Source organism: Arachis ipaensis, chromosome B9 (assembly GCF_059453495.1).
Source record: "Arachis ipaensis isolate K30076 ecotype BB chromosome B9, ASM5945349v1, whole genome shotgun sequence".
In the NCBI taxonomy this organism is placed as follows: Eukaryota; Viridiplantae; Streptophyta; class Magnoliopsida; order Fabales; family Fabaceae; genus Arachis; species Arachis ipaensis.
Window position 1 is genome coordinate 22,462,238 of NC_142444.1, and position 144,179 is coordinate 22,606,416.

The window sequence follows — 144,179 nt, forward strand, 5'->3', positions numbered from 1 at the left end:
ATTTTTTAAACGTTGTATTTATTTTCATTATTTTTAAACTAATTCTTAAAATTTCATAATTACTCTTTCAATAAATTAAAAGATTAAAATTTACTAAAAATATACGGGCAAGATTAAAATAAAATAAAATAAAAGACGAAGAAATTAGAATAGTGATTGAGATCATTTTTTTTATTTTTGTTTTTGTTAAACCGATTCAAAGTTCAAACTTCAAACCACATTTTTGTTTATGCTTAAATTTCAAACCAGAGAAGCCACCGCCACATCCCTAATCCTTATTATTCACCTAATACTAAACCATTCAATATTGTCGAACCACTAAGAAGCCTTCTTCGTCCTGGTTCTTCTCCTCCACGCCTGTCTCTGTGGCGATCCAGTGTCCTGGAGCCCCTTCTCACTCTACCCGAAGTTCGGTGGTTCCACTCTCACCCTCAATCCAGTCATCCACCTGCGGGTAAGCACCACTAGACACCCTGTGCTCAATTTCTTGTTTAGTGTTTGAAAAAGAGGCTAATAATGAGTTTAAAGTTTACATGCAAGTTTCTCTTAATGTGGTTAACTGAGTTAATTTGTTAATGGGGAGTGGCTTTTGTTGATGAGGAGCATGAGTCCGTTAATGGTGAAGGCTGTAGTGCTCCTTGGGTTTTTTACTTTTCTAGATACTTCTATTGACTCAAATTTCAGGTTTCAACTTTGAATTGACTGGTCTATAAGTGAGCAGTGTTAACAGTGACACTATTTAGGCGATAGGAAGAAATTAATAATCAACTTAAAGTGTGAACTACGGAAGATGTTGCTACCCAGGACATAGAAATTTCTTGCAAACAATGTTCATTGTCCAAATTTTGCAATGACTTGTGACGTTGTTAACATAGAAATAAGTAATGACCTCTCCAGTACGTTTAGTTTGCATTTAGTAGTCAAGTCTCAACTCTCCAATATTACCCTAATTATTATAACTAAACATGATATTTTCTAATTAATAAACATGCTACTGCTAAGTCTCAAGCCCAAAATTAACCTCTAATAGTGCAGAATATTATCATGATTCGAGGCATTATAGAGTAATTATGAATACATTAATGGTTAACTTTTTTAGACCCAACTTTGAGTTCTTTGTTAATAGAGTCTCTCAACTCATGTACTCATGTACTCTCCTAATCTATATATGAGCTTGGAATGAATTTATGAATTGTGAATTGCACATGCTATATATTATTCTTATTATAGTTTATATGTATGTGTTTTGTTTGGTGATGACACGCTATGTCCACCATTAATATAATGAGCTATATGATGATATATACAATTGCAATAGGTACGACTTGGTAGTGTATTCCAAACCACAAATTTGGGCATAATTCCTGTATACCAAGTAAGCTTAGTATCACATGATATTGATTTACCATAACTATCATTACTTATTAATACCTTTAATTGTTAGTGTATTTCATAATTCTGATTAAATTATCTATTATCACCTTTAACTGCGGTCTTTGGTCTCATTTTATAAATTATTTAGTATCAATATGTCATAAATACCCGAGTTCAAATAATAGTAACTGGGGTATGCCAGTATCATTTTTGCATGTTAATACATATTATTATCTATATATTAATTATTATCACTTTGTTTTGATCTGAATGCAGTTAGAAAAGATGCCCAGGGTAGGTCGTTTTACGAAGAAAGCCCGTGTAGACACAGCATGTCAGCAGCCTCAAGTAGGATTTGATGCGGCCTCAACTTCACAGAGAGCAGACTGCCCAATTTTGCCGCCCAGTGGCAGTGGTGCCCTCGCATCCTCGTCTTTACGCCCCTTTCGTCCGCCCCGCAGCGAACCACTACCTGCTCCACAGGCTTGCACGAATGATGTTCAAAACTCGGAGCTGGAAGCCGAAGACTTAGACCCAGAGGCAGATGAGGTAGATTCTTTTGACCAACATGTTGATAACCTTTTTGCTGTATCGGATGCTCAGAAGCGCAAGGGATGCAAGACCATAGAATTTTGGGATGTTAAAACAATTGGTATAAGAGAATTTATTTAATTCTATTTTTCATTTAGCTATTTTCCTATGATGTCATCGTAGCTTGGCTCCAATGGTAACTAACTAAGAATAAATATGTTTTACAGAATCTGATGGCACAATCAAACAGGTCAAACTGAGTGTGAAGGAAGCTATGAAGCCACCTAACGGAAAAAAGATCGTACTCGGGTTTAACAGTGCACTGCAACCAGTTGGGGATGAAGCAGGTCTACTGAGCGGCATTATGGGACTGCTAGGATCTGACTACACCAAATTCCCAATCTGCGAGAAGGACTGGAGAAAGGTTCGCACCAGGGACAAGGTCTATAATGAATGTGTAAAGGTAAAATGTTATTTTTATTTTTTTGTACCATTCCAAACTCATAATTTGAACACTACTGACAACTTAAATTTAGTGTTGCAGGAAATGTTCCATTTTGAAGAAGATAGTAGAGGAATTATCAAGCGTATAATATTCAAAATGCTAGGAAGGGCTTGGAAGGAAACGAGGAACAGATTATACCATCACTGCTATGACCCAGAACTTTCACTTGAAGAAAATATTGAAAACCGCCCAGATGGAATTACTGTGGACCATTGGAGATGGTTTCTCGATTATCGCAATAGTGAAGAGACATAGATAATATAGTTTTGTTTCATAACAGAAAAAGTCCATTTATGTCACATTGAGTTAGTCAGAACTAGTGTCTAGTAACTCTTAATTTGATGGCATGACAGGAGAAGTGTAAGAAAAATGCTGAGAATCGATCAAAGTAGCTTTACACCCACACCGGCGGATCGAAAAGCTTGGCAAGGCTCGAAGAAGAAGAGGTAATCTAATTTTGGGAATATTTTTGAACTATCTCTTCCTCTACTTATTCACTTTATCATCATTATTGGTACAGTCAGAACGACAAGGGAGGAGAGTTAATAGAGGAGAGTTGTATCTCTTAACGCACAAAAGAGCTAATGGCTCCTATGTCCATGATGCAGCTTGGGCTATTGGAGTAAGTAATGTGTTGAGAATCGGGAAGTAGTTTCTCCTATGTTTTAGTTTTTAAAATTTTATTGGAAGTCTGTGCGGTTAGCGACTAGCTAATAAATGCTTATAATTGCTTATCTATGTGTGTAGGAAAGAATTGAGGCTTTGAGCAACGTGATGAATCCTCTATATTGTTATCTCAGAATGATTCGCTTACTCAAGCTATCGGAAAGGAGCACCCGAGTAGGGTGCGTGGCATGGGGTTGGGGCCGACTTCTAGTCAAGTCTTCAATATGAATTCCCATCATCCGAGCAATGATTTTGAAAGGGAGGAGACCCAAAGGGTGCTGCTTGAACTACAAGCAGAGTTGGCAGCAGAGAAATTGAAAAGGAAGGTAGTGACGGATGAAGTAGTAGCCGAGAAGACCAAAAGACAGGCAGTGGAGGATGAAGTAGCAGCCGAGAAGACAAAAAGACAGGCAGTGGAGGATGAAGTAGCAGCTGAAAAGGTCAGGATGCAGGCAATGAGAGTGCTTTGATATGTCTACTTCAAGGGCAAGGTGGGAAGCTGCCATCAGACGTTGCCGCATGGATGAGTGCGTTGGAGGGACAGAATAGAAAGTAGATCTTAGGATTGTGGAACCTTTTTTTTCTTTCAGATATACACTTTTTTGGTGTTGATTATGCAACTCTTAGTAAGGAGTACACTTTATTGATATTTGGATAATTATATATATTAAATTAATGGTTTTGCTATTGTCGTTTACCTTGCAATTTATTTTTCGGGATATAAAATAATTTAACTTACTAATATTAAGAAGGATTCAATAAAAAAATAAAAATAAAAATAAATTGTACATTAAAATAAAAAAGAGCATTGATTGCCAGTGTACAATACAGTATTTTTGCAGCCATTTATCCAGAAAATAGCGGCGGTTGCGAAATAGCCGTTAGAAATTTGAAAAATCATGTTAGGAGATAGCGACATTTTAAAACCGCCGCCAATTACATTCGGAAAAACGGTGGCCAGTAAACAGCAGCCTTTTGCAAACCGCCGGCCATTACATGTGGACAAATCCATGGCCATTAAACAGCTGCAGTTTCAAACCGCCGATTATCTCGTGTGGATCACGGTTGGACAGATCGCGGTGGTTTAAAACCGACTCCAAACATTTCGACGCTACTTCTGGGTTTTGCGGCGGTTGTGCCAGCGGTTTCTGAAAACCGCCGCAAAATCATATAACCACCCCCTAATAGGCGACGCTTAAGGAACTGCTAGAATCACGTTACGCGGCGGCTAAAAACCGCCGCAAATCACTCCAGAAACCGCCGCAATGTCCCGTATCCCTTGTAGTGATCTATCATCTCATCTGTCAGATTCTTGAATGTTTTGCCCTGGAACCTTCTAAAAACTTCTTTTTCCTCCTCAGATAACTCTTTAAAATTAACTTTTTCTGGAAACAGGACCCCCTACAGAAGCGGCAAAACAAGATCACCAATTATACTCCAATTCACTTAAAATACACCGAAATGCCAGTCATATACACCTTAATTTATTTTTTAATTACATGAGATAATATGAGTTCAGAATAATAGATTACAAAGAATGCAAGTATAAAGGTTTTGTGCAATCAGTTACCATATGCATTCAAGCCAATTGTAGCTCCTTTATTTTTAGGGTTGATGGTCAATTTATCGTACCGGGTGTCCAATTTGTTTGTTCCCACATTGAAGCTATATGCCAACTGCTTCAAGAGTTTATGTGATAGATTCATCGGTGGGATGTGCATCAAACCATCAAATTCCAATTCCCGGATGACAACTTTCTTTTCTTCGCTCATGTGTTGGAACTTTTCATTAAATAGTCTTGTTAAGCATCTCAAATCTTTGGTTTACTGTAAAGAAATGAAACAAAAATCATTTAAATAAGCTATATTTATACAAAGAAAAATTGAGTTGGTCTATGATATATGTGTGCTTACATTGTATTTTTTTCCATCAGGATTCTTGCTTGCCATTTTTACTGCAAGGAAAAAATATTGTTAATAGATAAAAAGCATCAATAGTTACACTCGAATTCGATTGATATACACCCAAATACCAGTCACATACATCGAAATACCAATCACATATACCTTTATTTCTTTTTGGATTACATGACATTATATGAGTTCAAAATTATATTCAAGTCAACTAAACCTGCATAAAATGACACCAGAAGCACAAGACAATACTCTGTTTCTAGTTACACTAGGTATAGAACAATAGCACCAGTTACACTCCGATTCGATTGATATACACCCAAATACCAGTCACATGCACCCAAATACCAGCCATATACACTCGATACCAATCACATACACCTCTATTATTTTTTGGATTACATGATATTATATGAGTTCAAAATGATATTCAAGTCAACCAAACCTGTATAAAATTACACCAGAACCACAAGTACAAATTCAAGAACAACAGCACCAGTTATAGTCGAATTTACTTGAAATACCGCGAAAGTTTCTATTTATACAAACTCAGTTTCAAACATTCGAACATGCACAAAAATACATTAAAATATACATTAAACAGAACGTAAAATAGTTATCACCTATAGAATAGTTTGACAAGAATAGTAATATATATTTTCAACCAAGAACACATGATGAATCTACTTAATAAACAGAAATACGGCGATATAGTGTTTCGCGTTCGAAATGAGATATAAAAAGGTAAAAAACCTCGAAGATTAGTGAAACAGTACCTTAAATAATCTTTCGGTGTTTTTTGATGAAGATTTTGAAATTTTCTTGTTGATTTTCTCGAGTGTTGGCGACGATTTTGACAGTTTCTTCAGAGTTTTTGAATGTGGTTTGAATCTTGACGGTTGTGGTTTTGATCGAGAAAGAAGAAGAAGCGTTTTTCATAATGGTGACTTCGTGAGTGAGCGCACTATGGAAACCATTGAGTAGCACATGTGTTTACACGCTCGTACGGGTGAGGCTCGTTTTGTTGGACTTGACTATAAGAATATGGCCGATTAGCTACCACAAAAAGAGTCGCAAAATCATCGCTAATCTGACGCAAAATATAATTTGTGACAGATTAATTACCGCCTAGCAACTAATGCTTTCCTCGCTAATTACAGTTTGCAGATCAGTGAGGTAAACACAGCAATCTGTAATTCATCGGAAAGTTTTTTAGCTACCGAATAGATAGTTGCAAATCCATCACTAAAGTAAAAGCTAATTCCATAGAAGAAATAGACTAAACGGTAGTCGCTAATTAGCGACAAATTCTACTGCAGCAGACTTATCGCTAAATGCAAACTAGTTTCGTAGACGAAATAGAATGCTTAGTTGACGCTAATTAGCGAGAAAATTTTTCGAACTTAACTCGTCGCAAGTTGTCCGCTAATATGATCGCAAATTTGTCACATTTTGTAGCAAATCTATAGCTAATCTTTGAAAATCCTTAATCAAATTTGTAGGAATGTTGTCGCTAAACCAAAGCTATTTGAAATGAGAAAGTAGAGTTATGAAATAGTCGCTAATTTGCTAGGAAATAATATGTAGTCAATTAGTTGCAATACTATCGCAAATTCCTTTAAACTAGTAACAAATCTATAGGTATCTCACAAATATTTCAATCGCAATATAGTCTTTTATTTGTCACCATCATTAACAGTGAGTATGTCGCTAATTTTTCTAGAATATCGGTTAGGATTCCAGTTTTGTCGCTATACTAAAATAAACATCATATTTTTTTTAGTGATTGAACTAAGATTATAATGCATACAAATAAAATTAGTTCATCAAAATTATATATATTTAAAAAAATTCAAACCCAACATATTTATTAAAATAAAAGTCTAATGCAACATTTTCAACATAAGCACTTCACAAATAAAATACCAAAACAAGCTAAATCTAACAATATCAGTAACTCTAAAAATCAATCCAAATAATTATTTTTCAACTAGGTAAACTACCAATAAAAGTAACAATAACTTCCATAAAACCTGAAAATGAAACAAATTGCCCTATCAATTATCTATCAAACAAATAAACTACCTAAATAAGCTAAGCCTAACAAAATGCATTAACATAAGCTACCTAATTAATATTATTGCCAGCAAAATCACTCTAATGGTCCTTTTCTTGAGGGAATCTTGGAATCTTAGAAAGGAGAGACAATAGATTACTCTGTATAGCTTCATTTACAACACTAGGCAACACTGCATTTATAGCACCAGGCAATGCTTCTTTAATAGCTTCAGTGATGTCCGCTTGTGAAATTGGTTTGACTGTAGAAACACCTGTATCTTCTGGTAATGGCACATCTCTATGATCACAAATACCAATATCTAGACTGCGGCCTAACCTGTAACACCCTCACTATCAGAAGTCACGCTTCCGGCTGCGCCACTCTGATAGAAAGAAGTATTACGACTGCTTTACATACTAAATACTAAAATAGGAGCCTGACTCGACACTGTATTCGCTGATTTTTTTTTTTTTATTAAATGAAAATAAACACTTTATCTTAAGAAAAATGCAAGCAGGCATAGATTCATGTACAAGACTCCTTACATAATACCTCATAAAATAATATACATATAGAACATACAATTCCTATCCCTCTTACAAGTTTGTAATGACAAAGATGAGGGAAGAAAATAATCTAATTAACACAGTAGCATATAAGTCAAACCCAGTATAACTCTACTTAATGCCTCTTCATTTGGTTCCTGAAAAGGTAAAGCTGTAGGGGGGTGAGAACCTAACCACACGGTCTCACCGCGAAGTTTCAAAGTTGTCATAAAAAGATATATAATAAGAAAACTGTTTTCAAGCTCAGTGATTATCATTGCCTTATGAATCTTTTAAAACTAATAGGAAATCGTTCAAAACTCTTTCAAAGAAACAATATTTAATCTTTCAGAAGTCCAAAATCTTTCCTTTCTTATAAGAAAATCTCAATCAGAAACCAACCATGCAATCAAACAACACAGTCATTAATTCAGCACCAAAGTTCATCCTCAAATGTAGCACGCCAGGACAAACACAGGCAAGACAGACAAGGAAAACACAAGTAGGTAGTAGTTACAGCAAATAGTTCAAGTAGCAGTTAAGAACAGTTTAGCAATTAGGCAAACCAAAACAAGTTCAAACCCAAGCAAAGCATACAAATGCATATGATGCATGCCTGTCCTATGGCTGATGAGGCTCATCTGTCGGTTATCCAGCCAACCCGACAAGTCTGAATTGTCCTTAGACCGTCCCCCGACGTGCATCCCCAAGAGTCTATGCATAGCTTTTTCTCAAATAATCAATATTGCTCAATGGGGGTAACATTCCCGGGAATTTATATAGTGCCCGGTCACACTTACGTCGTAGGGTCAATAGAGTATCGAGTTTTCAACCTGGTACACGTGGTGGCAAGCCACGACACTTAATCCAGGGAACCTCGTATCTCAGATATTTCAAATTCATAAGCCATATAAACAATTCATTCATCATTCATCAATATCTAAGCCATTTTCAATATCATCATCATTCATCAATCCATATCCCATTTCCAAATTCATTTTAAAATCATATTTCAAATCAATCCTCATCATTCTTCTTTCCGTTAATCAACAATCTCAATCCAAAACATAATTCTTTCATTTCTAAATAAATCAATCTTAAATAAATAACGTTTAAGAACTAAATCTTTTTAAACAATTACTTCAAACAAAACTTCCAATTTTATAAAATTTCGGCAGCATCTCCTCTAAAACTCGGATTCTGCCACCCTTTTCGGGTCCCAACCAAAACCAAACCAAACACCTGATAATAAGTCAAATCACTCCCAATAACAATTTTCACAACAACCACACTCAACACAAGGAAATAGCAAAATCCAGAATCCAATCAACCAGTCCTATAAATCGCAATCTAAATCAATCTCATTCAACAGCATTAATCAATAATTAAGAACTCTCGGTTTTCTCAAACAGTTTCAAACCAAACCGTTCCTCAAACCCTATTCGACCCATTTCCAAAATAGTAAATTATTCTCAATGAACAAATCGTTTTCAAATATCAAGCCCTTTCCAAATTTGTTTTAAAATCAAATTCCGATATCAAATCAGGTTCAATATCAAATCAAATTTCAATACTAAAACTTTCCTAAAATCGAATCATTTCCAAAGTTAAACCAAATGCCGTTATTAAATATCTTCCAATAACTCTAGAAAAACTACTTTAACAACATCCGTCAACTAATCAGAATATTCAACTTTCTGAATCAATCAATCAATCAATACAACTAATAACCTCATTCATCCAAAACAACTCAATTCAATTCATAAGACTTACGAAATCACCAAAAATGTATTTTACGCATTAATATTGATTTATAACAACTCTGGAAAGTAAACAAGTTTAAGAAAAGCGCCCCTACCTCGACTAGCTGAATTCAAGAATCAAAGGCGACAAACCCACTTATTCCAAATTAACAGCAACAGCAGCAATGGCATTAGAATCAGCAGTATTAACAGCAGCAACATCAAATTTGATGGAATCAAACGCGGAAACAACTCTAAAAATTCAAGGCAATACCGAAAATAAAATGGAATTAAATCGTAATAAATAGATAAACGAGACCAAGGCAGTTCAGAGTATAAAAGTGAAACAGAGTCAGAAGACAGGCTAGACCTAGGGCAGTGACACTGAACTTGAATTGGGGAAAGTCAACAGCATTTGTAGCAACGGTAGAACTGGCAGTAGTAATTCCAGTCACCCCAGCAGCGACGACTCTTTCAGAGCATCAACCATCACAGTCCACAGTTGTAGCAGCTTAATCCTAAAACATCAACATCTTAAACTTCTCAATCAACGGATAACATGACAATAGCAGTGGGGGTTCAGAAACAAAAATGACTTACGGTAATTAAGGAAAACAAGGAAAATGAAGCGTAGCAGTAGTAGCGCAGTGACTGCAACAGCAACAGGGAAAATGGTCTCCTTCCCCACCTCATCTCGTGACTCCGGCAGCGGCGATGGCGGAGAGAGCAGCGGCGGCAGAAACTCCCGCAATGCCTTCTCTCTCTCCTCGCGTTGTTATGTCTCTCTCTCTTCGCATCGGATTCTGCTTGAGGCTCGATAGCAGCTCGCAGCGCCGGTTCGACGGCAACGACTCCATGGTGGTCCGACGGCGATGGTGATGACGAGGTGCAGCGAAGCTGGCGGCGCACGGCGCGACGACGGTGGCGATGCTCCTCACTCGCGCAAGCTTCCCCTGCTCCGTGACACACTCTCCTCGCTCCTCCTTCATCGGCAAAGACAGCGGCGCGACGAGCGGCAGTGACTTGCCGGCACGCTTTCCCCCTTTCTTCTCCCTCCTGATTCGCACCCTCTCCTCTCTTTCTTTCTTTCTGTGGATTTTTGGCTGCTGCTAAGTGTGGTGTTGTGAGTTTGTTTTTGGAAGAAAAGGAAAGGGGTATGGCGGCTGAAGGGAGTGGGGTAATTAGGGTTAAAGTTTTAGGAAGTGTTTAGCAAATTAGGGTTTAATTTGGGACAAAAATGAAATCAATAATTTATTAATTTTAGGTAAATTGAAATTTGGTAAATTTTAATAAAATTAAAGTATGTTGTACAAATTTGAAATCTAATTTAATCTCTTAAAATTACTTTAAAAATACTAATTAATTATCAATTTACTAATCAATTTTTAATCTAGTATTCTAATTTATAATTAGAAATAATATAATATAATTTTCTTTTTTTTTTTTGAAATTTATGGGTCTTACATCCTACTCACCTTATAAAAATTTTCGTCCTCGAAAATTGATACAAAATAAAAGAGATTTTCATAGTACTCCTCTTGAACTTATTTAAAGAAAAGGCGAAAAGTTCTCATTATATATACATATAGTTTCAAATACCAGGATTTTCATATAAAAATATGAAGGGTATAAGTATGATGTGAAACAAGGTTACAAGATAGGCTTGATGCACAAAATGATTTGTTTCAAACATGTGATAGTAAAATAAGGCGATAAAAGGTTATAAAACGGGTTAGGATTAAAACAACGTGCTTAACGTTCGCATTTGATCTCACACCAACTTCAGAGATTCAATTATTCAAACTTTAACTTAACTTATTCTCTCCATCCTCAATCGTACTTCATCGAAAAACTCATCTGAAGGTTTTCAACCACATCAAACACTTTGCAAATCTTAATGGTCACAAACCCGACATCAACAAAATCCTTTCACATGAAATAAGGTTCCACAACTCCCTGCAACATCGTACATTTACAAATTTCACCTTTTGCATCCACCAAACGTACCCCAAAGAATTAATGTGTTGTTTACTAAGTCCAATAGGTACACAAGATATCAAAACTAATCTTGAGTATACTCAGAAGGATAACAGACCTTAGAAAAGAAGGAAAAGTAGTAAGGATCGTGTTCGCAAGAATTTGAAAGAATTGTTGAAATCACAAGTGGACAAGGATAAATAAGTAATGAAGAATGTTGGAAAAAGGATCAACTGATAACTTTAAGGGTAACTCTTGAGTCGAAGGGATTCGATAGGATCAATAAGATGAAAAACAACACAGTATTTTGAAACGAATTCAAGCTCAATTAAAAAATATAAGGTTTACAGAAGAAGAATATCCAAACCAAAAACAAAGTTTATAGAACTTGAGTATGGTTTAAAAATATTTTCGAATGCATTGTTTGTAAAGAATGGAAAACTTAAGGGGAAATCATTTCATGTTCTGAAAGAGAAAATGGGTAACAAACATTCTTCAAAAGATTAATAAAAGTATAAATGTGGCATTATTTCAATATAAATTCAAATGGAAATAGATTACACAAACTTTGTAAATGGAAAGATTAATTTGGCTAAGAGCTAAATTGTATTTTCTCTTTTTCAAGCATGTATGAAAACTACAATCTTGTTGAAAGAAAACTTGACAAAAAGTTTTACTCATAAAAGAAAAGATGATGCATTACAATCGAACAGGTTTAAATCATATACAGGAATTTTTAGAATATAAAAGTAAAGGAGTGTAGGCTGAATTGAAAGCGATTTTATTAAAATTTTAATAAACGGTTATATCGCCCCGAAACAAGTTCAAATCACATCAAAGAGAGGCACTGCTCAAGTAAGACAATTCAAAGTCAGGGACAACTTTGCATAAGAATAAATCAAAACTTGTTTAAAAATGTTTAAAACAAAACTCCAATAATATACTTGAAGTCACAACTTTATAAGGATGTTCAATAATATTAAGATGCACTAAAAAGGAACTCAATAACTTAAAAAGTTGATTCAAAACTTAAATTTCTTCAAAAGAATTCAAAACTTCTTCAAAATGGTTCAAACCACCAACAAATAAGAATGATCAAAAGTCATGAAGTATGCCGAAAGGGAGAATCAAAATGGAATTAGGAAAATTTTAATTTCAAAGGACGCCAATAGAAACCATAGAGGAAAACAGGGCAATTGTTACAAAATTCAAGAGAATCATCAAAAACGTAAATATTACGTCATGCTACAACAAATTCAAGTTGAACTAGATTATGCAAGATTTGTGAAATGAAAATTAGTTAGACTAAGGATAAAATTTTTCATCGAAAATTTTGAAAGACTTTTTAGGTAATCAAATAAGAATTTGCATAAAAACATAAGTTAGGAAATAAAGTTGTAATCCTAAGAAAGAATTTTGAATTTAAGAACTTCGATAGGAAGAATCAAGAAAAAGAATGGTACTTTTATTTAAACCGGATTTTGAGCTGAGGGGAAAAGAAGACTAAAAATCAATGGTAGTGTTTACAAAAAATGGATAATCTAAGGAAGGAATGAATTCATTTTCTCAAAAGAAATACAAAAAGTTTAAATAAGGTATTACATCAAAACAATCGTAGTTAAAATAAAATATGCAAAGTTTGTAAAATAAAATTTAATTGGGCTATGAATAAAATTTTATTTTATTTTGCTTTAGTATTTTATTATTTATTTATTTATTTATTTTTATTTATTTTTATTTTTATTTTATTTTTATTTTATTTTTTTGAGAATCTTGAAAGATACTAGGATGTAAAATCACATAAAAGTACGTTTAAAAACTGTGATAAGGTTGAAAATAAATCAAGTTGTAGTAAATGAAGGAAATGCAAAGTAGAAATTGTTTTCTATAGAAGAATAGGTGAAGCTTTACAGATAAACAGATTTAAACCATATAAAGAAATTTTAGAATCCATGTAGAAAAGTATATGCTAAACTTAAAAGTAATCTTATCCAAAATTTTGAAAGATGATTGGGAAACACAATTAAGTAAGAAAAAGATCAATTCAAAACTTTTCCAATCCAAAATGAGCTCAGATTACGTCAAGGAGATACACAGATTACGTAGAGAAATTCAAGGTCAGGATTTTATGATGCCGAGAATTTGGAAGGTAATCAAGAATATGGTAAGTTTAAGGTATACATTAGACATGAAGCAAAAGTATCAATTTACAAAGTTAGCTTAGTTCGAATCATAATCTTCAAGGTTCAAATCGCTCAAGATTTAAAGATCATACATTATGCCAAAACAAGTTCAAGTTCAAATCAATGAGCACAGGATTCTTGAAGAAGAATATAATCAATGGTAAAGACAGATGTTTTTAAAAGACTCAAACAAATTCTTAAGAATACAATCAAATAAGATTATGGACGAATAATGAAATACGGTTGGAGAATGATCAATGATGATTCAAGAAAGGAATCCGAGTCAAAAAACTTTAATGAGGATAGTAAACAAAAAAGAAACGATATGCCAACCTAAGCGACGTAAACAAGAATCATAAATCGAAACCAAGCACGAAAAGCGAACCCTAGCATCCGCGAACCACGTGACTCGCATTAACCATTACTTCTCAATTCTTTTTCGCCTATAATAACCTATTAACTTTCCCGTTCACATAAGCCATCAACATTAAGTTGGCCAGACTTAACATCAACAGATATGCAACGGTAAGCTAACAGTGTTGATTAATAGGCAGTCATGTGCATAAAATTCTAATTCTTGTTACTTGGACAAGACCTACAACATGACAGACACTCAGAGAATGCAATGAAGCATGGTCAGTCCATCCCCAAGGCTCTAATTAGGATGAACTGCTCTGATACCACAATGTAACACCCTCACTATCAGAAGTCACGCTTCTGGCTGCGCCACTCTGATAGAAAGAAGTATTACGACTGCTTTACATACTAAATACTAAAATAGGAGCCTGACTCGACACTGTATTCGCTGATTTCTTTTTTTTTTATTATTAAATGAAAATAAACACTTTATCTTAAGAAAAATACAAGCAGGCATAGATTCATGTACAAGACTCCTTACATAATACCTCATAAAATAATATACATATAGAACATACAATTCCTATCCCTCTTACAAGTTTGTAATGACAAAGATGAGGGAAGAAAATAATCTAATTAACACAGCATCATATAAGTCAAACCCAGTATAACTCCTCTTAATGCCTCTTCATCTGGTTCCTGAAAAGGTAAAGCTGTAGGGGGGGTGAGAACCTAACCACACGGTCTCACCGCGAAGTTTCAAAGTTGTCATAAGAAGATATTTAATAAGAAAACTGTTTTCAAGCTCAGTGATTATCATTGCCTTATGAATCTTTTAAAACCAATAGGAAATCGTTCAAAACTCTTTCAAAGAAACAATATTTAATCTTTCAGAAGTCCAAAATCTTTCCTTTCTTATAAGAAAATCTCAATCAGAAACCAACCATGCAATCAAACAACACAGTCATTAATTCAGCACCAAAGTTCATCCTCAAATGTAGCACGCCAGGACAAACACAGGCAAGACAGACAAGGAAAACACAAGTAGGTAGCAGTTACAGCAAATAGTTCAAGTAGCAGTTAAGAACAGTTTAGCAATTAGGCAAACCAAAACAAGTTCAAACCCAAGCAAAGCATACAAATGCATATGATGCATGCCTGTCCTATGGCTGATGAGACTCATCTGTCGGTTATCTAGCCAACCCGACAAGTCTGAATTGTCCTTAGACCGTCCCCCGACGTGCATCCCCAAGAGTCTATGCATAGCTTTTTCTCAAATAATCAATATTGCTCAATGGGGGTAACATTCCCGGGAATTTATATAGTGCCCGGTCACACTTACGTCGTAGGGTCAACAGAGTATCGAGTTTTCAACCTGGTACACGTGGTGGCAAGCCACGGCACTTAATCCAGGGAACCTCGTATCTCAGATATTTCAAATTCATAAGCCATATAAACAATTCATTCATCATTCATCAATATCTAAGCCATTTTCAATATCATCATCATTCATCAATCCATATCCCATTTCCAAATTCATTTTAAAATCATATTTCAAATCAATCCTCATTATCCTTCTTTCCGTTAATCAACAATCTCAATCCAAAACATAATTCTTTCATTTCTAAATAAATCAATCTTAAATAAATAACGTTTAAGAACTAAATCTTTTTAAACAATTACTTCAAACAAAACTTCCAATTTTATAAAATTTCGGCAGCATCTCCTCTAAAACTCGGATTCTGCCACCCTTTTCGGGTCCCAACCAAAACCAAACCAAACACCTGTTAATCAGTCAAATCACTCCCAATAACAATTTTCACAACAACCACACTCAACACAAGGAAATAGCAAAATCCAGAATCCAATCAACCAGTCCTATAAATCACAATCTAAATCAATCTCATTCAACAGCATTAATCAATAATTAAGAACTCTCGGTTTTCTCAAACAGTTTCAAACCAAACCGTTCCTCAAACCCTGTTCGACCCATTTCCAAAATAGTAAATTATTCTCAATAAACAAATCGTTTTCAAATATCAAGCCCTTTCCAAATTTGTTTTAAAATCAAATTCCGATATCAAATCAGGTTCAATATCAAATCAAATTTCAATACTAAAACTTTCCTAAAATCGAATCATTTCCAAAGTTAAACCAAATGCCGTTATTAAATATCTTCCAATAACTCTAGAAAAACTACTTTAACAACATCCGTCAACTAATCAGAATATTCAACTTTCTGAATCGATCAATCAATCAATACAACTAATAACCTCATTCATCCAAAACAACTCAATTCAATTCATAAGACTTACGAAATCACCAAAAATGTATTTTACGCATTAATATCGATTTATAACAACTCTGAAAAGTAAACAAGTTTAAGAAAAGCGCCCCTACCTCGACTAGCTGAATTCAAGAATCAAAGGCGACAAACCCACTTATTCCAAATTAACAGCAACAGCAGCAATGGCATTAGAATCAGCAGTATTAACAGCAGCAACATCAAATTTGATGGAATCAAACGCGGAAACAACTCTAAAAATTCAAGGCAATACCGAAAATAAAATGGAATTAAATCGTAATAAATAGATAAACGAGACCAAGGCAGTTCAGAGTATAAAAGTGAAACAGAGTCAGGAGACAGGCTAGACCTAGGGCAGTGACACTGAACTTGAATTGGGGCAAGTCAACAGCATTGGTAGCAACGGTAGAACTGGCAGTAGTAATTCCAGTCGCCCCAGCAGCGACGACTCTTTCAGAGCATCAACCATCACAGTCCACAGTTGTAGCAGCTTAATCCTAAAACATCAACGTCTTAAACTTCTCAATCAACGGATAACATGACAATGGCAGTGGGGGTTCAGAAACAAAAATGACTTACGGTAATTAAGGAAAACAAGGAAAATGAAGCATAGCAGTAGTAGCGCAGTGACTGCAACAGCAACAGGGAAAATGGTCTCCTTCCCCACCTCATCTCGTGACTCCGGCAGCGGCGATGGCGGAGAGAGCAGCGGCGGCAGAAACTCCCACAACGCCTTCTCTCTCTCCTCGCGTTGTTATGTCTCTCTCTTCGCATCGGATTCTGCTTGAGGCTCGATAGCAGCTCGCAGCGCCGGTTCGACGGCAACGACTCCATGGTGGTCCGACGGCGATGGTGATGACGAGGTGCAGCGAAGCTGGCGACGCACGGCGCGACGACGGTGGCGACGCTCCTCACTCGCGCGAGCTTCCCCTGCTCCGTGACACACTCTCCTCGCTCCTCCTTCATCGGCAAAGACAGCGGCGCGACGAGCGGCAGTGACTTGCCGGCACGCTCTCCCCCTTTCTTCTCCCTCCTGATTCGCACCCTCTCCTCTCTTTCTTTCTTTCTGTGGATTTTTGGCTGCTGCTAAGTGTGGTGTTGTGAGTTTGTTTTTGGAAGAAAAGGAAAGGGGTATGGCGGCTGAAGGGAGTGGGGTAATTAGGGTTAAAGTTTTAGGAAGTGTTTAGCAAATTAGGGTTTAATTTGGGACAAAAATGAAATCAATAATTTATTAATTTTAGGTAAATTGAAATTTGGTAAATTTTAATAAAATTAAAGTATGTTGTACAAATTTGAAATTTAATTTAATCTCTTAAAATTACTTTAAAAATACTACTTAATTATCAATTTACTAATCAATTTTTAATCTAGTATTCTAATTTATAATTAGAAATAATATAATTTAATTTTCTTTTTTTTTTTTGAAATTTATGGGGCTTACATAACCCATGAACTTGTCCTTTCTTGTTGGTTCCTGCAACTTCTGTCTACATGTCAGGATCAACTTCAGGTTGATCTAATAAATCTTCTCCATATTTTTGTGATATTGCATCTCCATATAAGTCCTACAGCAGAAAAATAAGGACATATTATTAAGAAAACTGAAAGTAAATTATACTACAAAATTAAAGACACCTAAAATAATTTTCTTGGATACTTCAGAAACATATTCTCCACTTTTTTTCTTATGAACATCATCATATACTTTAAGGAAAGATACACTACGCTTCAACTTAGCTTCCTGTAACAACATTTATTAGAATATACTATCATAAATCATTTGAGATAGGGAATATTTTTCTTTATACCTTTCTTTTCTTGTGTTCGCCAAAACTGATAGACCCTGCATTGTGTAGTTTATGAGCAGGTATAGCAGCCCTATTTTTTTGACCAGCCACAGACTTGTTTTTCCACTTTGAATCTAACCAGTGATCAACTAAGCCATTCCAAACATCAACTTTCATTGCTTTAGGTCCATGACCCTTAATGTCAATACTAGTTGAGTTTGCCTCCTTAAAAGTTCTTTCCTTTGCTTTTTTCAAAATATCAGGATAGCGATCAAGCATTGTCCTATTCCAAACAGTTCTTGCCATAGCCTTATCATAATTTGATGCAAATTCATGTTTTTTTCTAAATTGAAAGATTGAAAGACTTAGTAACTACTCAATCCAATTATCTCTTAAAATCGCATTGAAGCAACATTATAATTACTTACCAGGAAACCTTTAAACAACTCGTCCTTCATATTTGGACAATAATCCTGCCATCTTGGTGCTGGAGAAGGCATCTCACTTAACAAATCTTTCATAATGTCTCGAGTTACCGTATGATCTGTAAATCTCTTCCTACATTAAAAAATACACAATTATCAAAAATAATTTAACACAACAACATATATCATTAAAGCAACAACAAATTCTAGACTTAGCTATACTACCCAAAACTTTAAAATAATTCATGAAAATAACATAGATCATAAGAATGTAAAGCTCCCAAGAGTGCATCAACTAAATTGAGAAAAAATAACTGCATCAATTAAATTAAGAACACATCAGAAAAAAAACAAGTAATAATCAGAGAAAATATTTAGTTTATTCATAAGGCATGTATTAACTGCTGGTCACATACCATTTTTATTGAGCTGCTGTTATCCGTATTTATGTTTGCTATTTTGACAAAAATAAGATGAAAGGAATACAAGAAATATGCACATCCATTCATCCAATATAACACTAAATGCAGGGATTGAGTTACTAATTGGGCAGAAGTGATAATACTGGATCAAAGGATATATAAGAAAAGTAATGCTTTATTTCTTTGAAACTATATACTGATAAATTTCTCCATAGTGATCTGAAATGGCCATATGTTTTGGACTTTAGTGAAATGCATTTTGTGTCGTGAACTTAAGCTTAGATTAATACCAATGTTTTGCAAAGAAGAAGAATATCCACATATTTATATTTATTTTTTTGTTTATTTTATAAAAATAAATATAATAAATTAATAAATATTATAACATAAATGACACATATATAAGACTCTAACAGCAAACATACCTTTGTGATCATTTGTGATTGCATGAAAAAAATAAGTAGGTACAGATTGGGTCAATTTTAATAAATCTAGTAATAAACTAATAAATTAAAGATACTGCACTTAGTGATACCCTTCTTTTTTATTTTAAGTAAAAAGTATGCGGATATAGTAAAGTCAAAATAATAGTATAACTACTTACGGTTTATCGCTTTTCTCTATAGCTATTACCATCTTCCCGTTACTCCTAATTTTAGTATGCACACTTGATTGTCCAACATTAGGTAACTCATTATCTTCTGCGTCTAAAGCAGATGCGTCAGACGAATTCGCACCTACAATGAATAAGAGACAATCTTCAATTAGATGTGTAGTTATTTGTGAATATGTAAACATTTAGCAGCTGAAGTAAATCACACCATCTAATTGTGGTGATCGTTGTGATAAAATTGTGGGGATGGTTGTGATGCTGATCCCACATTCAATTGTGTAAGATGAGGTTCATCATTATTATTGCTCTGTTGACCTAAACAAAAAAAGACAAAAAAAAATTAGATATGATAAAACTACTTCCTCGCCTAGGAGTAATTAAATCACAATGAAGATATATAGCTAAAATGTATAGTACAACTAGATACCTACACACATGTATCGATGGTTGAGAAGAATTAATGTCAACAGTTTGCTCACCTAAACTCAATAAAAAAAAAGCATACATCATATTTCCTAAATCAAGAGGTGTTAATGTAAAATAAATTTAACGGCAAATGTATACTTGGCCTACGCAAGGAAAGCTGAGATTGATTGATATGAGTGTTTCGTATTATTCGTCCACTTCTATCTTTTGGTGCCATGATTATCTATCAAATAAAAAATAAATTAAAAAAAGTATTATTAAAATATTTAAAATATAACTAGTTAAAATATTTAAAAGCGATAGTTATCGATAAAAAAACAATAATAAACATTATTGCACAATTTAGATCTACTTTTAAGGTTTCGCTAACAAACCAACTAGAGATATAGCCAAGTGAAACTAACTAATTAAAAAAGAAGATCCATTACGAAACAAATAGTTTGTTCAAGTTAATCCTTAATATAGATCCTAAAATTTGATGTTACATTTAAATTAATTCATCAAATTTCAATTTTCAAACTTGACTTCCAAATTCATAATTATAATTTACATTAGTTAATATTAACATCTAATTAGTATTAGTTTAGTTCTAAAGTAGAAGCCAATTTCTTTTATATATGTTTACAAAATGAATGTATACAGGGCTTAACTAGTATTATAAATTTACGGCTCACTACAACACAAACGGAGAATAACAGCGGTTTTTTTGCTATTAGCGACGGTTTTAAATCACCGCAAAACACAATACCAGCAGTTTGAAAAACCGCCCTGGTTATTGGGGTGGACATTTGATTTCGCGGCGGTTTCTAGCAACCGCTGGTATAACCGCCGCTGATTCAATATTTTGCGGCAATATACAAGTGTCAGGATTGACCCCATCTTTACCGGCGGTCAAAAACCGCCGCAATCCTGAATGCAATTTTAAAAAAAATTGTATATTACAGAAGTTTATAACCCCCATAATTTTCACAATTATATTTAAAAAATTGGCTTTGTAAAGTTGCTCAATTATATTGCTTCTACATCTAGATAAATGCATAAATAAGAACAACCTAAAGATGGATAAAATATCACGAATAAAGTAAATAACAAATCAAGATAATGATATCTTAGAAACAAAATGTCAGTAGTAAAATACACATTCAAAAATAATATAAGAATGAAACATAAAGATTTACTTGATATGACGAATAAGATCATAGGTCATGACTAAACTCATCACATAATTTATGAAACTACTGCTAAACCTAAAAAAAATTGTTGAAAGAATTATATGATTATATGACATAATATGAAATGATCTGATGTGATGTACTGGAAAGAACTATATGATTTTGTGATGTACTAAAATTGTGTATCATGACACACTTACTTTTCTATTGACACGAACAAGCACATCGTCTAGTTCCAAATGTTTATTAGCTGGACCGCCTGGCACCTAAACAAGCCAAGGATTAAGCCCGAAAATTTTGAAATGGATTTCACCCTATAAAAGATTAAAATTCTGAGTAACAACATGCTTATCGCAGAGTCCACAACTAGCATTCCAGTTTCACTAGATGGAGAAGAATGATGTACCATCTACATTATTTATAAACAGGGTACTTATTCAAGGCATATTTAAATGAAACTGCTGCCAAGAGAGGTTGCCTTTATCATATTTTACACAAATTAGAAATAAAAAGGAGATTGCTCAATTCCAAAAGAAACACCAATTTGAGAAACAAGAGAAAGAATTTTTAAATTATTTCTCCCAATGTTAAAAGAGAAAAATAAGAGCAAACAAGTAGTAAGTAAATAGAAGAGAAAATAAATTACAATATGTCAAAAAAATGACGAGTGAGAAACTCTCCAGTTATATTCATTTGTAGTGAGCAGCATATAAAATATACAATGAAAAGAATGATGTGACATTCCTAAATTATAATGGATAAAGTGTCTACAATCATCACACACTCCTATATGTAAAAGATTTGATGAGCAGACAAACTAATTCAAAAGTCAAGGAACAAAACTTGTAAATAAGATTGGTAAAATTTGTGAAGGTCTCAACTAAATTCTATTATCATAAGGTAAAAAAGTGATACAAATGACAAACCTGAAGTGTAGCACCAGTATAGAAACTGCCTTCCATTTATCAACATATGTTTCACTGCCCTTTTGAATAAATCTCAATACCCTCACTACCTGAAAAGTATATAATTGTGTTTAGTTGCCCAAAAATCCAAAAAACCCACATCATATTTTCAATTAAGTAGAAAAGGATCATATATACTATTAGATCAAGTCTAGACTAAGATCAACAAACATTAATAGAACCAGATTAATACACAAAATTAAGATTAGCTATACCTTAAAGAAAATGATCCACAATAATAAATAAGATAGAGAATCTTGTAGTACATTACCATCTTGAGAATCAATATACATGAAGACATGGCATTAATCTTAGCACAAAAAATTTCCAAAGACAACAACAGATGGAACATTTCCATCTCAAAAAAAGACATAGTTCTCAACATCTCATAACACTTGTTTCTTCTTCTTTTTTTTATTGTACAAAACAAATTAAAGTACCAAAATATAATTGAGTATGGTTAATGGGCACGTTGAAAATGGACATAAACAGCTAACAAAGTGAGAATTATTGGCTTGGGAAAGCATAAAAATTATTAAACCGTTAAATAATCACTTAAAGCAATTATATATTTTAATGTAATCATACTCCTTTATTGTACTAGCTGGCTAGTTTTATAACACATTAGAATTTGGATTATTTTAAAAAAAAGTCTTCAACAAAATAAGAATAAGTTGATTAGCTCAGTGGGTCATGATGACACAATCAATACTTGAACAATTGTGTGCACAATGAAATATGAATATGTCATTACATATTTCACTTAGTTACTTAGTATTTTTTACCACAAAAAAGCATATTTAGTATTCAAACTACACAATCAATGAAAACCTCCAAAGATATAATAATTTATAAAAAAAAGAAAAGAAAAAAAATTCAAATAAATTATAGAACTCTACAGTTTTGCTCCTCTTTCAAGGAGTATGTGAATATACTAATAGGAATATACTTAAGAGAATTGTTATATTTATTTCTTTTATTCCTCAACTAAAATCTTCTTGAGAATTCTGTATTATCATATATGCAACTTGGATACTGGCATCAAATGGATAAAAATTCTTCTCAGCAGAAACCAAGGTATTGTCACAAGAGAGGGCACAAGAAAGGCCACCAGCCAATGCAAATCTTAAAACACTCCCAACAAGAATCTCAAACAGAGATAGAAAACTTGATACAATAAATCTCAAACACTAAATGAAACAGTTAAATTAATTAAAGATATGTGCTGCTTACAAGTATTGTTAGTACTTAGTACAGTGTACACCAACAAACAAGAAATTATTGACACGCATAAAGCTTAAACCAAACTCCAAAGTCCAAACTAATGGCTTTCATGGATTTGTGAGGTGTGTGAGAATAAACTAAAATTCCAATTAGAATTATATCTTGCCCTGAAATAACAACTAGAATCTACTAAAAGTTAAGTAATCCTCTTCAGATAGTTCAAAACAAAAGTAAGGAGACATGTAGCAAGTTATTATAAGACTAACTATAACAAGCATTCATAGAGCATTTAGAATAATCCAAAAGTAATCACATGATGAATTTGATCCTAACAAAGCACAAGTATCACTTTCTCCTTGTTAAAGAGAGATGTTATGCAGATATTAAAGTTGAGCATGCATCTCCCGGAATTTTTCACAGCTATATCACATTCAAGAGAACAGGGAGATATGAATTTGAAAGAGTTTTAATACGTAATTGCGAAAATTGAACTCAAATGCACACCTTCTTTTGTAGATTCACAAATGACTAAAAAATTGAAATTCGGAAAGTAGAATGTCTATGTGTATTATACACTACAGATTATATAGAATTCGCTTTTGTAGCTAATCAATTTCAATATATAAAAACATAATAAAAATAGAATACGAGACAACAACAATGATGAAAATTAACAATTTCAAATATATCAACGCAAAATCAGAATAAAAACAGCAACTAGAAGAACATCCCAAATTTCAATCCAATAGCCATAAAATTAATTCAAAATCAAATATCCACTAGAATTACCTTAGAATCCATGAAATTATGTTAGAAGTCAGAATCAAACCCAACAACAATTATGAAAATTAACAAGGAAAAAAAACGCAACTGAATAATTAGGGATGAGTGCTTACCGGAGACGGGAAGACGAGCCAGCAGCAGATCCAAACCGATGATGACGACGAGGACAGGTACGGGCTTCACGAAGAGAGCAGAGACGGCATCGCGACCAGCAACTCCGAAACGGCCTTCTGGCGACGCGAGGAGATGAGCAGACCTTCAACGGCGAGAGCTGCTACAGACGAGGGCTGCGTGAGGTGAGAGCTTCTAGAGGCAAGTGCTTCGACGGATGGAGGGCATAGGGAGTCAGGGCTGAGGGTTAGGGCTGGTGGGGGAGTGTATAACAAAAGAAAAGAGCGCGGTGAGTGTTTTTCAAAGGGGGAGTAGTATATATGATGGTGTTAGTGTTTTGATAATAATAATAATAATAATAATAATAGGATTAAGGTCCTGATTAGTGGCGATTGTTCAAGAAATAGCTGCTAATCAATCAGATTCTACGGCACATGGTGTCAATTGCCGCGATCTCTAATATTTGCGATGGTTAGATAAACGGCCGGAATTTTTTAGCCGCTATCCTCCGCCTATCCTATAGTGTCTTAACTAATATTATATAACTTTTATTCTAATAGTAAACTCTCTTAGTATGAGACTGAGTTTGATTTAGGCAACACTATATCTTGATCATTACGCCAACAATTTCTTTGATTTGGGGCACACATTTCTCAGGACTAAGAAAATAAAAATCACCAGAAATTCCCTTCTCAAGATTTTTCTTTCGTCAAAAGATATTATATTATTCATTGATAGAAAAATTATATCAGAAACTAATAGAAGAAAAAAAATAGGTTGTTGTGTCCTTACTAATAGAAGCTTAATTGAAGTCAAACTCACATCAATATTCAACAAATTAAATAAATAATTTGTCTTGTGTCTGTTATGCTTTTGTGATTGTTCATGTTCCATCATCAACATACAGTAAAAATAAATTAACATTTAATAAAATTAACTCATCAAAAAATATTACACTGAATCATTCAATTCAACTATTATTCTCTTATTCTTTTTTAGAGAAACGACATTGTTTGAACATATACCCAAGAGAGAAATTAAAAAAAAAAAATCGGTTATGACGGTTCACCGATTAATCGTTAGTTTAATCGGTTTTTAGACCAATTTTTTAGGATAGTTTTTATGTCTTAACCGAACTAACTAGGTGATCGGTTTTCAATTAATCCAGTTGAACTGGCTAATTTGATTCGGTTTTCAGAACATTGTATATAACATTTAGGGTAAAGTATACTAAATTGGTCTCACTACGTTTGGGTCTGATTCTATTTTGATCCATAAGGTTTAAAGTATTCTATTTGAATCCAAAAAAATTTCATTTAGCTTTAACGTAGTCCTACCGTGAAGTCAATGTTAAAAACATGGACAGAGACATTATGTCCAGAGATACAAAAGTTGTGTATTTTGTATCTTTTCTAATAAGAAGGACACAAAAATACTAACAAGAGATACAACTTATTTTTTAATTTTTTGTTTAATTATTTCTATTAATTTTTTATAATTATACTTTTATCACATTACAACATTTTTGAGCTATTACAACATGTGCAATAAATAACCCTTAAAAAGTGTTGTCTAAAGTGGTTAAAAGCATAACTTAAAATTTATTGCAAAAAAAATAAAGCTAATACAACACCTTGTTAATAAGTGTTATTTTTGATCAATTTAAAAAACATATAAAAAACATTGCTTTAATAAATTAAACAAACAACATTTATAATATTTATATATTACACTTATCAAATGTTGCTATATTAAATATACAAAAACAACTATTATAAAAATAATATATTAATTTTTTTAAAGTTACCTTTAGATTTATTTTAAATTTCACCTTTCAAGTGTTGCTTAAAATTTTTTAATATTTTTTAAAAAATAAAAATAAACTATATTGTGCAGAGAAAGAGAAAAAAAAGGAAGAAGAAAACCCAATCCATTCCAAAATGTTTCGTTCTAAAACCACAACCCTAACAAAATTCCTAAAATATTTCAATTAATAAAATCACAAAATTCTCAATCCATTTCAAATGTTTCGTTCCTCTGTTGTTCTTCAATTCATTCGATGATGACGCGCATTTCTTTATTGAGCTTCGATCTCAATCTCTGCTCGCTAATGAACTTCGATTTTTTCTTCTCGTGAATGTGCTTCGATCTTCTTTGCTCGTGAATGTGCTTCGATCCTCTGCTCCTCTCCTCGTTGAGCTTCGATTCTCTACTCGTTGAGATTTGATCATCTGCTTGTTGAGCTTCGATCCTCTACTTCTCTTTTTGTCGAGCTTCGATCCTCTCTACTCACGTTCATCACTGCCAGTCACTGTTCGATTATCACTGCTCGTGTTTTTGGTGAGATTCTCGTTTTTGGCATTCTTCTACAGGTATTGATGATTCTACCGTTCTTTTTTCTGCTCTATTTTAGCACCTGTTTATATATCCTTCCTATTGACAAGTTTAGGTCACGCAAATAGCATTCATGTAGGGTTTGGGTGGTGATGGTGTTTTTGGAGGGTTTGGGTGATGGTTGTTGTGGGTAGCAGGCGAAGGAGCTTGAGAAATTGGTGATGGAACATATGGAGGATTAGGTGATGGTTGTTATGAGCAGGGGAAGTAGCCTGTGGTGGAGTTGGAGTATGATAAGGTGATTGAGAAATTTGTGTTGGTACATATGGAGAAGGTGATGATCTTGGTGTTCCTAGTGGAACAATTGGAGTGTATGGAGGGTTAGGATGATGGTTGTTATGGCCGGGGGAAGGAGCGGTTTTTGGTGGAACTATTGGAGTTTATGGAGGGTTATGGCCAGGGGAAGGAGCAGCTTGCGGTGGAGTTGGAGTAACATATGGTGGAATAATTGGAGTATGGCCAGGGGAAGGAGCTTGTGGTGGTGTGGGAGTAACATACGGTGGTGATGGAGTTTTTGGTGGGACTATTGGAGTATATGGAGGGTTATGGCCAGGGGAGGGAGCTTGTGAAGGGGGGATGATGATTAACTTAAATAACATTTACTACTTTTCTACCAGTATTGAATTGCCTATGTGCTTCACAAAATAATTTCTTTAGAATCTCTATTTAACTGTGTAACGTGTCTTATTCAAATTTGCAGGCTGCTTTTCTGTTAGCTTTGGTTGGATCAGAGGTTGCATATTCTACTGCATAAGCTACAGTGGCAACTCTCTCGGAGGCTTACAAAACAACTAAAAATCATCGATCATTTCCAAGAAACACATCACTACAAGGTGAGAATGGTGAATATCTTTGGCTTAAGATTACGAGCTTCTAAATTAATTAAGGTAATGGTCATAATGGAGGTTATCTTGAAATGGATGGATCAATCTTCATCATGTACTTATTGGACTAGTTTTTGAAACGTGTTTTTCTAAGTTATGTGAATCTATACACTGTGCTGCAATTTTTTCCGTTTGTTTTTCTTCCTTCCCTCTTTTTCTGGAGCTGATATAGTATGTTCATGTGATTCTCAACAGAAAGTGAAGAATTTAACTTATTAACTCATTTTTCTCAGTATAATGCTGGCTTTGTTTCTGATGCAGAAGCTGGTATTAAACCTTAGCTTGTTAATAAACATTTCTACAACTGACCTTTTCTTGGAAATAGCAAGATCCGCCGCTTTGATGCTTGTGAAGATCCAGAATATGGAATTTTAAATTTTAATGATGTCACTTAATTTGAATTTGTGAGTTTTAATCAACTATATATACATCTAATAAACAATGTAATCGGTAAAGGGAAAGTAATCAATGATTATATAAAACAACTAAGATCTCGTATAGTATAGTAAAAGATTTAGATTCGTTCAATGCTGAGAGCTTAAGATAATAGGATCAAGTATATTTTATGATCTTGCTTCCAAATGAACAAGCAGCTATATTGATTAAAATTTTTAGTGCAGTTTGGTTCTCTTTGTTTCCAATTTCGGTAAAACAATTAACAGTGATGCATGTATATATATCTGATTTGATTTAGCGAAGAGGAGGAGTAATAAAATGAATTATAGGAATAGGTAGGTTGAAATTGAGTAAGTGAGGGGATAATTAGGTAGGTACCTTTTTCAAGCCAAGAATAGTGGTCGCTGTCTTCTTTTTCTCTCAGCCATGATACAGACATGAGATATAATTTTGAAATTACTCTAATGTTTATTAACAAGCTAAGGTTTAATATAATTTTGAAAAGATATGAATGAATGAATGCTATCTTCAAATCCCATCCATGTGACATGAAATTAAACTCTCTGGCGAGCATAAAGTGTTTGACACATATATGCTTCTAATAATTTCCTCAACCATCAAAGAGAGAATATATATAAAAGTCATTGTGGTCATTTTATTGTGTGTTTTTTTATTTATTTCTGTTACACTAATCTCTGGTTTTTTTTTTTCTTGAAGGAGATTGATAAAAAAATATTTACAGATCTTTGGTGAGCACTGAGTGTAAATTGTGCATATATAGCAAATTATTTGTCATTTGCTTTCTCTGTCTTCTGCCATCTTACTTCATGGTGGCTTCTGCAATACATTCTTGCTATTTTTAATCAATCATCTTTTTTCTTTTTCCTTTTTAATTACTTATTTTTGTAGCGTTGTGCTACTGTGAGGAAGAAATTTTTTTCCTCATTGCTGAAATAATGTGGCTATGTTGGGGAGTGATGCGTGTTGTCACTGCAACAGACTCTAGTAACTACTGTTTCATTCGCAGGAATGGCAGAAATTGTCAAGGGAGTTGTTTCATATCTTTATCTTTTCATTTTTTCCCCCTTCAAATTTATGTTTCAGTCATTTATTTCTCTGTTGCTTTCTCTCAAACATAAATTAATTAGATTTATATGATAGTGATAATAAAAGAATAATTATTAAAAAATAAAAGAGAAAAATCTAATATAGCAGCAACGTTATTTCCTTCTACACCAAACAGTTATGTGAGTGAAGTCTCTTCCTGTGAGCTTGTTCCTTCTGATTCTATGATTCTAAATAAGAACTACTAAGCTAATACCTTTTTGGAGCAATCATCATTCTCTGAATTGCATTTCTCTTTCTCAGTTTACTCAGGTACTTCATCAAACACATACCATGCATCATTTTCCGTTATTGCACCTTTTATGTTTCAATTTTTTTTAAATGCAACTTTAACTAAACCCCAATTCATTTATGTGTTTGTTTTTCATTTGGGAACTTCCACTTTTATATGATGTAACTTTATAAGTTGTTTCAATGGATTCTACACTAAAAAATTGAAGTATATGGATCCTGAATTATTTTGTTCCTTTGATTTTATTCTATTAGTGTTGTTTTGCTATTTTATGGATAATCATATGGTTAGAACTTAGAATAATTTGGGAGTTTTCTGACAACTGTATTTTTAGCTGACACAGGTTAAGAATTATTGCCTTAATAGAGAAATTTGATGTTACTCGCACATAGTTATTAGGGGAGTATAACAATGGCTACTGCAGCAGTTATTGGACTCAGTGGAGGCAAGAGGATTTTGAGTTCATCATACCATTACTCTGATGTTACCGAAAAGCTTTTATTTGGCACTGATTTTGGATCCACACACTATCAGATTGTTCCAACAAAGTCAAGCATAGATATAAAATATGCAAGTAGATTGACATCTTTTTTATAGATATTAATTACTATTTTGTTATGACAATTATTGTTAGACAAGAATTTTATTATTTTGTTGAGAATTATTGATGAACATGTATTTAAAATACTAATTGAACTTTTTAATATCTATTTTAATTAGAATTTTATTATTAGTTATTTTGTCTCTTTTATAATTATTTTCTATTGTGCACAAATTTATTTATTAATTAAAATAATTACACATGTATGAACAAAAAATTTTATTGTAAATTTTATTTTTTTATATTTTTATTACAAAAATAATTTTTATTTTTATCAAAAAGGCAACCCTTTTATTAGTTGCATATTTTGAATATTAGAGAACACTTGTATGGTTGCATATCCAAAAGAAAAAGCAACACTTGTATAGGTTGCATATCCAAAAGAAAAGGCAATACTTTAAAGGGTTGCATATTCAAAACTAATAGGCAACACTTCAAAGGATTGCAAATTCCAACTTATAAGCAACACGTAAAAGAGTTGCATTTTATTGCAAATAGACAACACTTCAAAGGATTGCAAATTCCAACCTATAAGCAACACGTAAAAGAGTTGCATTTTATTGCAAATAGGCAACACTTTTTAGTAGTAACCAAAATACGAGAGAAGAGACAACACTGCAAAAGTGTTGTCTCAAACACACCTTTGAAGTGTTGTTGTTTTTCAACCAAAGGCAACACTTACCAAGTGTTGCTCTCAAAAGCGTTGCTTTTGAAACAAAAAAGTATTGCCTTGATCTAAGGCAACGGCTGCATATGCAACGCCGACCAAAAACGTTGCCTTAGGTCCAAAAATGTTACCATAGATCAAAAGTAACTTTTTGCTAGCCTTTAGGCAACACTTTTTAAATGTTACCTCAATTTGAAAATGTTGTAGTGTCATTATAATTTTTTTAACTTTTTTGAATGAAAAATATAAGAATAAATATTGCTTTTTTCAATTTATTCTAATTGGTCCCGGATACATTGTCTTTTGTGTCATCTTTTTAATTAATGTCATTTTTTATAAGCATAATATATTTAGTTTAACGAAAATACTTTATGAATATAGTAAATAAGTTCTTTTTTAAACTATAGTAAATAAGCTTTTTTACGGTAAAATATGTGTAAATTAAAATAACCCAACGAGTTAAATAGATTGATTCGTATAACATTTTTTTAAATTGGACAAAAAACTAATTTGAGGAGGAGTTTTCAAAATGTTTATAGAATAAAAAAGTCACCTTTAAGTTAATTGTATATTACTTCTTTTAAGTGGGTTAGTCGGGTCATCGAATTAAGTCCGAACAAAAATAAAAGTTTATAATTTAATACAATATAATATATAACAGTATATTATTAAATTATAATATAATATCATCATTGATGAATGATAGTAAATTATATAAAATTATGATTTAATGATTATTTGTATAAATTAAATTAGAGTTTTATTTTTGTTTTAATTTCTGTCTTCTATTTTGTACCAAATAGAATATTAAGATTTATTTTAATTTCTATCTCTAAATTTCTGTCTTTCATTATCAGTCTTTCAGTTTTTGTCTCTCTACCAAACGCTATCTAAGTATTACATATATAAGAAATTATAGAAAGAAGAAATTCAATGATATTATCTCCAATGATATTAAACGTTCAGATCAGAATGGGATTGCAACGAATAAAAATTAATTTTTATGTTTTTTAAATCATAAATTTGAGATAAAGAATAAAAATTTTGTAAATAATAAATTATTAATAAATAAAAATAAAAATAAAAGTTTTATGAGTTATTTAATTTTTTTAATATATAAGATAATAAAATTTGAAATAATTTAAGTATAATACTAAAATTATTACATTATTATTATAGGTAACAATCAAGATAAAAAATGTATAAATATTTGTAAATTTGTTTATTTTTCAATCTTATTTAATTTAAAGCAGATATACAAAATTAAATTTAAAGAATTTTTTTTCTCGCATAATTTTAATTGTTACAAATTTTTTTTAATTTTATATTTAATATCTTAAATCATCTTTAGTTTTATTGTTCTTCTAAATTTTTTTATTTTTATTTTCATTATTTTTTTCTTATCACTCCCTTACATATATTTATCATTATTTTTTTTCATTAAGTATAAAAAAGATAGAAAATAGTACTACATATACTCAGTAGAATAAAGAAGACAACAAGAAGAGAAATTATGTGTAAAATAAAAAAGCTAACTGTAAGAAGAAGGAAAAAAAATTAATTGATAATTATATTTTTGACCAATTTTTAAGATGATAATTATTTTAATCAGAGACAATAATAGTTATACATATATAAAGAATGATAAGAGAAAAGTATAGTGTATAATATGATGAGATTATATAATAAAAATAAAAACTAATAATTTTTAAAATTAATAAAATTAAAAAATTAAAGATGTTCAAGATAAAATTGAAGAAATACATTTTTTATTTATTAGAATTATTGATGGAGATAAAGAACGATTTGGATATAAATTTTTAATTTTGCTTCTAATAAAATAAGATTGAGAAAATAAATAAATTTAATAATATTTATAAATAACTAATCTTTATATAATATTAGTAAGTGTTTATATTGTTTGTTACACATAATAACAACAAAATATTTTTTTAATCTTGTTTTTTAATTTAAATTTATTTATTTTATACATTTTACATGTTAAATAACTTAAGGTGTTTTATTTTTTATAATTTATTTTTAATTATTAATATTAAAATTTATAATTTTAAAAATAAAAATATAAAATTAATTTCTTAAACTCAATAGAAAAGCGGCTGAATAGGTACGTGAGCCGCTAGTTAAAGTAGTGACGGAATAAGGACTAACGTGTTTCTTCACAAATTAATAGCAACATGAAATAAGTGAGGAAAGTCTATCAATTGTCAAGTGGTCGCTAATTCCTCACTGAATAAGCTTTTGATTAGTGATTCAATTGCAATCCGTTACTTTCTAACATTTTTTCGGTTAGCTTTGGATTTATTATAACTCTGTGATAGATTTTCAACGAGATTGGCGAGTAATTTGCTACAAAATAGGTAGGATATAGCTTTCACTTTGCGACAATATTGTTGTTGCCAAGTCGCTCGCTAATTAAACTTGCGACAACTTAGCGACAAATATATTTCGCCCCCTAATCAGCAACTTGAAATCAGCGAACGAAGTGTGTCAGTTGTTAAATGGTTGTAAATTTCTCGCTACTTGGGTCCTAGGCACTCAATATCCATATTTCTACTTTAGCGACGAATTAGCAAGGAACACTTCCCTAGCTGAATGATTTATCCATTGCGACGAGTTAGCGATGACTGTTTTCTGTCGCTATCCTAATTTTAAATTTTTACAATATTATGCAACAAATTAGCGAGAAACTAGTTGCTCGCTAAAAAAAAAAAAAAACTTTGGTGACAAATTAACTAGGAATTTATCCATAGCAGAATGCATGTCAAGTCTTTGTGACGGAATATCTAGTAACATTGTTCCTCAGTAATTAGTCTTTTCGCACAAAGTTTATTTAGCGACGAACTAGTGTGTGAACTGTTTCTCGCTAATTGTATATCAAACACTTGCGATGCAATAATGACAATAATATCCCTCGCTATTTTACTTTTATTCGATTGAACCCGTAAATGACTGATTTGCTAGAACATTGTCACTTGCTAATTAATTTGTGACAAATTAGCGAGGAAATTTTCTCCGCTCTTTTTTTAGCTACAAAAGTCAATCTGCGAGAAACAAACTTACTCGTAAATCTCTCGCTAATCAGTCACTTTTCTCAAATTCGAGTATTTTGTGACCGCTCATTAATTTTGTCGTTAGTGCGTCACTAATTGCTTGCAAATTAGTGACGGATTAATAACAAAAAATATTTTTTGCAAAAATTTGTCACTAATTTATCAAATTCTTATAATATTGGCCCAACTTATATGATTTGAAAGTCAAAAATTAAAGACTTTATATGTATAGCAGGTCTAAAACTAAAATAACCCGCGAATAAAATTTGCAACAAAATTCATACGTAATCTACTCGTTTTTAGTAGTCATGACTCATGATATACTTAAGTTGTACACAAAATGAGATAACAACGAATGAAAAATGAGCAAGTTAACTGAATCTATTATTATATTACTGTTTGACTTCTATTCATAAATTGCTACAGAAATAAGTAACTAGATAATTAGTCACGAACTAGTCTAGATGAAAATAATACTTCCGATCAATTATTTAAAAAGATTAAAAGATGATTAAGGTCTAATCATGAAACCATTTTTTTTTAATTTAAACTAATAGGAAGAAGCAAATGAATAATTATATCTTTAACATGTTCTTTTAAGTTATAATTTTTTTTTGCTTGAACATTTTGTATAAATTTTTTCTTTTTATTTTATGCTAAAGTTCTTTTTATTTTAGGGTTCAATAATGATCTAATTCTAAATTTTTCGTGAGTTATACAAATTCTGATATTATGTAGTCACCCAAAAAAAATTTTCTTATATCATATTATAAAATTATTATTTTTAAAAATTTAAATCGATAGAACGAGACATATGAAAGATTATATATATAACAATGCAAAAGAATTTTTGTTCTTTCTCTTTTCTTTGTTTGACATTATAGAATTTTATAATGCTAAGCATATCATTGAAGAATTTTTGTAACATATGCATATATTGCACTTTTATGTATTGACGAGTACGGAAAATACTTATTTATTAGATTAGAATAAACTATACAAAAGACATTCGAAATAATTTTTTCGTTGATAAAAATGTATTTAAAATTTTCTATTGATAAAATTTTTTTCAAATAATTTAAAAACACGATACAAATATCTAACATTGAATATGTATTTTCAAAAAATATTTTAGAGATTAAATTTTAATACAATTTTTTACAAACAAAATTAAAAAAATAAGATATTTTTATTTTTAGAATTTAGTAATTTTTCGTTGATTATATATATATATATATATATATATAAAGCCAATTCTTACTATCAATCTTGCAATAATGATGAAAAAAACTATAAGTGATGATTACAATCAGCGTACAACTAATAAGAACACAAATCAGACCACTTGAAGTGGTCAACATATATGGCAAATGAATTTGGGAGTAGAGAACAATACATTTGCTTGATCCCTTCTCCAAAAATTGCAATAAACCCTAATACTTTATTCCACAATGCTTAATGAATCAATCTAAAGTAGTATCCAATTCCAATCCCTTAGCTAGCTTCTTCTTATCCATAACATATGAGCAAATTGATGGTTATAATACACTTACATGAAGATTATGGAAAAAATTCTTGCTTCTTAGGACTTGATAATCCCAAGTGTTTCTGCTTGTACGGACAACGAATGTTTAACATCACCAATGTGAAGATTATGCACCCCCATTGGAATTCTTCTTGTCCCAGACCTATCAACCACACTCAAAAGCTTGCAAACATGAATATTAATCTTGACTCGCTGCTGCGACTTAGCAGGAACACGGACCTTCTCAAACGCTACCAACTGCTTGTGCGGCGCCCAATGGCCGTTACCGGCCGGGGGCGCGGAGAACACTAAGAGCGTGTGAGAGCCATCTTTGGAGCCAACATTCTTGACATCAATGTGGAGGCTAACTGAGAGCTTGCCGCATCGTGCATGTGTCACTCTAATTGCTTTATTAGAGATGTTTGTGGTGTTTCCATGGCGGTGGCCATGAACAGGAACTGAGACCGTCTTTGGCGCGCTAGCGAGAGTGTGAAGAAAGTGAGAGTAGGATAATCCGTAACCAAAAGGGTACACAACTGGACCGTTGTAAAATCGATAGGTTCTTCCAGGGTACCCTTTGCTTCGTCTTGGACGCATTGCCATATCTGTCATTGCTAAGCTCTTAAGGTACTCTTCTGGATACCATGTCATTGGAAGCTTGCCTCCTGAACAAATATAAGGACACACCCTTAATTATGAGGAGTGTTATGAGCCATCAGAATTTGTGATGTTAGCCATCAATTAACCATCATCAATATTTTTAATGGTGGGAGATGATATCTAATGATGTAGAATTAATTTTTTTTTAATGGTTAAGTGCTGACTAAATTTTAATAAAAGTGCTAGTCTATAGATTTTTTTCTTAATTATTATTAATTAAGGATACTTTACGTATTTACAAATTCAACCATTCATATGTTATTTAATTCTATATAGATACATATATTATTTAATTTATTTTTAATATATTTTTTATATTAATGACTAATTTTTAGTATATACTTAATAGTAGTAGTTAACAAATAAATAAAATTATGTGTATATATATATGTGTAGTTTAACTTATTTTTAGTATGTATTTTACATTAATAGTTAATTTTGATATATGTAGTTGATAAATAAATAAAAATAATGATAGGGCATTTGATTCACATTGAAAAAAAATCTATTTTGGAGAAGATGCTCTGATATATTTTGATCATGACAATTTACTTCTTAAATATTCAAATATTATATATAAAGAAGAAAAATTATATATTTACATTTATATATCAAATTTAGTATGGTTGATTAAAATATAATCTCCACTAACTTTTTTTTTAACTCTTGAATAAATAAATTTAATAAGTGTTTTAGTTGCATTTGAATGTACAATTATTGTTACCTTCTTTATGCATAGGTAATAGGAAGACTTTAGCATCAATAATCATATCATCATATTCAACATAAGTATAAGAAACTCAATATCCATGGGCAATTAGAGTATTGCATAAAGGAATGAAAACAAAAGAAATTTTTGTTTTGTTTTTGTTTTTTAACATACCTGGATTGGCAGCACCAAACAAGATATCTGCAATGGCTGCACCACCAGCTTGGCCCGGATACCCAGCCCACAATATACCCGCAATTTTCGGATCATTCTTAGCAAAAGTTACATCAACAGGCCCACCAGACATCAAGACCAAAATTGTTGGGCCTCTTGAAGCTGCTGCAACCTTTGAGACAAGCTCTTGTTGATGCCCAGGAAGAAGTAGGCCAACTCTGTCAACAGTTTCAGCCTCAATAGACTGGTCAAGGCCAATTACTAGAACCGTTGCATCTGCTTGACGGGCAGCGTTTAGTGCTGACCCAAACTGCTTGTCATTGGAACAAGCAACATTTGTACAACCAAGCTCATGAATAGTCTTGGCGTATCTTCCTATTCCTTGCAAGGGACTTGTGTACTCACAACCAATACCTAATAACATGGTAAGCAAACGGTTGGATAGTATTTGGAAGAAAGACAGAGACTAAAGGGATTATGATTGAGAGACAACGATTGAAAGATAGAAATTAAAATAAGTTTTAGTATTGTGTTTGGTGAAAAGTGGAAGATAAAAAATTGAAATAAAAATAAAATTTTAATTTAATTTGTACAAAAAGTAAAATTAAAATTAATTAATTAAAATTAAGATATTTTAAGTGTAAAATGTTATTAAAATTTTAATTTTTATTTCTAAAAATTTTAGTTTTCATGTTCCTATTTTTTGGAAATATTGAACTAAAAATTTGAAGACAAAAATTAAAATTTTAATATTTAAATCAATAAATATAATATTAAACTTTAGTCTTTCAATTTTTATCATAGTACCTCAAAACAAATGTTATTTTATGTTAATGATCAATTCATGTGCTGGTAAAATGAGAGCATGTTTAGTTTGCATTTCGATATGTGTGCCGAAATAGAAACTGACATACAAACTGATTTTGTTTTAGAGATACTAGCAGGACCAATTTTTTTTTTTTAATGCGCATGAAATTTCAACATTTTGTATTTTTTCTTTTTTCTTTTGAGATTATAAAAATTGGATTAGTCATTGAACATGTGAAACTAGATATTCAAAGATTTAGATATTTAATCGGAATTATACTGCATATTCATATATAAAATATGCTTTTTAGGGAAATGTTTTTCTTTTTAATTTTTTTAACATATTTTCACAGGAAAAATATATTGATTCAACTAGTTTATTGATTTTTTATCGTTCATTAACACCAATGTTTTTTACACGAACAAAACTAATCAGTGATCAATTCCAAATTAATTCGGTTGAACTAATTGATCTAATCCAATTTTTAGAACATTTGTTCTTATTTTATCTTTTATATATTATCTAAAGTTAATCTTAGGGTAACAAATAAATGATGGATGGACTTTTGTTTTGGTCATATATAATACACACAGCCATTCACATTCACCATATTAGAAGTAGTCACCAAAAAAAAATATTAGAAGTTCTTTTTTCACTACTTGGAATTCGAGCTTAGCGTGACTCTCTAAAAGCTGAACATATTTGCCATTGGTACACATACCTCAACTTAAAATATCAAGAAAGAAAAGAAGACGATATACTGAAATAAGTTGTTAAAAAATTGTGTTAGACGTTTTCATTTCTTAAAGGAATAGGAGATGGGATTACCAGCATAGTTACCAATCATGGTAACAGTGACATTAGAGTTGGGTCCAATGACAGCAACAGTTTGATGACGCCTTGGAGAGAGGGGCAACGAGGGACCACGGTTCTTAAGTAGCACAATCCCTTGTCTCGCTGCTTCAACTGCAAGCTCTTTGTGAGCTGCTGTGCACACATCTCTCGCACCCAACTTCCCATATGGCTGCGCTGATGCCTCCCCATCGAACATTCCTAGCCTCATCTGTACTGTTATTGTGTTCGCCAATGCGCCGTTAACGTCACCTTCCGTTACTAACCCTTTTTCTAATGCCTTCTCTGTATGTACTGCTAGAAATGGCCCACAATCTAGATCCAACCCTGTAACATTATCAAAACAAAACAACCCTATCTCTCACTTTTTGCATACGCATACATTATTATTTGTTACATGATAACCACGAAATGCCGTGAATCTGCCACTAGACGAATTTTTTACTCAAAAATTACTACGGCCGATCAAAATTATTATTTTTAGTCATCGTTTAACTATTAACTTAATTTTTTAGTATAATTATTTTAATTTAATAATTTAATAATATATTTTATTTCATATTTTTAAACATTAATAACTAATTGATAGATAAAAATAATAAATTTTAATAATTATCTAACATTCTTATTTTGTATGAAAATGATATTATAAATTATTAGATAATTTAGTTAAAATTTATTTAATCAAATATATTATTTTTATATAAAAATACCTTTATAAAAGTAAAATATATAAAGTTAATTTTTACTTTGAGGAGTTTAATCCATGAAAATTTAATTGAATTTGACTAACCTGCCTTGATGGCATCTGCAGCAGCTTCTTCTGGTGTTGACGTATAATGCTGATTGGTATAAAACACCCCAACAGAGTCACAATCTGATACAATGTACCTAACCATAACGAGGCAAAACACAATTCACCTCTAATAACTTTGCAATAATTCAAATTAGAGCCTCTATCTAGCATTGATTTTGATGCTAGCTTACCCATTTAGACGCCATTGGCCCCTAACTCTTCCTTTTAAGAGGTTGGGATCAGCACAAGTAGGAACACCATTCACCTGATTGTATGAACACATAACACTTGCCACTTTGCCTTCCTTCACACACATCCTGAATGGAACATCGAATGTGTCCTCTATATCCTGCTTGCTAACCTGCGCATTATCACCCACATTTTAATTCTAACAACATATAACCAATGAAGGTTGAAATGATATTTTATGACTTAATTTAGTCCTTGAAAATTTAAAATTTACCCCCAAAATAATCTCACAATACTAATATCTATGTGGTCCTATAGTTATCCTTGTTCTGATAATTAAGGGCACTGCAAATTTGTGTACGACAACATGATTTTCTGGTTTTCATAAAAAAAAAAAAAAAACGAAATACTGGCAATTCAAGCTTACTACACAAATTGATGTGACTAGAGTTGATTTTGACAAAGGCAAGTTGAATAATAACTGATTTCGTCACATTGCATAATTGCCTACCAAGTAATCATCATGAAACTCATAATGAATAAAGGATTAGATCGTAAGTTAGCTGAAAAAAAAAGAGACAATATTGTTAGATGTCCAATCATTTGAGTCATTTCCTATCTGTAAAGCAGAACTACAAATGAGAAAAAAAGGTGGAAAATGGAAAATTGATGTAAATATTCTAATGACAAGAAAAGTGATCGAAAATAAGTTTTAATTTGTTATATTAGTGAAGTAAATATTTTTTTTTCTTTTTTGCAGATTCAATATTGTGCATTTATGTTACTAAAATTAAAATATTAAGCCTGATATCGTACACATATGTTCTTTTAGGTTAGTTTTTGTACACTCTTTATAAGTATGCGTAGTTTGTAAATAATAAATAATATTTTATTTGCATGGCAGATTGAGAATAGTTTAATGATTATGAAAAATGATAAGTAAATACAAAAAATTAATTCCACAGCAATCATCATATATTTGTAAATATATACCTGTGTTATTTCACATATTCTCTACAAAAATTTGTATTTAATATATATTTTATATAAAATTTATTATTTTATTTTGGCAGTGGTCCAGACGAGAAGGAAGAATGATATGAAGATCCCGAAAATTCCTAAATGGCAATAATGATTTGCACTTATAGCATTAAATAAGATAAGATATGTACCTGCGCGTTAAAGTGAAAGCGATCAATGCCGTTCCAATTATCCAAGTCATAAGCCGTGAAGTGTTTGCAAGAAGCAGCAACCTTCAACCGGTTACCGTTTGTTCCCTGTAGCCCCCGGACGTAGCTGGCGGCATATGTACCGGCTAGAATAGGGTCCTCACCGGGAGTCTCCTGTCCGCGGCCCCACCTAGGGTCCCTGAATATGTTGACGTTTGGGCTCCAATATGTGAGGCCCGCCATGCCCCCGTTGTACATTGCTCTTGCTTCGTCTGAGACCACCTGTGCACATCATTGCCACTGCCACACGTTACTATAAGTGTAGAAACTTAAGTGGCGTTGAGTGAAGATAATAGTTAAGCATATTTGTTGAATTAATTATTTAATAATTTTTTATTATTAATTTTATTTAATATTATTAAATTTGAACTTTTACTGAAAGAAATACTTCTTGTTTTTAATTAATTGTTCACTTCATGTTTAGGTTTTGTTATGTACTTTTAAAAAAAATATTATTTAAATACTAAAATTAATTATTATATATTTAATTTATTTTTAATGTATATTTTATATTTTAAAATATATTTTATACTAATAAATAATATTAGTGATTGAAGCGAAACTTGAAGAGAAAATTTGGAGAGGAGGAAATTTTTTTACAAAAACATTATATAGTATTTATGTTAAAATAAAATTTAAAAATATAAATATTTTTAGAATATGTTACAAATATGGCAATAAATAAATAATTTTATCGATAAAATATTATAAATATAACTATTGTTGAAGTTATATTTTATTATTTTTGAGTATTAGTTTTTTTTCTAAAAATGACATTTTTTTATTTTTCATTATTATAGTTATAAAAAAATTAAAATATATAAACTGAAAAATATTTAAAAAAATTATTGTTAGAATAATAAATATTAAAAATTACAATCATTATTGAATGTTTAAATATTTTTATCTAAAATGAATTTCAATAAAAATATTTATAAAGAATAAAATAATATTAAATTAAATATATAAGAAAAAAATTACCACGAGAAACAAGTTTTAAAGTTTTAGTGTTCTGGTTGCACAAAAAATAATCACTGGATTAGAAAAGAGGTTGATTTCATTTATTGACAAAGCAGACAAAAAAATTAAGAAAAATTTTGTGTTTTTGTTTATTTAGTTCATATTTGAAAATAATTTGGTGTCAAAATTATTTTTTTAAAATGTCTTTTATTGTATATATATTCTATTTTCTATTATATAACAGAAATATGTGAGTATTTTAACATCTAAATTATTTTTTAAAATTCTTTTATTATGTATAATTTATAAAATAAAATATTTTTTTATTTATTAAGTTGATTAAATTTAAATTTATTATTACCATATTTTTATACAAAAAATATGAATTATTAGCTATTTTGTAAATGTCTAAATAATATTTTATTGTTTTAAGAGTAGTGTTTTTTTAAAAATAAAGTATAGCAAGATGTGGATAAACCCTTAAACTCTAGTCACAAAAAAAAAAAAAAAAATTTCCTTAAACTCCATAATTTTAAATCAGTCTCTTCAATCCTCCATTTGATAAAGAATGAAAGCACTTGGAACTTTGAAGAGATGCATAAGCGCCTAGTATATATAATTATATATAATGAGAAAAGAACAAAGATTATTCGAACTCAGATACTCATGTAGTTGAGTTAAAAAACAAAAATGACTAATCAATTGGATAAACAATACCATATGTAACATCACTATTAATTTTATTATAAAATATATGGCGGGCCATGCTCCCATTGTCGAAATAAAGCTCGACCCCTGCATCTAATATGACTTCTCGAAAATGAATAAAATACCTTTTAATTTTTGGATTAAATCTTAGACATTTTAAACTTTAAAATGTCTTATTTTTATTATAAAAATATTTTAAATGAATTTAATATTATTCGATTATTAAATATGGGTGAAATAGTTTTTTTTTTTTTTTTTTTGGTGACATATGGGTGAAATAGTTGACCTCTTTAATAGTATATAGTTAAACAAATATTCTAATATATTTATCGTCATTCCGCCTATTGTCACTAACTCACTATATATATATATATATATATATATATATATATATTAGCCTAATTCTCAATTTACTCATTCAACAAGTAAATTCTAATATATACCTTTAATAGTTTAATTTGATATAAACATTATTAGTTTTTCTTATCTATAAAATAACAACATTAAAATAATCACATATTAATAGAAGAGAACCATTAATTAATATTATTGTTAGTACACATATACTAAAAATAAAATATTTTAAATATTTAAAAAATTAAAATTTGACCAAAATATTACGAATTAAGACAATATTTTTTATTTTTTTCAACAACCAGCTAATAAACTAAGAAAACATTGCAAGATTGAATGTAAAATTGTTATGATAAAAAGGAAAATATTTAAAAAAAAAATATTAATTGATTAGAAGCTTGATGATGTGTCATGGCAGGGACAATAGCATGCAAGTTGAGAAGTGAACCAATCACGCACAGGGAGGCTTTTAAAATATAGCCAAAAAATGAAAAAAAAAAAAATTAAATACCATTCTATTAATTGTTGATAGAAATGCATTAATAATCTACCGTAGCTTACAAGAATCATGCCCTATAAACTAGTCATTATTTTCTTTTCTTAAATCTTGTACATTCATTTTAAGAATTTTGGCAATGAATATTCTAAAGGTGCACATGAAAGGCGAAAATTTATGTAGAAAAGTTAAAAAAAAAATTTTCAATGCTTTAAAAGATTTGGAAGTTTACAATTTTTTCTTCTAGTAATTTTAACGAATGCCAATGTTACCAAAACCCTAATTTCAATTTGAAAATTATAAGATTCTCTGTTTTAACAGTAATGTAAGTCATTTCCAATTCTGAAATTTCACCTAAACACAATCAATAATGTTATGTAAACGACTTTTACTTTGTTTTTTTTTTTTAAATTAATTACACAAGACAACTACGTAAAAACAAGAGATATATAATAAATATTATATATATACACTTTTTTCATAATTATTCTGTATAGTTGTTTATTCCAGTTGTTTAATATCGTATTATATATTGAAACACAATATTTAATTTCCTGGACATACAGTGTAAGGAAGCACCCTTATAAAGGCAGTGCCTTAAAAGTTAAAATAAAGAAAGAGAGTACCATTTCATTGGATTATATATTCTGAAAAGCTTTAATTTCTTCCATAGGGTTATGCGTGCACTCTATATTTTAGTAGCATTAATTTGCCCCACAATCTTGTTGAGCATAAAAGTCAAGGAAATAACAACAAATTATTAAAACCAAATGACACAATTATAAAACCTTTTTAAGAGTTGTAAGAGTTATATTTAGTAAATCAAAAATAAAATATTTTTTAATAAGTATAAGTTACAAAAAAATTCATTCTTAAATTATAACAGTTTTATTGTTTGTAAATCAAAATAAAAGTAATTTTAATAAGTAAAAACTATTGAAATTATGTTTGATAAAATTTCTTTTAACATTTAACATGACTTTAATATACATAAAAATAAGAGTAAGAATAAATATAGATATTGATTAATTTATAATTATATTAGATTTTTGAAAAAACAAATTAACTTTGAAAAGCATTTTTATAAGTTACTTTTAAAAGTTTTCTTAACTCTTCAAACCTAAAAGTACAAACAAACACATGGGTCTTTCTTACGTATTAAACATAATTTTATTCGCATTGTGACTTTATATTGCATAGTAATTGAATAGCTATGGCCTATGAGTGATCTAGTGATAAAAGGATAGTAGGCAATTTAAATGATTGTCTATAAGTTTAAACTTAAACATTGATATCATATCTTTATAAAATTTACGCCTTAATTTAGCATTTAAAATTACTTTACACTCTGAATCAAACTTCTATAATTTTCTATTTACTTAGAGGACCTAGTTACAGTGCAATTTATAACGATAATGAAGAATGGCAAGATGATGATTTGTGTGAATTCATCATTGGCAAAGTAATCTCACTGAATACATAATCACTTGTAATTTCAAAGTTATTTTAGAACTCTGATTGAATGAATCAAAGTCAATATTTGTAAGTGGGTGATGAAATAATATTAAATCGGATAAATTTTAATACTATATACATTAGAATTAAGATCAAACAAGTCTAATTTAATTTCAAAAGTTATTTAGGTAAAAAATGTCTCATATTTATAAACTTGTAATGACTCCAATATAATTTCTTTTTTTTTTTTTCTAAATTAAATGTTAAGCATGAAAAGTAAACTCACCCGGCCAATTTCTTCCCATAATGATGCATTGAAAGATGCAGCAGTGGTAATGACTTGAGGGAAGCTAGTGGCAGCAGGGAATGGGCCACCGAACTTTGTTCCGGGGCCCACATTGGAGACGCCGTGAAGCGCCTCCGACCACCACTCATACCCTTTGATCCCCAGCCTTGGAACTGCAGCAGCATTGTTCACTAGCAGAGTCACCTTCTCTTGTAGTGTTAGCCTCCCGATTAGGTCCTTCACCCTCACCCTTATTGGCAGGGAAACTTTGCAAAATGGCAAGTTCTTTGTGGCCCTGTCATTTGGGTCGCAGGCGAACGGGTCGCGCGCTTCGCCAAGACGACCCAATAGGACGAGGACGAGGAGAAGGAAGACGGGGACGGTGGAGGGTGAGAAAATGGAGGCCATTTGAGAAGATAAAGAGAGGGAAAAAAAATGGATGATAATGTGTGAGAATGTAATAGGCTTTGGTGGTTTTTAGCAGTTATGGAATGGAGGGAAGGAAATATATAGGGAAAGTTGACAGAGTGTTTTTTCTTTTTTTCCAATTATTATACATAGATAAGTATAAGTCTATAATATCTATCTCATTACTCAATAAAAGTGAATATTTAAACGATTATATTATATTATGTATACACTAAAATTAACTATTAAAGTCAGTTATTAGTATAAAATATATGTTAAAATATAAATACACATTAAAAATAAATTAAATTATATATATATTTATATAAAAACTAAATGTAAAATGGTTATATTTTACAACAATAATTAACATTAAAATAGAAAATCACATTTTTCTTTTTAAATGCCTATGTGAGGCTATTTAAAATTTCAGTCATTCTAACTTTATAAAATTTAACAATTATAATGTAAGTATTTCTTTAAATAATGTGTGAATTTACATGTAATGTAATCCAATAAATGCTACTATTGGTTTTTGTTGACATGTAATAGACAGAGCTATCCAATTAATTAGTTGGCCGTTTGATGATTGGATTTTTGTTAAGAAATGATGTTTACATGCATTAACTATTGTGCATATTTTTTTGTTTTTTTTATTAATTATTTTTAATATCAAAAGTAGAAAATGTACAAAAAAGATATATACAAAAGTGGTACAAATATCGTTAATCAATCTCATTATGTCAAGGAAAAGAAAATAAAAAATAAAAAATGTTTCAAGGTAACAATGAAGCAAGTTTGCTGGTGAAATTTTCAATAGGAAGTTACCAAGTTGGTGACTAACAGAAAGATGGTAACCAATTTTAATTAACAACCGATGGTACAATATTAGAATCTACCTGCTGCATGCACTTTTTGAAATATGTTATTACTTGATCAATGAATGTTTTCACCAAGCGAATCATTTAGCAAATTCACAACGGTGGGGTCTTACCAACAAATATAATAATATATCTTGTTTTACTGTGTTTTTCAACGCAGAAATATTTAATAACAAAAAAAATTTACCAAAACTAATCACAATTTATTTTATTTAATATTTAATAATAAAATTAATAAATATTAAATAAAATAAATTTAATTTTTTTATTTTTTAAATATTACTATTTTTAACAATAAAATATTAAACTCCTCATATTAAATATTTAACTTAAATATAAGACAAGTTATTAAAATAAATTATTTGTACATCAATATTATCGGATTACAATTTTTAAAAATTGTATACATAAATACAATTTTCATATTATTATAAAAATCGCAATAGAAATTCAGTGGATTAGAAACATACATAAATAGTCAGAAGAATATAGCGATTTACATCTAAACACAAAAAAAAAATTGCGATATTTCTCTAATAATTTCTTCATAAACATCAAAAATACATAAATCACGAGAGAAATATACATAAATATAAAAATATAATTTGGATATGTAATTTTTAAAAGTTGTATTTTAATAATATTAAATTACAGACCATTTATTTTGGTATCTTGCTCTTAAATATATGGGGAGTGCTCTTAAATATATATGTCCAAAAACAATTTTATCTCTTGTTATAACAATTTTTTTTAATAAAACAGAGGAGTTGCAGAGCACTAGTGCTGAAAGCATTAGTGTAACACTTTTGATTGGATGGATGGGCATTAGTGATACTGTTACCAGGGGGGTGGTTGGTCCTACTTTTCAGACATTAATAATTCATGCATATGGAGTTACATGTTAGATAGATGCGATTGACTTTTAATTTCCTTGTGGTAACAATCTCTAGAGTATAACTAGGGCAATAAAATGATAGAAAATTATATGGTACAGATCTAAATCTGTACAGATTTAAAGATTTGCTTAAACCACATTTTTTAAAGTCACATTTTTCACTTAAAACCGTAGCTCTTCACAAAGAAAAGCGTTACCTAATGGAAAAAAGTAAATTAAAAGATTTAAGAGAAGAAATAATTAAGTTATCAAAATTAATAGATCAAAAATTAATGATTTTAACTAATGTTAATTGTAATGACACCGAATTCTTAAAATCAATACAAAATGATTTTTCTCAAAATCTTTATTTTACTATAAGCTTTATTGAAGGACTTCAAAAACCTGAAAAAATTTATTTTTCACACGGAATTTCTAAGAAATGTTATCATGGAAATGATTCCCCACATCTTTATCATACTTTTAACCCACAATTAAATTCTATAGTAGATATGCTTGAAGAAATACTAGTATCCATAAAATTTCAAAGAAATAAGGAAAAAGAAAATCCAAAAGAAGAAAAATTTCAAAATATAATCAACATAACAAATTTAAAAGTAAAACCACCACTAAAATTATGAATATTGAAGAAAAATTAGAAGAAGTTACAATGCTTTTTAAACAATTAAAAATGGCTCAAGAAAATAATATTATGGAACAGGGATTTCAGATAGAAGAAGAAATAGTAAATTCTGAAAATATAGAAAATGAAGAACACATCCTAGATTATTCAAGTGACGAAGAACCAGCAATTCCAATACAAGTAAAAAATGAAGCTGGAACATCTAGGGATAATCAATCTCAATTTAAATGGGAAACAGGTTTTGATAATTATGCTTTTAAAAAAGGGTTTATAAATAAAGATTCAAAATATACAAAAATACCATCAAAATACGTTCCTAAAATCCAGGAAATAGAAGGAGAAAGAATGCTCGATTTAGACTGTAAAACGAATGAAAAAGAAATTTTCGAAAACTGGTTGAATTCCTTCTTATTAGAAGCCTTTACTAATCCAAAACTTAATGAATTATCTGGAAGAGACATTTGGAATTACATAGGGTTTCATACTAAAGGAGCTATAAGAGATTATATGACATCAATAGAAAACCAAATAATAGAAGAATTAGCAACAAAAATAACAGCTTATGATAAGATATTATATATAATGATGATTCTATATAAAGAATTTTTTGGAAAAAATATTATAGATCATAAACAAGAAGTCTATAATAAAGAATATCAAGAAGCAAAAAACCATTTAGCTAACATTCACATATATGATCTATGTAATGTGGAGTCTTATATATGTGAATATAGAATACATTATTACAAATTAAAAGAAGAAGATAAAAATCATTATCTTAGTATGTATATAACAAAACTTTCATATCCTGCTAACGAATTTATTATGGGAAGATTTATAAGAGAAATAAATAGAGGAACAATTGAAAATAATTTTGGTGGAGCAACCTCTGCAATAAGAGAGGAAATAAAAGAACGTTGTATGCAAGAAGCAACTCAAAAAAGATTTACAAATATAATTAGAATTTGCTGTCAGGATAATGAAGAGATACCTCAAAAATATGGTCTTAATAAAAATTTTCAAAGAAAAAGAAAATATCAATTTAGAAAAAGAAAATACTATCCAAATTGGAGAAAAAAGAGGTATTTTAGAAAAAGAAATAACAATAAAAATAAGAAACAAAAAAGTGATTATTGCCCAAATAAAAAAGAAAATTGTAAGTGTTGGTATTGCCAAGAAGAAGGACACTATGCAAATGAATGTCCGAAAAAGAAGGATAAAAAGGATCTTACTAAACAAATAGAAATTGCTAAGTCTTGTTTTATGGAACCTTTAGAAGAATCTGATGATAACTTAGATTATATTTTTGAATATGTCTCGGAAACAGACTCAGAGACTGAGTAATAATGCTACATTTATTACTATAAAAATAACAGAAAAATTTATAAATGCTTTCATAGATTCTGGAGCAACACAATGCTTTGCTAGTTCAAATATAAAACTTGATTGGAAAAAATTAAAGAAACCATTAAGAGTTAGAATAGCTGACAAATCAATACATAAAATTGACCAAAAAGCAGAGATGGTTGAAATTTTTATTCAAAATTATAGGTTCATTGTTCCATCTATATACATGTTAGATTCTGGAATGGACTTTATCATAGGAAATAACTTTTTAAAGCTATATCATCCATTCATTCAAGAACTAACATATATAGTTTTAAAAACTCCACACGATTCTTCAATAAATCAAAAATCAAAACGTATAAAAATACCGACTACTACTATAGATAAGATCTTAAAATTTAAAATATTTTCTATATTAGAGACATGTTATTTAAATTTATACTTTCAAATAAATATCCCAAAAAATAATCTTGAAATAAAGATAGAAGAACTTTTGGATGAAATTTGTGCTGAAAATCCTTTAGATATTAAAAATACAAATAACGAATTAGTAAGCATTAAATTAAAAGATCCGACAAAAGAGATAAATGTTCCAAATAAAATCCCTTATTCCGCAAGAGATAGAGAAGAATTTTCATTAGAATGTAGAGATCTTTTGGAAAAAGGAATTATAAGATTAAGTAAAAGTCCTCATGCGGCTCCAGCCTTTTATGTCGAAAACAATAATGAAATTAAAAGGGGAAAACGAAGAATGGTTATTAACTATAAGAAGATGAATGAAGCAACTATTGGTGATGCTCATAAACTTCCAAGAAAAGATTCTATTTTAGAAAAAATCAAAGGAGCAACTTGGTTTTCATCTCTTGATGCAAAATCAGGATATTGGCAACTTCGTTTAGACGAAGAAACAAAGAAATTAACTGCTTTTACTTGTCCAACAAAAGAATCAACAAGTGTGTTGCTCTATGAATGGAATGTATTGCCATTCGGATTAAAACAAGCTCCAGGTATTTATCAAAGATTTATGGAAGAAAATCTAAAAGAGTTAAATGAATTTGTTTTAGTGTACATTGATGATATACTAATTTTTACAAAACGGGATAGAGAAGATCATCTTCAAAAATTATTAATAGTTTTAGAAAGATGTAAAGAAAAAGGATTAGTTCTTAGCAAAAAGAAAGCAAGAATAGCAAAACAAGAAATAGAGTTTCTTGGATTAATTCTATCCACTCAAGGAAAGCTAAAACTTCAGCCAAATGTCCTAGAAAAGGTAAATTTATTTCCTAATAAAATAGAAGATAGAAAACAATTACAAAGATTTTTAGGGTGTATAAATTATATTTCTGATCAAGGATTCTTAAAGAATATAACAGAATACACTAAAAGCTTATTTCCAAAAATAAGTACTAAAAAAGAATGGAAATGGGATGAAAAAGATAGTATGCAAATTCAAAAGATTAAAGAATTATGTGAAAAACTTCCAGAACTTTATATTCCAGAAGAAAATGACTACTTAATAGTAGAAACAGATGCTTCAGACATAATCTGGTCAGGATGTCTAAAAGCTAAGAAAGCTATAAAAAGTTTGGAGCAAGGAAAAGAATCACTAGATTCTAAAAATTCCCCAAAGGAATTACTTTGCAGGTATATTTCAGGGACTTTTACTCCAACAGAACAGAGATATACCACTCATGAAAAGGAAACTCTAGCAGCAATTAAATCCCTTAAGAAATGGAAAATTGATTTACTACCCAGAGAATTTACATTAAGGACAGATTCAAGCTACCTAACAGGTTTCATACGATATAATTTAAAAGTTGATTATAATCATGGACGATTGGTAAGATGGCAATTATTTTTGTTACAATATCCAATAAAAATTGAATATATTAAGGGTGACAAAAATGTTATTGCAGATACATTAACAAGAGAATGGAGTTCGTCTACAACGCATTAGATCAAGAAATTCAGAAATACAAACAAGAACTCGAAAAATGCAAGCATTGTCAGCAAATAAGGACACAGATCCAATCCCTCAAGAAGGCCATCGAAGCAATGAAATCAACACAACAACCAAAACCATCAGAGCTCAGCCAGCTAAGCGTGGTGGACAAATCAGGTGAAGAAAAAATTTCAGAAAATAAAACAATTGCTGAAATTATCAAAAAATCCACCCAAGATAAAAAATATTATGTAATTTATAATGGCCCCATGAAAGGAGTATATGATGCCTGGGAAAAAGCAGCACCATTTACACATCAATCAAGGATAATTCATAAAGGAGGGTTTTTAACACTGGAAGAAGCAAAGGAATCTTTCAGGGAATATGAAGCTCTTCATCCAGAGCAAACCCTAAAAAGAGCAGATAAAGCTCCAATTCAAACCCAGAGAACAGGGATAATAAGAAACATTCCTACAAGGGCTGAAATCAAAGAAAAGAAAAGAAAAGGGTCTGTAGATCAAATCTCAGAGAAACCCTTAATATAGTCCTGAACTGGACTGAAGAAAAAAGAGCAATTTTGGGATATTATCCTATTGCCAAAGAACAGCTAACAAAGCTGGTTATATTTCCAGATGCATCCCCATCGGACACCTATCAGTTTTTCCAGTATGGATTAATTGATACAATTTTAATTTTTAATGATCTAAAAATTATTAGTGAGTTTCCTGCAGGATTCGTTGATGCAGTGAAGAGATTTAAAAATATGATTGACAACGTAAATCCAAGGGATATATCCCTAAAATTTATGAACAGTCAACCTATTTTTAATGAAGAAGAAGAATGCTTGGTTCCAGCACACCAAGTAATATTCATGTCCGTCTTCCCAGGAAATTTTCAACCAATTGATCAAGTTCAAGATTTAACAATCTACAGTCATGAAGGAAGGCTAGCCAGCACACTAGCAAGGGTCTTCGAAAGAACTCAAAAGATAACAAGGGAATCTCACACAAGAATTAATTATAAAAGCAGAAATACTTTGCTTGTGTCTAGTAAAAGGAATGAAATTGAAGAAAGAGAGATGAGACTCTTGGTGGAATTTGAATCAGCATTCTACAACTTATCTGGACTCTTAGAAAAGCTCCCTGAAGGGATAAAGAGGAATCTCTGCTATTTGATAAAAGACAGAGAAGACCACAAGTGCCAGCTATGCATCTCAGAGTTATCTAAAGAAAGCAATAATAAAACGGAATCAACCCACATGATAAAGGAAGAAGACAACGCATCTGAAGGTCACATAATGAAAGAGGAAGATAGCACATCTGAAGCATCTCTCAACATTATTGCATAGTGACGTAAGCGCTTAGGTCATAGAGCACCAACAATGTAGCTGGTGCAAGATAATAAACAATGACGTAAGCAATGACGTCATAAGAAGGGTAAGGATGGGAATTGTCCATCAGACCCAACCATTATAAATAGGTTGCTTAGGCAATTGTAGAAGGCATCAGAAAATAGAAAGCAGGAGGCTAAGAGTACTCATATGCTAGAAGAGCAAGGACGAAGCAGCCGAGGCGATTCTATAGTCTGAAGAAGAATTCCCTTAAGGGAAAAATAGTTCTAAACTCCCCTCTGGAGTTAGTATCTACAATCTCCTCTCTGGAGATAAAAACCCCTTATGTAAAATATACTAAATAAAGGAAGTTTTTCTCCAGAAAGGTACATCTTCATTCTAGTCTTTCAATTATGAATTATTTAGAAAGTTTAGAATTAACAGAAGAATCTGATTATTATAGATTAACTGCTTTATTAGATAATGAAAAGCAGGCTGTTCTAAAAACAGAATTAAACCTCAAATCAAATAAAAATTTCAATAAACAAAATCTTTTAAAAGAAGTTTTTAATAGAAAAAATATAATATACTATGGAAAAATTCAACTTGAAGCTCCTATAAAAATAAAATCTGCCAATGGAGAACTTGAAATAGCTTTGATAAATAATGAAGAATTGAGTAAACAGATTGAGAAAATTAAGGATCAACAAAAAAGATCTAAAATTGGATGGATTCATATTAGTACTATACAAGTCTTAATCAAATCTACATATATGAAAGGAATTAATTCACCAATAAGTTTAGCAATCTGTGACAAAAGAATTACTGATGACCCAATAGATCAAATAATCGGAATTGTTCACGGAAATTTGGCAAACGTAAATGTTAAATTTAATGCCCATCTTGGATATGCTATACCTTTATCAACTGAAAATCTTGGGAGATCTATAAGTTTGGCTTATAAATTTCATAGAAAGAATCTAATGGAACAAGATGATGAACCATTTTCAATTACATATGCAATAAATTATGCTTTAACAAATAGCCATCATAGTATAATATTTAAAAACAGAGAAAGAATTTATGTCGATGAATTATTTCAGAAAATTGTAAAAACAGAAATACTAAAATATAAAGCTATTGAAAACTCAGTTCTATTATTAAAAGAACCATCAGAAAAATTGGTTTCATCAAATTTTCAAATAAGAGAATCTAAAATTAATAGTCCTTTAAGTTTATCTAAGTTAAAGATTAAAGAAGAAAATTCTGAAATAAAAGAATTAACAAAAAAGGTCGAAAAATTAAATGAAACCCTAAATACTAAATTATGACAATAAATAAAGAAGAAATATATGTAACTTATCAAGATAAGAAACAAGAGCTCTTTGAAAGAGAAAATCGTTTGAATTATTTGCAATTTTCTGAAATAAATCAAAGAGCATTTGAAGCTCTAAAAACAATCTATGAGAAGTTAAAAAGAGAAGTTGAAGAGTTAGAAAAATTAATAGAATCTCTAGAAAATAGTGATGAAGCGATGATAGAATTTGCAGAAATTCTAAAATAAATAATGAAGCATGCAAAGATTGAAAGACCAGAAAATAAAATAAAAAGAAAAAGAGCGAAAAATTTAAAAAGCAAAATAAATGAGTATAAAAGGAAATTAAATAATCTTCAGATCGAAATTGATGACCTCATAATAAAAAGGATAGAAATAAGAATAAATATAAACAAGTTGGAGTTAAACTTAAAAAATTTATAAATGCCTAGAAAACCATATTATGACTTAAAAGAATTAAAGCTGTTGAAAGAAAAAATGGAGAATGAGGTTGAAAAATTAAAAAGATATTTAGAAACAACAGAAAGTGTAGAAATTAAAGAAGTTGTTGAAGATTTGAGAAAATATATTCAAGAAAAAGACAAACAGATAAAAAATTTTATAAACAATAATCCATGCAAAAAAGACTATTATAAACTAAAACAAGATTGAAAAACTATAAAAATCAGAATTATAAAAGTAACATTTTCAATTCTATACAAATTATAAACTTATTCGAAGTAAAATATGAAGAGTAAAAATTGGTATCAGAGCCAAGTTAACGATTAAGGGTAACACTTTTTCTTTAAGCAACACTTTTAGTGACACGCTTTTCAGCCACAAAAAGACAAAAATCTGTACACCCACATCTGTACACTATAAGGCCCCTAAAATGATTAGGTGGTTCCACAAGAATCGAAAACTTATAGCGTTTAAGTCTAAAGAAGAAATTATCAAGCAACCGCATTTATCATCAAATGTCTAGAGCTTATGGCAACTTGCAAGTGTGGTTAAATTATTTTTATATAAAATGATAAATTTGGAGTAACACATATTATTGAAAAGATGATGAAATTTTATCTCAAATCATTTAAAAATATGACAAAAATATAGAGTACTCAATCACGAAAATTGAATAAATAAAAAATACACATTAAAAACGAATAGAAGTTTTAAAAAAAATTTAATGAAATTATCAAGAATTATTTAAATATAAATTACTATATTATAAATATGATGTTAGCTCACCAAATATTAGCATAATTGAAGAGAGCCCAATCAATAAAAATGAAGATGGAGAATCAGATCAGGAGAGTGAAGCTAGGCTTTTGGCAGTTGGACCCAAAAAGTCAAGAATCAGAAAGAAGTCCCAATGGATGAAGGACTACATTGTGGGATGAGGAACACACCATAGTAGATCATGATCCCTGCCAGCAGAGCAAAGTAGTTACGCGAGATTGTTGTATTGAGAGGAGAATGACCATTATGCAGTAGAGAAAATTGTAAAAGATATTTTTCTTGGAGTCAAACCTTGACCCAAATACGGTATTGTTCTTCCCCTTTGTTCATCAATTACATCGCTATTTATCTAAATGTTCTATTAAATCGTGGAGTCTAAAATTCTAGTGAAACATTTAGTGATCTCGTTGAGAGAGAAATGGTCATTTCTACAGAACTCAATCATCAAGTGGAGGTTGCTGCTCTTTAGCGTAGCTACGTTGAAGTAGTGAGCCAACTCTTCGACACCAATGGATGCATGAACGACTTGGAGAATTTGCCGCAGGAGCAGGAGATTCGAGGACTTCTTAAAGAAGCCTTGAAGATGAAGAAAGCTGCCGACGAATGGTACACGAAATCGTGATTGTTCATTCTCTGGCAACGGTACTAAAAACTTGGTACGCACATTCATAATCTCAATTCTTTTTCACAACTCCGCACAACTAACCAGCAAGTGCACTGGGTCGTCCAAGTAATAAATCTTACGTGAGTAAGGGTCGATCCCACGGAGATTGTCGGCTTAAAGCAAGCTATGGTCATCTTGTAAATCTCAGTCAAGCAGATTCAAATGATTATGAGGTTTTGATAATTAAAATATAAACAAAATATAAAATAAGATAGAAATACTTATGTAATTCATTGGTGAGAATTTCAGATAAGCGTATGGAGATGCTTTGCTCCTTCTGAATCTCTGTTTTTCTACTGTCTTCATTCAACCATTCATACTCCATTCCATGGCAAGCTGTATGTTGGGGGATCACCGTTGTCAATGGCTACCATCCGCCCTCTCAGTGAAAATGGTCCAAGTGCGCTGTCACCGCACGGCTAATCATCTGTCAGTTCTCGATCATGTTGGAATAGGATCCATTGATCCTTTTGCGTCTGTCACTACGCCCAACACTCACGAGTTTGAAGCTCGTCACAGTCATCCCATCCCAGATCCTACTCAGAATACCACAGACAAGGTTTAGACTTTTCAGATCTCAAGAATGCTGCCAATTGATTCTAGCTTATACCATGAAGACTCCGATATTTCGAAATGGAGGCTAAGAGATACACGCTCAAGCTATTGCAGATAGAACGAAAGTGGTTGTCAGGCACGCGTTCATAGGTGAGAATGATGATGAGTGTCACGGATCATCACATTCATCAGGTTGAAGTGCAAGTGAATATCTTGGAATAAGACTTGAATTGAATAGATAAACAATAGTACTTCGCATTAATTTATGAGGAACAGCAGAGCTCCACACCTTAATCTATGGGGTGTAGAAACTCCACCGTTGAAAATACACAAGTGATAATGGTCCAGGCATGGCCAAATGGCCAGCCCCCTAAACGTGATCAATGGTCAAAAGTGATACAAAGATAGTCTCAAAAATGATCAAAATATTTGAAATAAATCACTAAAAGTAGTTTTTATACTAAACTAGTAGCTAGGGTTACAGAAAATAAGTAAATGATGCAGAAATCCACTTCCGGGGCCCACTTGGTGTGTGCTTGGGCTGAGCATTGATCTTTACACGTGTAGAGACTTCTCTTGGAGTTAAACGCCAGGTTGCAGCCTGTTTGTGGCGTTTAACTCTGGTTTGTAACCTGTTTCTGGCGTTTAACTTCAGAATAGGGCAGGAAGTTGGCGTTTGAACGCCAGTTTGCGTCGTCAAAACTCGGGCAAAGTATGGACTATTATATATTGATGGAAAGCCCTGGATATATACTTTCCAAAGCAATTGAGAACGTGCCAATTGGGTTTCTGTAGCTCCAGAAAATCCATTTCGAGTGCAGGGAGGTCAGAATCCAATAGCATCTGCAGTCCTTTTTCAGCCTCTGAATCAGATTTTTGCTCAAGTCCCTCAATTTCAGCCAGAAAATACCTGAAATCACAGAAAAACACACAAACTCATAGTAAAGTCCAGAAATGTGAATTTTGAATAAAAACTAATAAAAATATACTAAAAAGTAATTAAAACATACTGAAAACTACCTAAAAACAATGCCAAAAAGCGTATAAATTATCCGTTCATCACAACACCAAACTTAAATTGTTGCTTGTCCCCAAGCAACTAAAAATCAAATAGGATAAAAAGAAGAGAATATACTATAAATTCCAAAATATCAATGAAACTTAGCTCCAATTAGATGAGCGGGACTAGTAGCTTTTTGCCTCTGAACAGTTTTGGCATCTCACTTTATCCTTTGAAGTTCAGAATGATTGGCATCTATAGGAACTCAGAATTTAGATAGTGTTATTGATTCTCCTAGTTCAGTATGTTGATTCTTGAACATAGCTACTTTATGAGTTTTGGCCGTGGCCCTAAGCACTTTGTTTTCCAGTATTACAACCGGATACATAAATATCACAGACACATAACTGGGTGAACCTTTTCAGATTGTGACTCAGCTTTGCTAGAGTCCCCAATTAGAGGTGTCCAGGGTTCTTAAGCACACTTTTTTTGCTTTGGATCACGACTTTAACCGCTCAGTCTCAAGCTTTTTACTTGACACCTTCACGCCACAAGCACATGGTTAGGGACAGCTTGGTTTAGCGGCTTAAGCCAGGATTTTATTCCTTTGGGCCCTCCTATCCATTAATGCTCAAAGCCTTGGATCCTATTTAACCTTGCTTTTTGGTTTAAAGGGTTACTGGCTTTTTGCTCCTGCCTTTTGGTTTAAAGAGCTCTTGGCTTTTTCTGCTTGCTTTTTCTTTTTCTTTCTTTTTTTTTCTTTTATTTTCGCCATTTTTTTCGCAAGCCTTGCTTTTCACTGCTTTTTCTTACTTCAAGAATCAATTTTATAATTTTTAAGATTATCAATAACATTTCCCCTTTTTCATTATTCTTTCAAGAGCCAACAATTTTAATATTCATAAACAACAAATTCAAAAGACATATACACTGTTCAAGCATTCATTCAGAAAACAAAAAGTATTGTCACCACATCAAAATAATTAAACTAATTTTAAGGATGAATTCAAAATCATGTACTTCTTGTTCTTTTGTGATTAAAAACATTTTTCATTTAAGAAAGGTGATGGATTCATAGGACATTCATAGCTTTAAGACATAAACACTTAGACACTAGTGATCATGTAGTAAAGACATAAACATAAATAAACATAAAGCATAGTAAACGAAAAACAGAAAAATAAAGAACAAGGAAATTAAAGAACGGGTCCACCTTAGTGATGGCAGCTAGTTCTTCCTCTTGAAGATCTTATGGAGTGCTTTTGCTCTTCAATGTCTCTTCCTTGCCTTTGTTGCTCCTCCCTCATAGCTCTTTGATCTTCTCTAATTTCATGGAGGAGGATGGAATGCTCTTGGTGCTCCACCCTTAGTTGTCCCATGTTGGAACTTAATTCTCCTAGGGAGGTGTTAATTTGCTCCCAATAGTTTTGTGGAGGAAAGTGCATCCCTTGAGGCATCTCAGGGATTTCATGATGAGGAACTTCCTCATGCTCTTGTTAAGGTCCATGAGTGGGCTCTCTAGTTTGCTCCATCCTCTTTTTAGTGATAGGCTTGTCCTCTTCAATGAGGATGTCTCCCTCTATGACAATCCCAACTGAACTGCAGAGGTGACAAATGAGATGAGAAAAGGCTAACCTTGCCAAAGTGGAGGACTTGTCAGCCACCTTGTAGAGTTCTTGAGGCATAATCTCATGAACTTCCATTTCCTCCCCAATCATGATACTATGGATCATGATGGCCCGATCCACAGTTACTTCGGATCAGTTGCTAGTAGGAATGATAGAGCGTTGGATGAACTCCAACCATCCTCTAGCCACAGGTTTAAGGTCATGCCTTCTCAATTGAACCGGCTTGCCTCTTGAGTCAATTTTCCATTGAGCTCCTTCCACACATATGTCCATGAGGACTTGGTCCAACCTTTGATCAAAGTTGACCCTTCTAGTGTAGGGGCGTGCGTTTTCTAGCATCATTGGTAAGTTGAACGCCAACCTTACATTCTCCGAACTGAAATCTAAGTATTTCCCCCGAACCATTGTAAGCCAATTCTTTGGATTCGGGTTCATACTTTGATCATGGTTCTTAGTGATCCATGCGTTTGCATAGAACTCTTGAACCATTAAGATTCCAACTTGTTGAATAGGATTGGAGAGAACGTCCCATCCTCTTCTTCTAATTTCATGTCGGATCTCCGGATACTCACTCCTTTTGAGCTTGAAAGGGATCTCAGGGATGACCTTTTTCTTGGCCACAACTTCATAGAAGTGGTCTTGATGGACCTTTGAGATGAATCTTTCCATCTTCCATGACTCAGAGGTGGAAGCAATTGCCTTCCCTTTCCTCTTTCTAGAGGTTTCTCCGGCCTTAGGTGCCATAAATGGTTATCGAAAAACAAAAAGCAATGCTTTTACCACACCAAACTTAAAAGGTTTGCTCATCCTCGAGCAAAAGAAGAAAGAAAGTAGTAGAAGAAGAAGAAAATGAAGGAGATGGAGGGAGATATGTGGTTCAGCCAAGGGGTAGAAGTGGTGGTTGTAATATGTGAAAATGAAAGAGTGGTGAGGGGTTTATATAGGGGTGGGGGGGAGGGTTAGGTTTCGTGTATTAGGGTTGGGTTTGGAAGGGAAAGGATTTTGAATTTGGAGGTAGGTGGAGTTTTTGGGGAAGAGATGTGGAGGTGATTGGTGAAGGGTATTTAGGGAAGAGTGTTATGAAAATGAGAGAGAGAGAGAGAGAGAGAGAGAGAGAGAGAGAGAGAGAGAGAGAGAGAGAAAGAGAGAGAGGTGGGGTAGGTGGGGATCCTGTGGGATCCACAGATCCTGAGGGATCAAGGACTTATCATCCCTGCTCCATTTAGGCGTGTAAACGCCCTTAGAGTGCAATCCTAGCGTTTAACGCCAGACTGCTGCTTGTTTCTGGCGTTAAACGCCAGCTTTTCTCCCTTTCTTGGCGTTTAACGCCAAGTTGATGCTTGTTTCTGGTGTTAAACACCAGACTGTAGCCTGTTTCTGGCGTTTAACGCCAGAACGCCAGCTTGATGCTTCTTTCTGGCGTTAAACGCCAGTCTGATGCTTCTTACTAGCGTTTAAACGCCAGTAAGCTCTTCCTCCAGGGTGAGCTATTTTTAATGCTATTTTTCATTCTGTTTTTGGTTTTTCAGTTGTTTTTGTGACTTCACATGATCATCAACCTAAAGAAAACATAAAATAACAATGAAAAATAAATAGATATAATTAAATAACATTGTGTTGCCTCTCAATAAGCGCTTCTTTAATGTCAATAGCTTGACAGTGAGCTCTCATGGAGCCTCACAGATAATCAGAGCAGGGTTGGGGCCTCTCAACACCAAACTTAGAGTTTGGTTGTGGCCTCCCAACACCAAACTTAGAGTTTGAATGTTGGGGTTTTGTTTGACTCTGTATTGAGAGAAGCTTTTCATACTTCCTCTCCATGGTTACAGAAGGAGAACCTTGAGTCTTGAATACAAGGTAGTCCTCATTTAACTTAAGGACCAACTCTCCTCTGTCAACATCAATCACAGATTTTGCTGTGGCTAGGAAGGGTCTGCCAAGGATGATAGATTCATCATCATCCTTCCCAGTGTCTAGGATTATGAAATCAGCAGGTATGTAAAGGCCTTCAACCTTCACTAGCACGTCCTCTACTAGTCCATAAGCCTGTTTCATTGATTTTTCTGCCATCTCTAGTGAGATTCTTGCAGCTTGTACTTCAAAGATTTCCAGTTTCTCCATTACAGAGAGTGGCATGAGGTTTATCCCTGACCCCAGGTCACATTGAGCCTTCTCAAAGGTTATAGTGCCTATGGTACAAGGTATGAAGGATTTTCCGGGATCCGGTTTCTTCTGAGGTAATGTCTGCCTCATTAATGCATTCAATTCATTGGTAAACAAGGGGGGTTCATCCTCCCAAGTCTCATTACCAAATAACTTGGCATTCAGCTTCATGATTGCTCCTAGATATTTAGCAACTTGCTCTTCAATGATGTCTTCATCCTCTTCAGAGGAAGAATATTCATCAGAGCTCATGAATGGCAGAAGAAAGTTCAATGGAATCTCTATGGTCTCTATATGAGCCTTATATTCCTTTGGTTCCTCAAATGGAAACTCCTTTCTGTCCAGAGGACGTCCTATGAGGTTTTTCTCACTGGGACTCACGTCCTCCTCACTCTCTCCAGGTTCGGCCATGTTGGTCATGGTTATGTCCTTGAACTCTCTCTTGGGATTTTCTTCTGTATTGCTTGGGAGAGTACTGGGAGGAGTTTCAGTAATCTTCTTACTTAGTTGACCCACCTGTGCCTCCAAATTTCTAATGGAGGACCTTGTTTCATTCATGAAACTTAGTGTGGTCTTGGATAGATCAGAGACTATGGTTGCCAGGCCAGAATGGCTCTGTTCAGAATTCTCTGTCTGTTGCTGAGAAGATGATGGAAAAGGCTTGCTATTGTTAAACCTATTTCTTCCACCATTATTATTGAAACCTTGTTGAGGCTTCTGTTGGTCCTTCCATGAGAAATTTGGATGATTTCTCCATGAAGGATTATAGGTGTTTCCATAGGGTTCTCCCATGTAATTCACCTCTGCCATTGCAGGATTCTCAGGATCATAAGCTTCTTCTTTAGAAGATGCTTCTTTAGTACTGTTGGATGCAGCTTGCAATCCATTCAAACTCTGAGAAATCATATTGACTTGCTGAGTCAATATTTTGTTCTGAGCCAATATGGCATTCAGAGTATCAATTTCAAGAACTCCCTTCTTCTGAGGCGTCCCATTGTTCACAGGATTCCTCTCAGAGGTGTACATGAACTGGTTATTTGCAACCATTTCAATGAGTTTCTGACAAAGTTCAGAAAACCGGACTGGTCATCAAACTGCTCTAGTCACTGGTTCACTGGTTCACTGGTCTAACCGGTTCAACTGATGGTTCAACCGGAAAAATCGTTTTAGAGTAGAATAATAAATAAATTATAAATACACATCCTAAAATATAATTATAGTCTGATACAAATCTTAAAATATATTCGAAATTAAAAACACTACATAAAATATCATCAACCAAATACATATGATCTTATCAAAATCCAAACTCAAAAGTTAAATAGTAATAAAAGCATATGTAAATATTAAATCCCAACATCATGGTTTATCAATTATCAAAATCCGCAAGAACTTGTTGCAAATCTGCTTCGGTGGGATGATCTTCACCTTCATTCCCACCCTGATCAGCAGAAGAAAGAGATGCAGCATAAAGACCACTACTACCACCGCCACTTTGATATAAATCAGCATCAATTTCACCTAATAAAATAGAAATGTTATCATTATATTATAAACTAGCAACATTCTAATAAATCATTAGAAACTAAATATACTATACTCATGCAATAAGTCATCCACATTACTAGAAAGATCAGACTCTTTCTCTACAACCTCTTCAGTCACCCAGAAGTCAACTTGACTGATACTTTCATAATCAATTGGATCATGTCGTGTCTTTTGCTTTCTTTTTTCTTTTTCCTTCCTAACAAGTTAAATACAATATATGGAGATTTAATAATTTACAAATTTATTATGATAAAGATTACAAATGAAACAATATAGTATTTCATGAAACATATATTACCTGGATTTAAGACGCAAATTATAGGTAACATAAACAATGTCATTCAGTCTATCATGCTCCAATCTATTTCTTCTTTTTGTATGAATCTGGTCCAAAAGGCTCCAATTTCTCTCACACCCAGAAGAAGCAGATGCTTGGCTAAGAATGCGAACAGCTATCTTTTGTAGACATGGAGCAGAGCCTCCGAATAACCTCCACCATTCATCTACCAATTATAAAACCATAACATATTATAAGATATTAATTAAGAACAAAGGAGCATAAAACAAGTTAAAACAAATATTCAACCATATTCTTACCAGGCTTAAGTTCAGATGCAGCTGGAATAACTTCTTGTCTATCAAAACTTTCCTTCCGATCTCTATATAAATGTATTTCTTTCATTGCCTGAACTGAATCCAAATTGTTACACTTGCAATACAAGGTAACAAGATCAAGCAAACCTCGCATAACATCAGGTGCTTCTTTATAATTTTCATTAAAAAAGAATTTAGGATTCAGGAAGTAAGCTGCCGCATGAAGATCTTTCTTCAAATGCTTGTCCCATCTTGAGTTGATAATATCTGTGTACGGCTGATATGCAGTCTTGGATTGCCTAAACATCTCCTTAATTGCATCTTCTGCCCTTAGCATTCCTTCATAAACATACCCCAAAGATGGGGGGTCATCAACATCAACAACCCTCAGCAAGTAAATCAGAGGGCTCACAAGTTTACATACAGTAAAGCAATCGTCCCAAAATTTAGCATCCAGAATAATAGCACTCACAGCTCTACCAGTAGCACTCCTTCCTAATTTGTGATCAGTGAAAATTGAATCTACAACCAATTGTTGCAACTCCTTTTTACGGTCAAAGATGCTCTTGAATGTAATAAACACAGTTGCAAACCGGGTTGCACCAGGACGTACAATTTCTCTCCACTTAGGTCTTTCTCTTAGCCAAGATAAGAAAATCGTATGATTGTACACAAATACTGTGATCTTTGAAGCACGAGTTGCAAGGTTAGAAATATGCGCCATGCTGCTTATATCTTTTAAAATAAGATTAAGGCAATGAGCAGCACATGGTGACCAATAGATATTATCATATTTTCTATTGATAAGCCTACCAGCAGCAACATAATTGGCCGTATTATCAGTCACAACATGCACAATATTATTTGGGCCAATCCATTCAATCACCTCAGAAAACAAAGTACACAAGTGTGAAGCATTTTTTACCATACTGGAAGCATCTACTGATTTCAGAAAGCACAAACCTTTAGAACAATACACCAAGAAATTGATTAACGTTCTTTGTCTTTGATCTGTCCAACCATCAGCCATGAGGGTACATCCAGTTTCCTTCCATGCACTCCTATAACTATCAACTAGCATTTGACTTTCTCTTTTAAGATCAGCCAACAAATGAACCCTTAACTTATCATAAGAAGGCCCCTTGTAACCAGGTCCAATACCAACAACCCCATCCAACATATCTTGGAAATATGGCGACATCACAGCATTAAATGGAATTTTACAATCCAAAAGCCACCGAGCAAATCGTTTATCAACCTCGTGTATCGCCTCTTTGTTTTGCATAACACTTTTAATACTTGGTTGAGCTCCTGGAGTTGTTCTTGGTGCAAACATAGGAGGAATGACTTTGGCTTTTTTCTTTGGATCGCCTCCAACTCCTTGCTGACTCAAGGTACGCTGCTGTTCCTGTTCTTCTTGAGCTATTGCCTCATCAATTGCATCCTCTACCTCATCACCACCCTCTTCACCAAAACTTACTTTTCTTTTCTTTTTGCTGGCCTTAATATCTTTCAACAAACTTTCCATCTATTTTTTCACATCATATGGAACTTTAGGACATTTTTTCACGTCTCCAGTAATCTTTGCTAGATGTTTCTTCATCCTGTGAATTCCACCTCCATTGAAAACTTGTAGACAAAATAAACATTGATATTGTGGTTTTCCATTCACGTGTTGTAGAGCAACATATTTCCAAGCTAAATCTGTTTTTTCCCTAAGGTTAGAAGAACCTTGTGAATGACTATCGTTAGCAGCATCATTCGGAATAGGAGTATCGGCAGACATGTTATTATTCACAGAAGCATTGTTATCAGCAGTTGCTTCTTGGTTAATACTATTTTCCATAACTGAAATTAATAAAACATGTATGAAATAGAAATTGACCAAACACAAATTGACCAAACACAGCCACTTACTTTTCAGATTATTAATTTCTTATGCTAATTGCTAACCAACAAACAGTCAAATAGAAATTGAGCAGAGGAACGAAGTTCACAGAAAATGCACAGTTCACAAAGAGCAAGTTCACAGGAATTGAAATCAGAAATTGAAATCAGAAAATGCACAGAGCAAGTTCACAGAAATTGAACAGTTCACAAATGAAGTTGAGCTGAAAATAGAAGACCAGCCAGCTTAACATTCAGATTTTTTATTTTTTATGCTCAGCAGCAAACAGAAATTGAGCCAAGGACCAAACACAAATTGACCAACAAATAGAAATTGTGCAACAAAGAGGAATTAAGCTGCAAAATAGAGCAGAAATTGAGCAGAGGACCAAACACAAATTGACCAAACACAGCCACTTACTTTTCAGATTATTAATTTCTTATGCTAATTGCTAACCAACAAACAGTCAAATAGATATTGAGCAGAGGAACGAAGTTCACAGAAAATGCACAGTTCACAAAGAGCAAGTTCACAGGAATTGAAATAAGAAATTGAAATCAGAAAATTAAGCCGAGGTCTAACTGTCTAAGTTCAGTTCACATTGAGGACAAAGAGAAAGAGAACATGAGCAGAGGTCTAAGTTCAGTTCAGTTCACAGAAAATTAAACCGAGGTCTAAGTGCACAGAAATTGAACAGTTCACATCGATGGAAGAACATGAGCAGAGGCGAAGGACAAAGAGAAATGAGCAGAGGACGAGTCACTCACCTGGGGTCGATGGAGGGCTACCGGTGTTGACTGTTGAGGACCGCCGATGAGAGGCTACTGCTGCTGGTGCTGAGACTTGAGAAGATGAAGACGATCGAGTTTGAGGGCTACTGGCAGGAACCAGGCGACAATGGAGATTGGAGGGTTGCTGGAGCTGAGGATGGCGACACCACGGGGGCGAAGGATGGCGACAGGGGGCTATGGTTCAGGCAGCGCCGCTAGGGTTCTTCTTCTCCATTGGAGATGATTCAGATGATGATTGATGAATGAATGGGGTCGGGGCTCGGGGGAAGAAAGGGGGTGGGGTGCTCCATGGGCGGGTCGGGTCGGGTTTGTTTTTTTTTATATTTTTTTTAAAACGTAAAACGGCGTCGTTTAGCTAAGCTGCGTAACCGGCCGGTCACCGGTTCGGTCCAACCGGCCGGTTCGCCGGTTCTTGAACGGTTCTTCTCTCTACAATTTTCAGATAAGGACCGGACCGCTTGCAGCGCCGGTTCGCGGTTAAACCGGTCAAACCGGCCAGTCCGGTCCGGTTTTTAGAACATTGGTTTCTGAGCTTCTGCAGGGGTTTTCGGATGAAGAGATCCTCCTACAGAATGGTCCAATGACATTTTTGACAACTCAGACAGACCATCATAGAATATACATATGATGCTCCATTCTGGAAGCATGTCAGTAGGACACCTTTTGATCAATTGCTTATATTTTTCCCAAGCTTCATAGAGGGACTCGCCTTCCTCCTGTCTGAAGGTTTGGATTTCCACTCTAAGCTTGCTCATCTTTTGAGGTGGAAAGAATTTGACCAGGAAAACACTGATCAGCTTTTCCCAAGAGTTCATGCTTTCCTTAGGTTGTGAATCCAACCATGTTCTAGCTTTATCTCTTACAGCAAAAGGGAAAAGCATAAGCCTGTAGACCTCGGGATCAACTCCATTGGTCTTGACAGTGTTACAGATTTGCAAGAATTCATCTAAAAACTGATGAGGATCTTCCAATGGAAGTCCATAAAACTTGCAATTCTGTTGCATTAGAGAAACTAATTGAGACTTAAGCTCAAAGTTGTTTGCTCCAATGGCAGGAATTGAGATGCTTCTTCCATAGAAGTCAGAAGAGGGTGCAATAAAGTCACCAAGCAACTTCCTTACATCTCCACCATTGTTATTGGGTTCGGCCATGTCTCCTTCTTTTTCAAAAATTTCTGTCAGGTCCTCTCCAGAGGGTTGTGCTTTAGCTTCTCTTAGTTTCCTCTTAAGAGTCCTTTCGGGTTCAGGATCAGCTTCAATAAGAATGTCTTTATTCCTGTTCCTGCTCATATGAAAAAGAAGAGAATAGAAAAGAAGAGGAATCCTCTATGTCACATTATAGAGATTCCTTTATGTGAGTAGAAGAAGAGAAGAATAGAAGAAGGAGAAGAGAAAAATTCGAACACAGAGAAGAAGAAGGGGTTCGAATTTTGAGTGGAAGAGGAGTGTTAGTAGATAAATAAATAAATAGAAAGAGATTTGAGGGAAAGAGAATTCGAAAATTAAAAAAATAAAATAAAAATATTTTTGTTTTTATTTTTAATATTAGTTAGAATTCAAAAAATAAAAAGAGAAATTAAATTAAAATTTAAAACAATTAGTTATTAAAAGGAATTTTGAAAAAGTAGGAGGGGAGTTTTCGAAAATTAGAGAGAGAAAATTAGTTAGGTGGTTTTGAAAAAGATATGATTGAAATAGAAAACTTTTTAAAATCAAACAAAAAGTCAAGTAGTTAATTGAAAAAGATTTGAAAATCAATTTTTTAAAAGATAAGAAGTTAGAAAGGATTTTGAAATTGATTTTGAAAAAGATATGATTGAAAATCATTTTGAAAAAGATTTGAAAAGGAAATTAGAAAGATTTGATTTTTGAAAGTAAAGTTGATTACTTGACTAATAAGAAACTAAAAGATATGATTTTAAAATTTAAAGATTGAACCTTTCTTAATAGGCAAGTAACAACTTGAAAATTTTTTGAATTAAAACATTAAATGTTAGTGAGATTTTCGAAAAGATGAAGTAAGAATAAGAAAAAGATTTTGAAAATCAATTAAAAAAAATTCGAAAATATGTAAAAATAAATGAAAAAGATTTGATTTTTGAAAAAGATTTGAAAAGATAGAATTTTGAAATTGAAATTTATGAGTAAAACAAGGAAAGATATATTTTTTATTTTTTATTTTTTTAGGAGAGAGGAAACATAAAAATGATGCAAAACATGAAAATTCAAGATCAAAATACATGATGCATGCAAGAACACTTTGAATGTCAAGATGAACACCAAGAACACTTTGAATATCAAGATGAACACCAAGAACTTATTTTTGAAAATTTTTAAGAAAAGACTCACATGCAAGACACCAAACTTAGAAATTTTCAAACTTTAGACACTAACAAATTGAAAATGCATATGAAAAACAAGAAAAGACATAAAACATGAAAATGCAGAGATCAAACAAAGAAGATCATCAAGAACAACTTGAAGATCATGAAGAACATCATGCATGAGTTTTCAAAAACTTTAAGAAAAGTTAAAAAGATGCAATTGACACCAAACTTAAAAATTGACACTAGACTCAAATAAGAAACATCAAATTTTTGGTTTTTATGATTTTATTAAATTTTTTTTTTCAAAAATTAATTGGAAAAAGAGAAAATAAGGATTTCAAAATTTTTAATAAGAATTCCAGGAATCATGCAATTTTAGTCTAAAGCTTCGGTCCATGAATTAGACATGGCTTACTAGCCAGCCAAGCTTTCAGTGAAAGCTCCGGTCCAAAATACTAGACATGGCCAATGGCCAGCCAAGCTTCAGCGGAACATTACATACAACAGCAAGATTGATAGAAATCAACAAGCTCTTGTGATGATAAGTTGAAACCTCGGTCCAAAAGATTAGACATGGCTTTACAGCTAGCTAGACTTCAACAGATCATCATGAAACTCTAGAATTCATTCTTAAAAATTCTGAAGTCACAGAATAATTAATTTTCATTTTTTTTTTGAAAATTTTTTCGAAAATAAAAACAATAAAAACAAAAAGCTTAAAATTAAAAATAAAATTACCTAATCTGAGCAACAAGATGAATCGTTAGTTGTCCAAACTCGAACAATCCCCGGCAATGGTGCCAAAAACTTGGTGCACAAAATCGTGATTGTTCAATCCCTGGCAACGGCACCAAAAATTTGATACGCACGTTCATAATCTCAATTCTTTTTCACAACTCCGCACAACTAACCAGCAAGTGTAATGGGTCGTCCAAGTAATAAACCTTACGTGAGTAAGGGTCGATCCCACGGAGATTGTCGGCTTGAAGCAAGCTATGGTCATCTTGTAAATCTCAGTCAGGCAGATTCAAATGGTTATGAGATTTTGATAATTAAAATATAAATAAAATATAAAATAAGATAGAAATACTTATGTAATTCATTGGTGAGAATTTCAGATAAGCGTATGGAGATGCTTTGCTCCTTCTGAATCTCTGCTTTCCTACTGTCTTCATTCAATCATTCATACTCCCTTCCATGGCAAGCTGTATGTTGGGGGATCACCGTTGTCAATGGCTACCGTCCGTCCTATCAGTGAAAATGGTCCAAGTGCGCTGTCATCGCACGGCTAATCATCTGTCGGTTCTCGATCATGTTGGAATAGGATCCATTGATCCTTTTGCATCTGTCACTACGCCCAACACTCGCGAGTTTGAAGCTCGTCATAGTCATCCCATCCCAGATCCTACTCGGAATACCACAGACAAGGTTTAGACTTTTTGGATCTCAAGAATGCTGCCAATTGATTCTAGCTTATACCACGAAGACTCCGATCTTTCGGAATGGAGGCTAAGAGATACACACTCAAGCTATTGCAGATAGAACGGAAGTGGTTGTCAGGCACGCGTTCATAGGTGAGAATGATGATGAGTGTCACGGATCATCACATTCATCAGGTTGAAGTGCGAGTGAATATCTTGGAATAAGACTTGAATTGAATAGATAAACAATAGTACTTCGCATTAATTTATGAGAAACAGCAGAGCTCCATACCTTAATATATGGGGTGTAGAAACTCCACCGTTGAAAATACATAAGTGATATTGGTCCAGGCATGGCCGAATGGCCAGCCCCCTAAACGTGATCAATGATAAAAAAATGATATAAAGATAGTCTCAAAAATGATCAAAAGATGTGAAATAAATCACTAAAAGTAGTTTTTATACTAAACTAGTAGCTAGGGTTACAGAAAATAAGTAAATGATGCAGAAATCTACTTCCGGGGCCCACTTGGTGTGTGCTTGGGCTGAGCATTGATCTTTACACGTGTAGAGACTTGTCTTGGAGTTAAACGCCAGGTTGCAGCCTGTTTGTGGCGTTTAACTCTGGTTTGTAACCTGTTTCTGGCGTTTAACTTCTGAACAGGGCAGGAAGTTGGCGTTTGAACGCCAGTTTGCGTCGTCAAAACTCGGGTAAAGTATGGACTATTATATATTGTTGGAAAGCTAGGGGTGGCAAAACGGGCCGGCCCGCCCCAACCCGTCCCTTCCCGCCTAGGCCCGCGCCCATAAACGGGGCGGACCAGCCTGCCCCGCCAACTAAAATGGGTTTAAAATACTAGCCCGCCCCGCTTTATGGCGGATTGGCGGGTTGGCGGGCTAGCCCGCTTCTTTTTTTTTTTGAAAAATAAAATTCATTAAAATTAACTAAAAAATAATAATTAAAAAATCAAATACAAATAAAAAATAGTCAAATTATAATATAATTTTTTATTATTTTTTTAATTTTTAACTTCAATAAAATTGTTCAAAATAATATTTGTCAATAGAATCATCTTTATTTTAAAAAATAAGTCACATAATTTGAGCATATATACGAAATTATAAAATAAAATAAATAAAGTTAATAACTAAAAGAAGAATAAAAACAAAAAATGAAAAAAAAGTGTTTAAAAATTCTATAATTATTAAGTTTATAATAGTAATCACTCTTTTATTTAATAAAAAAAAGAAAAATAAAAATCTTCGACTTGGCGGACCGGCCCACCCCGCCCCACCAAAACCTGCCAATTTGGTGGTGCGGGTTTGGCGGGTTTTTTAAATTTGGCGGACTCCAAATCCTAGCCCGACCCGCCTTTTTTAGCGGGTTTAGCGGATCGGCCTGACGGGCTCGATCCGTTTTGCCACCCCTATGGAAAGCCCTGGATGTCTACTTTCCAACGCAATTGAGAGCGCGCGAATTGGGTTTCTGTAGCTCCAGAAAATCCATTTCGAGTGCAGGGAGGTCAGAATCCAACAGCATCTGCAGTCCTTTTTCAGCCTCTAAATAAGATTTTTGCTCAAGTCCCTCAATTTCAGCCAGAAAAATACATGAAATCACAGAAAAACACACAAACTCATAGTAAAGTCAAGAAATGTGAATTTTGAATAAAATCTAATAAAAATATACTAAAAAGTAATTAAAACATACTGAAAACTACCTAAAAACAATGCCAAAAAGCGTATAAATTATCCGCTCATCAATGAACCTGATGAAGGCGACTCCCTATAGGACTTTTGCATTAAGGGTTCAAACTTGTTCCACACGAAGCTCTAGAGCTTCAAGGTTGAGCTACCCATCTTCGATGGTGATCGAGCAGAGGAATGGATTTTCAAGGCAAATGAATACTTCGAATGGTACTCTGTACTAACCGACATGCGAGTACGTATGCTTTTATTTCATTTAGCAGGACCTTCTTACTCATGGTATCACTGGATGATTAACAATAATTTAGCCATACATGGGAAACATTTTTAGATGCCTTGTTAGTGAGATTTGACTAAAACCAATTTTATGACCCCAAGGCAGCAATCAAAGAGCTTAAACAAACCTCCATCGTGCCAAATATCAAAGCGAGTTTAAGGAATTATCAAACCAAGTCACCGGGTTGAATGAAGAGTGGCTGGTTTCTTTATTTGTGGCTGGACTTTAGGACCACCTGAAGTGTGAATTATTGCTAGCGAAGCCAACAACCTATGTTGCCGCTGCTTCTCTGGCTCAGTTACATGAGCAGAAGCACTCAACTACTAATCCAACCCATAGAAAGACCACAATCATAACACAAATTCCAGCCTAGAACACCACAAACACATAACCAATCCTTCAATCACACTGCTCCACCCAAGGCTAGCTTCACTACAGTTCCCCTAAACTTACTAAGCCGAAACCCCAACACCAATCATCATACCAATCAGCAACCACCCTTTAAGAAACTTTCAGCTTCAGAAATCAACTTAAAAAGAGAGAAAGGATTATGTTACTATTGCGAGGATAAATGGCCCCCTGGCCACAGATGTAAAATATATTGCTATTTTTTTATTGGAAATGAAGAAATGCAAGAGGCCTTTAAAGACCCCGAGCCCGAGGTGATTCAAACCACAGGAGCCGATAACCTAGTGGTTGTAGATACATTATAGCTTGAAATCAGTTTCAATGCGATGGTGGGGCAGTATCAACCCACGACAGTCAGGTTGAAGGGAAGTTATATGGGAAAGCCGATGATGGTCTTAATTGATGGGGGAAGTTCATACAACTTTGTCAAGACAAGTATCACAGAGAGGCTAGAAGTTCTAGTGAAACAGGCCACACCATTACAGGTGTTGGTGAAAAATGGAGATGTGATAGGATGCAACGCATATTGTGATGAGGTTTTGTTATTAATTCAAGGTTATCAATTCACGGTTAGCACATTTGTCTTGGACCTACAAGGAACTGACGTTGTATTGGGCATGCAGTGGCTGGTGTGCCTCGGTTATGTCACCACCCAGTAATAGTAGCAGTAGTAGCAGTAGTAGTAGTCTTTATCCTCGCTCTGTATAGAATTTTAGAGGGCTGGATACTTTTGTCAATACCTATATAAATAAGTTAGAACAGGTCCCAAACTAGGGTGGCTCTTGTGAGTCAGAGCTTGTTAGTATAAATAATGGAGTCTGTAAATATTTCCATGAATAAGCAATGACATAACCCGGTGTGAACTATGATGTACTAAATGAGCCTTCGAGAATATATGTATGATATTACTATGTTTTCTATGTTTTTTATGCTTCATGTAGATATTATCTGTTTAACTATTACCTATTTGGTTTATCTATCTAACACGCAATCTCGACTAGTGCTACAAGCTCATATGTATATATTTAATATAAGGTCTAAAGTCTTTAAGGAAAGCCATGAAGTAGCGCCTAGCGGCTAGCATTGGTCATGACGTCTTAGAAGTTGGGTCGTTATAAGCGCTGAACACCATCACAACTAAGGACAAATTCTTTATACCCACTATTGAGGAGATACTAGATGAACTCTTTGGTGCAGAATTTTTCTCAAAGATAGACCTGCGATCAGACTATCATAAGATCAGAATGAATGAACACTCGATTCATATGACTACCTTTCGCACTCATCAAGGCCACTATAAATTTGTAGTGATGACGTTTGGGCTCACTAATGTGCCTTCTACCTTCTAAGCCACAATGAACAAGATTTTTAGCCATACCTTCGGAATTTCATTGCTATATTTTTCGATGACATCCTCATCTATAGTAAGACATGGGAAGATCACATACAGCACCAAGAGTTAACTCTTACTACTCTAGCCCAACCCCAACTTTATGCTAAGCTATCTAAGTGTTTATTCGGACAGCGCCAAGTGGATTATTTGGACCATATTGTGTGTGCCGCCAAGGTTAAAGTGGACCGGGCTAAAATTGAGGCCATTCAAGCATGGCAAAAGCTGATTCATTGAAATAACTCCGAGGATTCCTGGGGTTAACAGGGTACTATAGAAAATTTGTTGCTAAGTATGCCCAAATGGTTCACCCCCTCACGGAGTTACTAAACAAGAATAATTTTAATTGGGGGGGTGAAAGCAGACAAAGCCTTTGCTAAACTTAAGGCTGCCATGATGAACACCCTAGTTTTGACTCTATCTAATTTCACTCAACCAGTTATAGTAGAAAATGATGCCTCTCATGTTGGAATTGGTGCTATTCTATCACAATAGGGTCACTCATTGGCCTATTTCAGTAAGAAGTTTAACCGAAAATTGATGTTATCTTCGACTTATATTTGGGAGTTGTATGCCATCACCCAGACAGTCATAAAATGGCATCATTACCTGTTGGGATGACGGTTTATCATCAAGATTGATCATCAGGGACTTAAAGAGCTCATGTCCTAAGTCGTGTTGACACCTGACCAGTAATACTACTTAGCCAAACTACTTGGTTATGACTTCGAAATCGAGTATTGACCTAGAAGACTAACCAAGTCACTAATGCATTGTCGTGCCACCCCGATTCTCAGCCCCAACCTGAATTCTGTGGGTCGTCCACTATGTAGCCCACCCTCCTACAATCTATAAAGGATGCTAATAGCCAATGTGATAAGCATTGGGAACTTCATGAACAGTTGCTGAACAGGAAGCTAGGTCCTGACTACATGACTAAGGATGGGGTTCTTTTGTACCAAGACCACGTTTGGCTGCTTATATTTTCAAGGGTTGCAGAAATTTCTGTTATAGGAGTTTCATTCTTCGGTACGGGGTGGGTGGAATCCTAAAGACCTACAAGTCTTTGAGCAATTTATTTTTCTGGCCCAGAATGTAAGCAGATGTATAGTGGTTCATTGAGAAATATACTACCTGCCAAATCACTAAATATGTTCCCGCCAAAGCGCAAGGGTTATTGCAACCAATTCCAGTTCCTATAAGACCATGGACATAGATTTCATTGGACTTTATTATGCAGTTGCCTAAATCCGCAGGGTATAGCGCTATCTTAGTGGGGCGTGGATAGGTTCAGTAAAGTTGGGCATTTCACACCCCTTAAACTGGGGTTTGTAGCTAAAGAAGCAGCTTTGGCTTTTCTCAGCTCTATAGTGAAATTTCATGGGTTTTCCAAGGCAACTGTTTTGGACCGAGACCCCATTTTTCTCAGAAAAAAAGCTCTGGTGCCATCTGTTTGAATTCAGTGGGACAAAATTGGACTACACTACTGCCTATCACCCACTGAGTGATGGACAAACCAAGGTGGTGAATCGATGTCTCAAGCAGTACCTATGCATCTTTACACATTCCTATCCGAAGAGATAGTCTGCATTTTTTATGTGGGCTGAATTTTGCTATAATTGTTCTTACCATTCCTCCATACATATATCACTGCATGAGGCACTTTATGGCTTCCTTATACAAACCTTACCTGGCTATGATCCTGGCTCGTCTACTGTGTTAGCAATGGATGAATTATTTCGAACTCGAGATGCTTTGGATCGAAAACTACGGTATACTCTACAGCGAGCTCAAGAGAAGATGAAAAAAATAGGCTGATCAACATCGTAGGGAGAAGCAGTTTGCAGTGGGGATTGGGTTTTATTGAAGGTGAAGCCTTATAGGTAGCTTTATCTAATAGGCCAGGGATACAATAAACTCCAACAACATTATTATAGACCTTTTCATGTTGCCAAGAAGGTGGAAAAAGTGGCTTACTATTTGGACTTACCTTTATCAAGTGCAATGCACCTAGTTTTTCATGTATGGTGTTGAAAAGATTCCAAGGAGCACCACTGGATGACATTGGAGTGTTGCTGGAATTGCCTCCATCCCTCCAGTCGCAACATGCGGCGATACTTGGTCGTTGCATCGTTTCAACATCAGTAGGGTCTCGTGTGCAATTGCTGGTCGATTGGGAAGGTGCCACATGCAGAGAGACAACTTGGGAGGATGCTGTTGAGTTGCAAATGTTGTTTCCTAAAATTGACCTTGAAGACAAAGTCGTCGTAGAGGTAGGAATAAATATTAGCTCACTAAATATTAGCACAAGTGAAGAGAGCCCAATTGATGAGAATGAAGATGGAAAATCAGAGCAGGAGAGTGGAGTTGGGCCTTTGACACCTGAGCCCAAGAAGCCAAAAATCAGGAAGAAGCCCCAATGGATGAAGGACTACAATGTGGGATGAGGAAACACCACAGCAGATCATAACCCCTGCCAGCAGAGCAAAGTTAGTTACATGAAATTGTTATATTGAGAGGAGAGTGACCATAATGCAGTAGAAAAAATTATAAAAGATATTTTTCTTGGAGTTAAACTCTGACCCAAATAGGGTATTATTCTTCCCCTTTGTTCATCAATTACATCGCTATTTATTTCACTGTTCTATTGAATCGTAGAGTCTGAAATTCTAGTGCAACACACGATATATGATATTATATATAATAATATCATTTAATTTATATAACCAATTTTTAATCTAGTGAAATAAAATTTTATTGTTCTTGTTTATTATTATTATTTTTTTCATTATCACACTCATACACACGGGGAGAGGGGAAAAGATCGATTCTAAGAATCGAACCAAGGTGTGATTACTCACGAGGCATTGGAAACTGTAAATGCTCTCTAGCACGGAGCGAGGCGATGGCCAAACAAATAAATTCACTCACAAGACAAATCGAGTAGAATCAAGTAGCAGCCATCAGAAGTCAAGTTTCATGTGATATGTGTGGAGGAGAATATCCAAGTGAACAGTATGATTTATACACTGGGGACTATTCAGTCTATGAACAAGTAAAATTCATAGGACATTCCTTAAGGACAGAGCACTATCCCTTTTAAAAAAATTATAATCCTAGTTGGAGGAATCATCCCAACTTTGGCTGGAGTAACCAAGGACAAAGAAACTTCAGCAATTCATATCAACCAACCAATCATAAAAAATCACCTCTTGAGCTTACGGTTGAAAAACTATCTCAAGCCACTGAGGCCTTCATGCAAGAATCAAGGGCAATTTCTAAAAACCAAGAAGCTTCCATAAGAAACCTAGAGGTGCAAGTGGGATAGATGGCCAATAGGCATGGCAAAAATTTTCGGGGGGTGGACGGGGATTTCCCCCCGGGGGGCAAGTATGGGGGGTAATTTCTACCCGCGGGGACGGGGAACGAGGCCCCGTATAATAAATGGGGCGGGGGCGGGGATAGAGATCCCCGCCCCGTGGAGACCTGTTAAATCCCTGTGTATATGAAAAGATAAAAATGTCCTTGGTATACATATAATATGTGATTCATTGTTGGAGAAACCCTAGCCGTCACTTTACTGCTTCAGAGACAGACTCATCTCCTCCTCTTCACTCCTCACCGTGAAACCATCAGTCTCGTCTCGTCTCTTCTCCTTCTTGAACACCGCCGACCGCTGAACTCCGCGTCTCCCCTCCTCTCCTTCTAGAACATCGCTGACCGTCTCCTCTCCTCTCCTTCTCGTCTCCTCTCCTCAGCGCCGCCTCCCAACTCCTGAGTGGCTCAGTCGCTCACTGCAGGTCTCGATCTCACTATCGCGGCCACGTCGTCCTCTCCTAATCGCTGGTCTTAGGCTCTTTGCTAGTCTGCCTCTTTTCTCCGTCGGATAAGTCAGTCTTGTGGTTTTAGAATTTATGTTTCTAAGTTCTGAATTTTCTGATTCTGATTTCTACTTAGGGTTGATTTGATTCTGGATTTCTGATTTAGGGTAATTAGGTTTGGAGTTCTGAATTTTCTGATTATGATTTCTATTTAGGGTTGATTTGATTCTGAATTTTTTATTTAGGGTAATTAGGTTTAGAGTTCTGAATTTCTAATTCTGATTTTTATTTTGGTATTTTGATTTTTTTATAATTTTCTAGTGATCATTACCGGGTCAATGTGATTTTTGAATCTAAAAAGTTTGCAACATTCATCCTGGGTTTGATATCGACATGCAATATTTCCTGTTTAAAAAATATTTAGAAAATCTATGAATTCCAAAAATGTTGTTTACCATTGAAACGATCACAGACAAGATTTTATTAAGATAAAAACAAAAATTTGTTGTACATTATCTGACAGCTTCAATTTTCAATGAGCCACAAAATTGGTCCCTGATTATTACTTAATAATATCATAGATATTTATTAATTTTCTAATTCTGTTGATTCCCTTTGAAGCATGCTTAAAGAATATTCATCCATCTCTTCAGTTACATGAATAGCAAATATTAATTTCATGTATCAATTTTGAATTTTAGCATTAGGCTTTTAATCTATGTGTCTTCTGAAACATTTATAATATAGGTAAAGTAATTGACAATTGTAACTCACGATTTTATTTTATTTGATTTTGGATTAAAGTGATTTTGATTTATGATTTATATTTCATGATTTATAGAATGTCTTCTTCGGATGCATTGAGTAATACTTTTGAGAAGAGTACTCCATCGAAAGAACCTATAGGCACTAATATTCAAACTACACAAAAGACTCCTCAATCTCAACCTCAAGAACCACAAACGGATACCGCAATTAATAATGAAGGAACGACAAACTCTACAAGTGGTGTTTGAAAGAGGAAGTTAACCTCCGAAGTGTGGAATCACTTCAAGATTGTGGAAATCAAGGGAAAATTAAAGGTTGAATGCAATTATTGCAAATTAGCTACTTGGTGACCCAAAACAAAGCACTTCGCACTTACGTGATCACTTCAAAAGTTGCAAGCTCTGCACCACTAGAGATATAAGACAATGTATGATGAAGATAACTCCAACAACTAGTGGAGAAACAGTTGTGGTTGGTACATATACTTTCGACCAAGAAAATGCAAGGAAAGAGTTATCAGTTATGGTTTGTCTTCACGAGTATCCGCTATCTATTGTGGACTACATTGGGTTTCGACGATTTTGCAATGCTTTGCAACCTCTCTTCAAAGTGATTACTCGCAACACTTTAAAGAGTGACATCTTGAAGCTCTACAATGATGAGACATCAAAGACAATGAATGTCGTTGAGCGTAATAAAAGTCGAGTTGTAATTATAACTGATATGTGGACAGCAAGCAACCAAAACAAAGGTTATATGGCTATCACAGCTCATTACATTGATGATTTTTGGAAATTGCAAAGCTGTCTTGTGAGGTAATAATATTATCATTATAGGTTCTTCCTAATGTTTATATGATTGCAAAGCTGTCTTGTTTATACAATTGCGATATGTTCTTGTGTACAATTGCAAAGCTGTCTTGTATATAATTGTGAAGCTGTCTTGTTTATATAATTGCAAAGCTGTCTTGTTTATAATTGTACTAAATTATCATTACAGGTTTATATATGTGCCGGCTCCCCACACGGCTAAGGTACTTTCGGAGGTTCTTGTGGATTGTTTGATGGATTGGAATCTTGATAGGAAGGTATCCACTTTGACTATTGATAATTGCAGTACTAATGACGTTATGATTGAGAATATTTTGACTAAAATGTCACATAAAAACTTTATCTTGGGTGGTAAATTATTTCACATGCGATGTTGTGCGCATATATTAAATTTGATTGTCAAGGATGGGTTACAACTTATTTCACATGCTATTGAAAAGGTGAGGGATAGTGTTCATTATTGGACTGTAACACCTAAAAGAGAAGAAAATTTTAAGGAAACATGTGCGCAACTTAAAATACCCTACACAAAAAATCTTTGTCTTGATTGTAAAACTATGTGGAATTCAACATTTTTGATGCTTGAAGTTGCAATTATGTATAGAGATGTGTTTGAAAGATTGTCATTGCGTGAGAGTCAATATAAATCTTTGCCTAGTGAGAAGGATTGGGATATGACAGATGAAATTTTTCAAAGATTGAGGGTAGTTTTTGATGTGACTGAATTATTTTTTGGAACAACTTATCCTACATCAAATCTTTATTTTCCTAAGATTTGTGTGATTAAGTTGGCTTTGATGGATTGCAAAATTATGGAAATGAGATAATTGAAATGATGGCTACTAGTATGATAACTAAGTTTGAAAAGTATTGGAGTGTGATTAATACAGTTATGGCTATTGAGACTCTTTTGGATCCTAGGTACAAGATGTATTTATTGAATTTTTTTCGTAAAATATATGGTGAGATGGAGGCATGTGTTGTAATTGGTCAAGTGAAAAGGGTAGTGCAAGATTTAGTTTTAAAATATGCAACAAAAGGAAGAGAGAGAGACCAAGCTGCTCAATTAGATATGCCGCCACCACCATCAATTCCTTCAAGTTCAAAGGGGAGGAAGTTCAGTCATGAAGATTGGCAAGCTGATTTTGCTGCACATGTAAGTGATGAATCCGCATTTATTAATACAAAGAGTGAGTTGGATTATTATCTTGAAGAGAGACCGGTACCACAAACTGAACATGATTTTGATATCTTAAATTGGTGGAAGTCAAATGGAGCGAAGTTTCCTACTTTGCAAGCTATTGCTAGGGATTGTTTGGCGATTTCTATCTCTACCATTGCCTCTGAATCTTCATTTAGTACTGGTAGTCGATTTGTTACGCTACATCGTAGTAGGTTGCGTCCGGACACATTAGAGGCTCTAATGTGTAATTAAGATTGGCTTTGAAATGAACTTGGCACCATAACTAACATAGGATTTGAGTGCTACACAATTCATAACATTGAAGGAGATGTTGACGTAAGTAAACTATTAAATTACATATAACACACTATGTTTTTATATTATTGACTTATTGAGTTATTATATGATTTTAACTTTAAATTATTTTCTTGTCGATGTAGGATTCAAGTAAGTCGGAATCTACCATCACTACCATTACGGGATGAAAGGAAGATTGAGATGGTGGAATTATGTTTTTATGATGTCATGAACTTTATTTGGTTGTTTATGAATATGGTTGGTTGTTTATGTAATATTTGATTGTTTATGGATATGTTTGTTGTTATTGCTATTTAAGTCTTTAAAGACTATGGATATTATGTTTATAATGGCAATTGAGGATGATCTTTGATTTTCTCTAATTTTTTTCATTTTTTTTAATTTTTATTAATTTTTACAAAAATCTACGGATATTCGCAAAGACCTAGGTCCTCGGCGGATACGAAGTCCCCGTTACCCATCATGGGGACGTGGCGGGGACGGGGACAGATATTGGGGGCGGGAGGCGGGGGGCATGTCCCCGTCCCCATGGGGACCCGTTGCCATCCCTAATGGCCAAGAAACTAGCAGAAAGGGACACCACTTTCCTTCCTAGTGACACCATAGCAAATCCTAAAGAAGAATGTAAGGCCATCTCCCTAAAAAGTGGAATAGTGATCAATAAAGTACCCCCAAGGAGAACAAAAAGACAATCGAAGACCCTCTAAAGGAACAAAGAAAGGAAAACTTAGAAGAAACTCCCACATCAACAGAATTCAAAAAAAGACAAAGTAAAAATCTATGATTTGAGAATCTCATACAGTCATACCCTTAGAGGCTCAAGAAGCAAGATCAAGAGAAAAACTTTTCAAAATTCTTAGATGTCTTCAAGAAGTTACAAATCAACATTCTGTTTATTGAGCCCCTTGAACAAATGTCTCTCTATTCCAAATTTATAAAAGAACTATTGACCAAGAAAAGATCCTTTTCAATAAGATAAGAAGGTAATTCTCACCAAGGAATGCAGTACTATCATTCAAAGAAAACTACCACAAAAACTAAAGGATCCAGGAAGTTTTCAGATTCCTTACACGTAGCTGATAGATCAATAAAATTTTCAAATGAGATAGTGGAAAATGGATTGGTCAAAGTTGAAAAATTCATCTTTTTTGCCGATTTTATAGCTCTTGACATGGAAGAAGATGAGGATGCCTCAATTATCCTAAGAAGACCATTCTTGACCATCGGACAAGCACTTGTTGATGTTGAAAGAGGAGAGGTCACACTGAGAATTCATGAAGAACAAATAGTCTTTAATGTCTTTAAAGCCATACAATATCCAAGCGAATTAAAACAAGCAAAGGATTGCATGTCCATTGATTTGGTTGATACCCTAGTCCAAGAAGTTGTGGACGAAGGAATCCTTGAAGACCCTTCATATTCCAAAGCTAAAGAAGAATTGGACAATACATGGCTTATAAAAGATGACACTAGGGAAGGTGTGAGATACCCCAACCACCAAACTAGGATATTCAACATCAAGCTAGTGACGATAAAGAAGTGCTTGTTAGGAGGCAACCCAACCATGGTTAGCATTTTCTTTCTTGTTTTTGTTTAAGAGGTTTTAGTCATCATCATCATCTTCTTATTTTCCTTCACCTTCCTCTGTTGCATACATATTTTCACCCTTTTTAATTGCGTTTATTCTAAAAAAAACTCACGTTATTTAGGTTCTATCTTGTTCTTTATGCACGTATACTTCTATCCAAAGTTTACACCTATTAGAAAAATTCTCTAAAACTCTAAGTTTGGTGTCAACCCCTAAGTATGGTGTTGGTAACACTATGGATCATAAAAGACTGACACAAGAAGCAGTAATGATAACTGAACAAACTCGGGTAAGATCGGAATAAGATAAATTATCACTACTGGTGGTTAGTTATTTTCTTCTCCTTTACTTTCATCTTTTCTGTTTTAATTCTCCTTGTTTTTCTCTCCCTGAATACATAGCATACTCTATCTTTCTTATTCTATCATTCTTTTCTCATCTTATACTTAAAATTTGAAAGCTGTTCTCCCAGTAACTATTTTTATGGAGAATATCTTGATGAAGGGATTGAACTAAATTATTCAAAAACAAACAGCGGAGGTGCTTAAGAATATGTGGTTGTATTTGAAGAGATTTGAAATGCTTGAATCTTAAGAAAACAGAAGAAGAATCTTCAAGAGCAGAAATTTAAAGAAGTGTTATGGGATTTCAATCATCAATTCCTTGGAGTAGTGACAAAAAATGGAAAGATAAAAAAAAATCAAAAGTTCCAAGGCTTTGAGCACCAATGATTAGGATCTAGTTATGTGCCTGTGGTGTTTTTTTTCTAAGGATAGACTTGGGTCAGTAAATCTAAGGGGTGATTTATCACCTGGTAACTTGGGCCAACTGGACCAGAATTATCGATTGAAAGCCCGTTTAACGAGTTGCCTTACGACAAAATATTTAGAAGTCCAAAGAGGCTCTAGGGATCGATGTCTAGATCAAAACCCTAGTTATGTGCTTGTGAGGTGAATGTGCCATGGAAAAACCACTAAAAGTGGTCTTGCGATAGAACTCTTAGAGTAAAAAACTGCGAAGATCTTTCTCTAAATTCAAATAAAAAGTGACTGCCTCCAAGTCATACAAATTCAAAAGAAATCTCATAATATAATTCGAGTTTCAGTTTTTGAAAACTCCTAATCCTAAGTACGCAAGATTCATGAAGGATAAGAGTAGCCAAATGCAACCACAAATAATTATCATAAACCCCAATTTTTGTTTTCAAATCTTAAAAGCTTTTCAAATCTCTTTTATTAAGCTAAACTCCGTTTATCTTTCTTTTTGCTTGAGGACAAGCAAAGTTTTAAGTTTGGTGTTGTGATGACAAGTTATTTTAAGCAATTTTTAATTTTTTTTCTTATTTATTTTCTTAGGTTTTAATTAAATTTCTTATGTTTTCGAATATAATTTAATAAATAATCAAATATTTAGAGTTGGAATAGTGTTTTTATGTTTTCAGAAATTTTGGGCTCAAAAAATAGCAAAAATCAAGGCTTTTTCACAAAGAAAGGACAAAAAAATAAAGGCGTAGCCCAAGGAGCGTGACCCAAGAAAAACGAAGCCACGGCACAAGAGGCATGCCTGCGTGACACATTCTCACGCAAGCGATGCCCGTCGGAGGTGCTCCATGCCCGACGGAAGGTTCCCACGCCCAGCGGCCCTCCTACCACGCCTGGCGGACTCCCCAACTTGCTCTCCCACGCTCGGTGGCCTAGGCTCCACGCCTGGCGGACCTGCTCCTCTACAAGTGTACATACATCCCTGGAAGTAGATTTCTTGGGACTTTTGCTCAATCCTTCATTAATTCAAGTCCGGATTAACTATAATTACAACTCTCAACGTCGAAGATTCAACAAATTAAGACCCAAACTTAATTATCCACATCATTAGAAGCCTTAATCACATTCAAAAGAGTTGAAGATCTAAAAGATTAGTTATTAATTCTCTCTAGAAGCATAAGAGATTTGGTTGTTAGAGTTTGAAATTAAATTTTTATTTTGAATTTGAATTTCAAGTCAATACCTTATCTTTCTCTTTGAAAGATAAGATTACGATAGTTATCTTATCTTCTTCTTCGACGGATAAGATTAGTTTAGTTTTGAATTTGAATTCTAGAATTTAGGCTATAAATAAGTGAGCATAGCTCATAGAGGACTTTTTCATGAGTAACTAATTCTCTATGAAAGGGTTAGGAGCTCTAATATTTTTTATGGATGATTAATTTACGTTTATTTTATTTTGAAGTCTTACATTGATCTAGCTATTTCATGATTGAGTTATTCGTTCTTCATTCGGATTAGTGAATCGAATGGTAAGCTAATTCTTCTTGGATTCTTTTATTATAATTGAATATTTTGATATTTGAATCAAAGCTTGAAAACTCTTTCACATGACTATTTGAATTCGGTTAGGAATAGTGATTCAATTAGTGTGTGACACATACATGATTTTCAATCACTCTAATTTTGAATAAGTGACATATAATTCAAATTAGAACAACTTTTAGAATTTATGTTTTCTTTTTAATATTTAACTTGACATGACTAGTTTGAATACGTGACGTATAATTCGACCTAAAGACTATTTTTAAATCTTAATTGAATTTAAAATTAGTTTGTGTGCTTAATCTCTTGTTTAATTAAAGTGACACCTAATTAATGCTTGAGAAACTGAGGAGTTAAGGAATTAGAAATTAGTTACTAAAGATTTTATCGTGAAAGATTTTTGCAAACTTCAAGATAAATAAACAAGGTTGCTTTTCCTAAGAGCATAAACATCTCGAAAGCCCTTGACTCTCATCGTCAGTGTCTTCCCTTATCATTCAAAATTCACTGTCCGTGACATCCTAGCATTCAACATTCAAGATTCTGAAGGCTCTCACCAAGATACTCTCTTGCCTTCTCTGATCATCAATCATAATCAGATTTTATTAATCTAATTAGACTTTTTATAAAAAATTTGTTTGTTCAACCTCTTAATCATCGTGGGAACGATATCCACTCACCATAGTATTACTTGTACGATTTGGTGCATTTGTCGATATTCATGAGCTTCAATTTTTGCTCATCAAACTTGTTTAATAAGAATATTGAGGATTGAAATGTTTTTTCTTATAAATATTTAGTAATTATATTTTGCCTTAAATTTTGCTAATTAGAGGCTTCAAGCTAAGTAATATAATAAAAAAAATAGGAAAAGATGCACTTTTCATCGACAAAAATAGTTTCAACGGGTCCAATATTGTTCCACCATTAAATTTGACACAAACAATTCACATATTAAAGAGCCAATAGCTTTTTGTTTCAGTATGTAAGTAAAATCAATCCACCAACGATTACCAATATAAAAGTTATTCCTTTAATTTTGAAGCGTTGATGATTGATAGTTAGGATTTAAAATTTTATACCAAAAGAAAATTAAGAGAAAAAATGTTACAAAAAAATTTTAGTTATATTTTTCTAACATATAAAAAAAGATATAACTTAACTAGTAACGTTATTAATGTCTACATTATTAATTAGTGTCAAATTTAATGGTAAAACAATATTAAACCTATTTAAAACTTTTAAAATAGAAATAGAACGTTTAAAACGTCAGGAATCAAATTATGATTTGACCCAAATATTAAAGACTAAAATAGTATTTTATCTCAAAATATTTTATTACCAGTTTTCTAACCCAGTAAAGGATAAATTCAGACACATTAAAAATTAGTCGCTGACTCTTACCGACAAATACTCTAAAATGTAGGTCTAGTCTACTAAAAAGAATAAAGTTACTTCTTCCTTAAACCATAGTCTACAAGAGCTATGGCTTCGATTTCAATTTTGATATAGATTCTTTGTTAGTACTATAAAAGGTAGCGGGCTTCAATATTAGTAAGTGAAGAACCACTGGTATGGCATTTACTTATTCATGAGTTGCTTGATTAAGTAGGTTTCACTATTATATTATAGTTGAGCTGTTAACACTTTCTGAAATGGACTAAAACTGAAATAGGTTGAGTATATCACACATTTTTAAGAGTGTTCGATTATTAAAAACATCAAGAAAAGTGGATTCAGGTCCAACAGCTAGAAATTAGAGATCAAGAAATGGGGTTCTCAATTATTGTCCTTCAGTTTTAATTTGAATATTTTTAAAAGTGCTTGTTGGTAAAGAGTAGCTTCGCTTACAAGTGAGTTGAGGATCAGATCATAGGGGTGCTAAAAATACAAATAAATCATTGGTAATATATATATTTGGTAATAAACCAATTTAGCCAAATTAACCTGAAATTATACTAAACAATTTTAAATAAATGAATATTTTCAATTAAAAAGCCAACTAAAATCACATTTTTTTAGTATAGAAACTTGTTTATTTAAAACACTAATTTTTATTATTTGGTTTAGTTTAAAACTAAAGAAAATTGTTGTGACTTTTCAACGACAATTAGTCGAACTTTTATCCTTCCTATACATGTCTAAATTCACGTGTTTAAATTCTCTTTAAAATTTAACTTTATCCTATTCGTGAGTTAAAAATTCTCAATTCTAACCCTATATATGCATCCTAAAATTTCACATTTAATCCTACTCTCAGCAAATCAATATTTTTCAATCAAATACAATATTTAAACATTTTGTATTTCATAAACACATAAACAAAAAGAAAAAGAAAAATAGAAGATTCAGCCTATATTAAAATTAAAAACAACAAATTCATAATAAAATTCGTATTAAAATTATAAAAGGAAGATGATGTATAGGAATTTGATCTCCATCAACTTTATTATATTTGTATAATAATTTTTAATTACATACTATAATATATCAGGGATGCGAATTAGTCGAGTAGAATTAGCCTTAAACTTGCACCGACCTTACCCCTAACTCAATTCACTCTACTCTCAATTGAACCCATTGTGAATTGAAAAGTCAACACTACCCAAATCGATGGACACTCTACTATACAGATTAAAGTTGTATAAAGAGAATATAAAATTTTTTATAGTTACTTTTGATTATTCTATTGCTATTCAAAATGTGAGTCCTAACTTTCTTAATCTTTCTTTCATTCCATAAAAAAAAAAAATATGTAAACTTATATTTTTATCATATAATTCACCTCAAACAAATTAAATTGGATTAAATACCCAGGATTAATATTGTCAGTCCTACTACAAAACTTCTGTTTGTGCCAAATCTCAAATGTTGAATTATAAGGCGTTTTTTATATTTTGTTGAATAGATTATACAACTCTTAATCTCAGACATTACAACATCACAATTTACCCATACTACACACTCACACATACAATGCTCAAAGGCTCCGTCCGTTTATCACTACTTGACACTAGCCGAGATTCGAACCCGATTCCAGAATTATAAGGCTCAAACAAGGAATATTCATCATAAAGGCCACACAAAATAAGATACAGGTACCTTGTGTTTTTGGTCAGGCCTGGGACCAAAGCACCCTCTTTTTTCGTTTTTGGACAACAAAGCACCCTCTTAAACACTCTAAATACTTTCAAAACAAAAGAACCACCAACCTGATAAAAATAACATTTGGTCCAATCTCTGAGCCCAGTAGAAAATGCAAGGGTCTGCCCTGAAACCTAAAAAATGATTAATCCCATAGTTAAAACTTGGTTAAGTGAGGTCAATAAGCCTTAGCTCACATGACATATCTTTTCCTCAGCACCTTAAATGTCTAGAGTTTAAACTCTAAAAATTGCAATTAAAGAAAAATGTGGTAAATATGTGAGGAGTGTGTGAGTGTGTTGTGTACCTAAGATTGGAGATTGTCCAATCCATTGAGATAAAAAATTTAAATAACTGATAAAAATAATTATAAAAGATAGGAGCGAACAATAAATTTAAAAAATTTAGTTAAAAATAATTAGATATTAAAAAAAACCATAAAGTATTGTATTAATTTGTTTGTTAAATACTAGCTACAGATGAATTTTTATTTTAAGATTAAGAAAATATTTTTAAAAATTACATTTTCAAAAATATTATATCCAAAAATAATATACTCAAATAATATTACAAAATCTTGTTTGTTTCGTAAAATTTAGTTAAATAATAAATAATTAAGTGATAAATTAATTATGAATAAAAGGGTTAAGAATTTAAAAATTTTCAGTTAGAAAAAATAAAAATATTTAGAATACGAATTAAAACACTAATCTTAAATGTTTTGGCCCAAAGTTAGGCCAATGGGCTAAAACAATTGAACCGGATCTATGTTGGACCCAAGCTCACATACATAGGCCCAGTTTGGGTAAATGACTTAAATAAGTTCTTTTGGAAAAAGAGCTTAAAGCATAAGGACTTTTATTAATAGTAGCTTATAAATAAGTTATTTTGTGTTTGAATTTTTAGTTATAAAAGTACTTATTTTAAAATTGTAGCGTTTGAATAAATAACTCAAAAAATACATTTTTTTTACACAAGAGAATGAATATTAAAATAAGGGATAACGATGATAAAAAATACTTTCCAATATTAAATGTTGATTTTACATAACCTAATCACTAATATTGTGTATGATATGGTAGGTGAAAATAAAAAATAAATATAAAATGTGTGTCAATGTATATTTTGTTGCTTTTTTTTTTATTTTTTTATACTCCTATTAGAACTCCCTTCTCCTTTATTGAGGTCAAGAACTTGCTATAATTAACTATGAAAATAATAGCAAGCTATAAAATCACATGTAAAAAAAATAAAATTAAAACTGAAATTTCATACCACAATTAAATACAAATTTAATAATAAAAATAGAGTGATAAAATGATAAAAAAAATACCAAAAAAAATTATATGTAATAGATTATTCAGATGGAATATTGTCTGAAAATGGTGGTGGAAGATCAATACTTTCAGCAGATGAATCATTACGTGAAAATGGTGATGGATGACCCTTACTTGCAACTGATGGAACATTGCGTAAGAATGATGGTGGAAGGCCAATGCTTCTAGCAGACCTTACGTGAAAATGGTGGTGGAGGGAAAGTAGATTTTTTTGTTTTGAAGTTAAATTTTTTTTAAGGAAGTGGTAGAATGACTTATCCAGAAGTAGAGAAGTCATATATTTCTACTTCTTCAAAAAGTTATGAATTAACTTTTCGAGAAGTTAAAAGTTTTTTTTAAAGTAGTGCCAAACATACATACTGTGACTTTTCATAATCCAAAAGTCAAAAAAAAGTAGCTTCTACTACTTCCCAAACGGACTCATAATCCTTCATAACTTAACAAATTTTAGAATTTTACCTTGGGAGAGAGCTCCACGAATAGAAGAAGAGAAAGGGAAGAACATATCCTAAAACACTATTCATCACTTCACAAAAATCTACATAACTTTCAAACCTTTGTTCTGAGCGAAGACTCGTTTGTGGCCACAGGTCACATTCGTCGTGCTCTTCGATTCTATCTAACTATTGTGGTAAATAACTCAAAATTCTTGCCCTATTCTCCATTTCTCTTTAATTTTGTATTTTTGGTTTGGGTATTGATAAAATTTCGATTTTTCAATGTTTAGGGAGGCTCGATTTTAAGTTCTAGCAGAGTTTTGACCCAAGACTACAAGAAATAAGGTCAGAGAATATTTTCTCTTTGTTTTTCCCAAATTTGAGTTATGAAGTTAGTGTGATTGTTGTGGAAATTGAATGTGGTTAGATTGAATAGGATTGAGTTGGCTTATGTTGACACGGAATGGACTAGCTCAGTAAAATTTAGTGCGGAATTGAATTCAAGGATCGCTTGCTGAGAAAATTGGTGGAGCTTGGACCGGTGGATATTAGAATTGCTGGAGAAGAGTTTTTTCGAGGTTGAGACCGCCGCCAACGAAGGTATGTGTCTTAACTTCGGATAGACATTCTGTAACACTATGTGAAAACTGTAAAACTCGAAAAATTAGTAAATAATAAGTTAATAAATAAATTATTAATCAGAAAAATTAGAAAATATAATTTTATAATTTAATGAGATAGAGCTAATTAAAATATGAATTTAGACACTAATTTTAAAAAATTTGGCCCAAAATTGAACTAAATAGACCGGACCGATCGAACCGAGCACATATTGGGCTCAAGGCCCAACCTATATCAGCCTCATTCATGAGCCTTCAGCTCATTAATGACACAAAAAAGGGGGAAAGCATCGTTGGAAGAGAAGAGGGGAAAAAGGTTTCGGAAGAACACTACTATTCACTTCCGTTTTCAATTGCTTGTAACTTTTAATTCGGAGCTCCGATTGACAAGCTGTTTATGGTCATGCATTCGTCTTGGAGTCCTCTTCAATTCTATCTAAATTAAATGGTAAGTCCCTCTATATATCACACCCATTTTTCTATTTTCCTCTTTTTCACGAAATTAGTTTGAGTTTTGAGTGATTTTGATGATTTTGGTGGTTTAGATACAATCTACCATTGAAAAATTGTTGGATTATACTCCAATCATCAATGGGTAAGGTAAGAAAACTTTAAACCCTTGTGGGTTACCCAATTTTGTGTACCCTAGTGATAATTTAGTGAATTATATGAATTAGATTGAATTTATGTTAAATTTGAGTTTGAATTGGTGAATTGGAACTCTTGGAACAACTCTTGGTGTCTGAAATCATTGGAGTTGACTAGGAATCTTGAAGCTTGAATTTTGGTGATTTTGAGTTTAGGGGAGAAATCAGCCAAGGTAGGTTTCTCGTATTTAATATATAATGTCTTGTGAAAACTTAGGCTAGATGACCATAGGATAGGTGTGAATGCGTGAGTATGATAATTGCCTAGCATCTTTGATGATGATTGTTGATATGGATTAAGTATTTGTTGATGATTATTGTTCATGATTAGAGTAGGGTGATGAATGATGGATTAATGATGCTTGATATGTTGATAATGATGAATATGAATATATGATAGAATGTTGATGATTTGTTGGTAAAATTGTGAAGTCCATGTATGAAAATTATGTAAAATTGAGGTATGATTGATTATGGTAGGATGTGGAGGTCGTGTGGCTGTGATATGGTGTGTTGGTGGGTAGTTTGTAATTATAAAATGTGGATTGAGTTTGACTTTTGATGAAAATTGAGGTTTGAGATTTTTGTGCAAAACTGATTTTTGGTCGAACTTCGGTAACCCATAACTCGGCTTCCGGACCTCCAAATTATTTCAAATTTGTTTCTTATGAAAATTGGATCTGTGAAGTTTACACTGTTTGAAGAACGAATGAAAAATATTTTAAAACGAGATAGTTATGCACGTCGGAAGTTCGGAGGGCAAAACTGAAATTCTGCAGACTTAACCATTTCTGGTCAATCTGCAGTGTATGCGTACCCATACCCTTCATTCACGAAGGGTCATCTCTGTCTAGCGTACATGCATACACAGATAAGGATATGCGTACACGAAATGGGCCAAAATGCAATCCCACGCGTACGTGTACGCGTGACCCCTGTTTCAACAAACAAGAGTTTTGTAATTTAAAGCTTAATTTTAAACTTCTAAACCTCTATTTTTACTCTCCAGTGTCCTAAACTTAAATTTAATTATAGAAACGGGAATTGAACATTGAGAGGATAATAACATTGATATATATGTATGTAAATATTCTCCGGCCAGCTTTAGCTTCGCAGGCTGATCCAGGAGTTTGTTATTTTGTATTCTTGATCCTCTGTTCTTACTTTTTATATATATATTTGTGAACTCTAGTTTTCTTTGTACGCAAGTAATCTCTTTCCTGAGTGTTGCGCTTTTAATTTTTGCGATTTTGTTTTTACCATTCTTCAAGGCTCCTAGTATACTACATTCTTTCGACTATTATATATATTTATATTTTATTTTAGAGGTCATAGCACTTCGCCACCTCTGTTTTACATCCTAGATATAAAACTCTGTGTGGTAGGGTGTTACAAAAACCTAGGTTAATTGTCTTAGGATAGCGTTGAATGATGTATGTTGATGATGGAGTGTGGTTTAGCATGATTTTGTGAATTGGATGTGAATGTTGTGATATAAATGAAATACATGATGGTATGAATGAATTGGTAATGAATATTGTAGTGTGAAAATTTGGGTCTGAGACCGTGATAGGTAAGATATCCGCTTTGAGTTAAACTTTGGTAAGTTGGAAAATTGCTATAATGTGGATTGGTTGAATGATTAGATTATTGGAGTTGGTTTGTTGATGGTAACCTTGGAAATTTGCTTGATTGTAATGAAGCTTGTTTAATTGGGTATTGAATGGATAGAGATTGATGAATGGATGTTGAGATGTTTAGAAATGGTTTTGGAGTAGTTTGAAATTGAATTGGATTGAGTTTTGGTAAAAATTGGCAATTTGATAAAATTTGTTAAAACAGAATTTTGACCAACATCGACGGGTCATAACTTGGTGCTTGAAGCGTAAATTTAATGAAACTTAAATTAAAGCTAGTGAAAAGATCTTTAAAACAGTCTAAGAACGGATGGAAATCGATAAATGTAGCAAAAGTTATTGATGTTTGAATTTAGGAGTAAAAAACTGAATTATGCAAAGATGCAGAAAGTGAACTTGTGCATACGCATGAATTGTAAAATAGAAATGATGAAAATGACCTTGTGCATACGCATAGGGCATGCGTATGCATGAAGTGAGAATATAATTGAAATCGTGCATAAGCATGGTCATGCGTACGCATGATGCCCCAACCCGAATTGAAATCGTACGTACGCATGCGTCAAGCGAAAAACAGCCCGAATCACCAGCTAAGGCCCTAAATGACTGCTCAATGATAAAGGAGGTTGGGGTGCAGAGACAGCCAGGAGGTTTGTCTAGAAGCAACCACCCTTGAAAGAGTGTGTAATAGCTCACTGATCGAGCACTCTTGCGCCGAAGATGAACGGGGCTAAGCGATCTGCCGAAACTGTGGGATGTAAAAATGAATTGGTAAGGGAGCGTTCTGCCTTAGAGGAAAGGACCCGTGCGAGCCGTGGTGGATGAAGCGGAAGCGAGAATGTTGGCTTAAGTAACGCAAACGTTTGTGAGAATTCAACGCACGACTGTGCTGATTTTTTTAAAATTCTGTTTTTGTTTGTTTAACATTCCCAGTCTTTTTATAAACCCCTCTTACCTTCATATGAAGTTGAATAACCGATAATTAAGCTTTGAATACATTAGGGAGTGATATAATAAGATGAATTAATTAATTTATAGATAATTATTTGGTAAATCGGATACAATTATTGCGGGATGGTGGTTTTATCCCGCCCACGGTGAGGATGGAAGTTCCATCCGCTCACATGTTAAAGAAATTGGAAAACCAATACATGATTGTGATTTATGAATTCAATCAATGAAATGGGTGACTAATTGCGGTTAATGAGTTAAATTACTTACGAAATCACTAAAAGACATTGATAATGATTAATAGTGGCCGAATGGCTGGATTGGCAAGGTCCGTGTGATATCCCACTTGTGCATTGATTGAAGATCTGTATTGACAAGGTCTGGGTGTTATCCCACTTGCGTATTGAATTGATTTTGCTTTGCCACCTGCACCGAATAAGGACTGGGTCTCATCCCTCTTGTTCCATGGTTGCGGTGTGACATGGGAACGGCGATACATAATGCCCACATTCTCTCAGATGAAAGGTGAGACATCACTCTCTGTTGATGTGAGACGACACTCTCCATTGTTTGACACGTTTATACCTCTGGGAGAAGGTGAGACGGTACTCTCCGTTGAGATAATGGTACCATGATTGATAATTTCTCCTGGGGATACGCACCGAGAGATCGATCTGGGGTGTCAACCGGATTTCGTGTCAGGTTTGGCATAACAACCGACACGTGAGCTCATGGCTAGTAGGACAGACACGCATCATCTGTATTTATGTAACATTATTTGAGTATGCTCATTATATTTGGATTGCCTATTTGTTATTTTTTATTAACTACTATTTGCCCTACTTGATATAATTATCTTTGTTTGTGCTTGAATCTCTCTATTTGTGTTTGCTACTACTACTAAATAAATTACTGAACACTGAATTACTGAATTTGAACCATTGTGATACTGAGAAAATGGTTGACCTGTATTGAGAAGATTTGGAGACTTATAACCATTGTATAGATGAGATTTAGCTCTGTTTACCCTATTTGGTTTAGAAAGGACCTTAGGCTTGAACCTTGTGCATTTGAAAATTTTTTGTTTTTTTAGATACATGACGTGATGCACCTCGTTGAGCGTGCTAGATTCTATTGAAAGAGAATGCTCTTTTTTTGGATTTGCATTTTGTACCTGGTGTAGTTGTATTCTCCACTTTTTCATACGTTTTTTATATATCCTTCTTAGAGGTAGATTTTGGAGAAACAGGTTGTATTTTGTGTGCTTCTGTCTTCTAGAATGTTTTATACTTTCTAGTCGACCTTGTCTTCTTAGATCGAGACTAGTACTTGTTATATGTCTCCTTTTGAATCTTATATATATTTTTTCGTTTCTGTATACCTTCGACGTTTTTTATATATTTTCTCCTAGCTATATTTCTATCTTTCAATTATATATGTATGTATTTTGCTTTTAGGCGTCGTAATACATCACCACCTCTAATTTACGACTATAACGTAAGATTTTGTGTGGTAAGGTGTTACATATTTAATAATATAAATGGCTTGAAATTTCTTTTAACATTTTTAGGAATAAATTACGAATATGTTTGTTTTATAAAAAAATATTGGATGATTAATAATTTTTTTTTGTACTTGAATTAATATTAGTTACGAATACAAAAATTTAGGACAAAGTATTTTTTTTGTCCTTAACATTTGTGATTTTTTTTAAAATATCTTTAACATTAATTTTATTTAATTTTATCTCTAATATTTTTTATTTGTAACAAAATTATCTCTAGACATTAACTTTATTTAAAATGTTAGGGATAAAATTTGAAAAAATCTTGATATGCAATAAACTGAGATGGATGGTGATGCAAACTGAACAAAGAATAAAGACGAAAGAATTTGATAAATGTTATATTTATGGATAGTTTTGACAAAAATCGAAAACGTTATGAACATAATTGGAAGCATTGAAAATGCTAGGGACACAATTGAATAAAATTAAATGTTAATAGTATTTTTTAAAAAAAGTTACAAATATTAGAGATAAAAAATATATTTTATCCAAAAATTTTACTATTTATATTCAGTTTTTGTTAATTATTTATGTGTATGGTTGTATGTATTGCAGTTGTATTGAACTTCCTCTCTACCTTTATATATGGTGATAACCTTTTAATACCTTTCAAAACAACAACACGGCTATATGAATCAAACGATACCATTGAGCTCTATCATGTATCATGTCTATAGAGAGACCGTTTACATGTAGATCTCGTTTGACTACTTCATGGATGTTCTTCTTAGGTCTTCCTCTGCTTTTCACCTCTTGTCTATCTTCTATCTCATCCACCATCCTGACTGGGTATTCTGTCAGTCTTCTTCTCACATGTACGAACCACCTGAGACGCGATTCTACCATCTTTTCCACAATAGATACTACTCCAACTTTCTCTCTTATATCTTCATTCCTTATTCTATCTAATTGTGTATGACCACTCATCCATCTCAACATTTTCATCTCTGCCACACTTAGCTTATGTTCGTGCTCCTCTTTGACTGCCTAATACTCTGTACCATAAAGCATAGTCGGTCTGATAGTAGTGCGATAGGATTTACCTTTAAGTTTTAAAGGCACTTTTTTGTTATATATAAAACCAGACGCACTCCGTCATTTTGACCCACCTGCTTGGATCCTATGATTTACATCCTGTTCAATCTCTCCATTATTCTGTATGATGCACCCAAGATACTTAGAAATCTTAACTTTTCTAGGATGTTATCTCCAATCTTCACCTCTATATTAGGATTTTTCCATCACAGGCCGAACTTACATTCTATATATTTCATCTTGTTACAGCTTATGCGCAGACCATACACTTCTGGAGCTTCTCTCCTTAACTCCAACTTCTTATTTAGGTCTTCCCTTGACTCTCTCATAAGGACGATATCATCGGCAAAAAGCATGCACTATGGTACAAGCTCTTGGATATACTTTGTGAGTACTTCCAAGACTAATGTGAAAAGGTATGGATTTAAGGATGATCCCTGGTGTAATCCTAAACTAATAGAAAATTTTTCTGTCACACCACCTTGAGTCTTCACACTAGTTGTAGTCCCATCATATATGTCTTTAATTGCATGAATATATGCAATCCTTACTCTCTTCTTTTCTAAAACCTTCCATAAGACCTCCCTTGGCACCCTATCGTATGCTTTTTCCAAATCAATAAACACCACATGTAGATCCTTTTTATTATTACGATACCTCTCCATCATCCATCTTAACAGGTATATCACTTCAGTGGTGGATCTGCCTGGCATAAAACTAAATTAGTTCTATGTTATTTGTGTCTCTTGTCTCAGCCTCCGTTCTATCACCATTTCCCATAACTTCATGGTATGACTCATGAGCTTAATTCCTCTATAGTTTCTGCAACTTTGTATATCCCCTTCATTCTTATAGATAGGTATCAAAGTGCTCTTTCTCCACTCATCTGGCATCTGCTTAGACCTTAAAATCTCATTAAAAAACTTGGTTAACCAACTAATGTCTTTCTCTCCAAGACCCTTCCAAACTTCAATCGGGATATTATCAGGTCCTACTGCCCTGCCATTTTTCATCCGCTTCAGAGCCTCTTTTACTTCGAAGTCTCAAATCTTTCAATAGTAGTCGAAGTTTTGATCTTCCCTCGTGCATAACCGACCAAGGCTTGGAAGAGTCTTCTGTCCTTCATTAAATAATTCGTAGAAGTAGCTCTTCCACCTTTCATTGATCTTCTCCTCTTGAGCCAACACCTCTCCGTCTTTATCCTTTATGCACTTAATCTGATGCAAGTCTCTCGTTCTTTTTTCACAGCTTTTTGTGATTCTATATATACCTTTTTCTCTTTCTTTCGTGCCTAAAGACTGGTAGAGACCCTCATATGCTCTTGTTCTTGCTTCGCTTACAACCACTTTTGTTTCTTTCTTAGCCGCCTTATATTTTTCCTAATTATCTGCATTGCGGCACAAAGACCATTCTTTAAAGCACACCCTTTTTGCCTTTATCTTTTCTTGTCGCATTCCACCACCAGGACTCCTTGTCTCTTGGTCCTATCCCTCTATATTCACTAAAACTTTCTTTTGCTTATCTTCGAATAACTTCTACCATCTCTCTTCACATCTCCTCCGTACTTCCGTTCTCATCCCACTTTGCCTCTTTTTCTATCCGTTTTAGAAAACTTTTTTATTCTTCACCTTTTATCTACCACCACCTCGTCTTTGGATTCTTCATATAATATCTTTTCTTCAATTTTTGCTTAACTCAAAAATCTATGACAAGCATCTTATGTTGATATTTAAAAAAGGGAAAAAAAAACCTAGTCTATATATTCTCCTTTGCTTGTTATTGAAAAGATGTAAATTAAACTTATCTAAACTACTTATTGTATATTTATTCCATGATAGAGAAATGTTTGTCGAATTAGTAAAAAGTAGAATTCTTAACAAAACATTTTATGAATTATGTTTTAAAGTTTTTATTGTAATTTGAACTTTTCCAATTCTTCAGGTGTTTTTAATGATGAGAATTAGGGACCCCAAGTGTTATATTGTACGTTCTTTCTTATATTTTCAATGATGAGAATTAGGGACCCAAATATTGTATTGTACGTTCTTTCTTATATTTTCAATGATGATAAATCTTCAGGTGTTTTTTAATTTTCTTTTTGAACTTTTTTTTATCACTTACATTTATTTATAATAAATTAGATCTTTAAATATAACATTCTAACATTACTCGTTTTAAATTATAAGGTGAGTAGTTGATATACTCTCATTCATTAGTGAAAAATGTAAGACTTATCTAGTATATGTTCTCTCGTAATAATAAAAAAGTGTCTGGCTTATTTCTAGAGATAATAATTTAAAATTATTTTAATTAATTTAATATTCATAATTTTATATATAATATCTATAATTATATATTTATTATATTTAATATTATATATTTATTCTAATAATAATTAATAAATATAAAATAAAATAAATTTAGATTAATTTCTGTTATCTTCTAATAATTTTTTTTTTGTATTTTTAGGCAATAGACTTCATATGCAAAACATTTATGACAGCATTTGTTTCACTATATTACAGAAATCTAGAAACTGTCGTATGTTTTTTTCATCTGAAATTAATAGTTAATAACTATTAAATAATAATTTAATTAAATTTATTAAATCATCAAATAATTCTCTACTATCACATAAAAATAACTATACGATAATTTTACCATTAATTAAACACCATTGATGAACAACCAGTGATTAAGTTTCTTTTCAATCTTCTTCTCCTTAATGGTGTCCAAGCTTGGCCTCCACCCATTACTCCCAGCTGAAAGTTGCCTACTCAAATACTCCGGCCTCATCATCTCCGGCATCAAAAACTCTGAAAACTCGCACCTCACCGTCTCTTCCTCCCTTCTTCGGACCCCTCCACCGGCGTCTCTAGTCCCACCCTCCCCGCCGGCAAGACGCAAGAGCCACGGAACAAGCCTGGAGGAACAGACGATTTCCTTGGAACGCAAGGCAGAGTTAACGGCCAAGAGAATGCGGCGGCCGTCGTGGCTGGTCAAAGAGACAGGCTTCCCTTTCTTGACGGGAAGCATGAGGTAGACCTTGTTCATCTGAAGAATCTTGTCGGCCGGCAATGGAGTTGGCCGCTTCTGTTTCGTCGTCAAAGCCGAATCGAATTCCACAACTACCTGCTGCGGGTGCTCTAGCATGAGCTCTGCCACCGTTAGAGGTTGCTCATAGTCATGAATGGAACCGTCCCACAAGACGATTTTCGCTGTGGCTGCATTTGAAGGACGAAGGGAGAGTTGGTTTCCCATAATAACAAGATCGTAGTAATAAGGTTTGTTTTAAAGAAAGGGATTATTAATAACTTTTGATTCGGGTTGCGTTATATTGGAGGGAAATTATTAATGTACGTAACGGGGAATATATGTTTGTTAAACCGCTCCATCTTGTGACAAGAATAATTGTGGATTCTAGTGCCTCTGTTACTTGGCTCTTTCTTTCTGCTAGTTACAACGTTACTTCACGTTTTGACTTTGGAAATCGGATGTCTCCCTCAATTTTTTGTTCTTTTATTGATACAGTATTTTGTTCATACTTGAATAATAAGAACTAAACTTACTTAAAAATTGAATAACAAATTATTTATAAATTTTAAAAATTAATCACCAAATTAATCACTACTATATAATTTATATATTTTTTACATAAAATAATTATTTACTAAAATATTAAGTTTTTCTTAGTATAGTGTTACGGATCCGAGCCACGGATCCAGGACCCGAGACTGTACCCAACCCCGACTTCTCGGGTCCGACCCGCACCTCGCTCAGAAGGCCCAAAAACCGGCCCTCCAGAACTCCTAACCGACTTTTGAATTCACACGTCCATCTTATCTTAACCAGATAAGATAAGATAAGAATACCCATCATCTATAAATAGAGGACCAAAGTCCCTCCAGGTATTCATTCATTCCTCACACCTTCTACCTCTTAGATCCATTCTGACTTGAGCGTTGGAGTGTCTTTGCAGGTACCTCCCCCATTGCTCCAGTTAGGCAACCCGGCTTCAGCTCAGGTTCGCGGGTTCCCGATCCACCCTTCAAACCGTACCAGAGACATCTCGTACATTGGCGCCGTCTGTGGGGAACTTGCGCCAGCCAAGCCGGATGGGGGACGTCCTGGAGGAAACCCCCTTAAGCCAGGATGACTCTCGACCGCTTAACCCAACCCCAGAACACCGGGAGATCACAAACCAAGCAAGAATAGCAAGTACTGTCCATCACACGAACGACCACGTCGTCACGGACCAACGACATCCTGAGAAAGCTAGGGACAAAGCGGCACAGATCATCCAGGATCTCTGCCTCCGGGTCCAGGAGCTCGAAGGCAAACTGACTAATAGAGAAAAACACAACAACGAACGCGGAAGCCAGGCAACTTCCAGATCAAGATCTCGCCACGGCAGGTCACCAACCCGACGACACGATAGGAGAGACGGTCGCAGCACCTGACGCGACCACGGTCACGAGAAATCGCCGGAACGGCGATACAACAAGAAGCACAACCGCAGCGCTTCCCAAGATCTAAGTCGTCAACACAACTCAGACGAAGATCGGAGGTACCGAAATACCAAGCGCACAAGAAACGACTACACAATAATGGGAGCTACACCCTTCATAGAAAGAATCTTAAGAGCGAAACTCCCTAAAGGTTTCGACAAACCTACCGACATGAAGTACGATGGGATCAAAGACCCCCAAGAACATCTAACGGCCTTCGAGGCCAGGATGAACCTAGAAGGAGCGGCTGACGCGGTCCGATGCAGAGCCTTCCCGGTAACCCTTGCAGGGCCGGCAATCAAATGGTTCAACGCCCTCCCAAACGGATTCATAGCCATTTTCCACGATATAACATGAAAGTTCATGGCCCAGTTCACAACTAGAATCACCAAAGCCAAACACCCCATCAGCTTGCTAGGGGTCACGCAAAAACAAGAAGAATCCACAAGGAAATACCTCGACCACTTCACCGATGAATGCCTGACGGTCGACGGACTCACGGATTCTGTCGTGAGCCTTTGCTTAACCAACGGACTCATGAACGAAGATTTTCGTAAACACCTCACCACCAAACCAGTATGGACCATGCACGAGATCCAGAATGTCGCCAAAGATTACATCAATGACGAAAAAGTCAGCCAGGTTGTCGCTGCCAACAAACGGCAGCACGGCAACACCCAACACGGCAACTCGGCTTCTCGCCAAAATCCACCACCCAGAGAGAATCAAAGGGACCACCCCAGACCGACAAATACAAACCGACCACCAAGAATTGGCAAATTCTCTAATTACACGCCCCTGACAGCACCAATTACTGAAATATACCACCAAATAGCAGATCGAGGCATCATTCCGAAAGCCCGACAACTCAAAGAAAGGACGGGAGGCAACAAAACCCTCTACTGCGACTATCACCGAGGTTACGGTCACAAAACACAAGATTGTTTCGACCTTAAAGACGCCCTCGAACAGGCCATACGAGACGGCAAACTCCCAGAATTTGCCAAAATCATCAGAGAACCAAGACGCGCAGAAAGAGACAGGTCGCCGGAAAAAGACGGGCGTAACCCGAGAACCCAAAAGCAACCGCCCAGGGAAAGCCCAGAAGACGACCCAACCATCATCGTAAACGTCATTACGGGTAAGGACATATCAAGCAAGTCGAAACTATCAATAAAAAAAGATCTCAAAGTAATGGCAGTCAGAAACCAGACTCCAACCATTGCGGTCGACAACACGATAACCTTCTTACCAGAGGATTGCCAGCACGACACCTCGGCCGAAGACGCCCCCTTCGTCATCTCGGCTAGAATCGGAACAGGACTAGTACGAAGGATACTGGTAGACACCGGGGCAGACTCGAACATCCTCTTCCGAGGAGCCTTCGATAAGCTCGGGCTCCACAACGACAACCTCCAAACACACCGCAACGGTGTCACGGGACTCGGAGACAACTTTCTCAAACCAGATGGCTCAATCACCCTTCCCATCACCATAGGAACAAGCAACCAAAAGAAGACAATCTTGTCCGAATTCGTAGTCCTAAAAGACTCCACAGCCTATAACGTGATTCTCGGAAGAAAAACAATCAACGACTTCTCCGCAGTCATCTTTACCAAATACCTCCTCATGAAGTTTAGAACCGACGACGGCTCCGTCGGTACCATCCACGGGGACCGAGAAGTCGCAGCCGAATGTGACAACACCAGCCTAGCCCTAAGGAAGAAATCCCGAGACGCGGCCGGGATATTCCTAGCCGACCTAGATGCTCGGCAAGACGGCCAACCCAGGCCAGAGCCAGAAGGAGACATGGAAAAGCTACAAATAGGGCCAAGCAAAGAGGAATACACCTTCATTAATAGGAACCTCCCATATGATCTCAAAGAAGAACTCTCCCAACTCTTGAAGCAAAACAGAGATTTGTTCGCATTTACACCAACCGACATGCCGGGAATAAACCCCGACCTAATGTCCCACCGGCTAGCCGTGGACCCCAAAGCTAAACTAGTGGCGCAAAGGAGGCGAAAAATGTCACCAGACCGAGCCGCCGAGGTCAAGAAGCAAGTCAAAGCCCTACTCAAAGCCAACTTCATCAGGAAACTCCCCTACACGACCTGGTTAGCAAACGTTGTGCTAGTGAAAAAATCTAACGGGAAATGGCGAATGTGCGTCGACTACACGGACCTCAACAAAGCCTGCCCGAAGGACGCCTTTCCCCTACCAAACATCGACGGATTAGTAGATGCCGCATTCGGCCACCGATACCTCAGCTTCATGGACGCATATTCTGGCTACAATCAGATTCCGATGCACCGACCAGACGAAGAAAAAACAGCGTTCATCACCCCAGACGGGACATACTGCTACACAGTGATGCCCTTCGGCCTGAAAAACGCTGGAGCCACCTATCAAAGACTCGTCAACAAGATATTTCAAAACCTGTCCGGAAGCAAACTAGAAGTCTACATAGACGACATGCTCGCTAAGACTGAATCCAACGAACAACTCACCGACGACCTCAAGGTCATAATGAACACCCTACGAAAGCACCAAATGCGACTCAACCCAGCAAAATGTGCCTTCGGGATGGAGGCAGGGAAGTTCCTCGGCTTTATGATCACGCAACGCGGAGTTGAAGCAAACCCGGAGAAATGTCGCGCCGTCCTCGAAATGACGAGCCCAAAAAACCTTAAAGACATCCAAAAGCTCACCGGCCGATTGACGGCGTTATCACGCTTTCTCGGGGCATCGGCTCAAAAAGCGATCCCTTTCTTCAAACTAATGAAAAAAGGAGCCCCTTTTAAATGGGAGACGGAGTGTGAGGAAGCGTTCCAGCATTTCAAGAAAGTCCTAGCGGAACCACCAATCCTTGCCAAACCCCAAACAGGGGAAACACTCTACCTATACCTCTCCATTACGGAAGAGGCACTCGCAGCAGCACTCATCCGTGAAAACATGAAAAAGGAACAAGAACCTATCTACTTCATAAGCAAAGTCTTGCAAGAAGCGGAAACTCGCTACTCACGACTAGAAAAATTAGCTTTTACACTCCTCACGGCCTCCCAGCGCATGCGACAATACTTCCAGGCCCACCCCTTGACGGTCCGAACCGACCAGGCGGTCAAACAAGTACTACAAAAACCCGACCTTGCGGGAAGAATGTTAGCGTGGTCCATCGAACTATCACAATTCCAAATCAGGTTCGAACCCCGGTACGCGATCAAAGCACAGGCCATGGCCAACTTTATCACCGAGATGACCCCAGGAAACTCTTCCCCCGAATCGTGGAAACTACATGTTGACGGCTCATCGAACGTCACCTCTGGAGGTGCCGGAGTCATTCTCGAAAGTCAGAACGGAGTCGTAATGGAACAATCAGTACGATACGAATTCCCAGTCTCAAACAACCAGGCAGAATACGAGGCCCTCCTGGCAGGCCTAGCCCTAGCTCGGGAGGTCGGAGCAAAGGTCCTAGAGGTAAACACCGACTCACAGGTAGTCAGCTCCCAAATTAACAGAGACTACCAGACACGAGACCCCCTACTCCAACAGTACCTCGCCAAGGTAAACAAACTAAAAGAAGGATTCGAGCGAGTTACCATAAAACATGTCCCTAGAGAACGAAACACCAGGGCAGACCTACTTTCCAAACTAGCCAGTACCAAACCAGGACACGGTAACAAATCGCTAATCCAGGAAGTCGTCAAGTCACCCTCCGTGTCAACGACAACCAACGCTCATCTGACACTCTCGAACCAAGGATCTTGGACCTACCCTATCCTACAGTACTTCCTTGACGGAACACTGCCGCCGGATCCCAAAGAGGGAAAACGAATAAAACGGGAAGCCGCCAACTATACCGTTGTCACAGGACAGTTATACAAACGCGGATTCTCGCAACCCCTACTCAAATGCGTCAAACCCGAGAAACATACTCCGTGAAATCCACGAAGGTTGCTGCGGCCACCACCTCGGAGGCAAAACATTAGCCCAAAAAGTTATCAGAGCAGGCTACTTCTGGCCCACGGTTATCCGGGATTCCATACAAATAGTTAAAAGCTGCGACAAATGCCAAAGGCACGCCAATATCCACCAAGCCGCGCCACACTAGCTCAGCATCATATCGGCAGAACGGCCATTCGGCACCTGGGGGATCGACCTCGTCGGACCCTTCCCTACGGCACCCGGTCAACTCCGGTATCTCATCGTCGCCATAGACTACTACACCAAGTGGATCGAAGCCGAACCCTTAGCCTCCATAACGGCAGCCCAATGCCGTAAATTCCTCTGGCGATAGATCATCACCCGATTTGGGATCCCCGAGATCGTTATCTCGGACAACAGAACCCAATTTGCTGACAAAAAGTTCAGAGAATTCTTAGAAGGACTACACGTATCTCACCGTTTCAGCTCGGTAGAACACCCCCAAACAAACGGACAGGTGGAATCCACAAACAAGATAATCGTCAAGGGACTCAAGAAACGGCTCGACGAAGCCAAAGGACTATGGGCCGACAAACTCGGATCGGTCCTATGGTCATACCGAACCACACCGCAAACGACCACGGGAGAAACACCCTTCTGATTAACATACGGTGTGGAAGCGGTCATCCCGGTAGAAATCGGAGACCCAAGCCCCAGAAAAACGGTCGGCGGTAACGACGAAGAAGCAGAACGAGACCTCATTGACGAGGAAAGAAGCATAGCTCATATCAAAGAGCTAGCCCTAAAACAGAGAATCAGCTTAAGATACAAACATGGCGTCATCCGACGAGAATTCACGACCAACGATCTCGTCCTACGACGAAACGACATCGGTCCCCCGACCCCAGGAGAAGGGAAACTCACCCCCAACTGGGAAGGACCATACAGAATCAAGGCGGTAATCGGAAAAGGAGCATACAAACTCGAACGACTTAACGGCGACGAAGTCCCAAGGACCTGGAACGCCACAAATTTACAGCGATACTACACCTAGGCTGACCTAACTAGGTCACCCCTTTTTTTTCACTTGTTTATGTATCTTCCCATTTTACAACCCTCAAATTTGCTTATCTTCCCATTTTTACAACTCTTGAAAATTGCTTAAGTATCAATCCCGGGTACTCTTTCCCCCCAAAGACGGAGGGTTTTAACGAGGCCCACCCATCAATAAAATTTCATTAAAAGGCTATCCCTAAACTCTTCAATTTTAAGATGTCCCAAATACGGAACAAAATTACGGCCACGACTGGGGGACCGATCACCCCCCAGGCCCAACACACGGATATCCACGAAAATACGACCACACAACGGTCAGCCCATCCCAAACGGAATGAAATAAACCAAAAAACGGAACAGTCTTAAACGGAATATACAAAAAAGGCCTGAACGGCTGAAAAAGTCATTTAACGAAATACGGAGTTACGAAGTCACGGTTACACGGCCCACGGCCAAACCAAAATATCCAAAAAACAAGCCAAGTCTCAAGACAAAAATACAAAATTACAAAGAGATAAGCTACTCGAGGTCGACTATCCGGCCATCACAAACGGTCTTGAACGCTCCCATCACGGACACGTCCACGCCCGGAGCCAGCACCAGGGCCTGTGCCTTCATCATCTCCTCGGTAGCAGCAATCGCATCCTTAGCATCAGCCAACAACTCCGTTTTTTCCCTCTTCAAGGCAGCAACCTCGGCCTTCAAAGCCTCCGTCTCACCGAGAAGCACGGCAGCCTGGGAACCCGCATTAGAAGCCTTTTGCCGCTCCTCACCCAGTTGAGAAAGAAGTGAAGTTTCAACCTCGAAAAGCCGGAGAATCTCTGCCCCGGCCTCCTCAGAAGACTTCACTGCCTTTTCCCTCGCAATCTCGGCAGCCTCAAGCTTCTCCTTCAGCTTAACCATTTCAGCCTGAGAGTGACGGAGTTTCTTATCCAGCAAACCAACTTGGGCCATCACGGGCTCATCCTTTCGAACAACGACAGCAGACCGAAGGAGGGCACGGTACACCGACTTGGCCTGGAACGAAACATCGCAACCATAAAAAAACGGCTCCGTACCAGGCATCAAGTGTTGATCAATAAAACCCGGGGCATCGAAACGACGATCCATCACACTAGGCACCAAACCCTCCTCCTCAAAAGTCTCACTGCTCGGGTCCTCAGGCCTTTTTCTCTTCCGAGAAGCCTCAGCAGCCGTCACTACGACGACTTCAGAAGAGTTCGCAGGACCAGGAGAAACTTGAGCATCGGCCCGCACACCCGAGGAAACCACCTCTTGAGAAACTGGCTGAGAATCCACGGCAAGGTTAGAAACAGGAGTAGCCGGAGACGACGACCCCTCCTCCTGGGCCATCGCCGCCTTCAACCGTGCCAAGGAAGTCAAACCACCAGCCATCTCAACTGAAAGAAAACAAAAATCCCAAGTTAAAAAAACGGGAAAACAAACATAAAAACCAAAGGAAAGAACAGACACACACCAACATACGACCGACAAGCAACCGGATCACCCATCACATCCCGAGGATTAAGAGGACGCTCTCCAAACAACTGCCATAGAACAAGAGCAACATCCCGCTCCTCCGAGGAAAGGAACTCTTTCGAAACCCGAGTAAACACCGACGGCCCTGCCTTAAAGTTCCAATAGGTGGGGAACCGACGCTCACCCTCCAATGTCAGCAAAAAAGGATGATGCCTGGTGCACGAAATTGTGATCTCCAGGCTCGAACAAATCCTGGTAATGGCTCCAAAGCTTGGTGCTCTGATCTTAATTCATAATTTGTCACAACTTCGATACAACTAACCAGCAAGTGCACTGGGTCGTCCAAGTAATACCTTACGTGAGTAAGGGTCGAATCCCATGGAGATTGTTGGTATGAAGCAAGCTATGGTCACCTTGTAAATCTCAGTCAGGCAGATATAAATGGATAATGGTGTTTTCGAATAATAATTAATAAGATAGGGATAGAGGTACTTATGTAAATCATTGGTAGGAATTTCAGATAAGCGAATAGAGATGTTTTTCTTTCCTCTGAACCTCTGCTTTCCTGCTATCTTCATCCAATCAGTCTCACTCCTTTCCATGGCTGGCTTTATGCAAGGGCATCACCGTTGTCAGTGGCTACATCCCTTCCTCTCAGTGAATAATATGCTCACGCACCCTGTCACGGCACGGCTATTCATCTGTCGGTTCCCGATCATGCTGGAATAGGATTCACCCTCCTTTTGCGTCTGTCACTAACGCCCAGCACTCGCGAGTTTGAAGCTCGTCACAGTCATTCAATCATTGAATCCTACTCAGAATACCACAGACAAGGTTTAGACCTTCCGGATTCTCTTGAATGCCGCCATCATTCTAGCTTACGCCACGAAGATTCTGGTTAGGAGATCTAAGAGATATTCATTCTAGCTTAATTCATGTAGAACAGAAGTGTTTGTCAGGCACGCGTTCATAAGGGAGAAGGATGATGAGCGTCACACATAATCATCACCTTCATCACGTTCTTGGGTGCGAATGGATATCTTAGAAGCGGAAATAAGAAGAATTGAATAGAAAACAGTAGTACTTTGCATTAATCTTTGAGGAACAGCAGAGCTCCACACCTTAATCTATGGAGTGTAGAAACTCTACCGTTGAAAATACATAAGTGAAGGTCCAGGCATGGCCGAGATGGCCAGCCCCCTAAAACGTGATCAAAGGATCATAAGGTAATCCAAAGATGCCTAATACAATAGTAAGAGGTCCTATTTATAATAAACTAGCTACTAGGGTTTACATGAGTAAGTATTTGATGTATAAATCCACTTCCGGGGCCCACTTGGTGTGTGTTTGGGCTGAACTTAAGTGTTGCACGTGCAGAGGCCAATTGTGGAGTTGAATGCCAGTTTTTGTGCCAGTTTGGGCGTTCAACTCTGGTTTTGGATCCTTTTCTGGCGCTGGACGCTAGATTTGGGTAGAAAGCTGGCGTTGAACGCCAGTTTACGTTGTCAATTCTTGGTCAAAGTATGGACTATTATATATTGCTGGAAAGCCCTGGATGTCTACTTTCCAACGCAATTGGAAGCGCGCCATTTCGAGTTCTGTAGCTCCAGAAAATCCACTTTGAGTGCAGGGAGGTCAGAATCCAACAGCATCAGCAGTCCTTTTTCAACCTCTGAATCTGATTTCTGCTCAAGTCCCTCAATTTCAGCCAGAAAATACCTGAAATCACAGAAAAACACACAAACTCATAGTAAAGTCCAGAAATGTGAATTTAACACAAAATCTATTAAAAACATCCCTAAAAGTAACTAGATCCTACTAAAAACATACTAAAAACAATGCCAAAAAGCGTATAAATTATCCGCTCATCACAACACCAAACTTAAATTGTTGCTTGTCCCCAAGCAACTGAAAATCAAAATAGGATAAAAAGAATAGAATATACTATAAATTCCAAACTATCAATGAAACAGAGCTTCAATCATATGAGCGGGACTTATAGCTTTTTGCCTCTTGAATAGTTTTGGCATCTCACTTTATCCATTGAGGTTCAGAATGATTGGCATCTATAGGAACTTCAAATTTCGAATAGTGTTATTGACTCTCTTAGTTCAATATGATGATTCTTGAACACAGCTTCTTTATGAGTCTTGGCCGTGGCCCTAAGCACTTTGTTTTCCAGTATTACCACTGGATACATAAATGCCACAGACACATAATTGGGTGAACCTTTTCAGATTGTGACTCAGCTTTGCTAAAGTCCCCAATTAGAGGTGTCCAGGGTTCTTAAGCACACTCTTCTTTTGCTTTGGACCTTGACTTTAACCGCTCAGTCTCAAGTTTTCACTTGACACCTACACGCCACAAGCACATGGTTAGGGACAGCTTGGTTTAGCCGCTTAGACCAGGATTTTATTCCTTTTTGGCCCTCCTATCCACTGATGCTCAAAGCCTTGGGTTCCTTTTTATTTCCCTTGCCTTTTGGTTTTAAGGGTTATTGGCTTTTTGCTCTTGCCTCTTGGTTTTAAGAGCTTTGGCTTTTTCTGCTTGCTTTTTCTTTTTCTTTCTATTTTTTTTTTCCGCCTATTTTTTTTTTCTGCAAGCTTTGTTCTTTGCTGCTTTTTCTTGCTTCAAGAATCATTTTTATGATTTTTCAGATTATCAAATAACATGTCTCCTAGTCATCATTCTTTCAAGAGCCAACATATTTAACATTCTTAAACAACAACTTCAAAAGACATATGCACTGTTCAAGCATACATTCAGAAAACAAGAAGCATTGTCACCACATCAATATAATTAAACTAAGTTCAAGGATAAATTCGAAACCCATGTACTTCTTGTTCTTTTGAATTAAAACATTTTTCATTTAAGAGAGGTGATGGATTCATAGGACATTTATAACTTTAAGACATAGTTACTAACTACTAATGATCATGTAATGAAGACACAAACATAGATAAGCACATAGCATAGAAAACGAAAAACAGAAGAAATAAGAACAAGGAATGAATCCACCTTATTGATGGTGGCGTTTCCTTCTTGAGGAACCAATGATGTCCTTGAGCTCTTCTATGTCTCTTCCTTGTCTTTGTTGCTCCTCCCTCATTGCTTTTAGATCTTCTCTGATTTCATGAAGGATGATGGAGTGCTCTTGATGTTCCACCCTTAGTTGCTTCCAATAATTGTGTGGAAGAAAATGTATCCCCTGAGGTATCTCAGGGATTTCTTGATTTGCAGTCAAATGTTCTACCACTGTGCTATAGACCCTTGATGGAAGCTTTTGTCTTCCCTTTCCTCTTTCTAGAGGTTTCTCTGGCCTTAGGTGCCATCAATGGTTATGGAAAAAACAAAAAAGCTATGCTTTTACCACACCAAACTTAGAATGTTGCTCGCCCTCGAGCAAAAGAAGAAAGAATAGAAGAATAAGAAGAAGATATGGAGGAGATGGATGGGAGTGTGTATTCGGCCATATGGGTGGGATTGGGTGGGAGAGAGATGTTGAATTTTGAAGGTAGTGGGTGTATGGATGTGAGTGGTAAATGGAAAGTAGAAGGGATGATCATGAATGGGAAGAGAGATGATGAGGTAGGTGGGGATACTGTGGGGTCCGCAGATCCTGAGGTGTCAAGGCATTTACATCCCTGCACCAATTTAGGCATGTAAAATGCCCTTGCACACAACTCTGGGCGTTCAGCGCCAGGTTGGTGCCCTTTTTGGGTGTTCAACGCCCCTTTGCTGCCATTTCTGGCGTTGAACGCCAGAACCATGCTTGTTCTGGGCGTTCAGCGCCAGGATGCTGCCCATTCTGGGCGTTCAGCGCCAGAACCATGCTCTGTTCTGGCGTTTGAACGCCAGACAGATGCTCCTCCAGGGTGTGATTTTTCTTCTGCTGTTTTTGATTCCGTTTTCAATTTTTATATTTATTTTGTGACTCCACATGATCATGAACCTAAGAAAACATGAAAAACAATAAAAATAAGAATTAGATAAACATTGGGTTGCCTCCCAACAAGCGCTTCTTTAATGTCAATAGCTTGACAGTGAGCTCTCATGGAGCCTCACAGATGTGCAGAGCTTTGTTGAGACTCTCCAACACCAAACTTAGAGTTTGGATATGGGAGTTCAACACCAAACTTAGAGTTTGGTTGTGGCCTCCCAACATCAAACTTAGAGTTTGACTGTGGGGGCTCTGGTTGACTCTGCTTGGAGAGAAGCTTTTTCTGCTTCCTCTCCATGGTTGCAGAGGGAGATCCTTGAGTTTTAAACACAAGGGAGTCCTCATTCCATTGAAGGAATATTTCACCTCTGTCAACATCAATCACAGCTCTTGCTGTGGCCAGGAAAGGTCTTCCTAGGATGATGGATTCATCCTCTTCCTTTCCAGTATCCAGGACTTATGAAATCAGTAGGTATGTAAAGGCCCTCAACCTTTACTAATACATCTTCTACTTGTCCATAAGCCTGTTTTCTTGAGCTGTCTGCCATCTCCAGTGAGATTTTAGCAGCTTGCACCCCATAGATTCCCAGTTTCTCTATTACAGAGAGGGGCATGAGGTTTATTCCTGAACCAAGGTCACATAGAGCCTTAAAGATCATGGTGCCTATGGTACAGGGTATTATGAACTTTCCAGGATCCTGTCTCTTCTGAGGCAATGTCAGTTGATCCAGATCACTTAGTTCATTGATGAACAAGGGAGGTTCAACTTCCCAAGTAACAATGCCAAATAATTTGGCATTCAGCTTCATGATTGCACCAAGAAACTTGGCAGTTTGCTCTTCAGTAACATCCTCATTCTCTTCAGAAGAGGAGTACTCATCAGAGCTCATGAAGGGCATAAGGAGGTTCAATGGAATCTCTATGGTCTCTAGATGAGCCTCAGAGTCCTTTGGTTCCTCAGAGGGAAGCTCCTTATTGATCACTGGATGTCCCAGGAGGTCTTCCTCCTTGGGATTCACGTTCTCTCCTCTCCTCACAGGTTCGGCCATGGCGCTTATGTCAATGGCCTTGCACTCTCCTTTTGGATTCTCTTCTGTATTGCTTGGGAGAGTACTAGGAGGGATTTCAGTGATCCTTTTACTCAGCTGGCCCACTTGTGCTTCCAAATTTCTAATGGAAGACCTTGTTTCATTCATGAAACTTACAGTGGCCTTAGATAGATCAGAGACTAGATTTGCTAAATTAGAAGTATTTTGTTCAGAGTTCTCTGTCTGTTGCTGAGTGGATGATGGAAAAGGTTTGCTATTGCTAAACCTGTTTCTTCCACCATTATTAAAGCCTTGTTGAGGCTTTTGATCCTTCCATGAGAAATTTGGATGATTTCTCCATGATGAGTTATAGGTGTTTCCATAAGGTTCACCTAAGTAATTCACCTCTGCTATTGCAGGGTTCTCAGGATCATAAGCTTCTTCTTCAGGAGAAGCCTCTTGAGTACTGTTGGATGCAGCTTGCATTCCATTCAGACTCTGAGAAATCATATTGACTTGCTGAGTCAATATTTTATTCTGAGCCAATATGGCATTCAGAGTATCAACTTCAAGAACTCCCTTCTTCATAGGCATCCCATTGCTCACAGGATTCCTTTCAGAAGTGTACATGAACTGGTTATTAGCAACCATGTCAATGAGTTCTTGAGCTTCTGCAGGCGTTTTCTTTAGGTGAATGGATCCACCTGCAGAAGTGTCCAGTGACATCTTTGATGGCTCAGATAAACCATCATAGAATATATCCAGGATGGTCCATTCTGAAAGCATGTCAGAAGGACACTTTTTGGTCAACTGTTTGTATCTTTCCCAAGCTTCATAGAGGGATTCACTTTCTTTCTGTCTGAAGGTTTGAACATCAGCTCTAAGCTTGCTCAGCTTTTGAGGAGGAAAGTACTTGGCTAAGAAAGCCGTGACCAGCTTATCCCAAGAGTTCAGGCTGTCTTTGGGTTGAGAATCCAACCATAATCTAGCTCTGTCTCTTACAGCAAAAGGGAAAAGCATGAGCCTGTAGACTTCAGGATCTACTCCATTAGTCTTAACAGTATCACATATCTGCAAGAATTCAGTTAAAAACTGAAAAGGATCTTCAGATGGAAGTCCATGAAACTTGCAGTTCTGCTGCATCAGAGAAACTAATTGAGGTTTCAGCTCAAAGTTGTTTGCTCCAATGGCAGGAATGGAGATGCTTCTTCCATGTAAATTGGAATTAGGTGCAGTAAAGTCACCAAGCATCTTCCTTACATTATTATTATTTTCGGCTGCCATCTCTTCTGCCTGTTCGAAAATTTCTGAAAGGTTATCTCTGGATTGTTGTATTTTAGCTTCTCTTAATTTTCTCTTCAGAGTCCTTTCAGGTTCTGGATCTGCTTCCACAAGAATGTTCTTATCCTTGCTCCTGCTCATATGACAAAGAAGAAGGCACAAAAAAATAATAATAATGGAGATCCTTTATACCACAGTATAGGGATTCCTGTGTGAGTGGAAGAAGAGGGGGAGACAAAGAATGTAATATAATGGAAGAAACACAACTGTGAGGATGGAAGAGAGGTGAAATGAGATGTTAGGATATGAATGAATAAATAGAATGAGATGGGGGAGGGATAATTTTCGAAAATATTTTTGAAAAAGAGTTAGTAATTTTCGAAAATGGTTTTTGAAAAATGTTAGTAATTTTCGAAAATTTTTGAAATCAAAAATAAAAAATAAAATTAATTAGTTAATTAAAAAGAAATTTTTGAAAAAGAGGGAAGATATTTTCGAAAATTAGAGAGAGTGAGTTAGTTAGGTAGTTTTGAAAAAGTTAAGAAACAAACAAAAAGTTAGTTAGTTGGTTGAAACAAATTTTGAAAAGATAGGAAGTTAGGAGGTTAGGAAAGATATTTTGAAAAGATATTTTTGAAAAAGATAAGATGAGAAGATATTTTTGAAAAGATATGATAGAAATTAGTTTTTGAAAAAGATTTGAATTTTTAAAATCACAATTAATGACTTGATTCACAAGAAATCACAAGATATGATTCTAGAATTCAAAGTTTGAATCTTTCTTAACAAGCAAGTAACAAACTTCAAATTTTTGAATCAAAACATTAATTGATTATGTTATTTTCGAAAATTTGGTATAAAAATAGGAAAAAGATTTTTGAAAAGTATTTTTGAAATTTTCGAAAATAACTAAGAATTTTGAAAAAGATTTGATTTTTGAAAAAGATTTTGAAAAAGATAAGATTTTCAAATTGAAAATTTGATTTGACTCATGAGAAACAATTTGATTTTAAAAATTTTTGAAAAAGTCAATCCAAATTTTCGAATTTGATGAGAGAAAAAGAGAAAGATATTTTTTTGATTTTTTTAAATTTTTATGAAAAACATGAAAATTATGCAATGCATGAAATTTTTAGATCAAAACAATGAATGCATGCAAGAATGCTATGAATGTCAAGATGAACACCAAGAACACTTTGAATGCCAAGATGAACATCATAGACACAATTTTGAAAAACTTTTAATGCAAAGAAAACATGCAAGACACCAAACTTAGAATTCTTTAATGCTTAGGCACTAAGAATTCAAAAATGCATATGATAAACATGAAAAGACACAAAACAAAAAATCATCAAGATCAAACAAGAAGACTTACCAAGAACAACTTGAAGATCATGAAGAACATCATGAATGCATGAAATTTTCGAAAAAAATGCAAGATGCACATGCAATTGACACCAAACTTATGATATGACTCAAGACTCAAACAAGAAACATGAAATATTTTTTATTTTTGTGATTTTCTAAATTTTTTTTGGATTTTTATTTTATATTTTTCGAAAAATTATTTTGAAAAAGAAAAATAAGGATTCCAAAATTTTTAATATGAATCCCAGGAATCTTATGCTCTAAAGCTCCAATCAAAGGGTCAGGCATGGCTTAATAGCCAGCCAAGCTTTAGCATATAATTACATGGACTGGAGTGATTAGTTGAATACCAATCCCAAAGCAGTTTGGGTATGGCTTTACAGCCAGATAGGATTCAACATGTTTCATGAAACACTAGAATTCATTCGTAAAAATCTTGAAGCCATAGAATAATTTATTTTTGAAAACATTATTTTTATTATTTTATTTTATTTTATATTTTTTTTTTCGAAAAAAAAAATTTTTGAAAGCTTTTTGAAAAATTTTTGAAAACAAAACAAAAAGAAAATTACCTAATCTGAGCAACAAGATGAACCGTCAGTTGTCCAAACTCAAACAATCCCCGGCAACGGCGCCAAAAACTTGGTGCACGAAATTGTGATCTCCAGGCTCGAACAAATCCTGGTAATGGCTCCAAAGCTTGGTGCTCTGATCTTAATTCATAATTTGTCACAACTTCGATACAACTAACCAGCAAGTGCACTGGGTCGTCCAAGTAATACCTTACGTGAGTAAGGGTCGAATCCCACGGAGATTGTTGGTATGAAGCAAGCTATGGTCACCTTGTAAATCTCAGTCAGGCAGATATAAATGGATAATGGTGTTTTCGAATAATAATTAATAAGATAGGGATAGAGGTACTTATGTAAATCATTGGTAGGAATTTCAGATAAGCGAATAGAGATGCTTTTCTTTCCTCTGAACCTCTGCTTTCCTGCTATCTTCATCCAATCAGTCTCACTCCTTTCCATGGCTGGCTTTATGCAAGGGCATCACCGTTGTCAGTGGCTACATCCCCTCCTCTCAGTGAATAATATGCTCACGCACCCTGTCACGGCACGGCTATTCATCTGTCGGTTCCCGATCATGCTGGAATAGGATTCACCCTCCTTTTGCGTCTGTCACTAACGCCCAGCACTCGCGAGTTTGAAGCTCGTCACAGTCATTCAATCATTGAATCCTACTCAGAATACCACAGACAAGGTTTAGACCTTCCGGATTCTCTTGAATGCCGCCATCATTCTAGCTTACGCCACGAAGATTCTGGTTAGGAGATCTAAGAGATATTCATTCTAGCTTAATTCATGTAGAACAGAAGTGTTTGTCAGGCACGCGTTCATAAGGGAGAAGGATGATGAGCGTCACACATAATCATCACCTTCATCACGTTCTTGGGTGCGAATGGATATCTTAGAAGCGGAAATAAGAAGAATTGAATAGAAAACAGTAGTACTTTGCATTAATCTTTGAGGAACAGCAGAGCTCCACACCTTAATCTATGGAGTGTAGAAACTCTACCGTTGAAAATACATAAGTGAAGGTCCAGGCATGGCCGAGATGGCCAGCCCCCTAAAACGTGATCAAAGGATCATAAGGTAATCCAAAGATGCCTAATACAATAGTAAGAGGTCCTATTTATAATAAACTAGCTACTAGGGTTTACATGAGTAAGTATTTGATGTATAAATCCACTTCCGGGGCCCACTTGGTGTGTGTTTGGGCTGAGCTTAAGTGTTGCACGTGCAGAGGCCAATTGTGGAGTTGAACGCCAGTTTTTGTGCCAGTTTGGGCGTTCAACTCTGGTTTTGGATCCTTTTCTGGCGCTGGACGCCAGATTTGGGTAGAAAGCTGGCGTTGAACGCCAGTTTACGTCGTCAATTCTTGGTCAAAGTATGGACTATTATATATTTCTGGAAAGCCCTGGATGTCTACTTTCCAACGCAATTGGAAGCGCGCCATTTCGAGTTCTGTAGCTCCAGAAAATCCACTTTGAGTGCAGGGAGGTCAGAATCCAACAGCATCAGCAGTCCTTTTTCAACCTCTGAATCTGATTTCTGCTCAAGTCCCTCAATTTCAGCCAGAAAATACCTGAAATCACAGAAAAACACACAAACTCATATTAAAGTCCAGAAATGTGAATTTAACACAAAATCTATTAAAAACATCCCTAAAAGTAACTAGATCCTACTAAAAACATACTAAAAACAATGCCAAAAAGCGTATAAATTATCCGCTCATCAATGCCCCCTTGCGGGACGAACCTTAAAATACCCACTCTTAAAACCATGAAAAGAATCTTCGTACAACCCGAAGACCCGACGATGAGGCTGAGCTCTAAAAGACACATATCCCTTCTTGTGCTTCCCCTCCTTAGTTGGAAGGGTACACAAGAAGAGAAAAAGGAAGACGTTTATCGAGGCAGGAAGCTCCAAAAACTCGCAAACAAGCTCGAAAGACCGTATCGCCGCCCAGCTATTCGGATGTAACTGGGACGGCGCCACGGAGCACCGACTCAATAACTGCTGAACAAATGGAGAAAAGGGGAGCCAAACGCCGAGCCGGGTAAACATCGCCTCGTACACCCACATCCAATCCGGCACAGTTGGGGAGTCAAGATTAGTATAGCAGACCCTCTCGTCAACCCCAGGGAGGGAAAGCTCATAATGGCGTTCGGCGTCGCCACCCCCACAAACAGCTCCTTGATCACGAAGCCGCTGAAGGTCCACCTCCGTCATCCGCGACGGCGTCCCCCACACGTCACTAGTGACCCAAGAAAAAAGATCGAGGACACCCCCCGCCGGGGCCACCGGAGGCCTCACACCCTCAGTCCTTCGACGAGCCATACCTAAAATAGCGACGAGCACCACCGTCAACCAAACCCCGCGGCAGAAAATGGTGGATCAAACCAAACAAACACTACTAAACACCACCAATTATACGGCGGCGCTCGCCCCCTTACAAAACCCACTACCCCAATAAACCTATCTACCATAACGCAATGCCATCATACACCAGAAAACAAATTCTAATCTACACTAATCAGAGACAAAACAAAACACGAAGGAAGATAAAAGGAAACAGAAAGAAGCAGAATAACACCAACCTGATAATGCGAAGGAAATAAACCCAAGGAGAAGATGCTACGGCAGAAGATCAAACAAAAACCACAGAGTGCGAAAGGAAAGTAGAAAATGCTCTTTTGGAAGAAGAAAGCAGTAGAGAAATGAAGCAAACGAGGGAACTGAAGAAAGAAAACCAAAACGGTTTTGAAAAAATAAAATAACGCAAATACCCCTGAAAAGCAAAGCAAACATGAGGGCAAAAGAGGGAAACACCCCCTCGCAATAAATGCCCCCTTGGAAAAAGTAACTAATAAATCACGCCTCGAAAAACACAACGGGCGCAGCGGATACGGAAGAGTCACGTCAGACCTAAGCGGTCAGACGAATCTCCCACGAGACGAAACCGAGACACCGACCTCATCTCGAAAGAACCAAATGACCACTCGAGAAAAACTAAAGGCCTAAGCCCACGGTGAAAATAGCATCTCCCAGCGACAGATCGACCTCGCTCGCTCTCCCGCTGCGGGGGCAACTGTTACAGATCCGAGCCACGGATCCAGGACCCGAGACTGTACCCAACCCCGGCTTCTCGGGTCCGACCCGCACCTCGCTCAGAAGGCCCAAAAACCGGCCCTCCAGAGCTCCTAACCGACTTTTGAATTCACACGTCCATCTTATCTTAACCAGATAAGATAAGATAAGAATACCCATCATCTATAAATAGAGGACCCAAGTCCCTCCAGGTATTCATTCATTCCTCACACCTTCTACCTCTTAGATCCATTCTGAATTGAGCGTCGAAGTGTCTTTGCAGGTACCTCCCCCCATTGCTCCAGTCAGGCAACCCGGCTTCAGCTCAGGTTCGCGGGTTTCCGATCCACCCTTCAAACCGTACCAGAGACATCTCGTACATATAGTAATTAATTTTTTTATGAATACTAAAAATAAGTCACTGCTTTATTTTTATGTACTTTTATTTGTATTTATATAATGTTTGATTATAAATATGAATTTAGTTTGATTTTACTGATTATAAAATTTGATTATAAATATAAATATGTTATTTATCTGAATTTCTCTATGTGTTTTTATAGTTGGTTTAATTAAAGTAGTGGGTTTTTTTTTTTCTGTAACGGACTTATATTTTAACTAAGTAGTTAAAGTTGGCTTCACTAAATAACAATTTGTAACTTTGTTCATTGTCTAACAACAATTTATATTTATACTGCTAATACACATAGGTTAAACCGAATCGAATCTATTCAAAACATGATCCAAATCGGTTCCAAAATTATTCTGAATAAAATTGATAAATTCGAACTAAAAAAAATATGTTTAGAGTCTAGTCAAGTTTCAGGCTAAATTGAAATATGTTTAGTATCGAAAGTAAAGGTTATGAATAGCCTAAAGAAGGGGGTTGAATCTATGACCTCTTTTAAATTTGTGCACTTTAACTTTAAATTGGATTTAACTCAATGTTGTTGTTGAGTCTGTAATGTTAACTTTAAACTAGATTTAACTTGAGCTTCCTTTTTTTCGTTTCAGGTAATTGGGACATGGTTAAGCTTAAAAGCTGACTTCCGGACTTGACGGTTCAAAAGATTTTGGCTATATCTCCTCCCTCTACTTGGAAGGAAGGCGATTATATTGCGTGGACAAACTCTGTTGATAGAGCTTTTTCCTTGAAAACTGCCTATAACTCCTTACAAGACGACATGGGAATCCAGAATCAGATTTTCAAACTCATTTGGAGATGGAAAGGTCCGGAAAGGATTCGGTATTTTTTATGGCTTGTGGCTCATGACGCCATCCTCACCAATGCCGAAAGGGTTAGAAGACACATGTCACAAAATGCAGCTTGTCCAAGATATCAACACAGAGATGAGACAGCTATGCATGTACTTCGTGATTGCTATTTTGCTAGAGCTACCTGGAATTTGTTGCAGTCAGGTAACCATGTTGCTGATTTTTTCAATATGAATTACATGGATTGGCTCATCAAGAACTTGTCTGTATCTGGAGATTGGGCAGTGAGATTTGGTGTGATGTTATCTTCACTGTGGTACACGCTAAAAACAAGCAAGCATTCGAAGGAAAGAGTTCTAATCCTACAGGGGTTGCTGAGGTTGTTAAGAGCAAGAATTATGAGTTTAGCATGGTAATGAAGGCGAATATTACACCGAAGAAAGTCAGTACTAATCGGGAGTTAATTCGCTGGTTCCTCCCTTATGAAGATGCCATTAAGATAAATGTTGATGGATTCTTCTTCAGCCATACAGGGAATGTGAGTTGTGGGTGCCTCTTCCGCAACCATCTAGGAAGGTTTATTACAGGGTTCTCTTGCAATTTAGGGGACTGTTCGATTATGCAAGCCGAGCTGTGGAACATTATTAAAGGACTCCAAATCACAGTAGCTAATGAATTTCGGTGGGTGGTTATTGAGTTGGACTCTGAGATGGCCATTAAGTTTGTTAATAATGGTTATTCAGCCCATCATCCTTGTGCACCTCTCCTTGAGGACATTGCTATTTTTATAAGAAGAATTTCTCAGGTGAGTTGAAATCATATTCTTCGAAAAGCGAATTCGGTGGCTAACATTTTGGCTAAGAAGGAACAGGATCTTTTGTATAGAATTCATGTTTTCGATGCTCCTCCTCTGGATACCATTATTCATGCGCTTTCTTCAGATGCTGTTGGCTTTCTCAGATTGAGAGGATGAAATTAGTTTACTTGGTTGCTTGCTGTTTCTGTTGGGGTCCTTGACCCCTACTCTACCAAAAAAAAAAAAAAAACTTGAGTTTCCTTTTATTTGCTTACTTTCAAAAGCTTTTCATCAATGACTTAAGGATAATCACATAGGTTTGCAGAGAGAAAAGAGAAGGAGTTCAATTGCTTGGTAATGAATCGGATTAGAGGAGAGTGTTACATCTTTTCATTTTGATTAGTGATTAGCAACAATTTGTTATGGGCCACAAAAGAATGTGTTGTTTGCTATTAGATATTGTTTATTGTAATATTATTTTATTTAACTTACACACTAACCAAACAAATTATACACACAATTAAATTTTAACTCAAAATTATAATGTTTAATTATTATTAAATTATTATTTTGTTTTCTCAAACTCAACAGAAGGCTAATATACACTAGTGCCGCAAATTGAAGAATGAATTATACTTCATCTTAAAATAGACCTAAAACTTTGTCTTTTACAAATTTTACAAATTAACTAGAATAAAGTATCCTAAGAAAAATAAACTCATGAAAAAGAACGAAAATCAACCACAAAGGGATAAAAGAAATCAACCGCAAGGATAACTTTAATTTTCGTTTGTTTTCTAAGTAGAATAAATCGATCAAAATAAAAACACCACGGTTAATTTGACATGTGTATTGTAATATTTATTTCTTGAAGGTGATTCGGTTAAAAGTTAAAGAGACGCATATATATACTTCTATTCAAATTTCTAAGTTCTAATTCTAAGGTTATCTTTCTTTGCTTAGCGACATATGTTGGACGCGGTTTTATCTTTTAATTTTTTATATTTTACTATTTTGTCATCTAAAATTCTAAATTACCATTATAATAAAGAAAAAAAATTAATTTTAGCACAATATAAGAAAAAATATATAAAATATAAATTAATTACGTGTTTTTGTTTCACAGCTTAGAATTTTGAAGATTTAATAATTTTCGTGAGATAATTATTAGTGTTGCAAGTGTAAGGAGTGTTGAAGTTAGTCCCACATTAAAGAAAACAAGGAAGAGTGAGGAGTTTATAAGATGAGAGACCTATTAACTTGACACTTTAACGTTTTGAGTTAGATGTAGTGTCTTTTCATCTAATGTTCTCTCACTTGATTTCTCCCCGAAGTCTCCCCGGTGGTCGAGAGCTCCCCACGATGACCCAACAACCAGTATGAAAGAGCCTAGCAGCGGAACGACACAAATATCCAACACAAGAACAATATGAAAACGAGAATTTTGTTTTCCCTCTTCTTTCTCCCTTTTGTGGCTACACTCTCACACTCTCAAAAGACCCCAAAATCTGATTAGGGTTGTGGCACAATGGGTGCAAAGAGACACCCTCAAAATGTTGGGTTTGGGCCTCACAAAGGAGAGAAAAACCCAATAAATCTCCCCCTTCTCGACTAGGTGGAGGCCCTCGCCATTCCGGCGATCAAACAACATGTTTCAAACTTATCTCTTGACAATGCTTTTGTCATCATATCAGCACCATTGTCATCAGTGTGAACTTTCTCAAGTTCCAACAACTTGGAATCTAACACATCCCGTATCCAGTGATACCTAACATCAATATGTTTAGATCTTGCATGAAAAGTAGAATTCTTGGCAAGATGAATAGCACTTTGGCTATCACACAACAATACATAACGGTCTTGCTTGAAACCAAGTGCTGCAAGAAACTTCTTCATCCACAACAACTCTTTACATGCTTCAGTTGCTGCAATAAACTCTGCCTCTGTGGTAGAAAGTGCAACACACTTCTGTAGCCTTGACTGCCATGAAATAGCTCCCCCTGCAAACTTGACCAAATAACCTGAAGTAGACTTTTGAGAATCAATATCTCCTGTCATGTCTGCATCAATAAAGCCAACTAGCAAAGGTTTCTCACCACAAAAACTCAAACTCAAGTTAGTTGTACCTTTGAGATATCTCATAATCCTTTTAACAGTATTCCAATGTTCTTTACCTGGATTAGAGAAAAAACGACTCACAGTACCAACCGCATGAGCAATGTCTGGTCTAGTACACACCATAGCATACATCAAGCTTCCAACAGCTGATGCATAAGAAATTTTATCCATTACTTGCTTCTCCTCATCAGTGGTTGGACACTGCTTGGTGCTCAACTTAAAATGAGGAGCAAAAGAACTAGAAACATATTTGGCATCATTCATGCCAAACCTTTGAAGCACCCTCTTTATGTACTTCTTCTATGACAAATAAAGCTTCTTGGAATCTCTATAACGAGTAATAGTCATGCCCAAAATTTGTTTGGCAGTACCCAAGTCCTTCATAGCAAAGAACTTGCTCAACTGTTTCTTCAACTCATTAATCCTCAAAGAATTTTTGTCCACAATCAAAATATCATCCACATAAAGCAAAAGAATGATAAAATCATCATCGAAAAATTTTTGCACAAATACACAATGATCTGAAGTTGTCTTACGGTAACCATGCTCCCCATAACAGATTCAAACTTCTTGTACCACTGTCTTGGAGCTTGCTTCAACCCATAAAGACTCTTCTTAAGCTTACACACAAAATCTTCCTTTTCTTTAACAATAAAGCCCTCCGGTTGCTCCATGTAGATCTCCTTATCTAAATCACCATGAAGAAAAGTTGTCTTCACATCCATTTACTCGATCTCCAAATCAAGAGACGCTGCTAATCCAAGTACAGCACGAATGGATGACATCCGATCCTCAAAACAGGAGAAAATATCTCCTCATAATCAACACCTTTTCTCTGGCTAAAGCCTCTAACAACCAATCTAACTTTATACCGAGACTTAGAATTGTGTTCTTCATTCTTGATTCTGAATACCCATTTGTTCTTCAAAACTTGCATACCCTTCGGTAGCTTCACCAACTCATAGGTATCATTCTCAAGTAAGGACTTCATTTCTTCTTGCATAGGTTCAAGCCATTGAGCTTTGCTTTCATCTTCAACAGCCTCTCCAAAGCATTTAGGTTCTCCCCCATCAGTCAATAAAACAAACTCATGTGGAGAATACCTTGACGAAAGCTTTCTCTCTCTTGTAGACCTTCTAAATGCATTTGCAGGAATTTATAAAGCTGGTTATTCATCTTGATCATCATCACCAACTTCATCAAGTATCGGATCAACTAATCCATCTTCACCTGCACTTGTATCATGCTCATTATTTTGAACTTCAACTTTACCATCTTCTACTATAGGCATAGAGGGAGTAATATCCAAGTCAGAAAAATCATCATTAGGCTGAACCATTGGCTTCTTCGCATTATCAACATCCTTCAATGTTTGGTTTTCAACAAAGACAACATCTCTACTCCGAATCACCTTCTTGCTAACAGGATCATAAAACCTGTAACCAAACTCATCCATGCCATAGCCAATAAAAATACACTGCCTAGTCTTTACATCAAGCTTAGATCTCTCATCTTTAAGAATATGAACAAAAGCTTTACATCCAAAGACTCTTAAATGATCATAAGAAACATCTTTACCTGACTATACCTTCTCTGACACTTCAAATTGCAAGGGAACACATGGTGTCCACTTCAAGACATGAACAACGATGCTCAAAAATTCACCCAAAAGGATTTTGCCAATCCAAACTGTGATAATAAGCACCTAACTCTTTCAACTAGTGTTTTGTTCATCCTTTCAGCCAAGCCATTCAACCGAGGAGTCTTCGGAGGAGTCTTCTGATGTCTTATACCATGCTCTTTACAATAAGCATCAAATGGACCTGAGTACTCACCACCGTTGTCAGTACGAATGCATTTCAACTTCTTTCCAATTTCTCTTTCAACAGAAGCTTGAAATTGCTTGAACACATTCAAAACTTGATCTTTGGTCTTCAAAGTGTAAACCCATAATTTTCTAGAATGGTCATCAATAAAGGTTACAAAATAGATAGACCCTCCAAGTGTTCTTGTCTTCATCAGCCCACATACATTAGAATGCACCAAGTCAAGTATCTCCGACTTCCTTGAAGGTGGATGGCTCTTGAAAGAAACCATATTTTGTTTTTCAGCAAAGCAATGGTTACACTTTTACAAAGCAACCTTACAACTCGATAAAAGATTCTTCTTGGATAACATATTCATGCCCTTCTCACTCATATGACATAATCTCTTATGCCATAAATCAGTTTCATCAACAAACTCAGCAGCATTAACAACATTTTTCACAATCTTTGCTTGAGTTAAATAAAGAGTAGAGTGTCGTGTACCTCTAGCAACAACCATGGAACTCTTGGTGAGCTTCCAACTATCACAAGAGAATGAGCTATCCAAGTCTTCATCACAGAACTTACCAACAGAAAGTAAGTTCAACCAAATATCTGGAACATACTTCACACGCTTCAAAGTCAACTTGGTACTGTTGGAGGTTTCTAAGCAAACCCGTTCAACATCAACACATTTTGCAACACCTTGATGAGCCATTTTCACATCACCATAATCACCAGGAGTATAAGAGGTAAACAAATCCCTCCTAGATGCAACATAAATAGAAGCACCACTATCAATCACCCAACTAGTGCTATTATCAACAACGTTAACATATTCAAACTCCTCAACAAGAAGAAAATCATCATGAGTAACATTAACCTTGTCTTCATTGCTATCATCATCTTTATTTTTGCTCTTGTCTTTACTTGCCTTGGCTTTCTCCTTCTTTAGCTACCAACAAAATTTCTTCACATGTCCCTTTTGACCACAATGATGACACTCAATATTATACTTTCCTCGAGACTTGCTTATGCTTTGATCTCTACTTTTAGGACCTCGACTTTTGTTTCTCCCCCTAGACTCAGAAACAAGAACATTTGAATGTGTAGTCGATGTACCTTGTGACTTTCTTCTCATCTCTTCATTCAAAACACTGCTCTTGGCAAGATCCATAGAGATTACACCATCTGGAGCAGAATTGGACAATGACATTCTAAGAATTTCCCACGAGTTTGGTAAGGAGCCAAGAAGTAACAATCCTTGAACCTCTTCATCAAACTTGATACCCATGGAAGATAACTGATTCATTTTTTCTTGGAAGTTATTCAAGTGATCTATCATTGGTGTCCCATCTGTATATTTCAAAGCCAACAACTGCTTGATAAAAAATATCTTGTTATTCCCAGTTTTTTGAGCATACAACTGTTCAAGTTTAATCCAAAGGGTCCAAGCATGTGTCTCTCCAATAATATGGTTCAACACATTATCGTCAACCCACTGCCTAATATATCCACAGACTTGTCTATGCAACAAAATCCAATCATCATCAGATTTATCATTAGGCTTCTCTGTACCAAAAACTGGTTGATGAAAATTTTTTGACATAAAGCAAATCTTCCATCTTTGACTTCCACAAATCATAATTAGGACCATTAAGAGTGATCATCCTACTAGTATTAGTATTAACTTCCATTGTTCACAGAATCACAAGCCCAGAAAAATACCAACAAACTCTGATACCAGTATGAAAGAGCCTAGCAGTAAAAACGACACAAATATCCAACACAAAAATAATATGGCAGCAACTATAACAAGCAAATATAGCAAGTAAAGCAATAACAAGAATACACCAAGATTTTAACGTGAAACCCCCTCAATGTGAGAGGTAAAAACCACGGGTCGTCCAGACCAATGAAATATCTCTACTATAATCAAATGAGGTACAAGAGAGTCTCAAACAAAGCACAAAAATGTGCATATAGCCAGCCAAAACATCAAAGCACTAAAGCTTACAAATGAAAAGCAAGAAGATGAAATATACCCCAAAAAACAAAGTTGCTGTCGAAGCCAATTTCTCCCTCTGTAGACCTCCAATTAAAATCTTCACCGTTCAGAATGAATAAAAAGATGTGAAAAATCTACAGTCCAAATATCACATCGATCCAACGGTGAAAGAATGAGAAATTACCGTTCAAAGATTGCTACTTTGTGTAAAAATGGGAAACCTAATTTCTCTCTTGTGAAGACAATTTCTCCCACTGTAAATCTCTAATTAACATCTCCACCGACCAGAATAAAGAACAAGATGATAGAAACACGCAGTTAAAATTTTAAGCTGATCCAACGATGAACAAATGAGAAACTGCTATTTGAAATTTACTGCTTTGGATAAAAACGGAAATTCTGTTTTCCCTCTTCTTTCTCTCTTTTGTGGCTACACTCTCACACTCTCAAAAGATCCCAAAATCTGATTAGGGTTGTGGCACAATGAGTACAAAGAGATACCTTCAAAATGTTGAGTTTGGATCTCACAAAGGAGAGAAAAACCCAACAATAATATGGTACAATCATCCATTATTTCGTTCCGCTTTCAATTGTTAGTAGTCAACAAAAGAGTACTTGCATGTGCACAGGTTGGATAGCATTATGTCATTACCGTATGGTGTATGTATATTACATTGTACGCTATATCATCAATAATCTAATGTACGATTAGGCGTAAACTAGAATTCATTTGATCACCCTCACTGAAGTACGGGACCACGTGTTATGTATGGCATATTGGAAGGATAATCATTTTGCTTCGATCCTACGTTTTAATTTGTGATAGATAGTAGTCATGTTTAGTTAGATGAAGAAAGGGATGAGTTAAAAAACCATGAATGTTATTACGTTATTTACTAATCTACTTTATTGGTGCATTGATGTTCATTCTTTTTATGCTTTGAGATTTATACATCAATATGTCCTTCAATTAATAGATCACTCTGTTATTTCTTCCTATAGATTTTCAATCTTCCGATGAATGCTCCCAAATTATTCCTTGTTCCACACCCTAAGAGGCTTCTGAATTGTTTTCATTTTCTCCAACAAGTTCATTTCACTAAGTTTTAGTGCTGTTTTGTATTGTGTCATTGTGTCTTTTGTGACTTACGTAGTCTTATATTTGAATCTCCTCTTATTTAGATATTGTGAGGGTTTGAACCATAAAAAAAAGGTGAGTTTTATGGTAACATGGGATTAAGTGGCTAAAGGTAGTTAAAGTTTGACTGATATTATAATGACATGTGGCAAAGAGAATCTTTCCATTGAGCGGATCAATGTTGAGCGCAGTAAGTGAGAGTAGGTTACAGCAAGAATATTTGGGAAATTGTCCCAACCAATAACTTTTTTCTGTTACATGGGTCTTGTATGGATGGATGAAAACATGAAATGAAAATTTTGGTTGGGTGTTTCAAAAAAAAAAAAAATGAATATGATATTTGAAAATGCAATCTCATTTAATAGATACTATTGTATTATATATAAAATTTCATTCTTATTTTTAAAAAGGATAAATATTTTCTCTTCCAGAAAGAATTATTCGTGTGAAGTCCGTAAAAATGCAAATGTACTTTTCTAATAAATCTTTGTTCGGGAATAAATTTGTTTAAGTCACTTATGATTTATGTTAATTTTTTTAATGAGTAATTTGCTCTCTTGGTTTATTATAAGATTAAAAAATCTCTTGAAATATGAAATTTAACGGTATTATATTACTTCATTAAGGATTAATTTAAAATAGATTGAAATGACCTTATACTATTAATTCAATTCAATTTCAACAGGATTAAGGGTTTATTTGGGTGAATTTTTAAAATAATTATTTTTTTTAAAGATCTTTTAAAATAATTTGATATTTGAATATTTTATGTAAAAATAATTTTTTATTTATCAATTATGTTTAAGTACAAGAATATAAAGTACTTATTTATATATTTATTATGTTAAAAGTATTTTTTAAGTAAAAATATATTTTAAAAAAATATAATTTTTTTTACCAAAAATAAAAAGACTCAAACTCGCAACTTTTTAAATGAATATAAAGACACTTAGGCCATTTGAGCTATATCTTCTTGGCAATATATATATATATATATATATATATATATATATATATATATATATATATATATATATATATATATATATATCATAATGATGAGTAAAGCTTAGGTTCAATCGAAAATTCATTCAGGTACCTATGTTGACATAACAGATATGTAATAAGGGGCGTGTGAATCATTAAAATAAGTTTAAAATACACCAACTTTACTAACAATTTATATTTCTATTGACTCATAAAAATACAATAAAAAGCAACAAAAACTATAACTCATTATTCGTAATTTTATTTCATCAGTGTTAGGAATTTTTCACTAAATGATTCCGTCATATATTTTAGTTTACGATGGACAATTTACTATTATGAAAATATAAAATTACAAAAAAAAAAAAATTTAAATACATTCATAATGATGATTAATTAATTATATATTTATTTAGTAAAGAAGAAAATATCCTTTGTAAGTTATATAATTGCATTTACAAATATGATTTAATATTGAAAACAATGACATACACTTCTAATTAATTTCTAAGATAAATAACATCTTTTTTTATAATGTCCTATTCATCTTAGTTTATATTGCATTTTTAAAAATTACATTTATTTTTTTCTAATATTTTTAGATATTCAACTATTTTTCTATTTCATGTTTGGTCCGTCCAGATTAAAGCCCATATAACAAAAATATATTTTTGGTCGAAAAAATTCCTAAATATCCTTGTAATAAATTAGTCATTAGTTATCGTACTTGTGCTGCAACATTATAAATAGAAAAATTTTTCTTCCACATGTCATTACGAGATTGGCCGATCAAATTTAGCCATCCTTAGCTACAGAATTTCATGCCATCACAGAAGTCACCTAAAAAAAAATCTTACTTCACCCACTTTTTGTTTGATATTGAACTTACTCTACGCAGTACCCATTTTACGAATGAAATTTGTAAAGCTTTTGTGAGTCAGCCATGTATCAAGGAACCAAAATAGTTTGAACTCCAATCAACCTTATCTGTTTCCAGAGTCATTATAGTGGGCAATGAACATTTTCTGCCATTCCTTATCCAAGAAAACTGGATCAATCCTATTATAGCTGCTTCCTATATACCATATGAGCTTCCTCCCCATGAAATCAACTTCTAAATAGTTTCAACTAGTTCACCTAATTGTTGAAATCTTTATTGTTCTTTGATAAGGATGCATTTTCTTTTCTCTCTCCAGTTCTCATTATTTCATTAATGTCCCTTCCTAATAGTAGAAGTAACTCAAACAAATTTTAACTGTGTTTTTGTGAATATTCTTCCTATAAAACTTTTTTCTCATAATCTCATCTTAGTTGTAAGGTACTAAGGTCCATAGACAACACATTAAGTATAATCAAACATTTTTTCTTTGATTGTACTTTTTACAGCCATCCATCTAACACCTTTGATAACTTCACAATTTATCAGAAATTCATTATTCTAGATGCACAAAATCTTTCCTGCTATATTTGTAGCTTCAATCCCTGCCCATATGATATGAGCCCAAGTACCAATCCTATGCCAATGGAGGAGACTATAGATAATGAAGGGGTGATTGAGTCGAGTAATTCAAGTCCCAGCAGAAGAAGAAAAGGGAAATGAGGTAGCCAATTTGGATGAAGGAATACAAAGCATGAAGGAATGCGTATTAGGGGAATAATTCTTGCGACAGTAGCAAAAATTAGTTATGTAACCACCTAGTGGAGAGAGTCATATATAGCAGAAAATGGAGTCACAAAAGATATGCAGAAAATATCATATATCCTTGAGGAGTCTCCCTTACTCAAAAAAGGAATCATTGTTTTATCTTCACCATCCATATAATTCACACATATTTCTGTTAATTCTTCTTATTTTATGTTATTGCTTATTATTGTGATTCTCTGTATTAATTGTTGATTCTGGAATTATTTTATTGGTTCATTACCAAGGAGTACCAACTGATGCTTTTCATTGAGAGGCCAACGATGGTGGAAGGAACTTGCCTAAATCGTTTGGAGGAGCTCACTCTTTCTAACAAGCACGAAGTTGCAATGTTGAGTAAGGGGCTTGTTGAGGATAATGAGCGCATTGTGGAGACACAATCCTAACTTACCACTATCGAGAAACTTCTCCACAAGAATCTGAAGTTGAAGTCCAAAAGCGATGATCAGATTCAGCCAAGAAAAGAATTAGTGATTGGTTCTGGTTTGGGCTCACTAAGCCCACATGGGGAAACGCACTAGCCATGCAAGTTGAAGGTGGTCGACTTGCCTATGTTTGATGGAGAGAGGGTAGAAGACTGGGTCTTCAGAGCTCGTCGGTATCTTAAAACTTTTGACATTTCCATTGAGCAGATAATCCATGATCTTTCCTTCCATCTTGTCGGACCCACATATGCATGGTACCGTTGGGGAGTCAACAATAACATCGCTTACACCTGGGAGACCTTTCTTGATGCCCTAAATTCTCATTTTGCTAAGAATGTCTTCTATGACCACCTCACTGCCCTCAAGGAGCTGAAGTAAGGAGGATTTGTGGAAGAATACTAATGTCAATTTGAGGAGCTCAGTAACCATGTGACTGGGCTGAGTGAGGAGTGGATCATAACCCTATTCATTGATGGACTTCAAAAGCATTTGAAGTGTGAATTGTTACTGGCCCAGCTCAGTTCATACATCCAAGTTGTATCCATTGCTAAAATACATGAACAAAAACATGCAGTGACCTTGGGCCTATCCAAGAGCAATGTAACCCGATACAACCTGTCAGTCGCTAATCCGACCCAATTTGCCCCCAATAGGACCCTAAACCTGGTTAGCCCCAACCCAAGAACTACAACATAGAATTTCACTCATGTCGCTTCTGCATCAATCGTATCGCAAGCTTCTTCTCCTTCACCCATGATGACCCCCACTTTATTCAAGAAACATACCACCGCTGATATCTGCGAGAGAAGAGAAAAAGGGTTGTACTACTATTGTAACGAAAAATATGTGCCAGGCCACTGTTGTAAAGCCACTTACCAACTTCTGATGGGTCAAGATCAACTCCATGAGTTGTTACAAGAGAAGGTGGAAGGGAAGGCCGGCGACGCTGGTTCTGATTCCGAAGATAAAGGGAATAATTATGAGCGTTCGACTCCGAGAATAAGCCTCAACGCCCTGGAAGGGGAGTTTCACCCTGAAACCCTCCGCGTCCGAGGTACTCATGGGAATCGTCCTCTGCTAATTTTGATTAATGGGGGCAGCACTCATAACTTTGTGAAGGGTTTGGTGGGCAATAAGGATTCCATCCATTGCGGGGTGAAACACATGGGGTTAGCTCTCTTGGTGCAGGGGTATGACTTTGCGGTGAATGCGTATATCTTGGATTTGAAAAGAGCAGACGTAGTTCTAGGTATACACTGGATGATGAGGCTTGGCACTATTCGAATAAATTACATGGAATTGTTTATGAAGTTTAAGGTCTCTAGCAATTGGGTGATTTTCAAAAGTGAGAGGTTGTTAAAGGAAGGTAGCCTCAACTGTAGAGAACTGATAAAATTACAGGAGAGCAAAGCTATTGCATCACTATTCCACTTAGAGGCTGTTGAATCTAGAAACAATAAAGAGGAGCTTACGACTAATGATGATGAAGTTCAGCAGATACTCAAAAACTTCTTAGGGGTCTTTGAGGAGCCAATACAGTTGCCACCACTGAGGATGGTGAATCACTCTATTCATTTAGTACTTAAGAATGCGCCAATGAGTGTTAGACCGTACAAATATCTCCACTTTCAGAAAGTAGAGATGGAAAGACTTGTTGATGAGATGCTACAGGTGGGGGTCATCAGGAACAGCCAGAGTGCCTTCTCAAGTCCGGTCTTGCTAGTGAAAAAGAAGGACGGAGGCTGGAGATTCAATGTTGACTACCGGGCTTTAAACGCTATAACGGTAAAAGATAAATTTCCAATACCAACCATAGATGAAATATTACATGAATTGCATGGGGCTGTTAATTTTTCTAAAATAGATCTGAGGAGTGGCTACCATCAGCTAAGAATGCGGTAGGAAGACATAGAGAAGACAACTTTTCGGACACATATCGGTCACTATGAATTTGTCGTGATATCGTTTGGGCTCACAAATGCTCCATCCACCTTCCAAGCGACGATGAATTAAATTTTTCAATCTTACTTGAGGCATTTTATTGCGGTATTTTTTTATAATATCTTGGTATACAACAGATCGAAGAAGGAGCATATGGCGTACTTGAGTCAAGCATTGAAAGTTTTGCGTGATAATCAATTTTTTGCAAAAAGATCCAAGTGCTCATTCTTCCAAGAACAAGTTGAGCACTTGGGGCATGTTATAACAGTGGCTGGAGTTCAGGTTGACCCGACAAAGATAGAATCAATTCTTGCATGGCTGATTCCCAAAACAATAAAATAACTTTGGGAATTTTTCGGGTTAACCGGTTACAACTGGAAATTTGTGGCGAATTATGCTCAACTGGCTTTTTCCTTGACCAAGTTGTTAAAGAAGAATACTTTTCACTGGACATTGGAATCAGAACAAACCTTTGTCCAATTAAAGAAACTTATGACCCACACACCGGTTCTTGCACTGTTGGATTTTTCAAAGCCATTTGTGGTTGAGACGAACGTATCCAGAACGGGTGTCGGAGCAGTTTTGTCACAGGAGAGTGATCATGTGGCTTATTTAGTAAGAATCTTGGGGTTCGGTTAGCACATGTCTCAGCTTACGTAAGGGAATTATATGCAGTGACTCAGGTACTAGCCAAGTGGCGGTACTACCTTTTGGGACGAAAATTTACTATTAAGACTGACCATTAGGGACTTCGGGAGCTCTTGACAAAAGTGGTCCTAACCCCAGAGCAATAACACTACCTTTCTAAGTTGCTTGGGTATAACTTTGACATTGAATTTCGACCAGGAAAGTTCAACAAGGCGGCTGATACCTTATCAAGACAAGTTGAAGAGGGTGAGAGATTTCACTTCCAAGCTTTCGCAGTTGTTCAATCATCCATTATTTCCGCAATTTTCCAAGATAATCAAGAATTCGAAGAGCTGTTAACAATGCAAGAAAGGTTACAAAAAGGGGAGTGGCTGCGGATTACAACTTTCATGATGGGTTACTCTTGTATAAGGGAAAAATCTGGGTACCCGAGTTTGCCAATTTGAGGGACCTTCTCCTCCACCACTTTCATTGTGCTATAACTGCGTGTCACGGAGGTATCTTAAAGACTTTCAAAGGGTTATGAGAGTTGTTTTTCTGGTCGGGTATGCGTCAAGACATGATACGCTTCATTGATCATTGTGTAGACTGCCAGAGAACCAAATATGTCACTGCTAAACCTCAAGGATTGCTCCAACCACTTCCCATACCTGCACGACCTTAGGATGATTTAAGTATGGACTTCATCACCAAATTGCCGAACTCATCTGGCTTTACTACACTGCTCGTAGTGGTTGATTGGTTTACTAAGACAGTTCACACGGCTCCCTTGAAAACCAGTTTCACAGCAAAAATGATAGCCCATAAGTTCATTAACACAGTGGTCCAATTTCATGGCTTTCCCGCTATCATAGTTTCGAATCGTGACCCACTCTTCCTGAGCCGTTTTTGGAAGAATCTATTTCATAATTGTGGTACCAAGATGTTGTATAGCACAACATACCATCCACAAATGGATGTTCCAACTTAGCACCTTTTGAGATTTTGAGAAGAGTTTCTCTTTGGAGAGCACAGTACGATGAAAGTTGTAAGCTGTGTTCGGAGGGAGTTATTATCTATTGTTGGCCCCTATGGTAGAATCAGCCGTGGCTTGAGAGGCGGTGGCTTACCCTGTGGTAGATGTCAGAGGTTCGAGTCCGCTTATCTCCAACTCATGAACTTAGCCGATACAAAGTGATGCTATATGATAGCACCCAATTTTTATAATTCGGCAGTTTGATCTATGCTATAATTTATTATTCATGGACGTTGATAAGATCCTTCCATCTAGCAGCACTTTAGGATGGCATAGCCTTCAAGTTAAGGGCGAGGTTCAAATGAAGAAAGGCTTATGGTGGGATATCTAGGCACCCAGAGACGAGAAAGGCCATAGTAAGCAACAAAATGCTTCAGGGAGTTGAAAATAACCGCATATCTGAAAAATTGGACAAATTCCTTTTTCTTAGGAACACATACAAGATTAGTCACCACAATATGGGTAACCTTACCATTAATACTTCAATTTTATAGTAAAATCCATGCTCTACTAAGAAAAAGACAGAATTTATAACTTGCTATCCTTTGCCTAGCAGGTAAAGATTTACCTCCGTGAAAAGGATAAATTGTTCGGATTGACATGAGAGTCCAACCACATTGCATTTCCAAAATTCACGTTGTATATTTGAAAGATGTTAACCTCTTTGATTCTCTCATGTTACAATTCTTTTGCCGCTGAGCTCCCTTTCTCGTCGGTCCAGAGAACAGAGACAAAATATAAGACTGGTGCCAATAGTTCATCATGAAAGAAAGAACTCATTGAGCCGAAATCACTAACTAATACTACACTAACTAATACTAATCCAATACTAATAGAATAGAAATAGAACCGTTTTTCTGTATATTCTCCTCGGTTCTATTGCTACCGCGCGCTTTACGCAATTGATCGGATCATGTAGATATCCCTTCAATACAACGTAGGTCATCTAAAGGGTCTTGAAGACGCACCAAAACACAAAAGCCGAGTATCTAATTTGGATACTAGATATATGGCTAGCTATAGCAATGAAAGTTAGATTTGTACAGGTTTAATAAATATACTAGCTTTATTACGTACTCCAATTGTATTCTCAAATTAGAAGGGTGGTGTGTAAACTCTCCCACCTTTGTAAATTAGAATTCTCCCTATTAATATAATAGAAATCTATATATTTAATTTTTGTTAATTTGGAATTTGGAAAAAAAATTGAAAAAGAAGGATTAAGTATTCTAAAATGAATTCTGTTCATACCCTGGGTCGAGCTACCCGACCTGGGATGACTGGCGACAAAGCGACCGACCTCTTCAGGTCAGGCTACCCGACCTCTTCTCAAAGAGGTTGGCCAAATCAACAGGAGAGCCCAATAAAGGGGCCAAATAGAGGAACACGACCCAAATCCAAAGGCAATCCAAGCCTATAGAGATAAAGGCGGTTCCTTTGAAGATAAGCTGACTTCACCCAAAATAAAGATAAAGATAAGATAAGATAACTAACTTATCTTATCAGAAAGGTCAGCCCCATCTACTATAAATACACTGAAGCACCCAGGTATAACTCATGCTCTGATTCTACATAAAACCTGCTTAATACCCATGCTAACTTAAGCATCGGAGTCTCTTGCAAGTACCCCCCACCCTCCGGCGGCTAAGGATCCGCAGTGCGGCAAGTCCAACAAATCGGATACAACAGCTCCAGCAGTCATCGGCCAGCCGGACATGTTATCTCCGACCAGTACGGAAGATCTCATCCGAGATCGACCTCCAGTTTCAGGTAACCCTCGGAACATTGGCGCCGTTGCCGGGGAACCTGGAAGTCAACCCATCACCATGGCGGACAACCATAACAACGACCACGATTCAGGTCTGGAAGAGAGAACGCCGCACAAGAATGCGGATGTCACACTACAAGACACTCCGGAAATCAACAAAGACAGAGACTCACTAAATTCATTGGCAATAGAAGCGCTCCTAAATCGCCTAAAACAACTGGAAAAAGAAACTCAACAACAACGGGAAATCGGAAGGGATCTACAAAGAGAGATGCGGCGACGTCGGGAGTTGGAAGAAAAACTACAGCAATTAGAAGCCGATCTCAAATTAAAAGCTCCCCGGGCCAATCTTGAAGAAAACTCACGCAAAGAGCAAGACCCGTTCACCAGGAAAATCATGAAAACCAAAATTCCAAAAGACTTCAAACTCCCGGATATGACCCTATATGATGGCACCACGGATCCCAACCACCACCTCAGTAACTTCAGAAGCAGAATGTACCTCACCGACGCCCCAGATGCTGTTCACTGCAAAGCCTTCCTAACAACTCTCACAAAGACAGCCATTCGATGGTTCGACAACCTACCCCCAAAGTCCATCTCAAGCTTTGACGACCTAGCTAAAAAATTCCTAGCCAGATTCTCCATTCAGAAAGATAAAGCCAAGCACGCCCCTAGTTTACTAGGGATCAAACAAGGAGATCGGGAGAGCCTCCGCAACTATATGGAGAGATTCAACAAAACATGCATGGACATACAAAGTTTACCCACAGAGGCCGCCATCATGGGACTCATCAACGGCCTACGAGAAGGACCCTTCAGCCAATCTATATCAAAAAAGTACCCGACCTCCTTGGATGAAGTGCAGGAACGAGCAGAAAAATACATCAATATGGAAGAAAATGCTCGGTTAGGAGAGACCTCAAAATCGGGGGCCTCCTACCGAGATAGAGACAAGGAATCCAAAAGGAAAGAAGATCGACAAGGGGAGAAAATCAAAAAGTACCATAATTACACTCCTCTCAGGGCATCCTTGGTCGAGATATACAAAGAAGTATGCCATACAGAAAAAATTCCCCCAGCACGGCCACTCAAAAGCAAAAAGGGAGGAGGAAACCGGAAAGAATATTGCGAATACCACCGAGTCCGAGGACACTCCACAAACGAATGTTTCGACTTAAAAAATATCATAGAAAAATTAGTGAGAGAAGGAAAGTTAGATCGATTCCTGGCCACTCGAGATGATGATCAAAGAAAGAGACGAAGAGATGAGGATACTGAACGAACAGAACGATCACCTCGGACACCAGAAAGACATGTCCACATGATACATGGCGGATTCACAGCAGGTGGGATCTCTAAATCCTCTTGCAAAAGATATCTCAAAGAAGTATATCATGTCGAAGGAAAGGAGGAAGCACTCAACATCCCAGCAATAACATTCACTAAAGAGGACGCATCCGGCGTCATCGCAGGACACGACGATCCCATGGTCATCACCATCATATTAGCAAACGCCAACCTACACCGTACCTTAATAGACCAAGGGAGTTCTGTCAACATCTTATTCAAAACAGCCTTTGATAAACTCGGCTTGGAAGAAAAAGAACTTCAAGCATATCCAAACAGTTTGTTTGGACTAGGAGACACCCCGGTTCGACCACTAGGATACATACCACTACACACAACCTTCGGAAGAGGGAACCAATCCAGGACCCTCAAAATAGATTACATAGTGGTCGACGTAAGTTCAACTTACAATGCTCTCATAGGTCGGACAACACTCAACGAACTCGGCGCGATAGTTTCGACCCCACACCTATGTATGAAATTCCCAACACCAAAGAGGGTAGCCATGATAAAAGCAGATCAAAAAATGGCACGTCGCTGTTACAACGAAAGCCTAAACCTCAGAGGCAAAGGAGAAGAGTTCCACACAATCGAGCTGGGCGGAGTTCAACGACGAGAAGAACTTCGTCCCCAGCCAGAGGGCGAGATAGAAAAGGTTCAGATCGGGGACACCTCGGAAAAAATAACCAATATCGGCAAAATCCTAAAAGGAGACTCAAAGGAACTACTAATACAGTTCCTACGAGATAATGTCGATCTCTTTGCATGGAAAGCCGCAGATATGCCAGGCATAGATCCTAAGCTGATGTGTCATAAGTTGGCAGTCTATCCAAGATCTCGACCGATACAGCAGAGACGAAGAAAACTTGGGCCAGAACGATCCCAGGCTGTGGAAGAACAAGTACAGGCACTACTGGAAGCAGGATTCATAAGAGAAGTCAAATACCCACTATGGCTAGCCAACGTGGTCTTGGTGAAAAAATCAAATGGGAAGTGGTGAATGTGCACCGATTACACCGATCTCAACAAGGCTTGTCCAAAGGACCCTTACCCACTCCCAAATATCGACACTCTGGTAGACGCTTCTTTCGGATATAAATATCTCTCGTTTATGGATGCATACTCGGGATACAACCAGATCCCCATGTATCCGCCAGATCAAGAAAAGACCTCGTTCCTAACACCGAAAGCAAACTACTGCTACATTGTGATGCCTTTCGGTCTCAAGAACACGGGAGCTACTTATCAGAGGCTAATGAATAAAGTCTTCTCGGATCACATCGGAAAGATCATGGAAGTCTATGTCGACGACATGTTAATAAAAACACAAAGTGAAGAGACATTATTGTCCGACCTGGCCCAAGTATTCGACACCATAAAGAAGCATGACATGCGACTCAACCCAGCAAAATGCACCTTCGCGGTAGAAGCAGGCAAATTCTTAGGTTTCATGCTCACACAAAGAGGAATTGAAGCAAATCCGGACAAATGTCAGGCCATACTCAACATGAAGAGCCCAACCTGTGTCAAAAAAGTGCAGCAACTCAACGGGAGATTGGCAGCCCTATCCCGATTCTTAGCAGGAGCCGCGATAAGATCTCTCCCCTTCTATGCTACTTTAAGAAAGGGAAGGCAGTTCGAGTGGACGACAGAATGTGAGCAAGCCTTCCAATACTTTAAAAAGTTCTTAGGACAGCCACCTATCCTCTCCCGACCACAAAAAGGAGAACCACTCATATTATATCTCGCAGTAGGAAGCCGGGCAGTAGCGTCAGCACTAGTCAGAGAAGACGAAGACGGACAACAATCCATCTACTTCATTAGTAAAGCACTACAGGGATCCGAGCTGAACTACCAGAAAATAGAAAAATTTGCATATACTCTCATTCTAACATCTAGATGACTCCGCCCTTACTTCCAGGCCCACACCATCAAAGTTCGCACCAACCAGCCCTTGAAAGGAATATTGCAGAAAACAGATTTAGCAGGTAGAATTCTACAATGGGCAGTCGAGTTGTCAGAGTTCGACCTCCAATATGAAGCTCGGACGGCCATTAAGTCATAATATCTGGCCGATTTTATTGCAGAATTCACAGATGCCCTGGAAACCCTCACAGAGTGGAATCTCTATGTGGACGGTTCTTCAAATAAAACTGGAAGCAGCGCAGGAGTGATAATAGAAAGCAACCAGAGAACCCAAGTTGAGCTCTCCCTCAAGTTCGGGTTCCCGACTTCGAATAACCAAGCAGAATACGAAGCACTGCTAGCTGGTTTGAAGCTGGCTGAAGAGGTTGGAGCTCGGAAACTCAACATCTACAGCGATTCACAAGTTGTCACATCACAAATAACAGGGAGCTACCAAGCCAAAGATCCCACCATGAAAAGGTATTTAGATAAGACCAAGCAACAACTCGGACAAATCGGGGAATATAATATATACCACATACCCTGAGAACAAAATGTCCGAGCTGACGCACTCTCGAAACTAGCCAGCACGAAACCAGGGGGCGACAATAGAAGCCTCATCCAGGAAATGTTACAGAACCCGTCAATCTCGGAAGAGGAAAAAGTCCTAGCCATAACAAACCAGGACCAAGGATGGATGACTCCCATAATTAACTACCTCAGAGCAGGAACACTCCCCACAGAAGAAAAAGAGGCAAAAAGGCTAAAAAGGGAGGCACAGTACTACACCTTTATAAACAACATCCTGTACAAAAGAGGGATCTCAGTACCGTTACTGAAATGCGTACCGACCTCCCACATAAAGGAAGTGTTAGAAGAAGTACACGGCGGCATTTGTGGCAATCACCTCGGAGCACGAGCTCTAGCCAAAAAAGTGCTCTGGGCAGGGTTTTATTGGCCAACTCTACAGAAAGAAGCTACAGAATTTATAAAGACATGCCCACCATGTCAGAAACATGCCAACTTTCACATCGCCCCACCAGAAGAGCTCATCAGTGTAACTTCCCCTTAGCCGTTTGCAAGGTGAGGGCTCGACCTTCTTGGCCCCTTCCCCCAGGGGTCAGGACAAGTTAAATTTCTCATAGTAGGGGTATACTATTTCACAAAATGGATTGAGGCAGAGCCCCTAGCCAATGCCACCGCTCAAAGAAGCCGGAAATTCCTATATAGAAACATTGTCACAAGGTTTGGGGTTCCACACTCTATCACCACGGACAATGGCACCCAGTTCACAGACGCAGGCTTCAGGAGACTAGTAGCCGACTTAAATATAAAGCACCAGTTCACCTCCGTCGAACACCCTCAAGCCAATGGACAGGCCGAAGCCGCCAACAAAGTCATATTGGCTGGGTTGAAACGGAGACTACAAGATGCAAAGGGAGCTTGGGCCGAAGAACTTCCACAAGTCCTATGGGCATATCGAACAATGCCACACTCCACCACAAATGAATCATCATTTCGACTAGCATATGGAGTGGAGGCAATGATCCCAGTAGAGATCGAGGAAGGGTCATCCAGAGTGGTCCACTACAATGAAGAAGCCAACTCCCAAATTCAGAGGGAAGAACTCGACCTACTACCTGAAATCCAAGAAAGAGCTCGGATCAGGGAAGAAGCACTAAAACGACGGATGGCTTCCAGATATAATCAAAAGGTAGTGCCGAGAAGTTTCGCAGAGAATGATCTCATCTTAATCCGAAATGATATCGGAACAACTCGACCAGGAGAAGGAAAGTTGGCAGCAAACTGGAAAGGACCCTACCGAGTTGTAGAAGTACTCGGGAAGGGCTATTACAGACTGTCCGAACTCAACGGACGAGAGCTTCCCAGGTCATGGCACGCTTGCAACCTAAGAAGGTACTACAGTTAGGAAGGTAACAGATCTCATTATTGGATGCACTCTTTTTCCTGAAAAGGTTTTTTAATGAGGCACTAAGTTGAGACCCAGGCACTATCTGACTTGAAGGGATGAAAAAATTCCCACATGTATATATTTGCACTTTTACTTTGAATAAAGTTTATTTAGATATTTCTACAAGAATTTAAGACGCATTAATCTGAAGAATCCATCGTCCGATTATAAAGCGACAGGTTGGCAGAAAGTGAAAAACAATTTCACTGCACGACCACGATAAAGACAAACCGTCCGATAAAGGTGAAAGCGCGATTCACCCAAAGGACGATCTAAAGATGCCAACCACTTTCTACAAATCGGCAAAAATGAACACAGAATAATGTAAGAAGTTATCGAAAGCAATCCAAAAAAGAAGCTGACGAGGTCTTACGGATAGCTAAAATAATAACTTAAAGACTGGCCGACGTCCAGAAGTCGGACCAAGTCAACCCAAGTTATAAGTAAACCCTGGAAAGAGGTCTGGCCAACCCTATTAAAGAGGATTACTTTAACTTAGAAGGGCTCGACCTAACAAAGTCAGCCCAAAATAAAAAGGGTTATAAAAGTAATCCCTGAAAGAGACCTGACAAAGGTCCAAGAAAGAGGATTACAAAAATAACCTAGAAAGAGATCGACCTAACGAAGTCGGTCTCCTACAATGGAAAGTTATAAAAGTTATCCCTGAAAGAGACCTGACAAAGGTCCAAGAAAGAGGATTACGAAGTAACTTAGAAGAGATCGACACAAAGAAGTCGGTCTCCTACAACGGAAAGTTATAAAAGTAATCCCTGAAAGAGACCTGACAAAGGTCCAAGAAAGAGGATTACGAAGTAACTTAAAAGAGATCGACACAAAGAAGTCGGTCTCCTATAACGGAAAGTTATAAAAATAATCCCTAAAAGAGACCTGACAAAGGTCCAAGAAAGAGGATTATGAGGTAACTTAGAAGAGATCAACATAAAGAAGTCGGTCTCCCACAAATCGGTTAAAAAAGTAATCTCTAAAAGAGACCTGACCAAGGTCCAAAAAGGAAGATTACTTTAAATACTTGAAAAAGATTGACATCGGTCGACTCCTTGGAAAAAGACAAAGAAGTCGGGCATAGATTGTTAAATCGGATCCACACATCGACAACAAGCCCTCAAAGAAGCCAAGACAAACAGATAGAAAAAGAGAGATTGGGAAGCAGAAATACCAAAACCATTGCACAACAATTGGAAAATTTTTATGAAACCCCAGGAATTGGGATGAAGTTGAGAGGGGGTGATGAGCGGATAATTTATACGCTTTTTGACATTGTTTTTAGTATGTTTTTAGTAGGATCTAGTTACTTTTAGGGATGTTTTTAATAGATTTTGTGTTTCTGGACTTTACTATGAGTTTGTGTGTTTTTCTGTGATTTCAGGTATTTTCTGGCTGAAATTGAGGGACTTGAGCAGAAATCAGATTCAGAGGTTGAAAAAGGACTGCAGATGTTGTTGGATTCTGACCTCCCTGCACTCAAAGTGGATTTTCTGGAGCTACAGAACTCAAAATGGCGCGCTTCCAATTGCGTTGGAAAGTAGACATCCAGGGCTTTCCAGCAATATATAATAGTCCATACTTTGGCCAAGAATTGACGACGTAAACTGGCGTTTAACGCCAGCCTTCTGCCCAAATCTGGCGTCCAGCGCCAGAAAAGGATCCAAAACCAGAGTTGAACGCCCAAACTGGCACAGAAACTGGCGTTCAACTCCACAAATGGCCTCTGCACATGTAACACTCAAGCCCAAGCCCAAGCACGCACCAAGTGGGCCCCGGAAGTGGATTTGTACATCAATTACTTACTCATGTAAACCCTAGTAGCTAGTTTATTATAAATAGGACCTTTTACTATTGTATTTGACATCTTTGGATTACCTTATGATCCTTTGATCACGTTTTAGGGGGCTGGCCATCTCGGCCATGCCTGGACCTTCACTTATGTATTTTCAACGGTAGAGTTTCTACACTCCATAGATTAAGGTGTGGAGCTCTGCTGTTCCTCAAAGATTAATGCAAAGTACTATTGTTTTCTATTCAATTCTTCTTATTTCTCTTCTAAGATATCCATTCGCACCCAAGAACGTGATGAAGGTGATGATTATGTGTGACGCTCATCATCCTTCCCCCTTATGAACGCGTGCCTGACAAACACTTCTGTCCTACATGAATCAAGCTAGAATGAGTATCTCTTAGATCTCCTAACCAGAATCTTCGTGGCGTAAGCTAGAATGATGGCGGCATTCAAGAGAATCCGGAAAGTCTAAACCTTGTCTGTGGTATTCCGAGTAGGATTCAATGATTGAATGACTGTGACGAGCTCCGAACTCGCGATTGCAGGGCGTTAGTGACAGACGCAAAAGGATAGTAAATCCTATTCCAGCATGATCGAGAACCGACAGATGAATAGCCGTGCCGTGACAGGGTGCGTGAGCAGATTATTCACTGAAAGGATAAGATGAAGCCATTGACAAAGGTGATGCCTCCAGACGATTAGCCGTGCCGTGACAGGGCATTGGATCATTTTCCTGAGAGATGACCGAAAGTAGCCATTGACAGTGGTGATGTATCACATAAAGCCAGCCATGGAAAGGAGTAAGACTGATTGGATGAAGATAACAGGAAAGCAGAGGTTCAGAGGAACGAAAAGCATCTCCATTCGCTTATCTGAAATTCCTGCCAATGAATCTACATAAGTATCTCTATCCCTTTTATTGTTTATTTTAATCTAATAAAATATCATGTTTAAATCCGCCTGACTGAGATTTGCAAGGTGACCATAGCTTGCTTCAAGCCAACAATCTCTGTGGGATCGACCCTTACTCACGTAAGGTTTATTACTTGGACGACCCAGTACACTTGCTGGATAGTTGAACGGAGTTGTGTCCACACATAGAGCCACAATGAGGATTCAATACAATTATATATTTTTACTCTCACACAAGTACAAAGAACGTGGAACACAATTTCGTGCACCAAGTTTTTGGTGCCGTTGCCGGGGATTGTTCGAGTTTGGACAACTGACGGTTCATCTTGTTGCTCAGATTAGGTAATTTTCTTTTTGTTTTGTTTTCAAAAATTTTTCAAAAATCTTTCAAAATTTTCTCCTTTGTTTTCGAAAAAAAAATTTTAATTAAAAATGTTTTCAAAAATAAATTATTCTATGGTTTCAGAATTTTTAAGAATGAATTCTAGCGTTTCATGAAGCATGTTGAAGCCTGGCTGGCTGTAAAGCCATGTCTCAATCCTTATACCCAAGAGAAGAGCTTCTTTATCTTTCTTAGCCAATTGGCTGTTGAATGTAAGGAATGTCAGGCGTGTCATGTCTGAGTTACATACTAAAGCTTGGCTGGCTATTGAGCCATGCCTGACCCTTTGATTGGAGCTTTAGAGCATAAGATTCCTGGAATTCATATTGAAAATTTTGGAATCCTTATTTTTTTTTCCAAAATAGTTTTTCGAAAATATAAAATAAAAATCCAAAAAAAAATTAGAAAATCATAAAAATCAAAAATATTTTTCTGTTTCTTGTTTAAGTCTTGAGTCTTGAGTCATATTATAAGTTTGGTGTCAATTGCATATGCATCTTGCATTTTTCGAAAATTTCATGCATTCATAGTGTTCTTCATGATCTTCAAGTTGTTCTTGGTAAGTCTTCTTGTTTGATCTTGATGATTTTTTGTTTTGTTTCTTTTCATGTTTATCATATGCATTCTTGAATTCTTAGTGTCTAAGCATTAAAGAATTCTAAGTTTGGTGTCTTGCATGTTTTCTTTGCATTAAAAATTTTTCAAAAATATGTTCTTGATGTTCATCTTGACATTCAAAGTGTTCTTGATGTTCATCTTGACACTCATATCATTCATGCATGCATTCATTGTTTTGATCTAAAAATTTCATGCATTGCATAATTTTCATGTTTTTCTCTTGCATCATAAAAATTCAAAAATCAAAAAAATATCTTT

General features: G+C 35.6%; 9 protein-coding genes and 1 non-coding gene across 10 annotated transcripts; 5 read left to right on the plus strand and 5 right to left on the minus strand.

Moving 5' to 3' along the window:
• Positions 1-17,644: 17,644 nt before the first annotated feature.
• On the minus strand, positions 17,645-18,250 carry LOC107619045 (uncharacterized). The gene is made up of 2 exons (XM_088498454.1): positions 17,966-18,250; positions 17,645-17,722 (listed from the first exon to the last, which is right to left on the minus strand). The coding sequence occupies exons 1-2, from the start codon at positions 18,248-18,250 to the stop codon at positions 17,645-17,647; spliced, it is 363 nt and encodes a 120-aa protein (XP_088354580.1).
• A 16,462-nt stretch (positions 18,251-34,712) lies between these two features.
• Positions 34,713-45,180, minus strand: LOC107618570 (putative beta-D-xylosidase 2). The gene is made up of 7 exons (XM_016320672.3): positions 44,657-45,180; positions 40,341-40,619; positions 39,171-39,340; positions 38,977-39,074; positions 38,160-38,510; positions 36,524-36,937; positions 34,713-35,645 (listed from the first exon to the last, which is right to left on the minus strand). Exons 1-7 carry the CDS (start codon positions 45,062-45,064, stop codon positions 35,038-35,040), a joined length of 2,328 nt encoding a protein of 775 aa, XP_016176158.1. The 5' UTR covers positions 45,065-45,180; the 3' UTR covers positions 34,713-35,037.
• A 16,834-nt stretch (positions 45,181-62,014) lies between these two features.
• LOC110266996 (uncharacterized) lies at positions 62,015-63,124 on the minus strand. The gene is made up of 4 exons (XM_088498817.1): positions 62,791-63,124; positions 62,492-62,696; positions 62,271-62,389; positions 62,015-62,166 (listed from the first exon to the last, which is right to left on the minus strand). The coding sequence occupies exons 1-4, from the start codon at positions 63,122-63,124 to the stop codon at positions 62,015-62,017; spliced, it is 810 nt and encodes a 269-aa protein (XP_088354943.1).
• Positions 63,125-63,164: 40 nt separating this feature from the next.
• LOC107615225 (uncharacterized) lies at positions 63,165-64,315 on the minus strand. Its single transcript, XM_088498818.1, has 2 exons — positions 63,260-64,315; positions 63,165-63,173 (listed from the first exon to the last, which is right to left on the minus strand). The coding sequence occupies exons 1-2, from the start codon at positions 64,313-64,315 to the stop codon at positions 63,165-63,167; spliced, it is 1,065 nt and encodes a 354-aa protein (XP_088354944.1).
• Positions 64,316-78,013: 13,698 nt separating this feature from the next.
• LOC107615224 (zinc finger BED domain-containing protein RICESLEEPER 2-like) lies at positions 78,014-79,238 on the plus strand. Its single transcript, XM_016317323.1, has 3 exons — positions 78,014-78,396; positions 78,581-78,668; positions 78,816-79,238. The coding sequence occupies exons 1-3, from the start codon at positions 78,014-78,016 to the stop codon at positions 79,236-79,238; spliced, it is 894 nt and encodes a 297-aa protein (XP_016172809.1).
• A 65-nt stretch (positions 79,239-79,303) lies between these two features.
• Positions 79,304-79,846, plus strand: LOC148544001 (zinc finger BED domain-containing protein RICESLEEPER 2-like). The gene has a single exon (XM_088498819.1). The coding sequence runs from the start codon at positions 79,304-79,306 to the stop codon at positions 79,844-79,846; it is 543 nt and encodes a 180-aa protein (XP_088354945.1).
• A 6,842-nt stretch (positions 79,847-86,688) lies between these two features.
• On the minus strand, positions 86,689-98,465 carry LOC107619799 (uncharacterized). Its single transcript, XM_016322081.3, has 2 exons — positions 97,843-98,465; positions 86,689-87,084 (listed from the first exon to the last, which is right to left on the minus strand). Exon 1 carries the CDS (start codon positions 98,440-98,442, stop codon positions 97,849-97,851), a length of 594 nt encoding a protein of 197 aa, XP_016177567.1. The 5' UTR covers positions 98,443-98,465; the 3' UTR covers positions 86,689-87,084; positions 97,843-97,848.
• Positions 98,466-100,883: 2,418 nt separating this feature from the next.
• On the plus strand, positions 100,884-103,631 carry LOC107615223 (uncharacterized). The gene is made up of 2 exons (XM_088498820.1): positions 100,884-101,816; positions 101,991-103,631. The coding sequence occupies exons 1-2, from the start codon at positions 100,884-100,886 to the stop codon at positions 103,629-103,631; spliced, it is 2,574 nt and encodes an 857-aa protein (XP_088354946.1).
• Positions 103,632-111,896: 8,265 nt separating this feature from the next.
• LOC148544002 (small nucleolar RNA R71) lies at positions 111,897-112,004 on the plus strand. Its single transcript, XR_015901287.1, has one exon. It is a non-coding gene; the product is annotated as a small nucleolar RNA R71 (small nucleolar RNA).
• Positions 112,005-130,368: 18,364 nt separating this feature from the next.
• On the plus strand, positions 130,369-132,647 carry LOC148544003 (uncharacterized). The gene is made up of 4 exons (XM_088498821.1): positions 130,369-131,510; positions 131,691-131,835; positions 131,977-132,187; positions 132,400-132,647. Exons 1-4 carry the CDS (start codon positions 130,369-130,371, stop codon positions 132,645-132,647), a joined length of 1,746 nt encoding a protein of 581 aa, XP_088354947.1.
• The last annotated feature ends 11,532 nt before the right edge of the window (positions 132,648-144,179 follow it).

Excerpts from the sequence above, each read along its gene's own strand:
- LOC107619045 (XM_088498454.1), bottom strand. The coding sequence starts at position 18,250 with ATGGCAAGAACTGTTTGGAATAGGACAATGCTTGATCGCTATCCTGAT. Across the intron at positions 17,723-17,965 it reads GCGAACACAAGAAAAGAAAG|GACTTATATGGAGATGCAAT; the intron begins GTATAAAGAAAA and ends TTTCTGCTGTAG.
- LOC107618570 (XM_016320672.3), bottom strand. The coding sequence starts at position 45,064 with ATGGCCTCCATTTTCTCACCCTCCACCGTCCCCGTCTTCCTTCTCCTC. Across the intron at positions 40,620-44,656 it reads TATGGGAAGAAATTGGCCGG|GTGGTCTCAGACGAAGCAAG; the intron begins GTGAGTTTACTT and ends TGATGTGCACAG. Across the intron at positions 38,511-38,976 it reads TGCAGATGCCATCAAGGCAG|GGTTGGATCTAGATTGTGGG; the intron begins GTTAGTCAAATT and ends ATAATGTTACAG.
- LOC110266996 (XM_088498817.1), bottom strand. The coding sequence starts at position 63,124 with ATGCTAAGGGCAGAAGATGCAATTAAGGAGATGTTTAGGCAATCCAAG. Across the intron at positions 62,697-62,790 it reads TGCATCTGAACTTAAGCCTG|ATGAATGGTGGAGGTTATTC; the intron begins GTAAGAATATGG and ends TATAATTGGTAG. Across the intron at positions 62,167-62,270 it reads GAAAGAGTCTGATCTTTCTA|GTGAAATTGATGCTGATTTA; the intron begins GTAATGTGGATG and ends CTATTTTATTAG.
- LOC107615225 (XM_088498818.1), bottom strand. The coding sequence starts at position 64,315 with ATGGAAAGTTTGTTGAAAGATATTAAGGCCAGCAAAAAGAAAAGAAAA.
- LOC107615224 (XM_016317323.1), top strand. The coding sequence starts at position 78,014 with ATGAAGATAACTCCAACAACTAGTGGAGAAACAGTTGTGGTTGGTACA. Across the intron at positions 78,397-78,580 it reads TTGCAAAGCTGTCTTGTGAG|GTTTATATATGTGCCGGCTC; the intron begins GTAATAATATTA and ends TTATCATTACAG. Across the intron at positions 78,669-78,815 it reads ATTGGAATCTTGATAGGAAG|GATGGGTTACAACTTATTTC; the intron begins GTATCCACTTTG and ends TTGATTGTCAAG.
- LOC148544001 (XM_088498819.1), top strand. The coding sequence starts at position 79,304 with ATGGCTATTGAGACTCTTTTGGATCCTAGGTACAAGATGTATTTATTG.
- LOC107619799 (XM_016322081.3), bottom strand. The coding sequence starts at position 98,442 with ATGGGAAACCAACTCTCCCTTCGTCCTTCAAATGCAGCCACAGCGAAA.
- LOC107615223 (XM_088498820.1), top strand. The coding sequence starts at position 100,884 with ATGGCAGTCAGAAACCAGACTCCAACCATTGCGGTCGACAACACGATA. Across the intron at positions 101,817-101,990 it reads ACACGACCTGGTTAGCAAAC|ATTCCGATGCACCGACCAGA; the intron begins GTTGTGCTAGTG and ends GGCTACAATCAG.
- LOC148544003 (XM_088498821.1), top strand. The coding sequence starts at position 130,369 with ATGACCCCCACTTTATTCAAGAAACATACCACCGCTGATATCTGCGAG. Across the intron at positions 131,511-131,690 it reads TACCATCAGCTAAGAATGCG|ATCGAAGAAGGAGCATATGG; the intron begins GTAGGAAGACAT and ends GGTATACAACAG. Across the intron at positions 132,188-132,399 it reads AGTAAGAATCTTGGGGTTCG|GAAAGTTCAACAAGGCGGCT; the intron begins GTTAGCACATGT and ends AATTTCGACCAG.